This window comes from Rhyacophila brunnea, unplaced genomic scaffold (assembly GCF_057557595.1).
Source record: "Rhyacophila brunnea isolate RB1 unplaced genomic scaffold, BYU_Rbru_1.0 scaffold_18, whole genome shotgun sequence".
NCBI lineage: Eukaryota > Metazoa > Arthropoda > Insecta > Trichoptera > Rhyacophilidae > Rhyacophila > Rhyacophila brunnea.
The window spans coordinates 35,233,293-35,377,471 of record NW_028232837.1 but is presented as its reverse complement, the minus strand read 5'-3'; positions in this window follow the sequence as shown (position 1 = coordinate 35,377,471).

Sequence of the window (144,179 nt, the reverse complement as noted above, 5' to 3'; positions counted from 1 at the left end):
TAAGTACATCGGTTAACGGAAATCTTCTCTGGTAATTCGTTTAGTCGAAAGGCGTGTAGTTATAAATTATTATGAGTCCACCCTAAACGAAATTAAGATGTAGACCCATCGTAATTTCTCACGCCTTCTTCTCACAAATATTTCAAACACAAATACAGACACTATGGTCCAAGAACAATAATATTAAGTCTATGTAACTCCGAAATGTATGTAAGCACTTAAGTTATCTTGACTTTGAGAAGTATTAAGTTTAACTTGTAAATGTAGCTGTATAGTAAGTTAGTTTAGTAGTTGTGTTGTGAGTCGACATTTTGTACAACATCTCTGTCCCACGTTTCAAGCAATTTCACGAATAATTTCATATTATAATATAACAATTGTGGGGTATTCAAAACAAATAAACAATTATTAAATTAAAACAAATAACGGACACTTATTATTATGTTATAATTTATAATATTTGGTCTTACGACATTATCATATTGCACACTATCGTAAGACTAAATCAAGCATGAGTTTTTAATAATATAATACGGGGAATACCTAACTAACATAATTAAATATTGACATTTTTTTCAATAGCATGAGTTAACAGTAAAATAAATATTAGGATTTACATTATTAATATTTATTGCATTCTAGTAGTTATTATTTATTGCATACTATTATTATGTTTAATATAAGCTAAATTAGTGGCACTACGGTGCTGTAGTTATAAGTTGAATCATATCTGAACCTGTGAGTATGGGTTGGATCTCATACCTGACAAATTTTAAAATATATTTGATCTAATTAGGAAGGGATTATTAAGGTACGCATATGAGAGTTCATTTTAAAAAAATCTGCCTAATATTAGTGCTCAGATATGTTATAAATTTTATACAATCGGCATAATGACGCTTTTAAATATAATCATTAATCACTAACAAAATATTTTACCGCCCACAATTATTATCCGAGCAGTTATGCATCAGGCCTATAATGTCTTGACTCCCGAGTTTGAATTCCAGCTCTGGCAAATTCACGTCTTGTTTTTTAATGTGTGTCTGGACCTAATAGGTTGAGAAAATGGCTTTCTTGTAAAAAATCTAATAATACATCCTTAGGATCGGACCTGGTTAAACAAATTAAGCACCCTTAAAGAATTTTCTATTAATGGCTATCATAGTCTGATGGGTAAGGCACTGGATTCTTATCCGACGCCTCCGAGTTTGATTCTCCAGTTTTTTAAAGTCTGGGTATACAAGTCTTTTACAACACAATTATTACTGGGTCTTATATTATTATTTTCTTTTATATAAAAAAATATTAAACAAAAACTACCCACGTTTTTTGTCTATTATACTAATACAATACTTGTCTCAGTCGAAGGGTGTTTTTCTCTTAAAATGTTTCTTTCTACTTCTTTGAGATTTCATTTACAATCTTTATATCCGGGCAAGTAATATTAGCCCCAGCGTTGTTGTGGTACTCCATGATGCCGTCTACGTCGCACGGTTGACCTATTTAAAGGACCGCTAAGATTGATGTATTTTTTTACCCACTTTATTTACTTAGGTACTTACTTCACTGACATTTTCGATAAATTTCGAATTTAGCATAAATGCCACATCTGTTTATTATATTGAGTCGACACTGATGTAGATAATGATCAAATAAAAGTCCTCGTCTATATTATTATAATAGCGATGTCATTTTTACGATGTGTTTTATATTGTTTTACGTTACGTTTATCTTTTAGTAAAGTTCTGCAAATGTATCAAATAAATGATCAAATAATATGTTAATACTTAAATACATAAGATAAGCTTTTGATTTACATAACTACTTCTAATCTAATTGATCACATTACATTTATTATTAATGTTTAACATTAGGTATTATAAATTAACAGTGGCATCTGTGAATAAAAACTATAACTATTTTGTTGCACACTTTATCAACTGAAGAGAACTGCACGTTTTCAAATAGAATTTTATTTACTCAAAAAATAGTAGGAATAATACAGTTTATTGCTGACAGGCAACACCATGTAATTAATGATTAAGGGGGAGTGTAATATCACAATGAATATATAAAATGTTAGAACACAATACATGTAATATTTTACTGATAGTGGTGGTAGTGGTAAAATAGGTCAGTAGATCACTGTGCGGGAATGCTAGGTGCAAGCTTTTAACCATGCCAATGTAAATCGCACGCCCATATATATGAAGACACACATCCTCTATATGAGCATACATCGACGCAATCTCGCCTAAAACCTAAAAAGAACTTCTCTCTGCTGAACTCCCTCCTCTCATGTCTGTCTGCTCGTTCCAACCAGCTGCACCATCAATGATAATAATATGTTAGAAGTCAATGATGAGAGCATCGCAGTTGCTATGGCATGATTGGGAAGAGTCTATGCACATTTCTCGTAATGATACGACAGAAAAAGACTGATACATATTATTCTATTCTAAGACTCAGTGAAGACCTCCAAAGCAGAATGCTCGCTGAAGTAAGCAACAAAGTAGGTTTAAAAATAAATGTAACAAAGACCAAAGTCATGTTCAACTGCTTTGCGGGCCAAAAAGAGATCCTCATCAATGGCACTCAGGTCGAACAGGTGAAAAACTACATCTATCTGAGACAATAAGTGTCTATAGATGGATGTATATTTGATGAAATTGTTCGCAGAGTAAAGCTAGGCTGGAGTGCTTTTGGTCACCTGAATAATGTCTTCAAAAGTGACCTTCTACTGTGCCTAAAGCGCAAAGTGTCCAAGCAGTATGTGCTTCCCGTAATCACACATGCGTGTGAAACAACGACCCTGAGTAAAAGAGAGATTCAGAAACTTAGAGTAACACAATGTGGTATAGAGAGGTGCATGTTGGGCATAACGCGAACGGACAAAAAGAGGAATGAGTGGATAAGAAGACTGACAAGAGTTTGCGATGTAATAGAGTTTGCAAAAAACCTCAAATGGAAATGGGCTGGACACATAGCTCGAAGAAAGGACAATCGTTGGACAAATTTAACATTCAGTGGTATCCAAGAGGTACAAAACGTCCGCAAGGTAGACCTGGAGGCCGCTGGATTGATGAAATGATAAAGTTCTCCGGAAGTACGTGGCAATGCAATGTACAGGACCGAGAGAAGTGAAATCAGCTTGAAGAGGCCTTCATCCAGCAGTGGATAGATTCAGGCTGATGATACGTACATAAAGTAAAAGCGCTCTACTTTAAATTACAATATGTCTTTCTCCACCGTTTAAACGCGCTATCTCCAATTAACCAAATTTAAAATATATGTAATGTTATATTATAATATACCTTTTTTTGTCAATATGTAATTATTCCTCATTTTTCATACGTAATTTCGTTACCTATATTTATGCTCTTCTTGCTTTCTCACTTTTTATTCTTGTTAGGCTTAATTATATTATAATTTATACATGGAAACTTTGTTGGTTGCAATATAATTTCACTATTCTTTTTTAAACATATTTTTGTAATCTAATGTAATATATAATTGTAATGTAACTGTTTGTTTCCTTAATAAATAAACAATAATAAAAAAAAACGTTAAGTAAATGAAAAATGTTTTTCACATTTGCATCATGCCAACTAATCAATTAGTTGGTATTATTTGAAAGGCTTACATTAAAATAAACGTGAGAAAACCCCTTGATGACATTCCAGAGGGGACCCATCGCTGCAGTTTCCCTGGCGATTTGCATTCTAGACCGGACGGATGCACTTCTTGCATATTCATGGAAGGGCTTATGAGTAAGAGCCATTGCGATCGTCGGAGAAGTAACTTCCTGAATTTGCGGGAAACCACTATACCATATCGACGGCCACGCTATTCAAATGAGGTAAATTGAGACAGATATTACGAGAATCGCAAACTAAATATCTTCCCGAATTAATATTATATAGGTTATTACATTACTATACCGAAACTATTTATACAGGTATCCAAAGTGAAAATCAAATGTTTACTCACATAGAAATTAATGATATTTTACAAAGAAGTATGTACCTAATCTTAAAATTAAATGAAAATAAAATATATTAACACACTTTTATAATTGTATCTACCTATAAGATATCAATAGCTAAGCTATTGACTTTTATTTAATATGTGAAATATAATATTCTAACGGATTTAAGTTTTGTACTCTTTTGAGTCATTTTTTGCGACCCGGGTTTCACTGATATCATAGATACTCATTAGTTAACTCCATTAATTTCCAATACGTTACCATTGTTCCTAGAAAGAACGATTAAACACCTCTTGAGTATAGTATTTATGAGTACTTATAGGTTTTGACGATTGATTATAATATGCATATGGAGTGTATTATTATTAATAAGATAGGGTTTTTTTTACTAACATTTCAATTATTCATAATTATTGTTTGTTATATTTTTTATTGTGATCCTTGACTTGATAGGTAGGTAATGGAGTTTTTACCTACTTTATTGTATTGGTTGGTTATATCAGTTAGATTTAATCGTATTCGTCGTCAGTGTTTATTTGACTATTGGTGAGTGTACCTACACAGTGCCTGAAGATGCCGAAAGGCGAAACCCAGGTCGCAAATAACGACTCAAATGGAATAGTACAAAACTCAAATCCATTAGAATTTAAAAACAAATTCCATCAAGTACCTTCGGTCGATAATATTAACTATTAATATTATGAAATATAATAGCTTTGCTTATTGAATGATAGAATTACACTAACATAATGAGCTCTCAAGAATCAAGATTAATGAATGGAATTTAACTAAGTGGCTTTTTCACTATTATTTGAGAGTTTTTTTAGTCCTTGTGGTCCAATGTGTAAGACAGTGGCTTTTTATTTGAAAATGCGGTTCTGATTTTCAATTAGGTTGCAATATACATTTTTGAAGTGTTCAGCTCAAAGGCAAGCTATTTCTGTTATTATTATATATCTGTTGTTATTATACTGATACTGGTTGTATGTTAGTAAAATGCAACTTTCTACATAATCCTGGACATAAACTTCGTCAGACCATTGCGATAAAAAAAACGTGTAGTTTTACCATTGGGAATATCCGCAATCTCGTTTGAATGTGTGTCTATTTCAATCTGAATGTAGATTGTATCAATTTCTTTATAATTTGAAAATATACGAAATTTAAAAAAAAAAAAAGAACTTACTTTACATATATTATTCTCAAGAAAGATGTTCAATTAAAATTTTCGCTATTAGGGGGACACTACTATAATATGTGTCGCTAAATTTCAAAATCAGCCAAATCCACCTTTAGGTATTTTTGACTTTTTTGTGAATTGCTGGAGAACTACTGCTTTCTAACATGTCTGCGTTATGAAAATGTGGAACTTATTAATTTTAAATATTCTATTATAGAAATAATATAAACTTTCACCTTTGTGACTATGTACTTACTTGTGAAAACAAAAAAGCTGTTTTTCTCCTACTCATCCATTATGTACTGATTTTGAAATCTAGCGACACATATATGCCTATTAATTGATCATTACTCCTACTGAAAAAAAATATTATCTCTGGATTAAACACACATCAATAATAATGTAATAGATAATGTTATACATAGGAATCGAATTAATACGCACCCTCACTAGACAGACTCTGTCTCGTCAGGGAAATATTAATATTATTCTTATCGTTGTTAAGAAATTTGTAAGAAAACATAACTACTTATTTATTTTTATTAGATATTAGGTATATTGTATTATATTTTCATTGATAAATGATAACATATTATTATTATTATTATTACAGACGAATTTATTTCACATACCTATGTGTATTTTGGAAACTCCATTAACGTTTTGCTCATATTTGCTTATTTTCGTGTTGTTTTTGTTTAAAACGTAATAATAATAATATATGCAAATTTTGGAGCTCATTATCAACCTCTCAAAATGTAAGGCGATTTTTTGGGCTATGTATTTTCCCACGGTTTTGTGTAAGTATTAATTATAACATTATACTATATACATTTTATTAATACTTACAGCTAGAATAAATTCCTACATTATATTATCACATAGGTATTTTTTTTTATAATTAATTGTAGTGGTATTTAAAAGATGATAATTATTAAAAATAAAAATTGATAAACTACTTGATGCAATGTAAACACAGTTGTCTGTTATATAATAATATAATATATATATTTATTTTTTAGTTATCCGAGAATGTAATTTAAAACAAATAAAACTTTAGACTAGGATGCTTAATTAAAATTTATGTAGTCACTAAATAAAGCCTATTAAAATGCTTGTGTTACTAATAAAATGTGAACACAGAAGTGAAGGGAAAAAACAAATTTCAAGCCAATTACTTGATAAAATAATATAATACCAATAATTTTTAGAACTTTATTATTATTTAGTATTTAGTAGATGTTATCAATACTCAATAAATTAAATCTATGCCTTTTTCATGTTGACCTTTGTTGATTGTTTATTGGAAAAGCTACATTGGTGGCCAAACGAAAAATAGTACCATTTATAGTATAGTATTTCAAAAACAATCACATTAAATCAGCATACCTAGCGAATTCGGCGTATTAATTAATGTTATGTCTAGTGAAATAATATTAATGAAAAAAAAAGTTAATTATATGTCAAAAGTTTTTAAGAGCACCGATACCTTGATATAAACATAAACAAAAACCAAGATTTAATTGATTTCTTAAAAACTATTAACAAACCTCTGACGTGCCCAATAAACAAACCGTGCCCAGTAATTAGAGGCAGGCATTGATTATTTCGCAACGTGTTTGTATCCATTCATTAGTGTTTTAGTTCGTTCGTGTTTGACTGTTGCAAATTCCAAATGAATGCATCAAAATCGCCCACACTTTTTTGCAGACCACCCAATCCTTGGGCCCAGACGTGATGGACCCACGTCCTGCGAGCCTTATAGAGATGCCAAAGCACATAAAATGATGTTTATCGTATTATTCCGGGTGAAATTGAGTAAATAATATTCGTGTTTGAAATTATGAGATGCAGTTTTACAGTAACGCGATCTCCTGTGGATTGTTGTTATTCATTGTATTGTGTGATATGAATGTATGCGAAGTTTATTTATCAGACACTTTATCAGGCGATTGCCCACGAAGTTATCCAAGCGAGTACACAAAGAAGAAATTGACTGATTCGTATTATCGATTGTCCAATTTCTTAGTCTTTTAAATAATCTATTCAATAATAATTTTAATTAATAATTAATATAAAAAACAAAATAATATTGCAATATTTATTTACTGTTATTTATCGATAGGTGCGGTGCGTTAAGCTTTATAAATAAGAGACATCAGCTATTTACCAATCATGATAGCGATTTAATAATGCTATATAGTAAGGAAGCAGGGTCGGGTATATAAATATGTACTATAAAGATTCCACATGGATTTATGATTCCGTATATATCCGTTAGACGATCATACTTACATAATTTATAAGTCATGTAGGTATATAGTAACTGAGTAAAGAATCATGCAATTTTATAATACATAATTATTGTTCAACTCTCACTGTATAATATGATTATTTAAAGAAGTTTTCTCGAAATTGTTAAATACAAATTTTAAAAAACATCCATTATCCTCGAAAAAAAAAATATATATTTCGATCTTTCTATGGATCGTGGTAATGCTGATTATTCTCCTGAACATAAAAAAATACATTGAAAAAATATATTTATGTGAAGTTAACCCGGCCACCATGAATATCTTTGAAGGTAACTAATCTAACATTGCTCAACTGTGGGCGTGTACTATAGAAATTAAAACAAAACATAACTTTATATAGGTATTTAATTAAAAAAAACACCTCAGATATCTATATACTCACTAGAAAAAATCTCCATTAAAATTAAGAATCAAAAACCCACGTCCATTGAAATTAAGCTAACCAAAAATTTGGAGAAATAATGACGTTGGTTAGTAGGTAGTTAAGGTAATTGATACCTTGATTTAAAGCACAATATAATACGCACTTCAAGATGTAAAACTGCTAGTCAATTTCGTCGTAATTATATAGGACACCCGTTACTTAATTGGTAAAGCACATTGGCGCTACGGTTTCAAGTGCGTCGGCTATGGTATTTTATTAAAATTTGATTTTTTCTAGTGGGTACAATATTATATCTGAGGTGTTTTCAAATAATGTGTGTTCAATATTTATAAAGAATGCCACATTTTCAAATCATGTGAATTTTCAGTTGAATAATAAAAAAATATTTCTTAATAAGTACCTACCTACATAATTTAGTTGTGTTTTAGATAATCGTCAGTTGATACAGAAAATTATACGACATAAAAGCTTTAAATTAAATCATAAAAGGTCAATTATAAAATGTTTAAAGCTCCTGTATTAGACAAATCGAAATCGTTTGAGATAGCGATCTCGGTTAACATTTTAAAGTCGTGCAAAATCACGCGAAAGAATGAGATGCAATTATCGGGTTGTATGATGCAAGAAGAGTTAGGAGAGTCGCTTCGGGTAGTGCTTGTCAAATAGCAATTACCATACAATTTAAGAGAGGAGACAAAACGATTTTTAAAAAAGCGCGACTCCAAACCTGCGGAACGGCATCCAAAATGATTTATATTCGCGACTATCGAATTCTTTTGTGAACAGAACTTATCAGAAATATCTTGAACAAAAGTTAATCTATTAATAAAATCACCCATTATTATAAGATACTTGAGTCCAAAAAAGTATATTCCGAGATAATCAAAGAAAACTGTTTATTTCACTCAAAAAAAATGTAAAAAATATAAAAAAAATTGTGAGCCAATTAATATCTACTATAAATGAAATACGATTGTATAAAAAAATATTTATTTAAAAAAATCAACTAGTGAGAGCTGTTTAAAAATGCTGGGTAAAAAAGGGTGTTTTAATTATCAAGCAAAATCTAATACTAAAATAATAACATTCATTTTACCTACATATATTATATTAAACTATCGATTGAAGGTACTTGATGGAATTTGAAATATAATGGATTCAAGCTCTGTACTATTCCATTTAAGTCGTTTTTTGCGACCCGGGTTTCGCCTTTTGGCATCTTCAGGCGCCGTGTACACTCACCAAAGTCAAACACACACTGAGAACGAACACTCTTTACTCTAGCTTATATAATAAATCAATACGCGCCTGAAGGTGCGGAGAGGCGAAACCCGGAACACAAAAAACGACTTAAATGGAATAGTACAGAGTACAATTTATCTACATATCTTGAAAAACAACTTTTATTATCATATTTAATAAATTTGGTAACACATTTAATCTAAAACTTCGATTCCGTGTCTTTCTTCAGTTTTTGTCGTATTCCAATTGATTATTACATTGTAAAAATCAAGTGCTCATGGATCAATTTACTTATCAAGCTTTTTATACCATTCATTTTTTCTTGTTTATTGGTACATAACCTTGAGGATAGGCCTTAGAAGTAGGCATTGTTTCTGGAATTATGCCATCTCGCAAACAAAATGAATGTTAGCCCAGGACTTTTGTTTTGGTTTTATACCAAAGATATGTGCGGCTGAAGTTGTTTTAATGTAGAGTAGTAGATATTTTTTGAACATATTATTAGAAATAGATATTATCCGAAATTTTTAATTTAGTGATTTGTGTTCTTTGAATTAATATTTATTGAGTGATTCAATAATTAAACTGGCATATACGTGGTGAACTCCATTACAATGGTTCTGAAACAAAGTTTTTTGGTACTGTTCGATTATCAGGAATACAGCGGAAAACACATTTTGAAAATAGCCAATGTTTTTTTATAAAATTTTACTATAATCAATTCATAAAAAGGAAACAGAAATAAACAGTCAGTGTATATTTGTAAATACCTAAATGGTTATCAAATAAGAGACATTTATAGTAAACTTTTCTCTCAATAAGATGATTGTGTCATGAGCTATATGGCATATTGCAACATTTGTTGGAACTACATATTATCGCCCTGATCAAAATCATCTGATTTATGCAATGACATTAATATGGATGAAGCATCTGGAAAAAAAATGACACTCACTTTTTTGTCGGGTCTGCCGAATGGCATAATCTGTTCTAACGCCATTACAATAAAGGTAATATTGCTATAAATTCCCAAAACTTTTTGTCGGGTCTGCCGAATGGTTCGGTTTGAACAGGTTCGCTCAAACGAACATTGATACTAGAAACACTGTTCTAACGCCGTTACAATAAAGGTGATATTGCTATAAATTTCCGATGCGTGATATCGCATAATGGATATTGCGTGACGTCTACCTATGCACGTGCAAATGTCACTATGGGCGAATTTACTTGCTAGCTACTATACTGAGTGCGTCGTCCATTAATAATGTCATTAGATTTATGCCAGAAAAAATCAATAATCATGTTTATGTAGCGTTATTGACAGTAACTTCATTGCCATTTTCGTTTTCAAAAAATACGAGCGAATCCTCCAGATCATAAACTACACCAAACTGTTAATTTTTGAGGATGTAAAGGTGTTTCAAGAATAGCATCTCAATTTTCATTATTCCAAATGCGTCAAATTATTGATTTTATTTACTACAACATTTAACCAAAAATAAGCTGCATTACTGAAGATGATTTTTTCATGAAATATTGGATCTGTTTAATGTTGCCTTAAGCCCCATCAGCAAAATTTCGTCTCAACAAATGGTCATTCGGTTGAAGTTCTTGTTTTAACTGTATTTTATAAGGGAATGGACAACTGGACTCCGGACAATCGGACGCCGCACTGTCGTAGACACGTATACAGAACGTAAACGAGGTATTTTAATCAAATTCTATATACTACTTAGTAGTTTTAATTCATTTTACTCTTAACATAATATATTCATTATAACGGATTGAGAATTACCATGCCTAAGGCTTTATATAACATTAAAAACTCTTTTTTTGTTGGAACTTAAACATATGCACGATTAAATCATTATATAATCATTTAAATATAAATAATATTACATATTTCTTTTGAAATACCTATAAGTACCTAACATCTATTTATTTTCGAACTCCGTGGCGTCCAGTTGTCTCGGTGCCAAATCGTCCAAGACCCATTGTATAAGCCTTCAAATGAAGAATATTCCATGTGGTGCGATAAGATAGTCCAAATTCTTGATAACGACGTTTAACTGATTGTTCTGAATTTTCATCCACACTTTGATACACAACATCGATATTTTCAGTAATACGTTTACGTTTTTCACGAGTTCTCAACATCACAATCTTTACTGTTTGACCCGAATTTTCTAATTAAATTACGAATAGTAAGCTCTGTAGATCGATTATTTTCAACACACATTTCATGGAATGCCCGAAACGTAGCTCGAATAGAGTCATTATTGAAGTTATACTTCTTTTGGGATGAGAGTGAAATTGAGAGCTGCGCGCGCACACTGTTACGACAGTATGAAAATAGCTGCGAATCAATCAGCTATATACAAACGCAAGTTTGATAATAGAATTGTGCCGTTACCTAGGCAACGAATTTATTATTGTCGGCCATTTGCAATTTCTTACGTAAACAAATGATTAAACGTCAGAGTGGCAGTTGTTACTTTAAAAATAAAAACAACTTAAAATAACAAGATGATTAAGAGCTACTCGAAGAATCTAGGTTATCACAAGTTTTGTTACGCCAAAGAAGTATAACTTCTAACGCGCGCACATAAGTATACGCACCAATTTTTTTATTGTTATACATTTTAACAATTTGTATACGCTGTAAAACTGTGCACCTTTCCACAGTGATTTTCCAAACAATACTGAACACAAATGTAAATTTTGTTAGGAATCAGAAAATAGTGGCTGCTATGACGTTTTACAAATTTATAGCACTAATTTTATACAAACATTGTGTAGGTATATAAGTATTATAATATAATTAAGATAGAGGAGGACTATGCCACTGTTGTAAACGACAAGAGATGAGAAACACTGATATATTAAGATATTCACATGTATTATATACCTATTATCTACCAAGGGAACTTGATGGAAATTGAATTTAGATTCTAATTGATTTATGTTTGGAATGGTACAAAATTTAAAACAATTAGAATACACAAAGCGCTGTTATTAACAAATTGATAACATGATATCGTAAATAAATATTGCTTGTTAATTCATTTTTCGCCTCCAGCTGTAGGGGGTAAAAATTTGTCGGAATTTTATTTACCAACATTTCAACAAATTTCAAAGGCGTTATAAACCCTGTGAAATGTATTGCACGGAGTGTACGCAATTTTGCGAAAGCTCAACTCCGACCTGCTATTAAATTCCAATTTATCCCTCCATGCTGTCCTGTCAACATGTCACTCCCCACCAGGGACGTTCTTATAACAAAATCACACGTAAAATGTTATAATAAAGACTCACGGAACTCATACAAGTATGTACAAAACATTCTTCCAGATGTCGATAAATTTTAAAAATAAAAAGCTCTATATACTGCCTAATAATATATGGTAAACTGCAACTGATAAATTATTTTGTTGTAGGTAGCTATTTGGCAATAGCATTTATCATTCTACTGGAGTGTTGACTTTTCATTACCTTCGTGTGCAGTAGTTCAGCTTTATAATATGTAGGTATGTACTTTAGAGATGGGAAAACTGGTCGATTTTGAAGACTTAGTATACTTACTACCAGTATAAAAAATACTTAGTATAGAAACTTGTTCCAAAATACTTACTAGTATTTGGAATACTATATAGAGCGTTTAGCGTGCGTATGCGACAAAAGTTTTATACTCAACTGAAACTAAAACCAACTCCATATTAGTATTTGAAATACGTATCGGCTCAGGGAACTACGACTGTGTATTGGCTTCAATACGCTGAGCTCCGCTTGTCGAAAAGTCCCATTTTTTATAAAATTTTAAACACATTTTAAATTTATGAGTTGTTTTTCTGTTAGGTTACAATATTCTTGTTAATAAAAATGAATAACAGTGTTTTTTTTTAATTTGAGCGGTCGTATAACAAGCCTAAGCCTGTGCGTCATTTCACCACTGTGCTGCGACACAAAATTTATGACCTATTATTCAAACATTCGAACGCAATAGACTAATAAATTAAAATATACCTATATTAAAGTGCTATTTCGTTTGCGTGCATTTAATTTCAATAGTGTTGAAAGTCTACCAACTAGCGAGTGCACAGAACAGCAACTTGCGATGATATCATCACAAGTTTTTTAGAATAAGTTTATTGGGCCACACATAGGTACTGAGTATGGGTAGTTTCTTTCGAAACTTGAGTACACAAACTGATGACAGTATTTCCAACTCACCTCTAATGTACTTGCATTTTCCTCTAACACTAGTCATCACTTCACACATAATATACTATGTTGTAATGAACGTTAGACGCCTTTCACATTATTACTGTTTTAGTAATATAGTAATAGATTTAATTTATTAAATTCTATTACATCTCCCTGTCTTTGAAAAAAATATATTCTTTTTAACACTATAACAGGCCAAGAGCCCTATGACAGTAGTAAAGTGAAACAGTAGTGTATTTAGTACCTGATAGAAGAGAAAACATCAGATAAATATATCGTGACCTTACCATGAATTGAATTCGGGGGCTTCGGATAAAAGACCAGCGGCTTATGCACTGGACTACAAGGGCAACCGTGCGATGCGATAATATAATTTATACAAAAGCTTTATACTATGTTTTACCAGTCAATCTATAAAACAGACGACTTTTCTAGATCTTTAGGATTTTTAAATCATGTAGTTTTATCGAAACAATGGTAACCTGCACGTCTATGTTCGTGAAATATTTGGCTACGTATCTTCCATAGTGTCCGGAAACTTGTACGTATGCAGTTCGCCGTATTACGCTTCACCTTGAAATGTTGTATCGGAAGTATATTAAAGACCGTCCAACCTCTTTGGGTCGTATAGTACTGAAAAATTCATGTCTAAATAAAACACGGTTTTTGTCGGTTTACACTTTACAGGCAGCCAGTAACAAACAAATTTTGAAAATAGCCGATATATTAATTGATTATTTGTTATGTTAGGTTTTCATTCTTGAATTATTATGCCAAGAATTTGAATATAATACAGTTAGAGGCCGTATAGTATACGGTAATTTCTTTCCGATAGAAAGCTCACGGCAATTTGTGCCACGTTGAAATGTTTTACGTAAAATTTACTTGTAACCATCTTACATTCACATATAAATGATGTCTCTACGACCTAAACCATATTATATACATAGTATGTATGCACGTATTAACATTATTAGCGTATTTTTTTTATTTAAATTAATATAATTTGTTTCCTATATTTATAATTCTTCTTCTGTCGTGTCCATGCGAGATATGTGCCTAGGCCCTAGGACATGGGTGGCCATCCCGAGGCCCGCGGGCCGCATGCGGCCCGCTGGGTGTCAACTTGTGGCCCGTGGAGCAGTGAGAAAATAAAAATAATATCAAATGCTGTCCGCTAGATGTGCTAATTTCGCAAATTGAGATTCGATATTGCCACAAGATTTTAAAAAGCACCGTGTGCTTTTTGCTGCATAATCCATCAGGTTGGTTTGAAAGAGTTTTACAAAACATATTTGTAAAAGGAGAAATATCCTGCATTTTACAAAGATGCTCTAATGATGACTTCGCTATTTGGAAACACTTACACGTGTGAACAGCTTTTAAATTGGATGAAGCATATCAAATCCCGAGTGAGAACACAAATCACTGACGTGCATTTAGAAAACTGATTGCGTGTAGGAACAACCTCACTCGATATCGATATTAATGCACTTATTCTGCCACACAAAATCAAACTTCTCACTAAAATTTATTATTTTTATATTATATTGTTTATTTTTTATTATTTAAAAAAAGTGTACTCTTATAAATATGTTTGATTCTCATTTTTGTTTTATTTTATTAATATATAATATATATTTCTTTTTTGTTTTATATAATAAAAAAAATCGGTTGTGCAGCCCGGTAGGAAATCTCATTTTTAGAATCTGGCCCGGCTGCTGAAAAGGTTGGCCACCCATGCCCTAGGATCTATGCTCTTCCACACCACGCCTTGACCATGATCGCGTCATTAGCTTTAAACATTATCTAAGGCCGCCATATCAAAAGAAAATGTATCAATACTTGCAAATATCAATATTAAGGTTATTCAGTTAAACATTTAGTTACCTACAAGTACAGTATTGTTAGTAAAAAACAATTTACCTACAACAACTCAACAAACAAAAGAATGAAAAATTTACGAAACCATTTTGATTTTATTCACTCCATTAATCAATCTTAATGTATGCTCTCACTACTTCATTTAATATTGTTCCAAGAATAATGAAAATAGAATTCGAAAAGAGAGATTCCTTAAATTTGTGTCAAAATTCCAGTGACTTTGTTTTAATGTTTGTGTTTTGTGATTATTTGTATTCTTTAATTATACTGAAGTCACATACACCGACACTGGAAACAAAACATAGCAATTTGATTATTTTTAAATGACATAAAACACATTCTCAACTCTGGTTTTCTATCCATACAATAAAATCATTCTATTTCGAGTATCACACTGATTTTAAATTCTTAATTATTTTTTTTAGATATTTTCAATAAACTCTTATGTTATATTTAACAAATGGTACTGTATAATATAATATATCCAATAGTTGAGCAAATAGCATATGAGCAGACAATAATACTTGATACTGATTCGGTTTTGAAGCGAAAATTATGATTTTACTTTCTAATGAGAATGACCGTTTAAAGCGGAAGAAACCGGTACCAATTATTATTTAATTATGTGAAATGAGTACTACTATGACAATGACATATTTATTTAGATTTGGCATACTAGCATATGAATCCTAAAGGTTTTCGGACAACTCCTAAAGTAAAGCACGTACATCTCATCAATGACCCTGATAAACTTATTTCAAAATACACTGAAGTTAAATTATAATAAAACAACCATTAAATTATAATTTGTTTATAATAAAACCAGAATGTACTACAATTTAATAAAGCACATAAAATGACAGATACTGGAAGAAACCAATTAGAATGCGATCTTTTTTTCTCATACGAGCAAAATTTATAATAACTGAAAACACATAAAATGACATACTGGAGACAAAATATTTAAATGCGATGCTCATTCTCATACAAGCAAAACGAATTACAAATTAAAGCACTTACCACGGCACACACTCTATTCTAGTTTTCACCAAGTGACCTACTTGCTAACTTATCCACTTTTGAATCCTTTTTCTACCAGCCAACTACATATTACGTACAGTTTTTCAGATACGTGACCGGATAGAATTTATCACAATATAGCAAACAAATATATTGTATAGTATAAATACTTGTATAGATATTATATTACTGTGCTTTTAGTTTTCAAAAGTAAGCACGTAGATACAGTGTTGGTAGGTATTGAATTTATCTGCCAAAAATCAAACGATGCGTGAAGCTGGGAGTCCTTTGATAACAAGTGCCGGCGATAATATCGGTAGGTTGTTGGGAGCGAGATGGCTTCCATTTTTCAGATTTCCGATAAAAATAGGGTTATCATTTTCGAACATACCTACATAATTTTTGAAAACACTTCTGAGAAAATATATTATAACCAATAGAAAAAATCTTTTTGAGAAAAGTAAGAGGCCATCCATGGACTGAAACCGTATGCGGTTTAGATCCGTGTGCCATACTAAACTTATGATTTGTGTTCATGAAAATATATTTTCACTAAAAAGTGTAAGTATATGGTATAAACGGATACGATCAGATGCTTATAATATACTTTGTGAAAATATATTTCCATGAACATAAAGATAAGCTTAGTATGGCACACGGTTCGGAACCGCATACGGTTTCAGTCCATGGATGGCCTATAAGACACCCCGCAGGAATCAAACCTGCATCTCTAGGGATTCGCACCCATGCACATAGACCACAATGCTAAAGGAACCATGCTTAATTGCAACAAATTTTAACTGATGGCCCTTATAATACTTTCTGATGCGCTTTATAAATTAAGCTACTATTGGCAATCAGCTTTTGCCTTTTAAATCAAAGTAGGTATTACTTGTATTACTAACCGACGTCATGGATTACTCCAAGATATTTTAATGTTGTAGCTTCCTTAAACTTGCTAATATTTTTTAATTAATTACTTTTTTTTATTCAATGAATAATTTACAAGATTTAAATCATTATTACATACATTACATACATACACATATTATTACACACATATACTTGAATGCATACATACATTCTTAAATCAAAATAATTACAAGATAAAAAGAACTTTTTATATACCACGTTTTTAAATTTTCTGTTGAATCATATAAACTTGACAATTCTATGTAGATATTAATAAATATAGAATACTGAAATGTCATTTTGACATTTCATATTGATTTCCATAGTAACGCACGTACATATTAATAATTTTGTTGCTAGGAGCACTTAGCAACCAATAATAGTGAGTAGTAAATATTACTTTTAACGAATTTTTTTCCGAAACATAAAACAGAATTAACTGAAAATTAATTCAATTCTGCTTAAAGATGGCCAAAGGTATTAAAAAAATGCATTCCCGTCGTGTTCTGATATATTCGAAAAGTTTAAAATGTCTAGCTAGTCGGGAAGTTAGTTAAAAATCTTGTACAAACAAGAAAAAATCTGTACGGGACAAACAAGAACACGAGCTAATAAAAACATGGTAATGGTACAATCGATGCAATATAATAAATAATAAAACGGTAGTTCGGTGCGATGTGTCTTTGGCGGAAACTTGTAAACTTGTGAGATGTCTAATCAATTCTTGTATTTTATTGAAATGCCATTATGAAATCATCATCATCATCATACGCCGGGTTTAATCCACTGCTGGATGAAGGCCTCCCCAAGCTTCTTCCAGCTCTCTTGGTCCTGTGTCGTTCGCTGCCACGTATTTCCGCCGTATGAAATAATATGTTGAAATTATTATGAAATAATATTAATTCGCAATGTTTTGAAATTGCAGATCCGCTATCTCATAACATTACGAAATCATATTATATATAGGTATTGACTGGTTGTACGTGAAAAATGAATATTTAGTAAATAATATTACAATTATCGAGATCTGGGTTACAGGAATCCGATGATAGCCACAACACTAACTATGAAAATAGCTGTAAAAGATTCTGCGTTGAATAAATAAATAGTCTTAGTTGGAAACCTAGGAGAAAAGGGACCAATGATGGACCATGAATGCCTTGGTAAAATAGGGTGAAAATCAACGCATGAGCCCTTCTCAACATCAATGACTAGGGAGTGGCATCAAATGATCACGCCTGATAAATGGTGAAGCTGGTGGAGTGAGTTAAGATATAATCATCAGAAGAAAGAAGATTTATTAGAAGTAAACTATTAGCCTATATTCTGGAATAATGCCATAAAGGAGCAGCAACCCTACAACGATCGTATAAAGTCATATCTAACCCGAAATAAATATATTCTTTTGGTCAGCCATTGTCCGGTGGAATAAACCCTCGTTAGCCCAGGCCACTCGGCAAACACAATGGGAACTGCGGAGCACGGGTTCACATGGATTGAATGGATTAATGCCCCGTGGGTTGTGAAGGGTCAACTGATTTTTATTCATATGAATACGGAAGGCAAGCAGCATTATATTATTTTGTATAATGTACGTTGCTAAGAGAAAAGGCGAAACTTCAAGCAACATCAAAGAGGCGTTCGGCACTAAGTGATTTTGGTTAAGAGCCTTGAAAATAATAAAATGATCCCTGAATTTTTTTGATTTTTACTTCGGTCGTCAACAAAATATCTGCATCATTATTTTTATGAATGGAACTTTGAAATGAAATGATTTAATGACATATTATTTACAATATGCATTACACCAATAATCTAAGTTTCAAATAGTACGAGAAATATATCCCAAAATAACAGGCTAATTGAAATATTTATAATTTTAAATTATGAACGCATGGAAAAAGTAAAATTGGTCGGTTTTGATTTTCAAATGTTAAACATAAATCATTCTTCTTCACTTTGCAAATGTCCATTTTCAGACATTGTCTTTCTCTTTAATATAGTCTATATCCTCTCCATTGAGTCCAATTCAGTCCTGCGGCCATTCAGATGTCATCCGACCACCTAGATACGGAGTTTTCCAATACGTCATAAATAATGCCGCATTAGTTATAAGCTAGATATCTTCAAAAAACGATAAACCATGGTAAAATTATATGCATTTGACCTTATTATTATGACTGTAGTAGGGAAACAATGATGCATACATGTTTATTTATTTTCATTAAGTTTGACACTTCATTCCTATGTGGGTTTTGGTGACCTTCAGAATATTAATCAAACTTTAATTTATTTTATTGTTTTAACTGTCAATACATGGTGGAACTGCATTGCATTATTGATTAGTTTAATAAAACGCAAAAAAATGTACTTATTCCACTTTTTATTTAATAAATGTGGACTGGTTTCGTCCGCCTCAAAGGGACATTTTCAACTCGCGAGTTGAAATTTTGCGTTTTATTAAATTAATAACATGGATTCTTAGAAAATTGCATAAAATCAAAACAACTATAATAATCTAGTAATTAAACTATTTAAAGAAATTACAATCAAGGCCAGTTTTTTCCGCATTGAGACACATTGTCAATTTTAGTGACAGATCAAGTTTATCTTTATCTGAAAGTGTCGATTTAAGCGAACATTTCCTTTCTGATGATACTATGATTGTAATGCAGATCCAAAAAATAGTGACATAGTTTGAATAAGAAAAACGTACTGCTTATAATATTCTTAATAGAACAAAAATTAATGACAGTGCCAAAAATATTCGATGTGTTGTTAAACATTGGATATCTTTTCTACTTACACTACTAAGTTTGATTCTGTTTTACGTTCTATGATGTTTTAGTTAAATTTTAAATATATTTACATCTCAATATTTTATTATCACCCCTATATAAATTGTATGATTAATTATTTAATACAATTTAATACGGGAGGATTTAATTGTGACATTTATTGACCCAGTATACTATTTTCCAAAATCTAAGAAAGCTTTCTTCGTTTTATCTCCCCCATATTTTATTCAAAACGGATTAAAAAGGCATTAAATTTATAACATTGTCTTGGCGGGGAATTGGCTAAGTCCCCAGGCTTGCGAACCTCATAAACCATATCCAACAATAAAGTTTCAAACGTGCCAACTTGACAAATCTAAAGACTCTCCGCAATACCAGCGACTTTTGCATTTTTACTTTATATTGCCAGATTTTATTCAACCAGAAACCGCAGCGTAGAAGAAATGTAAGATAAAATGATATGCTTTAAGCTGTAATTCATTTTATTAATCTGACCAATAAAAAAATTAACTGGACGATAATTGTCTACATTATAATAAAGATAGGATCTTTCTTTATCTAGGTATTTTTGCCGTAAATAAAAATATATATGTACAAATATATCTATACTTAAACTATTTTTTTTATTGAACGAATATTTCACAACGTTTAAGAATGTAACATTTTATTTATTGAACATACATAAATGAGAAAATATATAATAATAATTATTCTTTTTGAACCTACTTTGATTTAAAATCCAAAAACCGATTGCCAATTTACAGTAACTCAATTTGGAAAGCGTTTTAGAGAGAACCTATTAAGAGCCATTAGTTAAAATTTGTCGCAATTAAGTATGGCGCCTATAGCGTAGTGGTATATGTGCATGGGCGCAAAACCCGAGAGATGGAGTTGAAAATATACGTCTTATTGAAGAAACTGGTACAGATTATTATTAGACGATCATCAGCTTGCTGATGAACTAACCCAATTCATAATCAATTTTGTCGAAAACTCCTTGCCGCGTCAAATAAACATGAAGACGTTATGTATTGTAATAATATTATCAGCACTATTAATGGATTCAAATGCTGTAATAGTACATACGTAAGATTATTATGTTTTTGTATAAAATATCACGGCATCTACGGGAAATTATTGTAACAGAGCGGAAAATTCTATTAAAAATGAAAACTTTTCAGTATTAGCCGTCAAGAAAATAATAAATAATTACAAGATAAAAAGAACTTTTTATATACCACGTTTTTAAATTTCTGTTAAATCATATAAACTTGACCATTCTATGTATTAATAATTTAAGACAAATAAGGCAGCTGTCAACAAATCATTTTTTTGCTATTTTGCAACAAACAAACAAATATAAAATACTGAAATGTCATTTTGATTTCCATTGTAACGAACGTAATATATATTAATAATTTAGTTGCTTGGACCACCTCCTTAGCAACCAATAATAAACCAATAATAGAGGATTGAGTGTTGCAAAATAGCGTAAAAAAGATTTGTTGACAATTGCCTTCATCATCATCATCATCATCAGCCTGAATCTATCCACTGCTGGATGAAGGCCTCTTCAAGTTGCTTCCACTTCTCTCGGTCCTGTGCATTGCGTTGCCACGTACTTCCGCAGAACTTTATCATTTCATCGATCCAGCGGCCTCTAGGTCTACCTTGTGGACGTTTTGTACTTCTTGGATACCACTGGATGACTAGATTTGTCCAACGATTGTCTCTTCTTCGAGCTATGTGTCCAGCCCATCTCCATTTAAGGCTTTTAATAAACTCTATTACATCGCAAACCCTTGTCTGCTTCCTTATCCACTCATTCCTCTTTTTGTCCTTTCGCGTTATGCCCAGCATGCACCTCTCCATACCACGTTGTGCTACTCTAAGTTTCTGGATCTCTCTTTTACTTAGGGTCCATGTTTCACACGCATATGTCATCACGGGAAGCACACACTGGTTGAACACTTTGCGCTTTAGGCACAGTGGAAGGTCACTTTTGAAGACATTATTCAGGCGGCCAAAAGCACTCCAGCCTAGCTTTACTCTGCGAACAATTTCATCAAATATACATCCATCTATAGATACTTGTTGTCCCAGATAGATGTAGCTTTTCACCTGTTCGAGCTGAGTGCCATTGATGAGGATCTCTTTTTGGCCTGCAAAGCAGTTGAACATGACTTTCGTCTTTGTTACATTTATTTTCAAACCTACTTTGTTGCTTACTTCAGCGAGTTCCTGCATTCTGCTTTGGAGGTCTTCTGAGTCTTGCGAGAAAATTACTATGTCATCGGCAAAGCGCAGATGACTCAGGTATTCTCCATTTATGGGGATCCCTTTGTCATTCCAGTCAAGTTGCCTGAATAAGTCTTCAAGGGTAGCTGTAAATAGTTTAGGTGAGATTGTATCACCTTGTCGGACTCCAAAAGCAAAAGATGGTTCTATCGTCAGAAATTGGGAACACTTGTTAAGCCGAGTTGAAGAGTTCTACAGCGATCTCTACAGTGATGACACTGACAATACGACTATAGACTTAGATCTTCAGAGAAATGGAAATTCGGAAGACCATACTCCCGAAATTACATCCTGGGAAGTAACCCATGCTTTAAATTACATGAAAAGTGGGAAAGCCCCCGGGGAAGACGGTTTAACGATAGATATCCTCAAAAAAGCAGGAAAGGATGCAAATGAAGTACTTGCACAATTGTTCACAGCCTGCATATGCAAAGAGGATGTCCCAGAGGTATGGAAAAATGCCAGCATTGTCATTCTTCACAAAAAAGGTGACAGAGAAGACCTAGCAAATTATCGTCCAATAAGTCTACTCCCTATTCTCTACAAGACGTTCACAAAAATTCTCTCAAACCGTCTGCAAAATGTACTAGACGAGAACCAACCGAGAGAACAAGCCGGATTTAGAGGAGGATACAGCACTATGGACCATATCCAAGTCGTCAGAGAAATCATAGAGCGGTACCAGGAATACAAACTGCCACTATGCATGGGTTTTATAGACTATGAGAAGGCGTTTGATTCGATAAAGAAATGTTCAATACTCGACGCACTCAGAAAACAAGGAATCCCTGGACGCTATATAAATATTTTCAATAATATATACAGTAGCGCAACAGCATCTGTAAATCTCCATAAACCATCGCGCAGATTTCCTATCGACAATTGCCTTATTTGTCCTAAATTATTAATACATAGAATTGTCAAGTTTATATGATTCAACAGAAAATTTAAAAACGTGGTATATAAAAAGTTCTTTTTATGTTGTAATTATTTATTCTCAAAATACTAGTCATACTTACAGTGTGTAGGTATGCAATATATTGTGTATATTTATATGTACCCATAGTGTTTATTATTCTATTCTCCTAACCGAAACACGTTTACGGCCCCACCACTGTTTTATAGCACCAATTGAAGTGCGCCACTGGTTGTAATGCCGCACCGAGACCGTAGTGAAAATTATTCCCGTCCCGTAGCATAGCGGGTGCACCCAGAGGAGCGATATCATTCTGAATGACTGTCGTCGGGAATATCGTGGTGGGTGAAGGGGGCGATGCTTCTACGCCACTGCAATCGGCCTTTGATGCCAAAAATGGGTTATGTCAAAATTTTATATACTTATAATGATAATTTTTTTTTAATTATTTTTAATTTTTGTAGAATGCTGTTGCAGTTTTTTTTCCATTTGGGTGTAGAACTGTCTTTGCATTGTACCTTCACCCGCAGCGTTGCCAACTTAGCATTTTTTTTTTGCAAAATTCGCACCAACGCAAACGGCTTAAAACTTTCCGTTATAAAGCTAGAATATTATACCAGATTTGCTTGAGAATCAATATTCTGATCGTATTTACATTTTGTCTTATAAATAAGATAAATGTTAAATACGTTATGATGAGTAAATTGTGGATTAATGTTTAATTTTATTATTTATTTTATTTGTCAAAATAATAAATTCTTTTTCGATCTTTGTAGTTGTAAAAACAATGTAAAACTCTTGTAAATAATTATGATATAATTTTTTGAAATAAGTACTAGTTTCTAAACACTTTTTAAATATGAAGAAATCTAACATTTTTTCTGCCATCTAGATTATTTTCTTACCCTATCTGGCATGTTTTTGTGAATGACAGTTGGCAACGATTTTCGGAATTTAAAAAAATGACAGCACTTTCGATTATCAACTATGTACAATATGGGTCATAATCAGGTAGTTTTACATAATGTCGATATCTTTGCATGCTGTTTTAAAACCATAATTTAAATATCAACGATAACATAGGGTTGAATAATTGTATTGACAGATTAAACCTGATTAAACAAATGCGTACATACTTATTTAAAATATTAAAAACAATTGAAATGTATTTTATATTCCTTCAATTTATTTGAATTTAACCCTCTTTTCCCACCAACCGGTTTACAGATTGTGATCACCCGCGGACGAGAAGATAAAATTTTCGCAATAAAAAATCGGTGTATTTTCATTCACACGAAATTGTATTTTTTATATTGAAATCATTAACATGCCATGTTTTATTTTATATTGTGGATATATTACTTAATGGCTTCGACGATTTCTAGGCGTGCAGCTTTATATGTGTTAGTAGAAAGACGGTTCTCATTTATGTATGAGAACTTCTATACCCAGTTTTTAAATCTAAGATATTTATGATAATAAAACCGACACATCCGTCAAAGCTTTATTTTCAATGTTATGGCTTAGCTTAGTAGATAATATTAAAACCATTTTAGACACCCTCGGAAAACAACCCACAGCCAGTATTTATTTTGCAACCAAAAATTTCATTTATTTTGAGTAAATACTACCTCTAAGCGTGGAAATTTGTACGTATGCAGTTCACCGTATCACACTTCACAGCAAAATGTTATATCGAAAATATATAGTCATATAATACAGAGATAAAATTCATGTCTACAAAAACACGGTTCTTTTCGGTTTGCAGGAAGCCAGCGGCAAACAAATTTAAAAAATAGCCGATATACAGGATTATTTGTTAGGTTAGGTTAGGTTTTCATTATTGAATGATATTTATTTCTGTTAAAAAGATTTTATTAAGTTTAAGCATAATTTAGGCAAAGATAGTAATGAACTATTATGATGAGCTTCCTAATGTATCAATAGAAATGTATCTACTGATTGAAGTTTACATCTAGGTGATTAAACTCTATTGTAATGTTAAAAATAATTTACTCTCATAACGACTGTTTAATATCCACAACAACTATTAATTGGTATAAGAAAAAAAACTTTTAACTTTGAACATTGTTGGAAATATACTTACCCAAAACAATAATTATTTTTTACATTTTTTATTGTTAACAAAATTATAAAGACACATTCCTTTATTTATATGCGTTTGTATAGTCAAATTTAAATAAATTGTTTCAGAGGGGTGGTCATCAAAGAGGGATGCATTTAATAATATTTGTTGGTGATTTTGGGGAAAAAAATAAATAAAACCCTCGAGAATATGAGAAACCTCGCACGACAGATGGCGCTGGGGTACGGTAACGTAATAAAAATGGCGAATTCCTCCATACAGTAACGAGTAAAAATTGCCAAAAAATAATATATAAAAATATACGGAACTCGTACTTTTATGCATATTATTTCTCGGCTATGCTTTGTGCCCAGGGCTTGCATCCCGTTGCAAGCGCGACTTTTTAAATCTGCACTTAATGTGATAAAGGAATTCGAGATTTTTCTGTATGCAGCTTTTTTAGTTTTCTTTATTCAGTTGAAATGTGGCTGAGCTTTTTGATAATTATTCTACGTCGCCTAGTGTAATTGCTTTTTCTAGCTACTTGTTGAGTTTTTATTTGATAGTTTTTATGTTCAAAAATTGTTGCAAAGTGTTTGTATTTTCAATTTAAGTCGTATTTAAGGTACTCATTTGAAATGGTCTAATGTGCTCTGTGTTCGCATGTTTTCCCACTAAATTTGATTTGTCGATCCTGCAATATCATGTGGTTTATATGTTATTTTGGGTACCTTTATATGACAGCGTTTGTCCAGCGGTTATCTATTCACCGAGCGACATATCCAACACAATGTTGTTTTGACAGTTTTGCGACATCTATCACATCGCTTGCTATTGTCTGCTTCTTTAACCATTAGTTTTATTTGCGGTGTTTCCATGTTGTTACTAACATTTCTTATCTCATGTTAGATTGCTCTTAATAATTTTGAATCATGCACTGGGAATTCATAATGTTTTTTATACATAATTTTATCTAACTAAGCCAACATATATTGATTACTTTTATTTTGTTAACTTTACTGTCAATTCATGGTGGAACTGCATTGTATTGTTGTTTTTATTTAATAAAACGCAATTTTTTATAGTACTTATTCCACTTTACTATTTTTAAAATTGCGTTTTATTAAATAAAAACAACAATATATTGATAATTTTTTACACATAACACGCCACGTTTTCAAAATACTACCAACAACCGAAAAGCTGTAATATGGTAAATTTTATTTCAGTAAATAAATAAATTAGCAGTTCCCTCCTTTCCTAAGCATAGCATTCAGATCTCCACAAAATATATGTTATATGAACATACGTTTTTTTAAGAGAAATAATTGGTAGCCATTAACTTAACATATTATAGTTTTTATCATAATATGCTGTATCGAACCTGTACTCGCAGCTTTCGGGAGAGGACCTCTACGAATTACATTACTGTGGTTCGTTCAACAAGTAAGTTGAGGAGTGTATTTTCAAAGTGAACTTATTCCACTTCAATAATTTTTGCCAAACACACAATAAACTGTTTACAGTGTTGATGTTACATAATATGTTTTTAGTATTGGAATAAGTTGCTTTTGTAACTAACACCAATTTTTAAGTTGATTTTCTACAGGATTAGGTTCATCTATACAAAAAATACTTGTTTATAATTTTTTCCTTTAAATTCTGGCATTAATAACTCCTAACTTTTCGTCAAGTAATGGAATAAGTTTTTTTTGAAAATACACCTCTCAATAATTCTCACAAATGATTAATTTCATATGTGGACATATTTTGTTGTCTGAGGTCAACGTAGTTAACAATCCCCACATGATTAATAAGATAATAAATATACTTATATACCTATTATAATTAATAGTTCTTCCTCAATTCGATGTGTGCCTTTCCTAAGCGCACATAAATTAAAACTGATTTCAATACATTTTATATGTCTTTACCACTACAGTTAAAAGCACTGGCTTAACATCGTGGATTTAATTAATTGACTCGGCGATTTCTGACATAATGGGAGACAAGAATTTGATTAATTGTTATATCATTGCAATAACACTAATTCAAACGCTTTGGTTTTTAAAAAACAAACAAATGATTGCAGTAAATTTGTGGGTTTCGAAATAATATATAGGTACACTATTTTAATAGATGATATTATTTGGAAATTATATTATTTCTTTCAATGTTTCGTTCATAGTTAGTTGAAGTGATGTGGTGAATATAATATAATAATATAATATAAAATACAGCAATAAATATAAAAAGTAGTCAAAAACATAAAAGACAGTCAAAAATATTATTTCATTGATACTCGCTTTAAAAATAGAGAAATAATCAAATTTTATGTAAAATTTATAGGTGAAAACTACAATTCTGATTAGTGATTTCGGTACAGTTTGGTTATGAGGAATACAGTGGAAAACACATTTTGAAAATACCCGATATACTGGATTTTTTGTTAGGTTAACCTAACCAAACCTTACCTAACCTAAACCAACCTAAACTAACCCAAACTAACAAATAATCTAGTATATCGGGTATTTTCAAAATGTGTTTTCCGCTGTATTCCTCATAACCGAACTGTACCGTGATTTCAATAGTTTCACACTCATCGTCATCATTAGCCGCGCTCAATCCACTGCCCGATAAAGATATCTCCATGTTCCTCGCTACCACGTACACTCGCCGAAATTAATGAGATAATCGATCTAGCTCTGTGGGCGCTTAGAGTACTACTGTAGGACTGCGTTTATCTAGTAGTTGTCCATTCACTGAGCGACATGTTTGGCCCATTACCATTTCGTCTTGACGATTTTTTTTATCACGTCACGTATTTTTGTCTGCCTCTTTATCCATGTGCTTATTTCGTGATCGCTTCGCGTTATGCTCAATATATAGTCCGTGCCACGTTGCGCTACTTATTGTACTTGGATGCTTCACAACGTGTACTTGAGATCTATTACCATACTTTGGTTGACCACTTCGTCATTACTTTTTGTTTCAAAAATTTGTTAAGTAAGTTAATTTACCTAAATGAATTAAAGACATCCAAAAATTACGAGTATCGCAACGTGGCATGGAAAGTTACATGTTGGGCATAACGCGGAAAGAAAGATAAAATGGCAATGAACTGGCATATCGCTCGGCGAGTGGACAATTGTTAATGCCGTCATACAGTGGTACCCAAGGGGCATTAAACGACCACAGGAATGCCATAAAACCTGCTGGATAGACATACGCACACAGTTTGGTAAATATGCGTCGTAGCAAAGAACTAGAGACCGAGAAGAGTGAAGTGAGTTTGGAGAGACCCCGGCTGATGATGATGAAATTAGTTAAAACCAGTGGGTTTCTTTTTATCCACTTCTGTGGATCTATTTTATACAAAAGGCGGCTATCGACGCCTAAAGTGATGAATAGTATCACTATCATATTTATGTAATGAGGTATTATAATTGTTAAATTAAGTTATCCGTCTAAACTGACAAGACTATCTATATTGCTCTAGAAGTTAACACAGCCAATTGAGGGCATGTTAAAATGTAGCACTCTTTGACAGTTTAGAATTTAGAAGGTTAACTTATTTTAAAAATTAACCGCCTCACTACGTAAATATGATAAACTACCGTCGATATCCGCCTTTTGGTAGAGAATAGCTTCGCTGATCAATGCAACCATAAAGTAAACAAACATCAATTTTAAAATAGGGCCACGAACATAGTTTTATGCGTTTGATAATTGTCAGAGATGGTAAATTTTTCGTGAAATTTAATGAGAGTGAAAAGATGTGAGGTTTGAGTCGCACTTAGATGCGTTTTATCGCATATTTTTCAAAAATGATGTAAGTAGGTATTTTCAGTAATAGAAATCTAATATTTTAAATCTTGTATTTGGTATCTAATAAAAAATGATAACCATATTATACTTTATTTTCCTTATGGGGTACACTGTACATTTCCTAGGCACATAAAATTAAATAGTTCGATTGGTCTGTTCCTAAAATTTGAAAGCTGTAAAGCTTGATTATTCTGAATACGTACGCACGAATTCCAAACTAAATTTGAATAGTAAACTGATTTGAGAAATCGGCACCGCACCGAACTGTGCGTTCAAATAAGGCCCTTGGGACCAATTAATCGAATATCTTGACAAAAGGTAAAATCAAACGGTCTTGTCTGTGGACCGGGCCTATAAGTTATCGGTTCGCGAAGAAAGGCCGATCGGGCCCCTAAATTATTATTGGGAATGGTCATATCGGCTTACGGAAAGTCGAGATATCGGCTCCGTATATCATTCGGTTTCTCTCGGCTTATCGGTTCTTGAATTGATCGGACAATGTTGTGTGATTAACTGGTTTGACTTTGACGGGTTATACGCATTTTTTAATAACTAATTTATTATTTTCTATTGAATTTACAATGTTTTAATGTATTATTAAAAATATTCTCGACTCTGACGGCCCCGTAATCTAATGCACAAGGAACTGGCGTTTCACATGAGTCATTCCGGTGTCCATAATTAATACACTTGTTATTTTCTTAAACCCATAAAACCCTTAAAACCAAGGCCTGAACAAAAACGATGCATAAGTGCAAGTGAGAAAGTATTCGGCACCCTTATAATCTCTGCGACGCGCGCTAGAGTAAGATAAAAGGTTTACAGATGTGGGAGATGGTTTGCTAAAGTGTAGCCGCCAAATCTTAGTTTGTTGCTTAACTAAGCGTCGATAACCGTGTTGCTAAAATTGCTATCTTTGTGCTAAACATAAAGTCAGTGGTAAATATTTTTAGTTAATTAAGTAGAAAATATGGTTCTGTGTGATGTATTAAAATATGGTAGCCATACTAATAAGCAAGAAAATGGTATTACGTTTCATAGTAAGTTGATACATGTTCGTGATAATTTATTTGTATATTATTATATATTTTAATATCAGTGACCTAGTATTTCTTTAAAAAAAAACTAAAATTATGGATATTTATACCTAATGGTTGAATTTTGACCGCTTAAAAATACTATATAACGTAAAAAGAGTTTCTAGTGCGAGCACTTTGGGCGAGCACTAGCGAAATGGTCTATGGTCTCGAACATATTATGTGTACGAATGCGTTCGCTCCCCACAGACCAAACACACGGCACGCAGCTTCATTTAGCAATGCAATGTGTGTGGTCTAGATGTATCTATAGTCTAAGCTTAAAACCATATTTGTATGATAGTTTCGCTCCTGTAATGCCTTTTATGCCTTCATGTCCTTTTTTTGATAAAAAAAATATTATTGTAAAATTATGGATTAATATCATTACTTAAGCCTCAATTACATTGAGCTTCTTTACGAGCTGTTTATTAGCGAATTTACAATCTGCCTGTAAAGTCGCCCAGTGTAATCATCGAATAAGCTAATAAGCAGGTTGTAAACACTCTACCGAGAAACGCCCGCTTTTAAATTCGCCAATAAACAGCTCGTAAAGAAGCTGAGGCTTTACTGATGACGCTTTTAGTAGCAGTGGACTGTAATTATAAGGGTGATGCTGGATTTGTTGATTACGGATCTAGGGGGGGAGGGGGGTTACTCAGAAGCCAGATACTGACCTTTATGTTGAGAGCGCTGGGGCCAGTTAGGTGTTGACGCACTCACGCACTGTCGACGGTACACTTTTGATGGATGCTATATGAAGTTGATGAATAATTATGATGATAAGTTCGGGATTGATGATATTATAGACGTAACGTTCACCCAAACCGTAACAGATTTAGTGCAACGGAGGTCGAGCAGATACATTTTGTAGTTAACGCGTCCTCGTTCGTATCTTTAAGAAAGCCTACGCGGTCGGCTATCTTGGAATAACTAACTTAACTTTCATCACGGTCGATCATGACCCGTGACTGATCATCTTGTGACAATAATTGGGAATTTGAGGTTGGTGGAAAGAAAGGATTAATGCGAATATTGTCCCGATCACTTACTTATACTATGAATGCATGGTCCGGCATTTGAGAATTGACCAATCACAAGGTAGCAAAATTTCCCTCGCTCCAGATGTACATATTATAATGGTTGATTCTAATTGGTACAATGTCGGTATCTGTAGTTGTTAGTTCAATCCTGCATTTATGAAAAAGTATGAGCTATTTTTTCAATGTGTATTTAATTTAAAGCTGGGTTGAATCCACAATTATTGAGAATTTCACGGTTGTTTTTTATCGTAATAGATTCATGGGTTTCCACAGCCTGTACTTCTTCCTTCTTTCCCCGACGTCGAGCCAGTATCTGGTATCTCTAGTCCTAACGAGTGACACATTACTCAGAGCAATGTTTGCTCGTTAGACGTTTGCTCTTTTGGCATTCTTAGAGCGACGTTTGCATTCATTTCTCTTGATAATGGCCTCTGCAATACCTAAGCCTGAAACGTCTAGAAAAGAAGGAAGAAGTACACGCGGTGGAAACTCAAGAATCTCTGGGTTGAATCTAAAATAATTATCTCTGATATAAATTTTGTTTTTGGCGTGTTTTAGTAGTGAGAATATCATAATATAACAACGACTCTAATTTATCAAGTAAATAAAATTCTCATGAACATTACAACAGGTACAGTAGGTACCTAGCTTGAGAGAATCATACGTTTTATATGTTGGACCTCACCGAAAATCGATTAAAGAGCCTCTGGTATGCGAAGACTGAGCATTAATATTGGTTTGCGAGAATCATTATGTACTGAACGCTTGTCTATTATTAAGAAACTCTATGTTAAAAAAAATCTTTAGGGTTAAATAAACTTTTCAATTTCATTTTATAAATAATATTTCTTCAGTTACTTGCTTGAAACGTTGAACTTATCAATAATAATATATTATTAAACCTACCAGATGCGTTATAAATTTTCTCTTGACATAATCTTTTAAATATTCAATTAAATGATTTCCTTCAAAATTCATTTCCAAAAGGGTTAATATTATAAATAGCCTAGCAACTCGGATTTCAGACATTCTTATTTAGAAGAAAACATCTCTCGGGCTTCGATGAAAAATAAATCGCCTTGGTTATTATTTTTAGTAAAAGATACTCGTTCCATAAAAGGTTTTGAATTTCATTCGTTTCTCACGAAGACATATTTTATTATAGAGATTTATTATAGAGGCTTCGCCTGAGCTTTTGAACTTATTTCATTAGCCAAATTCGTTTTTTTAACGCAAGTACTCAAAGATTGCTTTTAGTTTTTTTAGTAAAATTATGTAGGTAGATAAATCTTTTATTTTGACCAATGAGTTTGGTATTCTATTTTGAAAGTAAAAAAATAGTCAATTCAGACATTTTTTTTTGTTGATTTTAATGAATTATCGTAATAACAAAATAACAACGTTTATTATTTTTATGTCTATTATTCTCCGGTAAAATAGGTATAAATTAAGTTCTATTGATTGATAAAATATAAGTATAACTTATATTTTAAGTAAAAATAAATGAATATTCTAAATGATTTAAGTTTTTTACTATTCCATTTTAGTCGTCTTTTGCAACCTGGATTTCAGGCACTGTGTACATTCACCAAACGGCATATAAACACTGATAATGAATACTATTAACTCTAACTTATATAACCAATCAATACAATAAAGTAGGTGAAAACTCCATTGAAGTCAAGGGTTACAATAAATATATATACTTAACAAACAAATTATGAATAGTTGAAGTTTTAATAAATAAACCCCTATCTTATTTATAATAATACACTCGATAAGAATATTATAATAAATCGCCAAAACCTAATGATAGATCATTAGTACCTAATTATAAACAATAAAAATACCACACTCAAGGGGTGTAAAATCGTCCATTCTGGGAACAATGGTCGACTTAACGACAACAACTCCGACTCAAATGGAATATTACAAAACTTAAATCCATTAGAATTTATATTCAACTTCCATTAAGTAGGTACCTTCGGTCGATAGTATTAATATTTAAAAATAAATAAATTAGGAGCAATGTAAAAAACGGGATACACATATTATATAACTGCTTTGTATGTAGAATTTCAAGTATAAACATTGTATTCCTAACATTAGATTGCATTACATGAATTTCTTTCGATAAAATATTGTTATTATTTTAAACGTATCTTATTTAAATGTTTAGTTCTGACTCATTTTCCTTGAAACATAAAAAAAACTAATAATATTGTTTCTTAGAATAGTAATAGAAGACCTTGTTTAAATTTACCCAGTTTGGTATTAAGTGCACTTAATTTTGTTTAAAATTCATCTCCACAGTTAATATCAAGATGTGATCATTTCTTGGTGGAATTTTAACATTTCAATTTTTCATAAATATGCCGGTTGAGCTGGTATTTGTCATTTTTTGTCATTCGGTCATTCACTGCGGACCTGTTAATTACTAATAATTACTACATTTAAATAACATCATAATTATATATAATGGGCAACGAAATAGTTGCGTTGGACACACGTAATGGGTTATTCGATTAATAGTACATACTCACGCCGTAGGTCAAAGATGTGTGTTTGAATCTCACACGGCCCAATATATTTTAGGCCTTTAACGCCCGATAAATTTTCTCCCAAATATATCAAAGCTTTTAGAAATATGCAGCACTATTTCCAACAGTCAAATTACGAAAAGTTTTTCAAATAATCGGTGTAATAGTTAGGAACTTTGAACACAAATGAGCTTCTAATGGCTGGATTAACGACTCAGAGTGAGTCCTTCTCAAAATAATATCAGCTCCTGATAACTAACGAAATACCATTTAAATATACGAAATTTTCATATGCTAATGAATTTTATTGAAATCCATATTTGTAAAATATTGTATTGCGATTTAATGGTTTAATATAATAATTATTTACATTGTATTTACACGTCACTTATGTAAAAATTTAAATGTTCTTACAGGTATAATATTTTTATATCTAGATATCGCCAACTTTTGATAGTCTATTCACGCATCGAAATGGTCCGCTCCGTATTATCATAATATAAATACATCAAAATCATATTTTTAATGCATATAAATTTGTATTTCTTCGGGTCTACGTTAATTTCCTTATTGTGTCTAATATACTATACTAAACTTAATCAATTTTCCTTACCCTTTTCATTCGTTAAAAGATGGCTTACACATCTGATGACATCAAAATTTATCACTATCCTAGTATGTATAATTACTGTAGAAATTCACGTCGTACTGGCAAAATTTTTGTATAGCTACATTTCTCGACCATGTCCGATCATAATAAGATGATATGGGTCTCGACAGAGTTGAGGTTTGTACTAAAAATTTTTTTTTACGAGAAATTGATGTCAACCACTTTTGCTCAACTTATTAGGTCCATACTCTGTCTCACGCACAAATTGAAAAACAATATGGTGTACTTGCCAGACCCAGGATTCGAACATGGGACCTACATGACGCTATAAGCCGACGCCGCGTGGCCATCGTGGCATAGTTTGTTTATAAAATAGATTGTAATAAACTTCATTAAACGAAATATAAATTATGACAAAATAAACATCATTAAATAAAATGGAAATTTGCTATTTAGCAAAAATGAATTTATTTAATAATCATTGTTGTTGATTCAATGAAAACTGCGTTGGTATAACAAACTTTATTTATTTATTATTCAGATATACACTGTAATATACAATAACTATATGATATGGCAGAGCAATATCATTCATTTCTGGTAATGGCATAACAGATAAGCCAAATTTCACCATTTTACGTATTATTTTCATATTATGATGTTAATCATGTTTCAATTTAAATTAATGTTAAAAGCTATTCAGATGTAGATATACTAGAACTCAATAATATGTCAATTCAGTAATCACCTGAATGACTCTAACTATAAATTATTATTGAACATACGTAATTTAAAAATATTTCTGAGAAAATAATATAAGAAAAAAATCTTTTTGAAAAAAGTAAGACACCCGGAATCGAACCTGCATCAGCAATACCTACTTTTGTTTCAAATATAAAAGCCGATCGCCAATAGTAGCTCATTTTAGAAAACGCATTAAGAGCCAATAATTAAAATTTGTCACAATTAAGTATGACGCCTTTAGCATAGTGGTATAATATATGTGCATGGGCATGATACCTGATACATCAGGTTCGATTCCTGCGAGGTGTCTTACTCGAGTTGAGAAACCATTAAATAATTTGCACAAACAGAATCTTATGTTAAAATATGCAACCTTCAAACCTGCAAACAACCTTCGTATGTTGCGCACCGACTAAGAGCAGCAATCGAAAAATTATTTAATTGAACTGAATTTAAAGTAATATAAATTAATATTCTTTTTAACAGCAGGCCTTGAGGTGTAATGACAGTAGTGTTTTTAGTAATAGAGGTGAAACAGTCAGCAGCATCTAGAATTTGAGAAAATCAAACCAGCGCCTTTAGCACTACACCACGAGAGCTGCCTAATAATAAACCAATTTAGGAACTCAGTTTACCAAAAAGCATTTTCTCAAAGTTTTTTAATAGAACGGCTCCAGTATTTTAAAATAATAATTATTTTAATCGTTTTTTAATTATTTTATATTGCAATGGATTATTTTGACTTAGGACCCGGGTGGCAGTTATTGTTCGCGCGGCCCTGAACCAAATATCCGCCCTTTTCTGTACGGCCTCCGATAAGATGATAATATTCAATCTCCTATGAGGTGTAAGCGATAGTGTCAATAGAACGCGTCGAGCGGGCGAAATCGGCGTATGAAGCGTTTATTCATTACCATAATCACACGTCTCTTGCCGCGCATTACCCTTCACCTATGTAATAAGCGGCCCAAGCAGCACAAAATAATTATTATTACAGCGTCTCTCATAACAAAGCAATAAAAATATTATATTATTTCGGGGCTTGTAATTAATATTTACGACGACATTATTCAACCAGCGAAATATAGGACACGGAATAAAATTAAGCAATGACTTCTCTGTTATTAAATAATGACTTCTCGCCCGTCAAACGACGACGCTTCGAGCAGCGTGATTTTGGTAGCCGTGTTCAATGAATAGACTTCTTTGTATTTTCATTAAATCGTATCGCTGAGAAGCGAAAAACGGTGACTCATGCAGCAGGCGGGGCACAAGGCATCGTCAAGTCCAGTGTGCGCTGGCGTATTTGATTACGTTGTATTTTCGATGATTTACGCGCCACTTGTAGAAATTTTGCGCGAGCGCCGCACTCGCTGCGTCAATGGGCTTTATGCCTAAGAACAAGCAAAATAATTATCATCAAATACATATTTTTGAGGGAGTATTATATTATGGTGATTATAAACTTAACATAGTTTAATTAATATTGTAATAGTGAACACCTACTCGTAACTCAACAATAATTTCCCACCATTTTGACAGCTAACAAAATAAACACTAAATCTACTAATCAACCATGAATAATAATTAGCCATTAGACTGGTGGATGTGCATAAAATATAAAATCCATTTAGTGGAGAATACATTTTACGCTGCAATACTAGTTGGCTTTTGTTTATGTGAAAATGTTTTCGAATAAAACCTTCCTCGCACTGTGTATTATTTTCCCTCGGCATATTTTGTCTACATTAATTATCATTGTTTTAAAATTTTAGCCATATTTTAATAAACTCTGCATTTATTTCAAATAAAAAATTTCGCTGACCAAATGAAAATATTTTCTTTATTGTTTAATAGTGATATCATTCGTGAATCAGTTTTAAATTTACCAATATAACACAATATTGCGGTGTGTATTTTACACCCCTTCGTTGTTTAGCTAAGTGTTACGATTAAAAATACTACACGTTCAAGATTATCCAGGTGTGACGGTGGGTCCCAAACTTCCGACCGGTTTGTCATTTTGTCCCGGTTTCAAGAAATAATTATAATAATTATTAAATTGTATTTGGCGATATTTTGAGTGCACTGTATTTGGTTGGGGTCGAGTTTTCTGGAGAAAAGTGTACGTTCTGATGTATTCCAAGCACTAACCTATTGAGGGTGGGACTACTGGACTTCTGGAATACTCCGGCTGGACCCCGGGTCACTCACACGTACACTTATTTTGTTTATTGTTGGGGTTGAGTTAGGTCATTCGAGCAGCGGGTCACATTATACTTAAGATGTGTATTCGGTTTATTGTTACTTTAACTACTGAATGATGTTAGTCTGGCAGGAATCGATTTACACTGAACTTCAAATGTACTAAAGGGACATAAAGGGTTGGAAGGTGGAGAAAAAATATGAACAAATTGGCTCAAACAGTATTATTATAAGATTTTTGTCCATCAATGAACTAGACCAGCTACTCTTTGTATAAAATTGAGGAGTTATTATGTCACACATAAATACTATTACAATGTTACAATTTCATTTTATTAAGCATTCCACTACGAGGGGGGTTATGTGACGTCCCGCTTGAGTGCAGTCCGTTGCAGGACTCCGGGCGCAATACACGTACATTACGCACACAGGTCTAAATGATCATCTTTATTTATTCAACCGCAAATAAATCCAATATCACAAGTACCTTCGCGTGTTTCACCTCATCACACACCACAACCAAACTAACAAAAAATATTATAGATATGGTATAATATTCTTTTTGGTCCAGACGCATCGATAATATTATGAGCCTTAAACACGTCAATGGTTGTATTTTTTAAAACTATATGGAGGGTAAACATATTATTATTATTTCGTCAAGATTATCATCTTTTTTTAATATATGGCACCACATCATATCAAATGAACTGTGTACATTGTTTTACCTATAGTTATGCCAGTTATCACCAGACAGTGCAAAAATTTGTTTTGTTTGTCTTTCATATATTATTTATTTATATAATATACAAGCTTCAAAATGTTTCATTACACTTCTAAAATAATATTAAAATAATTACAAGATAATATCTTTTTATTTACAAAGTTTTTAAATTTTCTGTTGAATTATTATGCTCAATATGCTCAATCTTGTACTTGATATAAAGTAAATAAAAAACATACAAACAAACAAATATATAATACTGAATTGTCATTTTGACATTTCATTTTGATTTCCATAGTAACGCACGTATATATTAATAATTTAGTTGCTAGGACCACCCTCTTAGCAACCAATAAAAGTCTTTTACTTTTTACGGATTTTTCTAAAATAACTTTCCATACAAAACAGAACTAACTGAAAATGAATTCAATTCTGCTTAAAGATGATTAAAAGTATTAAAATAATGTATTGGCATCGTGTTCATCAGTCAGAAAGTTAGTTAAAAATCGATTGCAAGATTTGTACTGGACAAACAACCACCGAACAAACAAGAATACGAGCTAATAAAAACGTTGTAAAATAATGCCTGATTTTTACCATTCATAATTATTACTGTTTCAAGTTTTCATTTTGTTTATTTTTTATTCAATGAATGATTCATCTACCTACTCTTAGTTTCCCGAATTGGAAAAATAACAATTATGGTAAGCCTACTATATACTAAACTTGTAATGCTTCTAATTATTTATAATTAAATATTTCCCAAAGAATTAAAATTGTTGTTCCTTATAAAATAATGTGGTGGCTTAAATTAAATGGATTATTTTACATTATGAGCCTAATTGTGTACCAGTGATGTAAAACTGTTTATGTTTATGGCCAACTTATTAAAAATTATGCAATTGTTCACGAGTCTCACAGAGTACAATGTTATCGATAATAATGATACTATTTATAAATTTTATATTATAAACTGGCTAAGGCTAAGGGAAGGAAATCCCCGACAGAAAAACCTGGTCGAGCCGACCTTCAGGGCCCTCGTGGCTCAGGCCTCGGGAGCGCTGGGCTAATCACCTTGCCTCCTTAAACGAAACAGATTAACATAACACCTACACAGCAGCCTCGGACGACAACCGGCTCTGTAAAACGACGACCTTGCATGGAAATGGACAATGAAACAGGTAGAGTAATCCTCTCTAACAACTCGAGTATGCGCATTGGGACATATAATGTTCGCACCCTGCGTACCCCCGGAAAGGACCTGCACGCCACACGCATCATGCACACCTATGGTGTGGACATCCTAGGGCTGAGCGAAGTGCGCTGGAAAGGAGCCGGGAGAAAGTTGATTGAGGGTTACTCTATTGTCTACTCAGGTCAGGAGCAATACCATCGCCAGGGAGTGGCAGTGTTGATGTCAAAGAGAGCGGCCCGTTGCCTCGTGAAATGGGAACCAATCTCGGAGAGACTGATACGTGCCTCCTTCAAGACGCCTGGTAGCTCATTGACCGTCTTTCAGTGCTACGCCCCCACTGAGGATGCCGACGCGCAGACAAAGGATGCTTTTTACGATTCTCTCCACGCGGCAGTCTCCGCCATCCCCCGTAGAGACCGCGTGATTGTAATGGGGGATTATAATGCGAGAGTAGGAGCAGACCCGGTGCTTGGCCCCACGGTGATGGGACGACACGGCCTCGGTGACCCCAACGATAATGGTGAGCGGCTCGTAGAATTCGCCACTCTGAACGAGCTTGCAATCGGAGGCACTGTTTTTCCCCACAAAGACATTCACAAATATACGTGGACGTCTCCTGATGGACGCACGAGGACGCAGATTGACCACTTCTTATACAGCTTGAAGCACCGAAAGGAACTTCTCGACGTGCGTACTTACAGAGGCGCCGATATCCATAGCGATCATGAGTTACTTATTGGAAACATCCGAGTAAAACTCAGTCGCCAGGCGAGGCCTCCAAAGTGCGAACGAATTGACGTTGAGAAGCTCCGACGCCGAAGAATTCGGACCGACTTCAAAACTGCTGTACGAGATAGTGTAGATTGTATTTACGAGCGGCACAAATCTGAATCCGACCTCATTGAGGCGGACTGGAGCCTCATAAAGAGTGCGATTGTGTCGTCGGCTCGTACCGTCCTTGGTACCAGAAGGAGTGAGCAGCCAAAGTGGATGTCTGACGAAACGTGGGTTGAAATTGGTGAACGAGCCAGGCTGAAAGCCCTGAGAGACGAGGAGAGAGACCCCGACCGAACCGAGGACCGCCGGACTGACTACCAGACCCAAGACAGGGTAGTCAAACGATCCGTGCGGTTGGACAAGCGCAATTTTATGAACCGGCAAATTGAAGCGGCAGAGGAGGCAGCAAGCAGAAATGACACCAGGAAACTCTTCCGAATCACCCGTGAAGTCTGCGGCAGGCGACCACCGACTCCCGGAGCCATTCGTGGTCCCAGTGGAGCAATAGAGTCTGACGCAGAATGCGTCAAGAAGATTTGGAAGAATCATTTCTGCGGAGTGCTGAACCGCCCACCCCCCTTGGATCCCTTTGACATATCTGCGGAAGCTTTACTTTTGGACATTCCCCGAGCGACCGACATTTCCGATTGCCCGCCCACGCACACCGAGATAAAATCGGCTGTGAAAAGGCTCAAGAACGGAAAGGGACCGGGGGGAGACGGGATTCATCCTGAATTCCTCAAGTACAGCTTGAGCGCAATCCTGCACCCTATGTTTCATCTGATGACAAAGATGTGGGAAGAAGAGCGCTGCCCAAGGGACTGGGTGAACGGTGAAATCATCACACTTCTTAAAAAAGGTGACCCTCTAAGCTGCGACAATTACCGAGGCATTACGCTACTCAGTGTTCCGGGAAAGATTTTGGCAAACATCATTTTGATGAGAATAAGGGACCCAATAATGCACGTCCTCAGGAAAAACCAAGCCGGGTTTCTACCTGGTCGAGCGTGTGCAGACCAAATCCACAACCTTCGATGTCTTCTCCAGCAGAGCCATGAGTTGAACAGTCCGATGGCCTGCTGTTTTGTGGATTATGAAAAGGCTTTCGACAGTCCGCACCGCCCCTCCCTCTGGATGATACTGGGAGCATACGGGATCCCTCCCAAGATCATTGCCATAATCAAAAGCCTGCACGAGAATAGCGAATGCTGTGTCAGAATTGGAGACACTGTCACGGAATGGTTCGGGGTCACGACCGGAGTCAGACAGGGTTGTGTCCTTGCACCGTTTCTCTTTATCATTCTCTTTGACTTCATACTACGGAAGTCAATACCACCCGACCGAGGCATACCTGTTACCCCCACGGTGAAGCTATGCGACCTGGAATACGCCGATGATGCTGTCCTATTCGACAACTCAATCGAGGGCATTCAAGAGACAATCGACAGGTTGCATAACAACTCCTCTCGCGTTGGTTTGAAAATCAACGCGAAGAAAACCAACGTCTTGTGCAATAGCACCTGTCCTGATCCAGATTTCCCTCTGATTAGCGATGGACAGAGCATCGAGAGCGTCGACAGCTTCAAGTACCTGGGGGTACACATCACGGGAGATGGCATTTTGCAGAAAGAGCTCGCTATCCGAATGGGAATGGCTGGAGCAACATTCAACTCGATGCGAAATGTCTGGGACTCACGATTGTACTCGGTCAAAACCAAATGCCGCCTATTCGACGCTTGCATTCTGACGGTGCTGCTTTACGGTAGCGAATCATGGCACCTTACGAAGGCTCAGAGCAACCGTATACTGAGCTTCGAAAACAGATGTTTGCGACGAATACTGGGTGTGCGGTGGTATGACTTTAGGAGCAACGAGGAGATAAGAGAACGTACCAAGCAGCCTCTCATCACGCTGAAAGTGAAGAGGCGACGTTGGACCTGGCTCGGCCACGTGCTGCGGATGCCAGAAGAGAACTTTAACCTGGCTTGCCTGTTCTTCAAGCCGACCGGATTCCGGCGTCCTGGAAGGCCGCTAAATACAATCTACAGAGTGTATACGGCGGAGCTACGGGATGCTGGTTTGACCTGGAACGAAGCAAGAAGACTGGCGAGCGACAGGGATTCTTGGAGGCGCCGCGTGGTGTCCATATGCTCCAGTTAAGGGGCGGATATGGGCAAAGAAGAAAAAAAAAAGAAATAATATATACCTATATTGTTATTGCTGCACATTAAAAACGGTGGCCCAAATACTATGGTCACTCGCAACTTTATATAACGAATATTTCAGGGTGGAATTCAGTATTAGGGTTAGTCAGATAGTTTATAACACACACTGGCAGCAATATAAGTCTACAACACAACACCGTATATCAATGATATTTGTTACGGTAGGATTAATCATGGTCGCGTATTTTTTTATTTTTATTTGTTCAGCGGGGCGCGATAAATGACACGGTAATATACCACGAGTTGCGCACAACTATCGTACCTATATTATTTAAAAATGTGTAGAATTTACCAAAAAATCATTACATTCTTAGCTTTATTAATATATCTCTAAGAACGGTTAGGAATTTTCTTGGGTAACTCATATGGTTCACATTCCTCAATGGTGGGTGGCCCAACGATTCCATAAAAGGTAATTCCATAGGGCCCATATAAAAGCTTTGTTTGAAATTCATATCTATCTCTGTGAAGGATATCTTATATCACGACATTTTTGAGCCCAAATTCAACGTAATGTAATGTATTCCTTTATCTCAAGGTCGAAGGTTTTTCTAAGTGATTCAATATAATATAACATGTGTTATTGATTTAATGAAAAATAACATAATGGTTACATAGGTACTGGTTATTACAACGTTTTTATTAGGTCGTATTCTTATTTGTCCGGTGTTTGTTTTTTCAGTACAAATCTTGTAATCGATTTTTAACTAACTTCCCGACTAGCTAGACATTTGAAACTTTTAGAATATATCAGAACACGATGCCAATGCATTTTTTAATATTTTTAGCCATCTTTAAGTAGAATTGAATTCATTTTCAGTTAATTCTGTTTTGTATGAAAAGTTATTTCGACACCATTATTGGTTGCTAGGGGTCTGGGGTCCTAGCAACTAAATTATTAATATATACGTGCGGTAACTATGGAAATCAATATGACATTTCAGTATTATTTCTATCAAGTACAAATTTTTTGATCGTTTAAGCTAGTCAAGTCTAGTTTATATGATTCAACAGAAAATTTAAAAACGTTGTATATATAAAGTTCTTTTTATCTTGTAATTAATTTTTATAATATTTATATTCTTACATACAATCTAATATCGAAAATACATAACTTGAAAACACCACAGATATATTTTACCCCCTAGGAAAAAGCATATTTGAAAAAATACGATGCTCGACGGGATTTGAACACTTATAACCACTGGTATCGCGCCAACTGTGCATTAACCAATTATGCTACGAGCCTCCTATCAAATTACTACAGTTTAAACTTGTAGGTCATACATAAAATGATTATCAAATTGCGTTATCATTGACTACCATTGTATTAAATCAATGAATAATAATCGGCGATCACGGCCCCGTGGATTGATTACAAAACCGAGTTTAGCGGAAGTACGTAGCAATGCAAAACTAATAACTGAGAATAGTGGAGACAGCATAGATAAGCATTTATCTAGAAGTAAATCTGGAGTGGTTGAACTCAATTAATCATGAGGTTACTAAATTTTAATTGTATTGTATTTCAGATATACATAATATATTATATTATTATATCCATCAAAAGATATTCTCACTAGCCGTAATATATCGAAATATATTTAAAAAAATATTAAATAATTTGTCGTAGAAACCAAGTTTTAAAGGTTGATTGACCCAAGTGAAAGTTTGGCTGCGTTGGTAAGCTCTATCCGTACTGTTAGCTAATATCCGCTTATTACTTGGAGCATATGGACACCACACCTGTCTCTCCCTGTCACTCGGCAGTTTTGTTGCATCTTCTCAGATGATACCTACTAATAAACTGTAACTCCGCTGCGTTCACACTGTGAATAATATTTACGGGCTTTGAGAGGTTTAATTTCATTTGACTTAAAGAAAATGATGACCATGTTGAAACTCTTTTAAGGGAACCGTATCATGATGACAGGCTGTATGGTTTTCTATCATCTCTTTGCTTCTCTTGAAATCGTCCACCACCCATAGTATCGGTTCTCGAAGATCAGTATATGTTTCATCTCAGCCTTTATAAAATATCATAATTTGCTACTTCCAAAGAGCACCGTCATAATACCTAATGGCCAGCTACGTGTGCTAGGCATTTCATGCTGAGTGGAATATTCCTCCAACAATTTCTATTCTGACACCAAACATTCTTTGCAAAGTGATATCTCTCGTTATTTGCACCCTTTAAAGCTTTCGTTTCTCGTCGCTAAACAGGAGGAAATCTGGATCGTACAATAATTGTTCTACAAAACGTTGGTTTTCAAAAGTCATGAATTCAATCAACTATTATCTCATGAATGCGCCCAGTTTTAATTACTTAATTGAAATAGGTACTAAACAAATATAAAATCCAAACCAAAGTAGGTACATAAGCAGTGACGTCCCTAGACAAAATGCCGCCACATCCTTTCATGACTCCAATACCTAAGAAATGTGTTGTATGGATACATTACTAACAATATATATATAATACTTACCACTAAATCTAATTTAAATGCCATATCTGCTTTAATAGACATTTTTTGAATATTGCGAGTTGCGAGAACGGTTTCAGATACGTATATTTAAAAATACACTTGACTACTTCCAAAACTCGCGAGTGACTTGCAAACAAATTTGGATAAATTTTAAATTAGGTATGCACGTGTCATTGCTGTTCACCAAGAACGTGACATTCAAGGACAATGAAAGTAAACTAGATATCGCGAACCCGGCAATAATACCTGTTAGCGCCTAATTAATACATTTTGTTTCCAACCAGTGCGCTGATTTTTTTAATGGAAAGATATTTCCGGTATTACTAAGTTTAGGTAGCTATTTCTATATATATCTAGTGATTCTCCTCGATTTGCCGCCCTTTGGGTAACTGCCGCCCCCAAGCGACGCTCAATCTGCCTACCCCCACGGGACGTCACTGTACATAAGGTATAAGAATACGTGTTTTTTGTATTAATATTTTTTATTGAGCTGGAATGCGGCTGTCAATGGTGCTATTATTCTCTGCAAATCTTTGATTGTAATGCAACTCACGACTTACGGGGTTAATGAAGGTCAACGATTTTCAAAAGGCATTTTTTGAAATTATAAATATACCGTTTTTATAATCAGCGATAAATATAATATTTTACGTTGTCATTGAACTCTGATATTTTGTTTTTTTTTTAAATTTCATATTAGTGTGGTGAACCGTGTGGTGGAAAAACGAATTAATTACTTTTCAGACGCAAATATTTATAGTATTTTACAACGTTTTTATTAGGTCGTATTCTTGTTTGTCCGGTGGTTTTTTAACAAGTACAAATCTTGCAATCGATTTTAACTAACTTCCCGATTAGCTAGACATTTGAAACTTTTAGAATATATCAGAACACGACGCCAATGCATTCTTTTTATACTTTTAGCCATCTTTAAGTAGAATTGAATTCATTTTCAGTTAATTCTGTTTTGTATTAAAAGTTATTTCGGAAGAAATCCGTAAAAAATAAAACACTTTTATTGGTTGCTAGGGGTCTGGGGTCCTATCAACTAAATTATTAATATATACGTGCGTTACTATGGAAATCAATACGAAATGTCAAAATGATATTCCAGTATTCTATAATTATTCAGTATTTCTATCAAGTACAAATTTTTTTGATCGTTTAAGCTGGTCAAGTTAAGTATATATGATTCAACAGAAAATTTAAAAACGTTTTATATAAAAAGTTCTTTTTATCTTGTGATTATTTGTTTGAATTTAATAACTTTTTCATTGAACTGATGTTTACGTGATAGAACTCTATTATGATGGCTTTGTAGTAACTTAAAAGTTTGTTTTAAATAATTATTCCATTTCAGTCGTATTTGCAACTCGGGTTTCGCCTTTTGGAATCTTCAGGCTCTGTCTACACTCACAAAAATGCAAATAAACACTGACAACGAATACTATTAACTCTAATTATATAACCAATCAATACAATAGAGTAGGTAAAAACTTATCAGTAATAAATACACTCGATAAGTGTATAACAATAAATCGTCCAAACCTAATAATAGATCATTAGTACAATAAAAATAATACACTCAAGGTGTGTAAAATCGTGCATTCTGGGAACAATGGTAACGTTTTAGGAATTAATGGAGTTAACTAATGAGATATATCTATGATATCAGTCGTTAAAAGTTTTTAGTCAAGCAATTAACATTCAATAATGTTCTTACATGATGATGCCGAAAGGCGAAACACCGGTCGCAAAAAAACAACTGAAATCGTCGCTAATTTTCTACAAACACGTATCTCTAAATGGATATTTCATAGAAGAAAATTTATTTCTAAATTAAAAACTGAGAGAATAAAGTTGTTATTTGCCTCTCCTGAAAAGTTGTGTTTTTTGAGATACGTGTTTGTAGAAAATTACAGATGAAATGGAATAGTACAAAACTTAAATCCATTACAATTTAAATTCAAATCGCATGAAGTACCTTCGGTCGATAGTACCTACTTATTAAAGTTTGTTTTATTAATTTTTTAAAATATAATATGCTAGATTTTATATTAGAGAAAAAACATAATAATGAAAAAATCCATAAACATATTGCATAGAAAAAAAAATAGAAAAAAAGTTGATCAGCCGATTCAACTTTATTACCTATGTACGTTTCTGATATTTTTTTAAAATTACGTTTTCTTTCTATTCAGCGTACCTAAAATAGAGCCCAAGCTTATTTTGATGAAGAACCTAATAATTAAAGATGCTTGTCACTTCAAATTTAATGAGATTACCAACCATCACAATTTAATATCTAACTCAGGTGTTGTCGTTTATTAATAAAATATACTAACTGTTAATAATATTATTGACTTATCTACCTACTAATTTTATTTAGTAGAATTTGATGCCTACATATTCACTGTCGTTATCATACACTCTTTCTGTGACCCAAATAGACGTTTAGACTGAAAATAAAAATATATCTTTTGTGATCTATTTCAAAATCTTTTGATATGGGTATCTTTTCAAAAAAAAATATCGCTAGAATCTTATATTCTTCCATGTGTCATTTCGTATTTTATGAAACTCTTCCATTGTAGGTATTACATGAAAATATTACTCAACACTTCAGAAAAAATACATATTTTCGCGAATGTATTTTACCTCTTGTCGAAAAAATAAATATTTAAAAAGTTATAGGTAGATAAAAACTTGATTTAAAAGTATTTTCGTTTAACATACATTGCACTGTTATGACTGTTGTGAATTTTATCATAGAGCAAACAGAAGATCGTACCATTTCCATGTGTTCTCCACAGCGCATAGATCGCTCTTGTAAACTAACTGTATGCTGACAGTATATTCGTCACGACATACAGTACTTTAAGCGGTAAACAAAAATAGGCGATTGAGTGTGAAAAAAGCGAAAGAAAATAAAGAATCTGACATCGTTTTATCGATGAATATTTTTATTATCGTTCGAAAAATATATTATTCACTGCAGCTGTAGTCAATGTATGCGTGGAGTACTGTGAAAAAAACGTAGGAACTATAGACTATAGATACATCTAGACGCCACCCGTTGCATTGCTGGAACAGAACACGAAAAGCACCAAAATGACCCCCCCCCACATGTGTAACAAAATGACGTTTTACGTCATATATGGCACAGGGTACTGAATGAGGCGATGGATTGAGGAAAATGGCACGATCTTGTTATTGCGTCTAGTCGGCAACGGTCAATAAGTAGCATCGAATTGTTATTTTTCCTCTCTCCAATATGATGGTTTATTTAGATTAATGTTACATATGTATTTTACACTTATGGTGATAAACAACTCATTTACCTGTGTCAGCAGATTGATCGGCGATATTAAATACTTTACCGCAATTACAAATTCTTTAATATGCATTTTCGTAGTGTTAAATTATAGTATAATAAGTAAATAGCTTACGGCAAAGGTTATTTCCGTGATATCCATATGTTATACAATAGTCAGCTACTCGTATGTCCATTGACGCAAATGACAGTAAGTAGCTAACTCGATTAATATAGTTATTTCCTAAATTATAATGGGTAGATATTATTTTCATTTTATAAATAGCGAATAAAAATTCTTCGGACATGTCACTGGAAGTACCTGGTTCGTTACTATGTACTGTCAGTTTATTATGTTATATTATTGTACCGATTGTACCCTTGTACTTATGTAACCATAAATAAACTCTCACTCCTCCATCATCACGAATAACCATGATCGTCTTTCATCTACGACATCATCGACCCTCACATAGACGACTCCTACATATTACTCAGGGAACTCAGAAATAATGGGAACTGAAATACCTAACGGGTAAGGCAATAGCAGGTAACCGACTCGAGTAAGGAAGAACCCGGGTTAAACTTACACACGTGTGAAGAATACGTTGTACGTCGAATACTAAAAACTGCTCTCGGTTTATGCATTTACGCTCATTTAATGTTAGTGTATTACACACACTATTGCACGTGCATAATGCGTGCTTCATTTTCATAGTATACTCACACATTCAAAAACCCTGCATCAACATGCGGCGTGTTGAATATAGCCTATCGGTATTCTATTTATTATCTGTTATGTGATATTGCTAAACAACTTACTATTCGTGCTGTTAAATTTTCTACAATAATATTTACCTTAATTCTAATTTTAGAGTAAATTTAGTATTTCATAAAATATAATTGCATAATACCTAATTATTAAAACATTATAACGTTGTATAAAAGAGTGTATTACATGATTTGGCTCATCCGCCGGCCATAGGGGCCCAATCAGATCATTATTTTATGGGCTCCATCCTTTCTTTTCATATTAGAATGCAACAAGATTATCTTAATTTAGATCTTTACGTCCGTGAGATAGAGATAATTGTGGCTGTCGTCATAATACGGGCTTTGATCACATACCGGGTGCATAATAAGAATAATGTAATAATATATTATTGTAGTGTAGGAACTCGATTTTTCCAAGTAAACAAGGGTGCGTTATAATAATACAATACTATGGACATCTATTACTTTGGCACCACTGTTAAGGTTGATGTATTTCTTATATTACTCCCGAAATAGGACAACAAATATGCTTATATTAGGTGAAGCATGGATGTGAGATTGATATCAAAAGATTAAAAGCATTGGCGAAAAATGGCATATCAAAACTTTAGCCAATTTAGTAAAGCAACATTATAAAGAAAACAATTGAATTTTTATCTTATCAGTTTGTAAATATACTTGACTTGATTTATATGTCTGTTTGTAACATATAAGGTGGCTTTCTGTGACGCACGTAAATTTTCATGCGAAATAATTTGCGTCTTTTTTGCGCGATCGCATAAATATAACCACAATGCATCCCTCTCATGCGCGCTGGATTTTATCGCTACACGCTTTTTAACCCAATCACTCGTGAAACTAATGTAAAATACACCGGCATTATCGAAATAGATACATACTAATCAATATTGGTATTCAAATCGGCGCATTATTTAGCTATGAATATTGTTTATATTATAGTGCTCTGATTTTAGCATAGTTCTTAGATACGTAGTATTAGTTATTGAGCACACCGACAAAAATGTTGACAGGTGGTACTGCCACCTCGTAGTTTTTCCACGTTTGTATTAATAACTTTCGACCGATTAATACTAGCAGTTTTCGAGATGCACACGAGACGAATAACGTGTCACATTTTAATCAAAAAATAAATATATTAGATATTATTAATGCCCTTTACTGTTTTCCAAAAAATATATATTGCCTATTAATTATAATATATTTCGCTTTTGATTTTTTTTGAATTATTGTGTTTTTCAACTAAATTCTGGTGAAATCAGTCGCACAACGATCAAAAGAGTATTGTACAATAAAATGTCGAAAGGAACCTACTAAGAATAATTACAATGTTATAATAATTTTTGAAAGTGAAAACTATGTCAATAATAAAATTATAATATTATGCATAACAGTCAGAACAACATAGTATTTTTTGTAAACAGCTATATAATAGAAGATCCTTAATTAACAGTGGACCGATCGCATCTAGGTCTAATGATGATGATTATGTACAAAGTTAAACAAATTATCATAAAAAAATTAATACAAATGCCTTTACAATAAAACACGGTTTACATTGTATTAATAATATGTCGTAATATGGGTTCTTATACAATTATATAATAATGTAATATATAATTATTTAATGTAACCCTGTGTCTATATTAACAAGTTATACAAAACCCCAGAAGCGATTGCGGTGGACAGCAAGCTTAGGCGACTAAAACTTTTAGACATGGGTATTCAATTAGAAAGTCTTTCGAAGATTCGATACTGATAAATTATCATGTGTGGTCACTTTTGGGTACATACTGTACCCGTCATTCATTTAATATTGAACACCATTCTATGAAGCTTTACTATAATATCATTTGACATTAATTTGAATAATTAAATTTGTTCACATATGTCCGCAGTAATTTCAAGATTTGAATGCGGACTGTATACATCAGTAGCGAAGGGTGGAGGTAGGCTGTTAAGATCCACCATAAAGAGTGCACATTAAACTTAATTAGTCATACGTATTTGAGGCGTCTAATTCCAAAAAGCGATAAGTCCACATTTGGTCAAAATCGTGAAAAAAATCCGCACGTATTCTTTGTCTAATTTTACACAATGTCTATTGATCTATAAATTCCAAAACGCGACATAACCCTAGGGAAAAAATATTGTAAGTCTCGATTTATTACAAAAAGCGCCAAGTCCATGTTTCATATTATTTAAAGCTTGGTTAATTTTGCGCGTGTTTAAGTCAACTAATAAGGGAACGTTCAATATTGTAAAGGGCGTATCCCATGCTGTAGCATCTGGTAAACTCATGACAGTGCCACGGAAATATGTGCCTTATGCGGAGTAAATTAAAAAGTGAGGTACAAATAACGCTACGTCCAATTTTATTTTGCCTATATTTATTAAATTTAAGAGTTTATCGGCTGAAACGAATTGCCATTTGGTTCTAATTTCGACATAGAATACAACGGATAAAATAATCTCACGTTAAAACAAATAATTGAAGCTTTGAAACATAAAAACGTTGTTTCCCGAAAATATTGAATTGTGGACTTGTCGTTTTTTGTAATTAGACGCCTCATTTGTTTTTATTGAACTTAGACTATAATTTATAGATTTTGTTGGTTAGTTTTTAAAAATCAATTAAATCCTGCCTAACTAAAACATTATAATTTTGGCATATTTTTGTCGATACGAAAAAATTGTGCACACCTTTTCATTCATACTTATCTGTTTTCGTTGGATTAAGAATACATATTACACATATTGTCGGTTCATTTTTTTTAATTCATTAAGGCCTGCCTAAACCAAACTATAATAAATATAAAATATTATTCTATCTATAAATATTCAAAGTTACATTTATTATTTAATTGCATTAGTTTAGATATTTTATAGATAGACGAGTATTTTTCGACTATTATCTATTATGGCTAAGTTTTCGCAGGGTTTAATTGAAATTTAAAAACAAACCAACACCACTTTTAAAATTATACCTAGTCTTATTTCAATGAAAACACATACGTATAAATGACAAAGATTGATGTGCACTATTTATGGGGGATCTTAATAGCCTACCTCCACCTTTCGCCAGTGGTATAGATAAAGTGAAAGTGTAATCACAAACTCAATATGGAAATTTAAGAAGGGGGAGTCTGAACTACTGAAGAACTGACATTCAAAAGTGACAGTGGGTCCTGAAGACGACAATCTAATTCAAAGACCTATGAATATGTATCCGAAAATTAAGCTATTTTAGTAGTTACGTGAACTTGTATTTAACTAACACCATCTAATTAATATCTTTGGTATGTGACCGAGGCGAATCTAACGTCTAATATACACATTAGATGTGTAGGAGGGGTGCTTGCAAGTTTTTTTATATTCTCATTTACGTCAAAATTAAGTCAGCTGTTCTTGAAGCTTAGTAAACTATTATTCCGAGACATAGTACGATGTCATAATTCCTTACCGTAAATCAAAAACTATCGACAGAAACTCTTGATGTTTTGTCCATGAATGTCATTAATTTTTATCGTGTTGATCTTGTGCCCAACATGGGACAAGTTTTCGCGTAACCTTTCGACTATCTCTTGAATACCACAGTCATAATAATTGTCGATTAAGATCTTATCATATCCATACTCTAGGTTGCAAAATTTCACATTGGTACGTAACAGCTCCGCCTCAATCAGACCGTATTGATGGTGCGAAATCGAAAAATATGATACATGGAAATGGAGTAAAGATGCACCCCTCTGTTGAAATCACTAATTTTGAGATAGTATTCTTTTCTCTTGTAGTACGGTGTCAAGAAATTTATAGTTTATAAAAAACGTCATGTAGCGCTCATTTTATGATTTGTATTAAGTTCATTTAAGTATAACTTTATTTCAACACAGTTTAATTATTCGTATCAAATATTCTGATCATAATATCGACAACCTTCATATTATTCTGATACTATCACTAATTATACCTATCGAATGTTACGTATAATAAAATTTACCTTTAATGTCATCATAAATCCAGTGACGCAATAGCCCGGGGTGAGTTTTTCCTGATCTAGTTGTTCCCATTTCGATCAGTACTTTGCTATCCTCTTCCAAAAGAAGATTCTGATATGCTTAATCAGCACAAATTGGTCTTCCCATCACTCGTCTGACTGACTAGACGATTTTGTAACCTTTCCGGGCCAGTCCAAGATCATTCGTTTCACATAGTCCAGGGATGGCGAACCTATGGCACGCGAGATGATTTTGCATGGCACGCGAATGTTTCATTATAAAGAGAAAATAAATATTACTATTTTATATATATTTAAAAAATATATTTTTTATAAAAAAGTTTTATAAGTAAATAAAAATCTAATATTAAAAATAATAACGACATATCCATGCGTATTTTCTTCGATTTTTCATAATACATGTTTAGGTATAATCGACGCGCAACCGGAAACGATGAAATTCTTTTTTCGCCTTAAAAAAAACTGCTTGGCACGTCGGACAGTTGAAAGATATTATTTGGGAAATTTTGGCACGCATACGTAAAAAGGTTCGCTATCCCTGACATTCTCAGTCCCATTTCACTCCAGTTAATTTAATGTTTTTTTTGGAATACTTAAATTACTCGTAAATTTAATAGTTTTTTGGAGCAAAATTTATTAACAATTAATATTTAGATTGCAGGTATTAAAGTCCTTCAGTACCAATCATTTTTATTAATGATCAAATAAACAATAATTATACCAAATGGCTATTTTTATAAATAATCTTGACTTTGTTAATATTATGTGAATTCAATAAAAATATCCAAACCTTATAATAGTATGCCATGTCGAAGCTGGTGTAACGGGTACTAAAATAATCTAGATATTGTAGTAGTTACAACGGATAATTCCTTGGCTTATATTATTAATTCTTCGTTTATCGCAATCTTGGTTTAACTTATTTTGGGATCATAATCGTACCTAATGATTCATTGATGAAAATATTTCTCCTAGCTATTTATTTTACGTCTTTTGGTAACAATATTTATGGTAAAGCAATTTTTGGATCATTTTACATTGACACCGGGACACTTATAATTTATTAAAGATAATTATAAAAGCGATTCAGTAGTATTCATTGGATCAAATTTTGAGTCCTTCTGAATTTATGGTGATGATAATATAAAGAAGGTCTGAAAAAAAACTATTAATAAGTATGAGTGAGAAAACATTTCGAACGCGTATAATCTCCGTAACACACGTTAGAGTATGATATAAAACATATTATATTATAATTAATTTACTTAGTGAAGCCAGAAGTGAACTCGGTAAATATTGGTTTGGCTTATGTATTTAGGTCAATACCGGGAGTACGCGTTACTGAAATATATAGTTTTTTTTATGTGAAAGTTACTTGTCAATATGTTTAGTTAATTTAGTAGCAAAGGTGGTTAAATGTCTTGTTTTCAAATTTTGTTGCCATACTGAATAGTAAGATGACAGTATAACATTTCATAGGTGAGTAAATAATAATAAAATAAGATCTGAGGTCATACGCAAAGAGAACGATTTCATATTATAATAACCGAACTATATCCTCTCTATTAAGTATTCTTGCTCTGAGGACATAAACTATTTTCCAAAACCTACACATTATTAATTTAACTATTTCTTAATCATTTTACATAATTATGCATTTTAATAATAATCAGAACCAGTTCAGTTCCATTAGTAGATTCCCAACTAATTAAATTTAACAAAGACAGTCCTGATGTTGTGGAGAAAGTATAGTATATAATTATTACATCGAAAAACATCAAATCCGATCAATAGTCTCTTCCATAATGCAGTGTGAAATAGAGTGCTAAATGCTGTAGGGAAATTCGGTACAGTTCGGTTATGAGGAATACAGCGGAAAACACATTTTGAAAATACCCGACATACTGGATTATTATTGTTAGTTTGGGTTAGTTTAGGTTAGGTTAGGTTGGGTTAGGTTAGGTTAGGTTAGGTTAGGTTAACCTAAGAAATAATCCAGTATATCGGCTATTTTAAAAATGTGTTTTCCGCTGTATTCCTCGTAACCGAACTGTACCGGAAATTCTAATATATATTGTTGACATTTGATAAAGGATTTCGTATAATTTTCACTACTTACAAATTTTGGGTCGTATGCATGAGATACTTTATAGGCTATATACTACCCATTTCTATGTATGAGTGCAGATGTAATTTGTTGTTTAGCGACGTTACGATGTGACGTCATAATAAGTATTCCCGATAAAGATTTCCATTTGATGGCAATACATACAATACTTCACTCCAATCACTTATATTACTATGAGATGTCAAAACGGAATAAGTAATGACAGAAATGAAAATGGATTTAGTTTAGAATGTAATGTAATGATTTCTGTATAATATTATACAGATACAGCAGTAGGTACCTATATTTGCGGTCATTTAGCGGAGATATTTTATCGCAATCTTACGTAAATCCATATTATCCTACTATCTATCTATCTACCATCCTACTATCTAGATTATAGACTATAGGTCAAAACTATACGTATTTTGTAAGGAGCACGACTAGGAACTGTTTTTAAAGTTCGCAAACGTTTTACAGAGTCTACAAAATGAGAGAGGGCCTCAAGCAAACGTTTGTTGTAATGAATGCATTATTAAAATGACATTTGATAGTGACAGATGAAGCAGCCATTTTGAATGGCGTGTGACGTCAGATTTCTTACATCACAAACAGTGCTATACGCTATATGTTGGAAAATCGGTTAAATAGCTTATAAAGAATATGGGCATCTCATACATACGGCCCTTAAATATTATGTTACGAGAGTATCTAGACATGAAAAAAAAACAAGAGACAGAAAACGGCTGTAAACTTTTGAAATAATATATGATGCTGGAGAAACAATAAAGTCCGACTTCGATGAACTGACAAACGCATAAATACTTGGAGAATCTGCTCATGCATACAGTAGTGAGAAATAACGACATCAAATAAGAAGAAGAATATTATGTATGTTTGGGTCAATAATTTTCCTAATCTGAGCCTTAACCCGATCCAATATTCCCTACCTACGTATCACAATCATTTGTAGTCAACCAGGCATTTTAACACCAGGCACGTTAATAAATAAATGATTCAGTACCCTTTTGACCTCCATCGTGCCGTGATCTGATACAATACGACCATATACAATAAAAATACAATAAGCTTCATTAACACAACATGGTGACTCATCCAACACGTATCTGTTCGACCTTCGTTGCATTAAATCTTCTATGGTTTGCGCGAACGTCGCGTCTCTCATCCATTCTGAACTTATGATCATCATCATTAATCCCCAAAAACAAATGTAACCATGAGAATAACAAACCACCGCCACTCCAGCCAATCAACATAAAAGTTAGTGCCTGGATTGACTTCCGTTTATACCGCCCATGACCATCGTCCAGAATCTACTCCAATTACAGTCCACTGAAAAGCACCGCCAATGTATTTTTCGTAATAATAATATAATATTAAAACTTGGACTGTAAATTATACGAAATTCTTTATCAAATTACAATAATATATTATATTATTCGAATTCTCCTACTGCATTTGGCACTCTATTTCACACCGTGTCCCCGCAAGATAGATAATTCCAACCAGCAGATAAGTAATTTAACATTCAGTGGCCATAAAACCGAAGATTTGTCCTCGCTCGCCGCCATTTTCGTTGCACCCCAATTGCGTTTCACTATATTAACAATGTTAGAACGTCATAACATCATCTTTTCAAAAGATTAAGTAGGTATTTACTAAGTGACAATTTATGATCGTTATGATGAATAATAAATGATTCATTTTAGAAATTTAAAAAAATAATTTGAATAAAGTATTCTCTTATGATCCTATTAAGATCGGACATGGTCGGAGAGATTATCTTCCAGAAAAGTATTAGAATAAGGGATCATGTCCTAGTAATGTTATTTATTTTATTAAGGCTATGCTTCAGTTAAGGCATGGTCTGAAAAGATCGTGGCTAGGCGATGCGCGGATCGTGCAAATGACGCGTGCCGAACGAAATATAATTTGTCATAAAAATCCAACATGCGTCCATTTAATGTTATGTTTATTGTTATATTACTAATAATACTAGTATATTCATTGACATGTTTTCTTTTTTAATTGCATGCGTAAAGTTTTTTAGTCATCTTTACACGATTTAATAATATTTTCATCCGAAGCCATGACAAAACAAATCGACATGCGGACACCTCGACTATCGGTATCCGATTGGCGACTAGTGAGAAATTTCGTCGCACCTACTGTTGAAAATTATTTGCCGTTTCACTGAAGTACGCTCTTAATATTATCGATCGAGGGGAGGGTACTTGGTGGAATTCGAATTTAAATTCTAGTGGATTTAAATTTTGCACTATTCCATTAAAGTCGTTTTTTGCGACCCGGGTTTCGTCTTTCGACACCTTCGAGCACTATATGCACTTACCAATGGTAAATACATACTTACAACGAATAAACTTACTTAATGTAAATTATATTATAAATTAATACAATAAAGTAAGTAAAAAATTGATTACTTACCTATTAAGTCAAGGAATACAATAAAAAAAATAACAAATTATGCATAGTCCAAGTATTTGTAAAAAATCCTACCTAATAGATCGTTAGATACCTAATCAGTAATCACTAATATTAAAAAAAAAAAAAAAAAAATCTGAATAGTCAGAAAGGTAAGGTAGGTATACGATATTTATTGTGTAGAAAAAAAAGCATATGACAAACTGAAACTCACTTCACCCAGAATAAAGAGCCTTCACCCGCAGAATAACGGTATCTTCAACATTTTTGAATTATTAAAGACTTATTTTGTCATTAATAAAAAAGACATCGCCAGTTTATGTTACGCTACTGAAATACCAATGCTAGAACTTTATTTTATTTCATACTGTAAAATTCCAATGACCGTTGGCTGGTTTATTGAAACAAAATAAAATTGTTTTTATTCTTTGATATATTTTATATTAATATACGTATAATATATATTATATTATCATTCTTGCTGAAATTTTCCCATAATAATTTGGATCTAATTTTATGGATTTTATATATATATACTATCATAAATCATCATCTTATCTCAGTATAAAAAGTATGATATGATATATTAAATGATAGATAGCATGTGGCGCTCAGCGCTCATCACTCAGCGGACAACTTATACTGGTAAATCAATATTTATTATATATTTTACATAGTATTTTGTGTTAGTTGTTATAATATTAATAAAATTATTATTTACTTTAAAAAAATTCAAAGACATTGTATTAGTATTAATAAGGTGAGGGGTTTTTTACAAACACTTCAACTATTCATAATTTGTTTATTATATGTTTTTATTGTGACCCTTGATTTAATAGGTAGGTGATAAGTTTTTACCTACTTTAATGTATTGATTTGTTATATAAGTTGGTTACATGTAAATTGTACGTAAAACATTTCACCGTGGCACAGTTCGCCGTGAGCTTTCTTATCGGAAAGAGATGACCGTATACTATACGGTATCTAATTTTATTATATTCAATATGAACAAAAATTCAATTTTCATGGCTGATTTTGACAAAATTCATGAATTCAAGAATGAAAACCTAACCTAACCTAACAAATAATCCAATAGGTATGTCGGTTATTTACAAAATTTGTTTGCTGCTGGCTTCCTGTAAAGTGTAAACCGACAAGAACCGTGTTTAATTTAGACATGAATTTTGTGTCAGTACTATACGACCCAAAGAGGTTGGACGGCCATATATTTCCGATACAATATTTCACGGTGAAGTGTGATACGGCGATCTGCATAAGTACAAGTTTCCGGACATGAAATAAGTTAGAGTTAGTAGTATTCGTTGTCAGTGTTTATTTGCCTTTTGGTGAGTGTACACAGTTCCTGAAGATGCCGAAAGGCGAGACCTGGATACAGTGACGTCCCGTGGGGGTAGGCAGATTGAGCGTCGTTTGAGGGTGGCAGTTACTGGAAGGGTGGCAAATCGAGGAGAATCATTTGGTATATATATAGAAATAGCTACCTAAACTTAGTAATAACAAAAATATCTTTCCATTAAAAAAATCAGCTCACTGGTTGGAAATAAAATGTATTAATTATACAAGGTTTAACAGAACAGAATATTTTGTCGGGTTCGCGATGTCTAGTTTACTTCCGTTGCCTTTCGAGGTTCTTGGTAACCAGAAATCGATTTTATTATGCCAAAGTCTTTCTATCGCTAAAATGACATGTAAGAAGCCACAGTATTTCCGACGTCATAAAATGAGGAAAAATATGTTAGGATAGATTTAATTTTGTATGTTTGGTATATAATATTTACAACACATTTCTTCGATATTAGAGTCATGAAAAAATGATAAAAATACTATATATATAATGGGGCGATATTTTGTCTATGGACGTCACAGCCCGGATCGCAAAAAACGTCTTAAATGGAATAGTACAAAACTTAAATCCATTAGAATTTAAATCCAAATTCCGAGTATTCCTTCGGTTGATCGTATCTACTTATTAACATTACAAAAAATGTGTTGTTGGATTTTCTTCGAATATAGGTAATATTTTCTCACGTAGCTTTACGTGTAAATGATAAACATGGAGCTTAACTTATATATTATATGTTTTCCGTTTTTCGTATAAAAATCCCGCAGACGATTTCCAATTCTCATAAAAATCATAAGTCACGACGCGGTGATAAAATATTTTCGCATTTTTTCTCTCTCATAAGAATATGATTGCTCTGCGGAAAAAAATGAACGCGCGAGGTGTGTGATAAATATTTATGAATAAATTTCTAATAATGGTGTTCCAAAACATCTTTTGTAGGCAACCTGTGATAAGAGACGATATTTTTGCACAGCCTGAGTAAAAGGTCAATTTAAAAATCACTTAGCTTTTCATATTTTGGTGTCTTAAGATAATCGAAAATTTATTTTAACCATAATAATATACTAGTATCATTCTCACAGAACAGATAATAATTCTAGAATACCGATAGGCTATATTCAACACCCCGCATATTGATGCAGGGTTTTGATTGTGTGAGTGTCCTACGAAAATGAAGCACGCATTATGCACGTGCAATAGTGTGTGTAATACATAATATGACCAGACGTCCCGTTTTCACCGGGACAGTTCCGTTTTCAGGCGGCATGTCCCGGTGTCCCGTTTTAAAAAAAAAAGATTTTTTTTTCGGTTAGGTACATGTTCAAACACGTGCGTTAACATGTTCTTACTCCCTACTTCAGTTTTAGTTTGTCAATTTATGGCTACGGCCGTATGTTGTAGCTTAACCACTGGGGAATGCCAAAAGAAATGGCGTATTTCAAAAAAACACTACCTTATTCTTAGGTCAATAATTATTATAAAGCAATCATTATTCGTAGGATGATTATCACACTTCAATGGTCAAAGACATAGCTTATAATTAGTATCTTTAGAATTATCTTCAAATGTGTTAATCTTGCCCATTTTTTAAATAATAAAATGCCTAATTCTTGTCAAATTTGGGATCACAGAGATTATCAATATAATTTTTTATCGTAAATATTTCACTATAATAATGTCGACATAAATTATACTGATGGTTTTATAAATGCGTTTAAAAATTGATAAATGTAAAAAATCTTAACACCACTGCACATTTATGTACTGAAATATGACTATATTCTAAAACATTAGAGCGAGAGGTTTGAAAGAATACTATTTTATGTAATAAAAATACTTTATGCAGTCATCAAATGTTTAAAATAAATACAAAGGATAATAAGGCTTCAAAATTATTTAAATATATTATCTACAACGTTCCAGGATCATGCTTTGAAAATAGAATAAGAGCTCCATTTTGGCCTACGCTGAGCATGTCCCCCCTGAGGAAAATTTGTTCTTCGGAAAAATATAACACTTGATAAATTTTCATGTATTCATTCCTGTATGTAGTTTTCATTAATAAATAAAATAATAATATGTACTATGAAAAGGTATGGGGGAAATTAGAACATTACTATCTTGTCAATTGTATTGTATGAAAGTGTGAGGCGCCTAAAACGGATAAATAAGGTACCTACCTTTTTTAGGTGTCCCGGTTTGGGGGGAAAATAAATGGTCATGTTAGTAATACACCAAAATTAAAAATCAGCGTAAATGCATAAACCGAGAGCAGTTTTCAGTATTTGAGGTAAAACGTATTCTTGACACGTGTGTAAGTTTAACCCGGATTCTTCCTTACTGTATGTATTTCAGTTCCCCGTTATTTCTGAGTTCCCTGATCATTTTCTTATTTATCAAAAATGAAAGTGTTATTGATTTATATAATATATACCTATTATTAATAATCATACATATAGGTTTTATATTTTACATTTTAATAGAATGAACTAGCAGTCCCCTCTATACGCTCACGTGCATAATATTATCTAGTTACCCACGCGCCTGGCCCCACGTACTGCAGCTCACCATATACCAGTAGCGAAGGGTGGAAGTAGGCTATTAAAATCCGCCATAAATAGTGCACTTTAAACTTTGTTAGACATCCGCTTTTGTTTTTATTGAACTAAGACTACAATTATTTATAGATGGTGTTAGTTAGTTTTTAAAAATCAATTAAACCCTACCTAAACCTAACCATAATAGTTTTGCTATACATTCGGTGATAGATACGACAAAATTGTGCACACTTCGTCATTCATACTTTGTTTTCATTGGATTAAAAATACATTCATAATTGCTGGTGCATTTTTTTAAAATTCATTCAGCCCTGCTAAACCAAACTATAATAGGTACCTACATAAAAAATATTATTCTATCTATAAAATATCCAAATTTAGGTATGATTTAATTGCATAATTTTAGATATTTAATAGATAGAAGAGTATTTTATTACTATTATCTATATTATGGCTTGGTTTTGCATGGTTTAATTAAATTTTAAAAACTAACCTTCACCATTTGTAAATTTTAGACTAATTTCAATGAAAATAAATTACGTATGACTGACAAAGTTTAGTGTGTACTATTTATGGGAGATCTTAACAGCCTACCTCCACCCTTCGCACTTGATATAATATATATAAGTATATATAATAATAATCACACATAAAGGTTTTACATTTTAATATCGTGAACTAACAATCGCCTCCGCTCGGTCAGCCGCTGGCCCCACCTTCTACAGCTTCCCTTATTTTTCATAAGCGCTCTGACATATTGGCCAGAATATATGTCATATTATAGTAATTACTTTTTCTTTATAAAGAATTGTGTTAATTATTAAAGTAAATTTGTGAGGTGTAGATAAATTAAATCAAAAATATTTTGTATCCTGGTAATGATAATGTTGACATTTAATATTATACATAATGGGTAATAATTAAAAAGGGTGAACATTGTCCAGTTTGAAAATTGACGGTAATTAATTTGCATAAGATAAGTATGTTTACGCCGAAAATATGTACTAAGCATAGAATGTACCAGTAGTACATAAAAAGCTTATTAAATTTGATGTGATATTATAATAATACGTCGAAAGCTCTCCCAGCATGCGCATCCAAGTGCCAAATTACATCGCGAATGTACACAGTGTAAAAAATGACGAGACAATACCGCCAGAGCCTTCCGCGATAGGCTTTGTTTAGCAAAGCCTCCTCTTGATTAATGATGATTAGTCTGATGACAATGATAAATGTCCCAGAGCTTACGGAATATTATATCCCGTCGCTGCGAATTTGTACTGCAAATTGTCTACGACAGCGGCGTGAAGTATGGAAATCATATTTTGTAGATTATCTGTGTTAATGTTCTAAGTGGTGCGATGGTTGACAGTAATGGGGAATAAATAATCGGATAAAGAATCATAATATGTGATAACTGGTTTAATCTCGTAGTTGTAGTACACTTACGTGAGAGTCCGTTTAGATTGACGTTTTATAAATTATTTATATAAATAGTTGCTTGCCTTAACCCAGTCAGTGAGTTATTTAAGTATTATCATATGTAGCGGTCAATTACTTCGGGCCTTATTAGCAACATGTAAACAGTTAAAGAATTAGCAAGCCATTTAAACTATCGCACAATTGTCTCATTTACAGTCAGCATATTCTACACGCGTGACATTATTCGATAGGATCGAAATGTTCAAAGTGCAATAATCCTGTTGCCAGCAGATTTCTCAATTGCAAACTTCATCAGCAATGACTCGCGGTTTACCGAACATTCATTTATTCATGCAATTAACAGGTAATAGTTGATGAGTTAGTCAGTCTAAATACCTATTAGTATAGGAACAGTATCATAAGTATTGTAACATAACGATCTTGTAACATACTCTTGTACCGACTGTTTGGGTTGCAAATAAAACTCGCCCCTCCATCCATCGGAGCAACTACCAAATCTCGACTTCTCATCTCTCCTCCTGATGACGCTCTATCTACACATCCTGGTCATCCCCAAATACAGGTGTCTCGTACTTCAACAACGAGACCCGCAAAACATAATAATATATATAATACGTATATATGAAAATTCTAATTTATTTATGTTTTGTAATATTTCATCCCACATTCACACGTCATTACACCCACGTTGGCTCAGTTTATAGAGTGACAACCGTCTTTGCATAAAAATACAAAACCATTCCAATCTGCGATTAGTTGAAAAAACCATTTTATTTTTTAATATGTATTTGGTCCAGTACCTTATCTCAATCACTTCGGCGAAAGGCTATCAAGTTGATCCTCCTCGTAAAAAACTGTAAATTTGACGTCCACCGAGTTCTTAGCTTAACATAGAATATGATTATTGACTTACCTACTTATTCATTTGGACAGTATTAAGTGAACTGTGTTTCGCATTTCGAGCACAGTGGACATTCACCATACAACCGACATAGACTTTAGTTACTGCGAAAAAGATACTAAATTAAAATATACGAATATTGTAAAAAAGGCATTATTGAATTGCCTGCGCATTAGAAAAACCTGTAAACTATTGATTATTTTAAGATCACATTTAGACCGCCAAGGATTTTGTAAAGACAGAACCCATGCATGTCATTGAATCATTAGAGAGCTGGAGGTAACCCGTGAAGAAAGCTACTGTCTGATGGCCAAATCATTTGAATCACGATTTTTTACTATTGGATCCCAACGAAGAAAGTAGTCTTCCTCTACGCGTAGATATACATTTATGTAATATATAATACGATTATGATACATTGGTACATATTATTTAGCAATATGAATTAATTGTATTACAAAATAACATAATATTACATGCAAGGACAGTTATATGTCTTATGGAAATACATAAGTTATTAACTGGTAAATGAGTGCCTCTTTTGGATCCGAATAATAAAGATTTTTGTATTGAGTAAGTATTTTGATGTACGTTTCCTTTTCATTGGTAAATGAAAAACAAAACTTTTCGACTATAATTCTTGTGTATAATATAAACCAAAAAGTTTATTTCACATCATTCAAATAAATTTGTTCGTAACTTATCCATTCTGTAACAGTACATAAAATCAAAGTTATAAATATTTCTGTAAAGTTTAAAGCCATTTGTCAGCCCGCAGGAATAAGAAATTCGCGAGAACAATAAAATTGAAGATCGGGTGGAAGAATTCTAAAGCTGCCTCATTCTGACGAGGACTCATTTAAGGAACAATAGCCCCAACGATTAAGCAGGTTTATGAGAAAATTACCATTGTCTGGACTTGGCTGTAAGGAGGAAATTGCTACGAAATAATTAAAAATAACGTTAGGTGTTTAGTTTTTTGTACTGCCAGGTTAAACGATTCAATTTTTCAACATTTTTTATTGTATTCCATAATAATATATTAATTAATTATTCTAATCCCACTTAGAAATAGTCGATACTTATATACATATAATATAATATATCCCTACAGGTGTTATTAAACTATTTTTATTCAATGCTACCAACACAGGATATATTTAGCACATATATTATTAAAACAGCCCAGAAATTACTTAATTTAAAAAATATAAAACTACATAATATATTAGCCGAGCGACCGCACCCACGTCCGTTGGATTCCGGCCAATACTTAGCTATACTAGCGTTATATTAACTAATCACGGCGAAATAACTATGTGTCCGAGGTTTTATGAAATTTCGTTAAGGCTATACTTCAGTTGAGGCATGGTCTAAAAAGATCGTGGCTAGGCGATGCGCGGATTGTGCAAATGATACGTGCCGAACGAAATATAATTTGTCATAAAAATTCAACATGCGTCCATTTAATGTTATATTACTAATAATAATAGTATATTCATTGACATGTTTTCTTTTTCAAGTACATCCGTAAAGTTTTTTAGTCATCTTTACACGATTTAAGAATATATTCATCCGACGCCATGACAAAACAAATCGACGTGCACACACCTCGACTATCGGTCTCCAATTGGCGACGAGTGCCAAATTTCATCGCACCTACTGTTGAAAAATATTTGCCGTTTCACTGAAGTACGCTCTTCATATTGGCGACGATCTTTTGTCTTTTTATGTCAAGGTATTAACAATATTTAGTTACTTACCTTTATTTCTAAAAAATATCAGGATATCTCAAAATTTTAGTTTTTACGCGCTTGCATTTCTTTAGTGTTTGATATAGGGGAGCGTGGGGTAATGGGAGCTTGTGGGTAATGGGAGCGACTGCAAAACAGGTACTATCTAACACTAAAATGACTCGGAAATAACCAAAACATCTTCGTCAATCGTCGGCTAAGCCCGTCGATCGCTGTCGGCTGCTTAGTGGCACGTGCACGCGCATGGCGAGTGGAAGTGTGTTTTGGGCTAGGTGCTTATATCAATTTAAAATACATAAACATCAACGTAAGTACTTAAAATTTTACTTATTTTATCATATTTTGTGTCCATTGTATAGCCAGATACATTTTTTTTTGTTTAGTAGTTTCAGAAGCAAGGTTTAAAATGGTTTAGTTGCGTTATTTATCAACCTTCAAAGTGGTTGACATTCGGGTAATTGGAGCCTAGGTGGCTCCCATTACCCCTATATAAATTTCACACCTCTTTTACTAGTAGAAAAGATTTCAATTGTTCCAGATGCCCAGAAATAGAAAGCTGACGACTTTCAAGGCTGGTTGGACGGTGATTTCGTTGGAAAATGCCCTCCAAAACCAGAAAGATTATATTTATGTTTTTTGCTTAGTTTCATAACATGACGTGTTGATTCTTTTGATATTTTTAGTACTAAAGCATATTTTTGTTGAATTACATTAGTAAATATTTAACATTTTATTGTACCTATGTCTGTTATAATGTGTATAAGTGTTTGTAAGCATATTAAAATATGAAGCTCCCATTACATATTTGGTAAATTTTTGGCACTCATTACCCTACATGTGGGGTAACTGGAGCCAAATGTGTTTTTTGGGAAAACGTTTTTTTTGTACCTTAGTTATAGAATTTTTGAGTGGAAATTGCAGTAATATTATTACTTTGTAACCAAAAGACTCATTTCAAGTCTTAATAATAAACGATTAGAACATTTTGTTACTTTTTTTCAACAATTTCCTTAGTAGGCTCCAATTCCCCCTTGCTCCCCTACTTACCTAACTGTTTTTTTATACAACGAATAATACATTTTTCGTAAATAAATTACTAACGCAATTTGAAAACACCATGGAAGCGTAGCTTATAATTAATTTCACTGTATAATCGAAAGTACCCTGTCCCTGACATGTCCTCGGAGGAAATGGGTATTTTTTTTATAATATTTAATAATATACTAAAAAAAGTTATCGGAAGAGACGGAAAGGCGGGCGTTGTTTTATAAAGTCTTAGAAATTTTGATTATGTAGTTAATTACAATATTTATCTATTTCGCATTATATTATCAGAGAAGCCCTGCATATACTATATGAATATATTCATACAAAAAAAATCGATTAGTTAAAACCAAAACGTTTTTATTTGAAATATAATGTTTATGAAAGTCAGCGTTGAGAAAATACCCACGTGGCTCATTCGGTGTGCTTCCATGCTTTATAATTTATAATTTTTGTACCTTTTACTTTATTTTTCAAGTACCTACTGTTTTTGTGATACCTACCTCATATTAGCGTGGCTTAAGCGTTAGACTATCATGCCGTGGGTCTCAGGTTCGAATCTTGGGTCTGGCAAGTACACATATTGTTTTTCAATTTGTGTGTGAGTCAGGGTATGGACCTATTAGGTTGAGCAAGTGGCTGACATCCATTTCTCGTAAAAAACAAAATCTGTTAATACAAACCTCTACTCTGTGGAGGCCCATATGATCCTATTAGGATCGGACATGGTCGGAAAAAAAAAAAAACCTCATATTATATTTATTTCTTCTTTACACAGTTTATTACTATTTCTTTGCTTTTAAATGTCATGTTTGAACGTCTTAAATTTATATTTTGTAATATTAACAGTATGTACATAAAAAAATAAAAAATAAAAAAAATGAAAGAGGCTGAGTGTGACTGACTGGACAGAAATAGCTCGGGATAGAGATGGTTGTCAAGTCAGCTATGGACCTGAATGGTATATACTTATCTACTAGTAGCTTAAGTAAGTAAATAAGTAAGTGATTAAGTGTGGTGCAGGTGGTTTTATTGGTAACGCACATTGGCTGTAATCCGATTATAATAATATAATAATAATAATATAATAAGTATATAATATGTATGTTTCTGAGATTCAAATTGTCAACACAAAATAATGTGATCTATTTTCTTTCTGTTTCAGGTACCTATGTGTGCAAAGAAGAACTTCTAAATATAAAAGATTCCTTCTTCAAACTTGGTTTCTCAAAGCCGTACTTACGTCGCGAATGTTCTGTAAGTAGTTTTATCTAACCTAATTACCGCGAAACAATGTTTCTGTGTGATGTTTTTAATACGCAGATGTCTTATTTGCGTATTATTACCATTAATAAACGACTAAGCAGTTTGCAAGACTTCGCTTTTCGCGAGAATTTCGTAATGTCACCTTCGTTTAGGAATAATAAGCGGCCTCGCACATACAAACCCGTCACACAACCACAACTTGTAAACGTTATCTATGTAGGTTAGCTAACGTTCACAGAACACATGTTGCTTAATGTAATGAGACTATAATATAGGATATTATCCCCTTCTTTTTCTCCCTCGTAACTTGGTCTCCTTTAGCATCTGCCTCCACCCCGGTCTGCTCAAACCACTTCTCTTCAGTTTTGCACATCCTTTAAATCAAACTATTTACTATCCCTATATGAAGTACGAGGTCAACCAGATCTTCATTTGCCTTTTGGTTTACTGAATATCAGTACTTTTTCATGCATAAATTATCCATTTTGTTCCAACCATAAAATAATATCTAATATACGTATTATGTCCAGGAAGCATATCGATTTTTTCAAAGACGTAACAAGATTTTTTTACTGGACTAACTAACCCTAACCTAACCTAACCTAACCCAGACCAAACTATTCAAAATGCGAGTTATAGCAACTCTGGTTATACGATGTTAATGGTAATAACAGGTTACATACAAATAAAATACAATATCTTCAGTACACTTTCATTAGATCACAAAAAGTTGTAATAAAGAAAGTACGAATTTCCTGTTGTGATATCAGAGTATGAAAGAAATAAATAGTCGTAATACCTGAAAGAGTGAAGTAAACATCTCTTCGGGGAGTTGTCACCGCCGAAAAACATTACTTTTGAAAGCTCTGCTATCCAAAGCTTTCGGAAAGCTCAATTTACGAAAGCTTCACTCATTTTTAGTAAATTTAAATTAAATTAACTTCAATTACCATGTTCGCTCCTGATCGGACTATATGGACTATTTATATACTTTTCCGATGAATGTTTGTTAGCCACTTGCCTAATTCATTCATTTGTTGAACTAGTCAGCATCCATTTTTATCTGGCCAGCCATGAGTTCGATCCTGTTACCCAAGGCGTCGAAGATGGCCATACTACGAACACGTGTGTGGTTAGTTTTTTAAACGTGATTTTTTTTTATATCGGCCTCTTTTCTTTTGTAAAAAAGTGTATATATTATGACGTGAGTAATCATTAATCTAAGTTTTATTTAATTTGTCGATCTTTTGTTAGTGAGTATCGAAAGAAAAATAGATAAACTCATCTAAGGGTCATAATAATAATAACATCGATTCTTATCATTTTCCCAATATGTAGTGTTGCCAGATGCCGCCATTATGTAATTTATATTGTATTGAATTATATAAGTACTTAAATTATGTATCTCGATTAAAGTTTCTTGACTTTCGTGGAAAATGCTACCTGATTTTTAAAACTATCATGCCGTCATAATATGTGGGGGCATACACACGTCCCTGTAAGTCAAAGTTATAGGACTTATGTTAAAGTTTGTAAATGCTTTTGAACGTGTCGGTTCAGCCGCCGGACTAATACAAAATACTTTTGTCATCAATAAATTAATGTAAACTGTTTTACTTAAAGAAGATTTCCAACTTTTTATTTATAGAAGTTACACTTCTTTTCAGGCGTTTGGTAGAGAGTGAAGTTGAAAGCTGCGCGCACACACCGTTACGAAAGTGCGCGACAGTATGAAGCTAGCTACGAATCAGTCAGCTGTATACAAACAAAGTTTGATTGTTCCGTTGCTAGGCAACGAATTTATTATTGTCGGCCATTTGCAATTCATAACGTAAACATACGATTAAACGTCAGAGTGACAGTTGCTACTTTAAAAATAAAAACAATGAAAAATAATTTAATAATATAAGTTAAAGTGTATAGAAATAAACCAACGGCGCTCCAATAACGCTCTTCCTCGAGTGTGTAATTTAACAAGATAACTAAGAACTAGTCGAAGAATCTAGGTTATCACAAGTTTTTTTTTTGTTTTGTTACAAAGAACTACAAAAGTTTTGCTACAAAGAAGTATAACTTCTAACGCGCGTACCTACATAAGTACACGCACCGATTTTTTAAAAAAAATTTATCGTCACCTCAATATTACAACTAGATAACTTGATTTTCACTGTTTTTTAGATAACTATTAAATATGATTCTACATTTTCCTTCTCTACAGAATAATAAAATTAGGTAAATCAAGTTAATGGGAACTTTACTCTGTTAATTTTGTTTTTGAAAATATTAGATAACTTTAAAGCCATAAAATGATAGGCATTTTTTGTATTATCATATTCACTCACTTTTAGTGGCGCAGAGTATACTAGATCATATAAAACGCCACCCCAGGGACTTGAACCCGTAAAGTTGGCTCTCAGGAGGTCTTTAACGGCGGCTCCGCGAACCACTGGTCTACTTCAGCGTCACGACAATTTGACCTCTCCGGTGGGCGGGGGTAAACGTTCCGTAATTTTGCCAACACTTGCGATGAAACGTTTTGTACTGAAACATACCTATGTACGTACGTATTAATGATATACGTAGCATATAATATATCTTTGTTGTCTACCTTATTTTTTAAATAAGACATTTAATAAACTATTTTTAATTAAATGCTGTAGACTTCAATTAGGAGTAGGTATATTAAAATATAAAACGCTACAATAATTCCACATTTTTTAGATAGATAGATGTAATAGTAAGGAATAGTAATAGTAAAAAACATACATTCATTAGAATGTAAATTCAAATTTCATCAAGTAGGTACCTTTGGTCGATAGTATTACCTAATATTTACTGATTACGATAAAAAACATTTTATTTCAATAAAATATGACATTTATCACAAATGAATAATATACAATATATAAAAAAATAGTATTCTTTATTAAATATTCACTAAATAGTCCCAATTCGGTGTAAATATATACCTATATATTTTTTTTCGACCATGTCCGATCCTAATAAGATCATATTGTGTGCTTCCATAGAGTGGAGGTGTGTATTAACAGATTTTTGTTTTTACGTGAAATGGACGTGAGCCACTTGCTCAATCTATTAGGTCCATACTCTTACTCATACTTAAATTGAAAAACAATATAGGTATGTACTTGCAAGACCCAGGATTCGAACCTGGGACCCATGACGAAGTAAATAATATAATATTCTATGTGTTAATTTTAATGGTTTATTAAAATATATGTTAGTATTTGGTTTGTGTTTAATTGAAAATTTGGAGAGTTGCTTGGGAATCAAGGCAATGGCGTAAAATATCTTGATTAGAAATTAGAAAATATGGTCACAATTTTATTTATTTTAACGGAATTATATTTTCCACAACCTCAATTGCATATTGTTAGTAAATTTTGTCATGGTTAGTGAGTGTATAAAAGGTTTTAAGGCTATACCTCAGTTGAGGCATGGTCTAAAAATATCGTGGCTAGGCGATGCGCGGATTGCGGGTCGAGGATGCAAATGTCGCATGCTGAACGAAATATAATTTTTCATATAAATCCAACATGCGTCCATTTAATGTTCTGTATATTGTTCTATTAGTAACAATAATAATATATTCATTGACATGTTTTCTTTTTCATGCAAATGGGTAACGTTTTTAGTCATCTTTACACAATTTAAGAATTAATACCCCCGTCGCCATCACGAAACAAATTGACGTATTGATACTTCGACGTTCGCTCTCCGAATGCCAGCGAGTCCAAAATTTCGTCGCGCCTATAGTTGAAAATTATTTGCCGTTTCACTGATGTATCGTCCGGAGTGCGACAGGCATGTATCAAGTCGCATTCGACGCAAATACTTTTATTTTTTATTAGCACGATAGGGGGGTGAATAAACTGTGTAACGCAAAAGATTTGTTCTAATATATTTAAATTTCTAATGTCTCATTATAGGATTAGGTTTAGATTATGATCTTCTAACCTCAGATAATGTTTTATAAAAGAATACTATTCTTCAAATACCTAATCATTTCCTACAAACTAAGATGATAACAATTTTACAATTAATAATCGACTTGAAATAGAAAATAAAATCATCATCCAATATTCACACAACAATTTACATATATTGTTAATTACTACTTCTTTTTATGTGTCTAAATAATGCTATTTCAGCTCCGTTGCATTGTTTTCCACGAAAACGTCTCATATGTAAATGGTCATTGAAAGTATACATTTTTAAATATAATGAAAAATAATTTAAATTGATGTCATACCATATCATTATTTTCATATTTAGTATGTATATGTTTTGCAAAGAGATATGATAACGCAATGTCATGACTATGTCATAACATCACTACAAAATTAACAAAATGGCAATAAACTGGATTAATATAACAGATCATTAAAACCCATCAGATCGGCGATCTGAAATCAGGCTTTAAAGGGTGGAATAATCTATAAGGGTACCTTCATCCAGCTGATGCTGATTAAAAAAATAAAAAATATATATACTTATATCATCCATATAATATATTCTTTTTTTAACTCTACGATAGACCATGAGGCCCAATAGAAGGTATATTAATGTAGTGAAACAGTAGTATCAGTGAGTAATAGAAGTGAAACAATGACATACATTTATTATATTCTGACTTCGACGGGAATCGATCCCGAAACTCCGGATATAAGGCCAGCGCCTTACGGACTATGTACATTAAAATAATTACTGTACATAGCTTGTATCATCATACATATCTATTTAAATATAAAATATGAAATAGGTAGCTATATAGTTTTTTTTTCGTTAGTTTATTTAAGTCTTGGTTAAATCGTCCGGCTATTAGGAAATAGACCGCAAACGTCAAAAGCTTGAAAAAGTCTGATGCGAGCACAAGAGTATAAAAGGCGGCAAGAACCATTCACCGCCACGTACAACAGAAAGGCGTAACCCACACTAACGATGGACAAATGGGCTTTTGAAGAATCCAGAGGACGCTCGCAGGAATATTATTAAATTCTCCATATTGTTAAACATCTCTCTTACACTCCACTTTACACCCAGCCGCTAGAATAAATTTATTGTGGAAGTAAATATATTCCGGGTCTTATTTACGAATCGTTAAATACAGATGACAAATACATACTATCAAAATTTTTACATGGCACCTTTTAAAGGGGTAGTTTCTTTGAAAATAATATTACAAACGATTTACATTAATAGAATTAAATATTACTATTGCTTACTAAGTATAGATAAGTTAATTTATTATTTCGGATTTAAATTGAGAATTTGATCTGAATGATCGAAATAAACGACCAATAATAAATTTATCATCAGATATTACCATCACTCATGCTGACCTAACTGCCGTGAAAATAAATGTTATTTTTTATGTATACAAGGAGCCAATAAGCTGCATGAATGGTTTACAACCGAATACATAGCGCACCGTGAGTGTAAAACCAAGGCATCTGCAAATTTTTCAATTTCGAGATTAAATGCAAAACAACTGCAAAAGTCGTGAACTTGATAATGTAAAAGTGAAGTAACTGAAAGAACATGCAATATAATGTAGATATAAACCAAATATTATGTTTTTTTTTTAGAAACTCTATTTCTCCTAACAAAACGAAAACTTCAAACCCTAATATATCAGAAATATGTCTTATGCAGATGCTATAATGCTTATACATTTATATGATGACGAATGATGCGATAATTTTGATAAAATATAAATATGAGTAAGTAAAAATAAAAGTTAACTTATTACAAACTATATAATTTTGAAATACCTGAAAAACAAACAAATAAAAAAAATCGGTGTGTGTACCTACTTATGTACGCGCGTTAGAAGTTATATTTCTTTGGCGTAAAAAAACAAAAACAAAACTTGTGATAAACTAGATTCTTTGACTAGCAGTTAATTATCTTATAAATTATTATAAAATATTATATACATTACACACTCAAGAAAAAGGACCGCTTATTGGAACGCCGTTGGTTCATTGCTATACACTTTAACTTATATTACTAAATTATATAATGGTTTATCGTTGTTTTTATTTTTGAAGTACCTACTGTCACTCTGACGTTTAATCGTTTGTTTACGTAAGGAATTGCAAATGGCCGACAATAATAAATTGGCTGCCTAGGCAATTCTAAACTATAATATTATATTGTATAATTGTCACGATTGCAGTACCATACCGTGGCGTAAAGGTAGTGCGTTCGGCTGATAACCGAACAATCGGTGGTTCGATTCCAATCGAGCGCGTTTTTTTTGTGTGAAAAATAAATTATGTGTTACATGTCACACGCCAAAAATACACTCTGATCTGATTTCCCAAACGCGCCAAAAGAAGTATAACTTCAATAAAAAAAAATCTTTAAAAATTTGAACTGAGTACGATTCGTAGGTACTCAGAAAAAGATCTGGTGAATGCTCTTATTCGTTATGTTAATCCCTGTCTATGAATTGATATGTAGGTTAATCGTAACGTTATTTGAGTACTTTAAATTGAGAGTGTTAGTTTCAAAGTCGGTAATTACCATATTCTGCCGTTTCGAGAAAAACTCATGAAAGAATTTTTTAAAACATATTTTATAGCAAACAATTTCGAAAAGTAAATGGCGAAATAAAATAAAACGTCATTAAAATTCATAGAAAGTCACGTTTAGTCGAAACTGTTGTCGTAGGTACAATACAAAAATTGCGGCTGATGTATATAAATTACTTGACATTCATTATCTGGCTTAATTATATTTAACTAACGAATTGAGTATATGTGTATACATACATACAGTTATTGATATACTTACGATGGAAAAGTAAATACAAAATCAGAGTAAAGACAAATATAACAATAGTAAGAATGGAGGTTACCGACTTTGAAACTAATAGCTTTTATTATAATTTCATCCCCATTTAGCATTGTCTTACTATTGGCTCACACATAGAGAGTTAATTGTTAGAAAGGTAAGTATCCTTTTACCGGTCGGGTATCTTTCATCATTGAGACATCACCCTATTTTACTGTCAGTAAAAATACAAATACTTTTAAATAAGACACCTCAATTATTATTGTACTATTTATTTCATATTACCTATTTGATCTTTTTTATAAATTTTAATTAAAAAAGAAGTTAAGAAACATACTCAAATATCGTATTATTTCAGCAAGAGACAACACAATATTGTTATATTAAAAAGAAGGTTAACTTTTACATTGTGAGCTTTATCCACATCAAGAAAGGCATTCGTTTCGCTTACAGCATATATTGTAATTCAGTCGCTTGGCTCTCCAAGAGGTCGTTCGGACATAACGACCTTAGACCTCTAGGGGGATAGTTTATTAAAGGACCCCTCAAGTCTAGAATTTCCCACCCCCACTTCCTGGCCGCGAACCCTTGTCGCCGTGACAGCCTCCGAAGGGTCCGCCTGAGGTTTTCCTCTACAGCCTCCATATCCTGGCGGCGTCACTCTAATAACATCCGGAGTTTTTCCCGGGAATTGAAATTTAAGTTCGCCTTACGCGCGTTGAAGTTTCCTACTCGTGGATATTTAGAACGTCCGATATAAGTAAAGAAAGTTTTGATATTATTTAGTACAGGAGTTGAAGTTCATTTTATCGGAACATATAAAGTTATTTAAGGCTATCCTAGGGTCTTGCCTATAAAAAAACATATTTAATATAGGTACTAATAAACAGGTTTCAAAAGAGCAAAAAAAATATACAAAAATATATGGAATTTATTTACTGTATGGATGTCTGTACAAACTTATTTTCACGCCTGTCAAAAAAATGTCTTAACAAAATTATGCTGATAATATTGTAGATGTAAATAATTGGTTTCTTTCTTTAATTTCTTAAAAATATACCCTCAAACTTAGGTAAATATGTTGAGAATTCATTATTAACTTATGTTAAATTAATAGAATAAAGTTTATTTGTTAAAATACTGTCTATTTATATTGAGAATATTATGCCAATGTCTAATATTAAAATTTTACAACCAGTTGGATAAATCTTATGATATTAAAAATATGTCTGTCGTATATTTTTATGGGTAATGCTGAATTTTCGGAAATAGCTTCACAAGATGAAATGCTATGGATAGTTTTTTTTTTGTTTTAATATAAACCATGGTCGACTATTATTTCAGTAAAGTTCATGACGCGATCGCTACGTTAAAAATTAACAAGATCTTAAATATCACGTATTTTTCGCAATAATACCTGTCAATATACATATTAACAGTTGCTATATTTAACAGTTAATCTCGTCAAGGGTACCAAATACCACCACCGTAATATTAAAATCAAAACAATTTCATATATCTACATCTTATAGTAAACTTTACAATTATAAATACAAGACGTTCACAACATAACATGAAAAAATAAAGAAGTATAAATAGAAGCAGTATTAAAAAATAGTAAAACGTAGTAAAGCACGCCGAATGAGTTAAGTAGGTAGAACCTGTTTTGAGAATTTATAAAACAACTTCCACCTACACTCATTTTCACGTAGGTGGAATATACCAATACTCGAATCAATTTGGTAGAACAGAGTTATTATAGTCCTTCGAATTGAAATCACCAATTACATGTTAGTTCTGCACCTTAGGAGAACAAACAACTGTTGCTCACAATTTTTAAAGGATCTTTTTCTCCCGTATCCGTGCGAGGGATGGTTCTAAACTCTCACATTAGCCACCGTGCCATCGATGGCGCAACTGTATGCATAGAGCGAACATACCATCACACGTTTTACAATCTCCTCGGAGCCACATTTACCGCTTAAAGAATCATCGGAAAATTCCACTTCTTCATATTGATTTAAGTTCTGGTTGCTCCGGTTCGTATTCAATTCATCGTCTAAATTAATTAACTCATTTAAGGCACGTTTCGAGCAATTGACCATTAAATATAATTAAATTGTTATTTAAATATGGTAATTAAAAGGTCAGCAGTGATTGTGTTTAATGAAATACTAACTTCTTTGACTTGATTTAAGTCTTGATTGCGTCAGTATTTTACAACGTTTTTCTTAGCTCGTATTCTTATTTGTCCGCTGGTTCTTTGTCTGGTACAAATCTTGCAATCGATTTTTATATAACTTCCCGACTAGCTGGACATTTGAAACTTTTAGAATATATCAGAACACGATGCCAATGCATTTTTTTAAATACTTTTAGCCATCTTTAGGTAGAATTGAATTCATTTTCAGTTAATTCTGTTTTGTATGAAAAGTTATTTCGACACCATTATTGGTTGCTAGGGGTCTGGGGTCCTAGCAACTAAATTATTAATATATACGTGCGTTACTATGGAAATCAATATGACATGTCAAATACAATTTTTTTATTGTTAAAGCTAGTCAAGTCAAGTTTATATGGTTCAACAGAATTTTTTTAAAACGTTGTATATAAAAAGTTATTTATATCTTGTAATTCTTTCCATATAATAAGTGTCTTTTATCACACATTTTGGCTGTGTGATTTACATTAGAGGTTAATTCAATCTATGATAATAGCCTGCATGCAGCGCCCCCTACACAGAAATCTGCTGACTAATATTACCTCTACCGGAAATAAGTTACGCTCAAAAGAAAAACAAAATTCACATAATATTATGTGATTTAATGTCAGGTACCCTTTGTACCTAACTCAGTTTTCCGGCCCCATATTATCGTTATTTTTGTGACATAAATTTTATCTACTATCTATAAATATTCAGATACATTTTAATAAGGCTATATGTAGCTTTAAATACATTTAAGAAATTTTTCATTCAAGAAATATTGAAAGTGTCACAAAAAGGTAGCGGTAATCATATACATAATAATCGTACTGCTATAACTCCTGTAAAAAAACAGACCGTGTCAATTATTTTATATACGTATATAAACTAATTAAATACTGACATAATATTAGGATAAACGCATCGTCAGCTGAATGCAGATCTATTTAACTCACATTTGAAATATTTCGGAAGGGAGTTCTTTGAAACAACCTACGCAATTATTTATTATGTGTATAGATAAATGTATTTAACATATTTTAGTAGGACTATTGATGAAAATAATGATGCATAAATGTGTATAATATAAATAATAAATAACTTAAATAAATGATGATTGAAAGAACACTTCTGTAAAATACCTATTTTAAATGTGAGTTTGGTTGTGATTATATTGAGATGCATGTCGCGTACTGTCACGCTGTTATGGCGACAAATTTAGTCTATGGTTTTGTCATTTTGTAAAATATTTTGAATGTACCGATCTCTGTAAATTCAATGATGGAGTAACCTAGTAACGAGCGAGTAAAAGCAATACTATTTTGAACGGAACCCAACCCGCAGACCATAAATAATAGACAAAATTCCTATAGAAAATACATAGTGACAACTGCTAAAAACAAAAAACACGCGATCTTGACATGATTTGAAAATATGTAGGCATGTAGAAAATGATAGAAAAACGTTCATTGAGTCATGCGGGTGTCGATGCAGTGCAGTACAACGTGAGGTGACCTCATTTTTGTTCTGGTGATTTCGGCAAATTTTGCTAACTGACAATGTTCGTTTATAGGTTCAAATTGTGCTACGGGAAGGGATCATCAGTCTGATAATATTTTAAATACCAATAAAAACGACATTACACACTTTCTTCCCGTAGCGGCAGCTTACTGTGACTTCACGTGATAGTACACGACATGCACTGTAATATATTCCCCGCTTTTGAATAGTTCTGCATTCAGCTGACGACATGTATATACAAAACGCCGGGCATACTATAGAATATAGATACTATTATACAAGTTAATACGACAAAATATATTCATACTAATCACTTAAACTCACTAAATCACATAATAATCCAAGTATTGTATTACTACACGGTGACAGCCCATCAACAAAATATAATATAGCTAGGATAACAACTATCAAAAGATGACTATGTTTCATAAAATTGATCGCGTGTCAATGGTGAATATGCAGTGTTTTTGACCTCTTAAATTATGTCTTTAATAGTGACCTCTCATTGAGCCAAAATACAATGTATTTAACGATTTAACCTGTGTGTAGGTAACGATTCTCCGTAAGTTATTTTTTATTATTATAGTCTAAACTATTTTCTTTTTCAAAATTAATAATATTATATGAAACAAACGTACCAACGTAAGTTCACAAAGATTAGATTAGATTGTAAATACATCTAAAGGTTTTCCGGGAAATACTCATTTGTTTTTTTCCTTTATCTCGTTGTCTATTGACAAATCCAGTGAGAAAGGTCTACTCTCTGTCCCTGTAGTATCAGAAAAGCGTTTTAAATTTAGAGGACTCCCAACTATGCCATACGAGTATTTTCACCTTTTCAATTGTCTTTTATACATTTGCATACGTTCGAGATTTTTACCCGAGGAATGTTTTGCTGGAAATCCAATAACGTCACATTGTAATGTTGCGCCAGCTCCTTGAAGCAAAGCAGGGTTGGTGACACGCGGTCGTTAACATAGCGTAATAGAAAAGGGTTCGGGTTGACAACCGGGTTCATATATTTGACTCAGGACGTGCGGATTACGGACTAAGACCCTGCTAAATCTGTGCTTAGTCTCTTGGCATGTAGTGCTAGAATGAATTTTCGTTATATTTTATCAAGTGACAGTTTTTTTTCTGTAGTATTGTTAAGTATCTAGTTTCACCATATCTTTAATCTTACCACCTTATTATTTTAATAAAAAATATTCATTGAAATACTTATTTTATAACATTAATAATTAAAAGGGGCATGTCTCTAGAGTCTAGAGCATGATAATAATTAGTCAGTTTAAAATACTCGTATAATATTACATGAATGTGTAAGACTAATAATTATTATTTGTATAACAAAATAATTATAAGATAAAAAGAACTTTTTATATACAACGTTTTTAAATTTTCTGTTGAATTATTATGCTCAATATGCTCAAACTTGTACTTGATATGAAGTAAATAAAAAACAAACAAACAAACAAACAAATATAGAATACTGAAATGTCATTTTGACATTTCATTTTGATTTCCATAGTAACGCACGTATATATTAATAATTTATTTGTTAGGACTAAACCCTTAGCAACCAATAATTTTACTTTTTACGGATTTTTCTGAAATAACTTTTCATACAAAACAGAATTAACTGAAAATGAATTCATTTCTGCTTAAAGATGGCTAGAAGTATTAAAATAATGCATTGGCATCGTGTTCTGATATATTCTAAAAGTTTCAAATGTCTAGCTAGTCGGTAAGAATAAAATTTGTACTGGATAAATAACCATCGGACAAACAAGAATACGAGCTAATAAAAACGTTGTAAAATACATTTTTGTATTATAAACAAAATAATATTATGCATACATGAGTACATAATAATATTATATTATATTCGATTTGTACGTTTAAAATACAAAGTGCCATAAAGCTTTAGGTACCCCCTGCTTAGTATTCAAAAAGCTCTTGCTGTATAAACATTGTATCAATATCAAATTACTACCCCCGATGCAGCTTTCCCAACCACTCTGCCCCTCTCCTTAAACATCCCTATTCAAGTTCAATGTAGTTCACTGGTTAGATGTTGTAAACCTCAGGTTTGTGTTACAACATTTGCATATTTAAATGCATTACGAAACAAAAAAATACTATAAACAATTTTTAATTCAACAAATAATTATTAATTTTTAAAACACTTTTTTATTGAACATACCTAATTTGGAAACACATCAGATTTCTATCGTAAGTGTATAATATTTAAGTTGTTTTCAAATTATGTATGTTCAATTAATAATGTTACATTCTCAAATCTTTTGAAGAATTAATTGAATAACAAATAGTTTATAAAACGATTAGCAAGTAAGAGACGTTATAACTAAAATTTTTCGGAATTCTGATATTGGCTATCAATCAAAGTAAAGTATCTATTAATGGTACCTTTAAAATATAAAATCCGGTTGTCAAAATTAACACAATTTGTTCTCCACTTCAAGTTTTATATAGTATGTAGGTACTAGTTAATTTCGTCGTAATTCGATATGACGTACGTGACTCAATAATTGGTAAAGCATATTGGAGGGAATCCATTGAATAATACCTTTATTTCTCTGGTGTTATCTAGTAAATTAAACTCTCCATTATTTTAATTCTATTTAAAATATTCTTGTCATGTCTATTTCAATCAGAAGTTAAAAAAATATTTCACAATCTAATAATCGTGATTTAAATTACTTATTTTCATTTTGAACGTAGGTAGTTTTAGTAATTTGGAGAACTTACGTAAAATTAAGTTGTATTTTAGCGTATAAAATTACCTGGTATTTATTACAATATATAAATATTGTTTTTACAGGACGTGTTTCCGACAGATATATAACAATTTAAAATATAATGATACCTCTTTGTATCGCCGAGCGAAGAGATATATATTATTCTATCACACTTACAGATCCAAACCTTCTAATTTAGAATATTATGAATAAATAGTACGATATCTTGTGTGATATTTTTATTTTGTAATAATTTGAGAGTCCTCATGTACATATATAAACATGATTTTTGATGAAATCATCGCGCGTGTAAAAAAATAGATCGTGTTATTATTTACTACTCTCACTCTTGTCCAGAAATCTCATGTCTCAGAATCTGCTCTCCCATTTAAATTTGACATATTATTGAGTGTACAATACCTATTTTGTACACAAAAAGTCCTTTCATATAATTTTATATTCTTAAAAATGTTCTCGACAGCTATGGCAAGCGTTTTCGTGTCCTTTGATAACCCTTTGTTCATTTTTGTCAATGGATTTAAATTAATAGGCAGAAAGAGATTTCGGTATTCATTATTTCCTCTTTAATATTTACATTGGGTCCCTTTTTAGATATCCACCACTCGTATTATTCCTATTACAATGTTACGAGTACCGAAACGTGGGCAAAAGGACTACAAGAATAATAATATTGCATCGGTTTAAAATGAAAAGGGTTTTATGTACTTATTACTGGCTGTCTAAATATATTTTTAACGAAGACTTTGTCCAATTTAGCGTGTGCTTAAAATAGCAACAGTTTCTTTGTACAACGTTAAGAAGGATTTAATGTAAGCTCATTTTGTGATCTGAGTTCCTATCTACTCATCGAGCATGTTGTTTAATTATATCACGTTTTTCTTAGCTCGTATTCTTGTTTTTCCGGTGGTTGTTTATCCAGTACAAATCTTGCAATCGATTTTTAACTAACTTCCCGACTAGCTTGACATTTGAAACTTTTAGAATACATCAGAACACGATGCCAATGCATTTTTTTAATACTTTTAGCCATCTTTAAGTATAATTGAATTCATTTTCAGTTAATTCTGTTTTGTATGAAAAGTTATTTTGGAAGAAATCCGTAATCCAATCTGTTAAGTTGCTAAGGGGGTGGTCCTAGCAACTAAATTATTGTATACGTGCGTTACTATGGAAATCAAAATGACATTTCAGTAGTCTATATTTGTTTGTTTCTTGATGCAAAATACGAGTAGCAAAAAAACGATTTGTTGACAATTTCCTTATTTGTCCTAAATTATTAATACATAGAATTGTCAATGATTCAACAGAAAATTTAAAAACGTGGTATATAAAAAGTTCTTTTTATCTTGTAATTATTATTTAATTCATTTTAAATGGACCAAAAAAATTGTTTGTAGAACCGGTATGTTATTAATAAATAACCTAGGATTTTTTCTTAATTATTTCATACAGCCTGGAAAGGTACATTTGTTATCATTGAGCAAAATAAAATTTATTCAGTAGACGAATATTGCTCATCCCCTGGAGCTTACGGATGAAATAAGAACAGAACCCATTAATATGCGATCAAACAATAAAAACTTTATGACCTATTTCAGATATATCATACCTACTTCTTAATTCTTTTTAATATACCATTCCCTATAAATGATACAGCCACCATTAGGGCCATCTTTACTTTATTGTCTACTATCATCTTCCAACGCCAACGTAGAGTTTTGTAGTACCCTCTAAAAGAGGTTTAAATTCCTGGGCTCAAAAATCACCGACCATTTTTTTTTAATCACAAAAGATTTTTGACATGTGAAAAAAAAACCTAAAAAAATACTTTGCACTGTTACTACGCTATATACAACACTCGCTTGTTCTTTTATGTATTTCTTATCCGTCTTCTTCCTGGCGCTATAACACTATGTGGGTTTTGGCTTACTCCAGCACCTGTCTCCCATAGGTCTATATAAAAGTCGTATGGTTTAGGATGGCCAAAGTATCACCCTCAATGGCCGCGTGGCTTAAGCGTCGGCCAAGGCCCTAGAGCGTCATGGGTCCCAGGTTTGAATTCTGGATCTGGCAAGTACACATATTGTTTTTAAATTTGTGTATGAGTTAGAGTGTGGACTTAATAGGTTGAGCAAATGGCTGGCATCCATTTCTCGTTAAAACAAAATCTATTAATACAAACCTCCAGTTTGTGGAGGCCCATATGGTCTTATTAGGATCGGATATGGTCAAAAAAAAAAGTAAATCCAAGTCGACATTACCCCCCCACTCCTCCATCTTATATGAGGTCGCCCAAGTCTTCAGTCACCTTCCGGTTTCTCGAATGTAATGTGATTGTAATGCATGACTCGTCCATTCTATTAGCATGACCCAGCCATCTTAGGCTACCCAATTTAATGGACTCTACGATGTGTGGCCCCCCGAATGGCCTGTAATTGTAACTGTGTGTCATTTATGAGTCCAAAAATACCACGTAGCATGATCCGCTCAAATGACCCCAACACTCTTTCCAAGCTTTTGGTCAAACTCCAGTCCTCCGAGTAATATGACGATTCATCTTATTGGTAATTTTGTACAATATGTACAATGCCTTGGCATTGGAAGGTAGAACCTTCATTAGACCGAAGTGACGATTATTATTGTTGCCTGTTATAATTCTAGGCTTCTCTCACTGTCAATGTAGAATAAGTACACAACATTCTTGACCCTCTCAAAAAACTATTGTGCGCTCTGAAAGTATTGCAGGTCTATCAGACCCTCTTGGTAGAACCATATATTTGGTATTATTTTTCCACATTGATAGTCAGTCCTAGTGTGCTGGTATATTTTTCAAGGTCCACGAAACCGTGTATCTAGTACCTTGTTTAAATTCAGACGACATTTTTTTTCAATCAGTATGGTACCTATGTGTAGAGTTGGGTATTTCCCGAGAAAATTTCAATCTCGAGATTCGGGATTTCCAGAAAAGAATTCTCGAGATATCGGGTAATAATAAAAAAACCTGTAAAAATTCTAAAATCAATGTAAAAACAAGACAAATTCCAAAAAAATATGATTTTTGTTTATTTATGTAAGAAGACAAACAAAATAGAAGTAGGAAAACAAAAATAATTAAAAACGTTACTTATTAAAATGGGATTTCAAAAAACACAGACTGTCAATCGCGTATGCTTTTGAGACACAAAATTCCCTGATATTGCTAAAATTACTTTGAGTCGACGTTGGCTTAATTGTGTTAAATGCCCCAATCAGTTTGTGTACGTTTTGTGTTTTCTGTCCACGTCAATTAATATTTGATAATAAAGAAATCCCGAATCCTAATAAAAGATTCTCAAGATCCGGGATTTCCCGAAATGTTTAAATTTTCAATTCTCGAGATTCGGGATAGAAAATCTCGTAAATTTCTCGAGAATTCCCGAAACCCAACTCTACCTATGTGTTTTTGTAAATTAAAGTTAATTGCATAATTGTTTTACATGTTGTAGTATAAATTACTACTTATTTAACTATTCATTTAAAAATACAATATATGATTGTTTATCGATTTATCTGTGAGAACTATTTTTTTTATTATTCTCATTTGATTTTTTTTAATAATTGTATAATATCAGTAATAAAATATTCATTAAAAAATAACACTATACCCGGAAAGCCATTACTTCTCCAATCAGTATCCATTCACGAGAGACAATAAATTTGAATGTTTTGTAAGGTTCTTGATGCGTAGGGCGTGAAGAATACAATTTATATGGACAGACAGAGTACCGCCCATACACTAAAGGGGTACATTGAATTTTCTGCCGGTCATTCAATTTGCCTCGACAGGATATGAAAGACGAAATGATTGTTGGTTTATATTATATTATATATATATGTAAACAAACGATTTATTTTTGATATATCCACGCCGCGAACATTGTGAAATATATATATTGGTTATTTTGACAGGACGATACGTCATTCTTGTCATTATATCTTGAGGTTATTTAAACATAATCGGTTACCGCGAAATTCCATGTATCATTTATTAAATATTTATAACGTAATACAGATTTCTCTACCGATCAATCACTCATGTGACATAAATATTATTTCGAAAGTGACATATCATGATATCTCAGTGACATAACATTATTGTCATTAATTGGTTTATCATCAAAATATTTGGTTTGATGTCAGAAATCTTTTTTTAAAAAAATACTGTGAAAATTATTAAATGAGTTATCACATCAATACATACCTTACCTATAATTTATTATAAAATAATGATAGTTACTTTTGACGGGGGTAACAAAAGTATGGTGGCGCTTTTAGCAGTAGACTGTATAATTTTAAGGATGATGTGGATTCCGGATCTAGGGATGGAGGTGATTTAACAGGATGCCAGACACTGACTTTTTATGATGGCTCCTTGGCGCCATTTTTATGATGGCGCGGTATTGTATATTTGGGTTACCCAATGCTCGGCACTTGACGGTACACTGTTTATGAATGGTAATGACGTTGATGAATGATGATGATTGATTATATGAATGATGAGAGCCGGTATCACGGCTTGGCAGGTATTCAGAAGTATTGCTTGAACGACGGTCACACTATATCAAGCTGACCCGGCCGGGGTCCACGAACTACTTCTGGATTAGTCTGTATAATGCAACTGCAGATAGAGTAATGGCTCTCGACAATATGTCTGAGACGCATTCTTCAGTATTTGGACATTTTGTCCGGCGCGGACCGAACAACCTGGAGAGACTGGTGGTTTTGGGTGACCTCTAAGGAAGGCGAAGCAGAGGAAGAGCGTCTGGAGCTAGAGCGACCAAGTAAAAGAGCTGACTGGGGGCACCATTCATTCTGCCCTAAGAGAAGCGGAATATCGAGAAGGATGGAAAGTCTTGGTCGGTCAAAGAATGACAAAATTAAAAAACGGTCACGATCTTCAGCCATATCCATGAGTGTACGACCAAAAAGAGATATTAGATATATCCTCTACCTGCCAGGACCATGACAAAATTTATGCATTTTGCCAGACTCGGGATTTGAACCCGAAACCCTCGACTTACTAAGAGGATTCATTACCACGCTGCCATCATAGGCGGGAGATTATCATAATTATAGATAGTAAATCCATCATCAATTACATAATATACCTATTGCATTTGGGTAACGGCGACGAGCCTAGAGCATTCGTACCACCTGTGAAAGTGGATTTTTATCTTATGATACTATAATAAAATAAAATTTATTCGTTAATTTGAATAATATAAATAACTATATAATACTACGTTACTGAATACCCTGGCTATTTAGTGCTAATACCCAAGCTGTCAGAACGGCTGTAGTAGTACGGCATCGAAAAACTTTTAAAAGCTCACAATTCTCCGGTTGGCTTTTTGAAACACAATAAGCTTCGCCAGTAGTGCCGGTGAATGGCGCAAAGCCAGAGAACTCTGCAAGTGAAAGCTCCGGGAGTGAGCAGTGTTCATTTGGAAATTGATATAAAGTAAGTGCTAACCTTGCGCTTCGAGCGATGAGTTTTAACAAAAGGTACCTACCCGATATTCACACAGGAGTGATGTATTGTGCTCGGATGCTCTAAGTGAAGGATGTAAGAAGGATATCACAATTTGTAGCTACTTGAGCTCTCTCTAATGAAAATTGCAGAGTCGCTTACGTTTTCGTACATTGAAAAGCTTTTACAGTAATTTGATGATACATAAATCTGATTATTTAGCAAATTTATCGCAATAATTAAGCAGGAAGGAACGTGTTAGATTTATTGACCCTGAATTAATTGAAAATAAAATCTTTCTCTAGCTTTAGTGTATATCTTCATGTACATTTACTTTATGGTAGGTTTATTTACAACTCTTATATTATATATTATTAAGAACATTTTAATGTTTATACACAACTTGGAAACACCGCAGAGACATGCCTACATAGGATAAATCTCTGTACGGAGAAAAATACAAACACAACACTCGTCTGTCACTTTCTGGTGAGAGCTCTGACTACTAACTGATCTAGGTATTCTTTTTGCGGATATTTTCTAATATAAACCTAACTAACTGAGGTTGTTTTCAAAATCCATCAACATTACGTTATGGCTACCGTCTTTATATTCAATTGCAATATTTCAAATTGGATAACTCTATAGGATATAATAATATTGTAAATTAAAATAATTATATTAAATAAATAAATAATATCTTCCCACCACAATATATTATAATGATAATATTCATGTCTCCAAACACCCTTACGCAAGACAAACATGGCATTGTATGACCTAGTTGATGGTACTTGCAATTTTTTTGTAAAATTTAATAATTACGCCAATTTTAGATAGATTTATAATTTTACAGCTACAGTTATTTTTCTGTAATTTTAACAATGCTTTTCTGCAAAATATTTTTTTTATACTACCTATTGAAAAAATTAAGTGTGTAAATTATATACCTACCAAAGCCCCTATGTAAATAGTTTTATTATATTGATGATGTTATAAAACTAACATTATATTCTATTTTTACACAAAACTGAAATAACCGTCATTAGGTATTTAAAAATCTTATAATTTATCTACCGTGAAAAAAAATATTTTAATAGAGTACGATGCCCCATATACAAGAATTTCATCTTTGTCTATACAAAATGCATTAAAATTACATGTGTTTTAAAGGTTAAGCATATTCAATTTAAAATACTCTCCCTGTGTCAACCGATTCTTATATTAGGCTTGTATTAGGTTTGTATTAGGCTATAAAAGATCTTTTATCAAATGTTTTAAAAAAAATATTCTATGACTGCGTAAAATATTGTACAAATTTAATTTATAAAATAGTCAACGAATTTATTTTAGCTTTTAGTCTTTTACTTCTATAAATTTGAGTGGTGTGTATAATAAAGTATTTTAAATATGTTACATTTTACTATATACGTATTTTACAGTCAATTATGCTGTTGGTTAATTTCTTGCCGTCTTTCACTTTGAAGCAAGCTATCAAACAGTGTGGCCACGTTAACTAAATTTTTTGCAGATCTACTGGTATTTATTATTTGATTAAAGGTATGTTACGCGATTTTTTAAAAAGATAATTGTGAAATTGTAATATCATCAGAATCATCACTATTCTAAAGCCAATAATTTATGTTTATCAAGGAAATCTTGGTTTTTACACACGCTTGTCAATCTGCCTACTGACTTCATACAAATTATATTAATACACTGGACATGGCTTAGCACAGTATTCTAACCATTTTCGGCCACAGGGGCAGGAGTAACAGGGGTCATTAAAGATTAGGCGGGCAATGAAATATTCAACTAAACAATCTAGTGTATTTAAGTGCAATTTCATTTTAATAAATAATTATCTGAGTTATTTTATTTCCGAAAATAGTTTTTTAAAATTCAAATTCAATTATTTTATATTAAATATATAATTTTCTGGGGAGGGGTCGCTAAAAACAATGTCTTCCAAAAGGAGGCGGCGAGCGAACAGAGGTTGGGTAACTATGTTATGGAGAATACACCGTATCTTCTTCTTATTGTGCCATCCCCTAGTGGAGGTCGGCCACCATCAAGGCGATCTTATCTTTGTCGTCTGCTACCCGGAACAGTTCGGTGGAGCTTCACTCGTAATAATCACGGAGGTTCTTAAGCCATGAAATTCTGCGCCGTCCTCTGCTACGCTTCCCGTTGATCTTTCCTTGAATGACAAGTTGGGGAATGCTGTATTTTTGTCCTCTCATAATGTGGCCAATGTATTGTAGTTTCCTGGTTTTGATACTACGTAGAACTTCTCGGTCCTTCCCCATTCGATTGAGAACTTCAACATTTGTCACCCGGTCAGTCCAAGGAATTTTGAGGATGCGTATATACAGCCACATCTCGAAAGCTTCAAGTCTCCGTGACATCTCTTGGTTTAGCGTCCATACTTCCATACCATAGAAAAGAATTGAGAGCACATAACAACGTACCATACGCAGTCTCAGACCTAGGTTAAGATCTCGATTGCTAAGGAGGCGTCTCATTTTGAGAAAGGCGCTCCTTGCGATCTCAATTCTAGTTTTTATTTCCTGAGACGGATCCCATTTCTCATTGACCCATGTACCTAAATATTTATAATGGGTCACACGTTTGATTAATTCGCTGTTCATGACAAAATTTGTGTTGGTGTCTGGTGTCGCTATTTTTGATACTAGTAATAGTTTTGATTTCTTGAGGTTCATTTTTAAACCATAAGAATTACTGACCTCATTAACCTTTTCTACCAGTTGATGTAAATTCATTAAACTATCAGCAATCAGCACAGTATCATCGGCATATCGTATATTGTTAATATGTTTGCCATTAACCATAATACCCACCGATTCACCTTGTAAGGCTTCCTTGAAAATAGCTTCCGAGAACATGTTAAATTGCAAAGGTGACAATATACACCCCTGTTTTACAACACCGCGACGAACTTTTACCTCTCCACTGATTTCGTTTTCAATCTTAAACCAATTCCAATCAAGTTTGATTCCAATATATGTTAGCTATCAGTTGAATGTCTCTTGAATCGATGCCTTTCTCCTGTATACCGTATATCTTAACATTAAAACGAATAGTATCTATCTTGCATATTTTTTTTTCAAACTAAACATTGATACATGGTTTGTAATAATTGCAATGAATATTGACCAAAATAATTAACTATTAACCAAAATCTTCACGTGTATAGTAGCGTTAATTTGAAACTAATCCAGTGTCAGAATGAGCTATTTTGATTGTTGATTTCCATCCCCTTGTCCACCCTTCTGATAACTGACATATAATAACTCCATCCCGTATAGTCTCGCACCCCTATACAGCAAACATGCACTCAATATCAATTGCTCTCCCAGCGCACCAATATCCTATGCGTCAAAATAAACACCATTAAAGTTTCATGTAGGTGCTTACACAGACTGGAATAAGCGTATCATATATTTTGAGAATTTAAACAAACATTGAGCGAATATATTTATTTCCTATAAAAAAATTCAGTATGTAAATTGTACTAAACTTTGTATGTATTTTGATCATTTTGTTTTGTGTTAATTTTTAGAATTGAACATTTATTACATAAAATGTAGAAAAATACTGGAAATCAAATACTATATAAATCATAATTAATATACATCAGTTCGTTTGAATGAGGGTAATAAAGCAAAAAAATACGACTATTTGTTATTGACTACCAAATTATTTCTTTTACCCACTGAGTATTAAATTATTTCTTTTATCGTCCCATCCGGTACCTTACGAACAAACTATAGATTATTTATTAATAAATTACATACATTTTACAATGTTTATATCCACAGTACGTAAATTATCGCACGTAGGTACCCTTTGACTACGTCATACTTTATCGATTCGATACGCAACATAATGTTAATCGCTTATGTGCGGTTGTCAGTAATATATCAATTTTGTCATACACAGGGACTATTATTAACTACGATAAGGACATTTTTATAATCGACCTTTCCCGTGAGCATTATTCACAATTTAAAATTAACATATAAACATTATATTAGTTAGACCAGTGGTTTCCAAACTTTATGTTACTACGCCTCCCTTTAAAAAAATCTAATCTGAGCGCCTCCCCTCCCCTCCCTCTATTTTATTAAATAATACAAACACCATTTTAAATAGTCAATAATGTACTAATACAAAAGTTGAAAAAAAAATATAAAAATAAACAAGGTTTTAGGTACCTACTACTTACTATATCCATTTCTAAATTAATTTTTTCATGCGATAAATCTGTTTGTTTATTAGCACGATCAATTTCAATAGTAGTCAATCCAAATTCATCATCGCTTATTGACAAATGGATTCTATAATGGGCCCCACATCTTGAAACGGGCCCCCAGGCTTGGATCTTTGGTGTGCTCACCTACCTATCGCTGAGGTTATGGGCAGTATGGTGCTCTAATGTAGTATAGGTGTCACAATAAATTGCAACACACAACCACATATTTAAAATATTTAATAGTCCTGAAACAAAGACTTTTTTCTATTAATGTAAAAAGTGCATTAGCAAACTAACCAAGAACTCAGTAAATAGATTTTTGTTTCCTTCAATATAAATATCTGGCGCAGAAATCAAGTGGAAACATGGCAAACTTATTTTTTGTAATTTTGATTTCCATGGCTCCAAATTTTTATGAATGCCTTCATTTTGTCTTTTTAAATAATCAGTGAATGCATTAGTGGTCCTTGCGTTGATTTATTTCAACCAAATAGACAAGTTTAACAACAAAATTATCGTTCCTAAATAAATTTTCCACAAATTTCAACATTATGATATGTTCCTTTTATTTAATTTGTTCACGAGATAGCCAGCGTGCTTCACAGTAGTAGAGAAGTGAGGTATTAAAAATTAGTCTCCATATTTTCAGACAGGTTTGCAAACAACCTTTTATAGGAATGTTTTTTTTTATGTAGTTTATAACTAGCGGCCGTTTTATAAACTATGCATTTGCAAACTGCAAACATGTGCCTACATTAATAATTGTGTTAAACTTTACGCGACTCCCTTTGGAACACTCCGCGCCTCCCAGTTTGGAAATCGCTGGGTTAGACTATCCTCGATTCTGATCCAGGCATTTAGTTATGGTGTGATTTTACTTATAGGTACATACAATGATCGTAGTGGTATTTTTGTTTATGTGATCGCATTCAATTTGATACCTCCGTGGGTCTATTCTATACACAAGATAGTGTCGGTGGCTATCAACGGTAGCTTAACATATTATGTATTAAGGTATTATAATTGTTACAATAAGTTAGCCGTCTAAGCGATGAAAACTGTCAAAATTGTCTATGAAAGTTTACACAGCCAAGAGAGGGGTTGAAACAAGCTTTTTGATAGTTTCGAGACACTACTTATTGTAAAAATTAACCGTCTCAATACATATATATGATAAATTACCGTCGATAATCGCCTTGTGTATGAATAGACCCACTGGAAATAAAAACGGCAGCTTGTAATTTTGTATAATTTTGATCAACAAAAATCAACAAAAATAAATAATTTATTTCTTAGATATCTAAACGAAGTCTAATAGAATAATTAATTAATTAAAATAACGTTTAAGTATAGTTTTTTTTAAGAAGTTATACCCACAAGAGATTTAAAAGACATACGTACCTATATTAACTCTCCGACATTATAATATTATGAGAATGGAACTTGCCGTTTTTTTCCAACTTTTTTTTTGTTTTGTTATTTATTTAATGTAATTACCTGCTTGAATTGAAATGAAAATATAATTGTTAAAAAATCATATCGATTCGACGATCAGTTGCATTATAATACGTCATTTACTTACCTACTATGTGGTCATTGCATAAATGGACTACTGCGATCATCTGTTTGCAATATTTCATTCAAAGTGCATAGTAATGGTAAGGATTAAATGATATTTTAAACAATTTTAGTATGATTTCATCGTCGGTGCAATATTAATGGGATTTATAAAAACACGGATAGATACAGGGTTTTTAAAAAACTATTATCTATCTTATACTGTATTGTTATTTGAATAAAATTAATAATTATCGCTATATTAGGCACAAAATAATAGCATAATATTATAATTATCATCACCTCAATATTACTAAACTAGATAACTCTAATTTTATCATTGTTGGGGAAATGAAATTTAAACTTTACTTGATTAACATAAATCTGGGCTATAATTACTTACTATTTAAAATAAAATGAAAAATTATGCTTGTCTAATTGGGAATAATTAAATAACGTTCAATTGTATGTAAAAATATTGTAGATAATTATACTATTTTATTTATTTAATGCATTTATGGTTTTAAACTTATCTAATATTTTCAAACACAAAATTAATACAGTTCCCATTAAGAGCATACTTCAGTAAAACGGCAAATAATTTTCAACTATAAATAGGTGCGACGAAATTTTGGACTCGCTGGCAATCGGAAAGCGAAAGTCGAGCTGTGAACATGTCAAATTGTTTTGTGATGGAGACGGAGGTATTAATTCTTAAATCGTGTAAAGATGACTAAAAAACGTTACCCATTTACTTGAAAAAGGAAACATGTCAATGAATATATTGTTATTGTTACTAAAAGAACAATAAACAGAATATTAAATGTACGCATGTTGAATTTTTATGACAAATTATGTTTTGTTCTGCAGGCGTCGTTTGCACAATAGTGGTTTTAGACCGTGCCCCAGCTGAGGTATAGCCTTAACCTCTGACTATCATTTTGTAGAGAAGGAAATGTAGAATCATAATATTTAATAGCTATTTCAAAAACAGTGAAAATCAGGTTATCTAGTTGTAGTACTTAGGTGACGAATTATTATAATGATACGATTTGGGGTGAATATTTTATATTAATATCCACCAGTACATTTTTCTTTTTTTCCATCTAAGTCACACTATGAAAAAAAATACTGGGAAAATGACCCAGTTCTTCGTCATGTTGAATGTGTGATAAATGATGTAACATTAAAACAATGAAACAAAAACTGTTGACAGTATTGTAAAAACACTCTAAAGCGCTTTACAAGATATCCATTTTACTTTACATTGTACAACGTAACATCCAATTATTCACCTTATCAAAAACCCGCCGCGCATTTATTCAATTTCGGACTAAAAAAACCCCCTCTTTAAATACGTGGCACAATGGCAAAATAAATGACATGACTACACATCACGGCGCGTCATTTATGTGTCGTCGCAAATGCCTATCGTAGAGTGACATTAGGCGGGATTTTGTATGGACCGAGATCACAATGGAGGGAAACACGGCGTTCAATTAGACACACCTATTTCATTAATTTGCCGCATGACCTACGTCAGGTATCTCCAATCATCAAATAATCATAAAATTATTGAATAATCTTTATTTATTTTAATTTTATAATTATATGATTGAATGTATAACTTACTATATTATATGATATGCCGAAGATACTGTGCGGATTGCTGATAGTTTAAAGAGTTTACATCAACTAGTAGAAACGGTTAATGAGGTCAGTAATTCTTATGGTTTAAAAATGAACCTCAAGAAATCAAAACTATTACTAGTATCAAAAATAGTGACACCAGACACCAACACAAATTTTGTCATTAACAGCGAACCAATCGAACGTGTGAACCATTATAAATATTTAGGTACATGTGTCAATGAGAAATGGGACCAGTCTCAGGAAATAAAAACTAGAATTGAGATCGTAAGGAGCGCCTTTCTCAAAATGAGATGCCTCCTTAGCAATCAAGATCTTAACCTAGGTCTAAGACTGCGTATGGTACGTTGTTATGTTTTCTCAATTCTTTTATATTGTATGGAAGTATGGACGCTAAACCAAGAGATGTCGTGAAGCTTTCGAGATGTGGCTGTACAGACGCATCCTCAAAATTCCTTGGACTGACCGGGTGACAAAAGTTGAAGTTCTCAATCGAATGGGGAAAGAACGAGAAGTTCTGCGTAGTATCAAAACCAGGAAACTACAGTTCCTCGGCTACATTGTGACAGGACAAAAACACAGCATTCTCTAACTAGTCATAACTAGAACGGAACCACAGGGTTCCACGAGGTAAAATTAAGGGCATTCTGTGTATCTTTAGCGATTTTTTTGTATTTATATTCATTATACTCAGATATCAATCAGTTTAGTAGCACTGATAGCGACCCCTTTTTGTGGTAGCCAAATAAAATGCGATCCTTTGCCATATTTTAGCAGTGGACTGTAATTTGAAGTTGATGCTGGTTGGTAGATTACGGATCTAGCCAGACACTGACATTTATGTTGAGAGGGCTGGCGCGCGCTGGGTCTCGTTCAGTGTTCACGCACTCACGTACACTTTTGATGGATCATAATATATGAGGTTGATGAATGATGTTGATAGGTTCAGGATGGATGGACTGGTGGTCTTGTGACAATACTTGGGAATTTCAGGTTAGTGGAAAGAAAGGATAAATGCGAATATAAATGGCCCAACCAGCCATTCTTATTGGTCAGAAAATACACTAAAAATAATAACGAAATAAAATTCTTCACGTGAATTATTATTTAATTATATTAATCATCATACCTATAACATCAAATGCAATCACACAGCCAAATAGTTTTAAATGTTTTAGGAAAATAGCGCCCCGCAGGCGATTCTTTTTGACTATTGGGGCAAATTTTTAGTGTGTGTTTATCTCATGCTAAAGCTCTATCAGCCCCCCTCCCATGTGTGGGGGCCATGGCAGACATAATACGATTAACGTCTTGTTTTTTGAGACACCAATTCTTGGGTAGACATGCAACGTGTGGAATTCATGAGGAGCTTACGAGGCATTGCTCAACGTAGTAGTGAAATTAGTGAAATGTTTGCCTACCATTATCTTGGAAAGTAAATCAATGGCATATTTTTTCTAAAACTAAAATTTCAGATCGATAGGATCAATAACAAAAAGAGTGACGAGAGTAGGGGTAGAGGCTGAGTTGCTTGCGGCTGCAAACCGCTTCCACCCAGTCATACTTTAAAACCTTAAATCCCAATGTATTGTGGTTGTGTTATCAACAAAAGCAATTATTCGGGTGGTTCTCTTTTTTGTCCTCTTTAGTTTATATAGTGAGTATCTAGGATCATTCGTATACTTCTTTCTCTCTATGTTAACCTATTCTTATTTTTGTACACCAGGAGGAGAGAAGTAAATAATTGGGTAAAGTTTTACTTGAAGATTGTCACTATAGATCAAACACCATTTATATTGTAATCAGATTGTCTGGGATGTCCCTCTCATATATAACCACCGAAACATAATACTAAACATAAAACATAATAGTAGCGAAATATAATATTACCGAATGGTGAATACATATTATTTACTCTAAGTAAATAAAGTATCTAATAAACACAAATAAAATGAGTAATTAATATCCCAAAGTACAAGGACGCTACATCAAAAATTGGGAACAATCCTTATACCATCTATTAATCAAATTTAGTAATGTTATTGGGTGGGTATGTACCTTTATTTAAATTATGATGGTACTTCGCCGTATTTGAAAATATCTTTAGTTTGTGTGTATTATAAATATAATTCGCAATGAATGTACTTGGGTCAATAGCTTAGTGGCTAGAGCACTTTGTCTGGAAATCAAAAGGGGTGTCTTTAGACCCTAAGTGATCCAACACTTTTTCAATGGTACTCGTAATTCGTGTTTGTATGTATTTTAGACGTTTGCATGAAATGTATAAGAATATTCATTTCTGTGGATCTCGATAGCTGCTAACTAAACATCTCCGTTACCCTCGATGATCCTCTCTTGAGTGACGTAATTTTTGATCACATTCATTTATGTTTGTAACTGTGATTTTGTTTCTGCTGATATTTATATTAAATTTATAAAGGAACCTCTGGCATGAGAGGCTAGTGTGACTGGAGAGAGAGAGAGATTGGGATAGAGATCTCTGAAGGACGGTTGTGTAGTCGACCATGGTCTTGAATATTCTGTATTGACAGTTTAAGTAAATAAGTGGGGGGATTAAATAGGTTTCCATCTATACCCTGACGCGATATGAATGAATGATAGTTATTCAATAATAATTATTAATAATCTGTTTACCAAAAGATTCATAATAATAATAATTGTAAACTAAGATTTTAGTAAATAACTTTATGAATTTCGGGTCGCTCATTTATCAGGTATGCCCTGGATTTACCAAGTGTATTCAAATTCCGTCCGGCGATTAATTGTTAGGCGTTCGGAGCGGCTTTATTCATTAATTTAACCAATTTTGAAACTATTTTGAATTGCCACTATCAAAACCAACCCATACATTTTAGATAAAGATTTTAATCAATTGATACCTTGATTATTCAATTTAGATTCCAATTATAATATAACACGAACCCATAAAATGATAACTATCGTATTATACCTACCTACACCTTCGGCTATGAATTAAATTGAAATCGTAATACTTGTGATATTAATATATTTCTGTTAGGAAATCAATAATATTATATCTACCGTAGACATTAATATGAATATTTTTAATGAATAAAAGTAATATGCCATTGACGTTTTAAAAAGTTTATGCAATCGTTTAGGCAAAACTTTCAAATAATAATTTTTGATGTATTAAATCTAAACTAAATGTAATTTTCGGTACTGTTCGGTTATCAGGAATACAGCGGAAAACACATTTTGAAAATAGCCGATAAATTCGATTATTTGTTAGGTTAACCTAACCAAACCTAACCTAACCTAAACTAACCCAAACTAACAAATAATCCAGTATATCGGGTATTTTCAAAATGTGTTTTCCGCTGTATTCTTGATAACCGAACAGTACCTAATTTTCTCTTATTCTTCTCTGACCTTATAAGCTCCTCGGTTGGATCATATGGACACCACAAAGCGCCTCTAAGAATCTCTATCGCTTACCAGTATTCTTACATTATCTCAGGTAGTCAGCATCCAGTAGCTCCCTCGTATTCGATTAGCTTGAAGAAAATGCAAGCCTGGTTGAAATTCTCTTGGAGTATCCGCAGCACGTGGCTGAGTCAGGTCCAATGTCGCCTCTTCACTCTCAGTATGATGAGAGGCTTCATGGTCCACTCTCCTACAGACGTATCCGATACTTTCGTAACATTATTTTGTAATTATACCAAGTATAAAGTTGTCAACAACAATGACAATTAAATGAAAAATATGAGCACAGTAATACGGTTTGGTTAATTTAGACTTATTAATACAATCATTACGCGGATAATAAAATAATTTGCTCATATTGCAATTTAACAAAATCTTAACAAATTTATTTCTAAAAAAATCTAAACACAATATGGTTAATCATTATTACGATAATAAGTATGCATAAATAAATATATGGGTAGGTACCACATATATTACATATCTTCAATATTTCGACGTAAACTTTTTATATATATTTTTTATTTTTGAATTATTAATAACCATATCCTTGCTTTTTCGTACAAGGTGGTAGTTAGTAATTTTGAACAATCACAAACACCCAGGTTTTGAGAAAAACACATAAATATTGTGTGTCCTGACAGGGAATCGAACCCAGGAGAGCCGCCTGCACCAATGTTTATTATCAAGTTATGTCATATCTTTTGATTCTTTTTCTTCACACATGAATACGTGTATTAATTAAGGCTCTAAGTACCAAAAAGTAGTATTGCCTGTAGTTACAAAATACCGAATCATTGCAGTAAAATTTCATGAAGCAGACCCTTTGAAAAATGTGGTTTTACAGTGTGAAGCAATCACGGCAGCTTCTATAATTTTAGGTATAAAGAACTCGCAAGTGTCAACACACCATCGTCAGCCATTTTATATTGAATGAGGTTGACCACTGTAGTGCTATTTACACCATTATAAATAAAATAGGCTAACGGATTTACAACGTCGACAGGTTTAAATATTTTGCTGTATTTTTTTGACTTGCTTGAGGCACTTAGACCATAGTTGAAGTTATTATCATTAGTATGTAGAACACTTTTCTATAAAAATGTCATTTTTTTTGTTTTTGGTACTTAGCGCCTTAATTAATACGCGTATTCACATTACTCTCTGAATGGTGCTAATAAGTACGTCAGTTGCTTCGTTTGCCGATTTAACAATATTATATTTCAAATTGTACTATTTTTCATCATTTTTAAATATTTGGTTACATTAAAATCAAAAATTTCTCGTTCTTATCTTTGCAAAGGTTTTTTGTAATAACCCGATCGAGGTGGAGTATTCATTGTTAAACTGTAAATAAACTATTGTATCGTGTAAAACAGACTTTTCACGCACAAACGCAGTGTTTACACACCTATTATTTGCGTACGAAAGTAAGTGTGCTCCTGCGCAGGTCCGTGCTTAAGTTGTTTGGCTATAACATAATATTTTGATCGTGCCTATAGTATAAACTGATTTTACAGTTAACCTGAACTAATATGCACCACTATTATTCTAAGTGTGAGTATAGAGATATATAGGTTATATTAACGAAAATTAAGAACAATATTTTGTGTCAATTCATAAGAATATTGTATCAGTCTATCAAAAGATTCATGTTCATTAGATGTTTATTATGCATACATTGCCTCAAAACCCCACGATTTTTTGCAATCCATTGATTTTGCATTTACCCTCAAAAATTACCAACCGCATAGTCAACTATTTTTTTTTTTTTTTTTCGACCATGTCCGATCCTGATAGGATCATATGGGCCTCCACAGAGTGGAGGTTTGTATTGACAGATTTTTGTTTTTTTTACGAGAAATGGATGTCAGCCACTTGCTCAATCTATTAGGTCCATACCCTGACACACACAAATTGAAAAACAATATGTGTACTTGCCAGACCCAGGATTCGAACCTGGGACCCACGGCTTTATAGTCCAACGCTTATGCCGCGCGGCCACCGTATATACACCGTATAAACTATAATTAGGAAAAATATCAACTATCTCCATATTATACTAATCTTTATATAACTCCGTCTTTTTTCATCTGTTAACTTAAAAAAATACATTTTATTTAATTAGCAGTCATACTTGATATTAAAATTTGACATAAAATATTTTATTTTATCAGTATTAATTGCATTTTTTTTAATAATATGTTACTAACGTAAAACAGTTGCGTATGATTGTTTTTGATACAAACATTGTGTTTATTGCCTTGATATAATTATATTATGCTTTTAAACATTCCTTCTGAAAATATCTAGCACTCCGTCGAGGTTTTTTTTAATCAGGGCTGAGGCAATTTCCTTTTTATACTGTTTTTATGAGAGGCATTATGGAGCTTTACAAATATTTATTTCGAATTAATGTCCTAATTCTATAATTTCACCAAAGTGGAAGATTAGTTTACAAATAAATGTTGAGTATATAATTTAAGAAATCATACAATTTACTTACTGCTAGATGAAAATTCAAATCGGTTTGGTTACTTTTCAGCCATTTGTAAATGGGATTAGTAGTTTGGACCATTTTACATAAATAATTTCCGTTAAAGTAACCAGCAAATTTTATACCTAGTCAAGAAACCTTCATTTGGCTTAGGAATTTGCTTCTTTTTAGATGTATCAAGTCTATAGTAGCAACTAGCAATACAATAGTTTTAGAAGTTAGCAAATATTTACTTCGGTTTGTAAGATCTCAATAAAATTGCATTTTGTGGACATATCTTGCATAAATATATATATTATATGCTTACCATTATATTGTAGTACTTTCAGGAAGAATATTTTCTTTTATATTCAACAAATTAATGCAAAAATTGTCTTGCAAATGCAATATAGTTTATCTATGTTTAGTGATAATTAATACTATTATCAATGTTTTAGCCTTACCATACTTCATACGGTGATATTATTAATTATTCCTATTATATTATGTTTGCTAGACTTTCAAGGATATTTTTCAATATATTTATGATACAGTTTCAATTGTGTCTATATACTTACTTCATAATGGCAATATTCAGAAAACATCGAAAATAAAATAGTTTCTTTATTGATCAATGTAATACAATGCTCAGAGAATATCAATTTGTTATTGTAAAGCTATTTTTATAAAAAAATCAACAATCGACTATTGTCACTGGTAAATCCAATAATAGTTTCATATCCATGGGTCAGTGCACGTTGTAAGTTTTGAAAAACTCTAATTTTAAAGATTCGAGTCAATTGAGAAATTGACATAGTATTTCAATGAGAAAAAATCATCTCATATACTCTGTTTAGACATAGCTATATACTATAAAGTATACAAATATATACTATTTGTGATATAAATCGTAGACAAACAATAATTTATAGATAAGAATATTATAATAACTCAATTTAAATAAACATGGATGTATAATAATATATGTACGTATATCGAATTACACATAATTTCTCTTTACTACAAGCTGTCACATATTCACATATTCTTGGGCGTATACGAGAAATGCACTAAAGTACAAAGAGTTGGAGTGGATCCTTTTTGAGTTGTTCTGCTCCAGCTCCGCACCGGGATCTAATACTTACTCCAACTCCACTCCCGGGTCTGCTCCGCTCCTGGTAAAAAGTTAAAAAAAAATAAGTAGTTTCGAAATAAGGTTTATTGTTTGTCGTCTTTAATTATCAGCTGCCTCTTCTGTCAAAAAAGTGAGGTTATTTATCACTCGGTAGTGTTGACGTATTTCAAATAATTACAGTATTGCAAAGTGTCAAATAAAATATTTTCATTGGATTTTAGGACAAAAATTGAATAACAATAAAAACATCCGGATCAGAGTAGCACTACAAACCTTATTGCTCCACTGCTCGGTGCTCCTGCTTGGAGCTCCGCTCCAACTCTCTGCTTAAGTATATTCATAGACTAATATACTATATACTAAGTATATTCTTTTGCTGGGAGTGTCCCGTTAAGACCTTCTCAAGATCCTAGTTGAGAATTTCATCCGCTAAAGTAGGTATATAAGATTCCTAGTTTGAACATTCTGAATACAACTTCTGTGAAGCCTAGATGAAAGAAACCTTCTCTCCCGACGCAAACTTACTAAAGTAATTGGCCCTTGTTGAAGTCAGTTCACAATAGCCGATCAGTCCAATTTAATGTCGTACCAATATGACTAAGTAAGGCGGCTCTCGTGGTGCAGTGGGTAAGGCGCTGGCCCTCCGCCCGAGAGTTCTGGGTTCGATTCCCGGTCAGGACACAATATTTATGTGTGATTTCCAATGACATTAATATGTCATTGGTGATTTCTCAAAGCCTGGGTGTTTGTGATTGTTCAAAATTACTTACAACCACCATGTACGAAAAAGCGGGACATGGTTATTAATAATTCTAAAAAATATATATATGAGTAAGTAAGTCTTTCCTTTCAACTGTAATTTGAGAATACTCCCAGAGGTTGTTATTGCCATCCTGCGATTTGCCACATTACACATAAGTATCTGTGCCAAGCCGAGAAAACTTGGCGATAAAACCATGGTGACCAGTTAATAACTGAGAAGTGCAAAGGTCAGGCCATATAAATTACACCGTTATCCTTTACTGTGAATAGCATTTTTATCAAAAGTTTATTTAAATGTATATAGGTACCTAAATACATATTATATATTAGGTGTATTATTTTATTCAATAATAAATAAAAATCGTCATATTATATGGCACCACAACCCTTGGCGGATCTTGGCCTTCTTCAAAAACTTTCTGCATCCTGGCCGATCCGACGCCACCACTCGCCAGTTGCATTGACTGAGCATTCTTAAATCTCCTATGGCACCGTCCAGCCATCACAATTTTGGCCGTCCAGGTCTTCTCTTGCCCTCAGGGGTTGCGTAGGTATATAACCTGCCTTACTGGTATATCCTCCGGCATTCTATGCACGTGACAGATCCAACGCAGTCTCTGCATTTTTATATGAAACTTGATCTTTTTGCTGCCTATATTAAATATATACGCATGGAAATGCATAATATTGTATTTATTTTTCATTAATATAAATCTAACATCAATATACTAACGTAGGTCTTAGTGCAAGAACGTTATCGATAAATATTGTTCATAACGGACGCCAACTATTATATTATATTATAATCATGTTAATTGAACTAGCATTATTATTTACTTCGCATAAATCGATTTAAAAAAAATGATAATATAAATTATATTCAAAAACATCCTGTAAATTTAATATAATTTATATTATTATCATTTTGTATAATCGTGTTAGTAAAATATCATTATCTTAATCAAACTACAAAGTTGGTTGCTCTTCCATTAGAGTCCATTAGAGAAACTTGAAAATGTTTGGAAAATTAATTAGTGAACTTTTTAGAACTATTTCGCATGGTCACGGTCACGGATTTGTTGTTTACTGAGTAATAGCACTTGATTCAAAAGACTTGTAATTGTACTAAGAGTATAATATATATTAATATAAACGTAGCATCAGTGGCGAAGGGTGAAGGTAGGCTGTTAAGATCCGCCATAAATAGTGCACATTAAACTTTGTTAGTCATACGTATTTGTTTTTATTGAACTAAGACTACAATTTATAGATGGTGTTAGTTAGTTTTTAAAAATAAATTAAGCCCTGCCTAAACCAAACCACAATAGTTTTGGTATACTTTCGGTGATACGACAAAATTGTGCACACTTTTTCAGTCATACATATTTATTTTCGTTGGATTAAAAATACTTATTACACATATTGTCGGCTTATTTTTTAAAAATTCATCAAGCCATGCCTATACCAAACCGTAATCGATAAAAAATATTCTTCAATCTATAAAATATCCAACGTTATGTATGATTTAATAGCATAATTCTAGATATTTTATAGAAATACGAGTATTTTTTGACTTTTATCTATTATGGCTTGGTTTTAGCAAGGTTTCGTTGAATATTAAAATATAACCAACACCATCTGCAAACTGTAGTCTTATTTCAATGAAAACAAATACGTATGACTGATAAAGTTTAGTGTGCACTATTTATGGCGGATCTTAACAGCCTACCTCCACCCTTCGCCACTGCGTAGCATAATAGGTTAATGCACAGATTTGCGCAACACCAATGGTTATACGGGTTCAAATCCCGTCGAGTTTAGTATTTATTTTCAAATATATTTTTTTCTAGTGGGTATAAATATATCTGAGGTGTTTTCAAGTTATCTATGTTTAATATATGGAATGTTACATTCTCAAAATCTTGTTAATTATTCATTTGAATAAAAGAAATGGTTTATTAAAAATTGTTAGCAAGTGCAAGTAGACGTTATAACTAAAAATATTTGGCGAGAGCAGAGCATCGGTTAGTAATTGAGGTAATTAATATTCCTTGATTTAATACACAAAAATCGATACCTAGTCAATAATAACGCAATTTGATAAGCATTTCGTGTATGACCTACTAGTTTAAATTGTCGTCATTAGATAGGAGGCTAGTAGAATAATTGGATAATGCACTCGATTGGCGCGACACCAGTGGTTATACGGGTTCAAATCCCGTCGATTTTTGTATTTTTTTCTTGTGGGTATATATCTGAGGTGTTTTCAATTTTAGCTATGTTATATTTATTAATTGAAGCCGTCCTTGAGAACTTAAATTTAATTCCCATGCTAAACTGAAACTCTCGCAAGATGTTTGACCTAATAGCGATGACTGATAATATAACACTTTGAACCCTAAATCACGGAACTGCTTCGGATGATATCAGATTCGCATCAAATGGAAAAAGTTTTTTTTTTCGCAAAGCCCCACGTACATGATATACAAAAATAAATCCAACTGCCCTTGGATTACACGTTTTTTATGTAGGTACTCCCATTTAGTATTCAGACCACGCTGCGCATTAAAAAAGTTGAACACTTCCAGTAACCGAAGCACATGTAACATAAAATGTGACTTTGCCGTAAGTTATTACAGGGATGGGCAATTTTATTTAGCGCGGAAGAAAGCTTTATTAGTGATAATTTAAATCACGCGGGGCGGAAGATAACTAACTAGTTACTTAGTTATCTGGAAAGTTATGATATCTTAATTCTGCACGTGCTTTAAACTTTATAATAATGACTCTTGGTTACAACGATTCACTGCAACTAGGATTAGTGTAAGCTGGATTTTTTAAATTGATCCAGCATTTACTTTGGAATAATTTATATATGTGTCGCTAAATTTCAAAATCATCCAAGTCCATAATAGATGAATAGGAGAAAAACAGCTTTTTGTTTTCTCAAATACACAAGTCACAAGGGTGAAAGTTTATATTATTTCGAGTATAGAATATTTAAAATTAATAAATTCCACATTTTGATAATGCAGAAATGTTAGAAAGCAGTAGTTCTTCAGCAATTCACAAACAAGTCAAAAATACCTAAAGGTGGGCTTGGCTGATTTTGAAATGTAGCAACACATAATATATTCTTTTTATAATTCTTCGTAGTGATTAACAATTAATACAAGAATCTGCCTACTACTTCATATTACAATTATTAATTATAATTTTATAATAACTATAATATCGTCACTGTTCTGGCAGAAGACGCTAATTCGAAAAAATGACATATTGAGTTAGTTATACAAAAATGTTCCTTATTTCAAACTTTACCGTCTGAAAACCTTCTTAATAAATAAACAGTCTTTATTTTAAAGTCATCCTTTTTACGATTACTTAATAAACTCACATGATAGACCATTTCAAACATTTTAACAACTTCAAAGTCAAATTACTCAAAACTAGTATTCTCCAGTTAGTGTGTTCTGCTAGAACAGAGACGGTATAATAACTATAATTTTCAATCTTAATTATTGCTTCTTATTATTCACAATTTTTCAATTAAATATTACCACCCTTTCTTCCTTGTTTTACCCTCTCATCCTCAAGCGTCAGAGCAATGTTAAATACAAGGTCGCAAAATAATTATTTTCCTCACTCCGTCATCACGTCTCACGCCCCCTACCATCTGAGACATGTAGCACGTAGATTGCTTATGTAGCATCGGTGCAAGTTGATGGAGGGTTAGCTATGGTGACGGAGTGGGTGTGCTAGAAGGGCGGCTAGAATATAACCGTTACAGCTGCCATTTTACCATCATATTTAATTTATTCATCTGATTTTGAAAAAATACCAGGTGTTTACTTATCTCACTAATGTATCTCTTAGTATCGCTCTTTCCTAATTTTTACTAAACTGTACAATAAATACCGTCATAGATTTATGATACTCATACCTAATTAAGTTTATAGTACCTGGTTGGGCCAATTATGGTGGCCGGCATTCCTTTTGTTCCACCTACCAAAAATCCCAGTTAATGTCACAAGTGAAGGCAACCAGCAGTTATGGGTCATTAGTCGACCGTGATTGGAGTTACATTCAGTTACTTTAAGACAGCACATGCATCTAGGCTTGTTAAAGCTATGCCGTCATCAACCACAGTGTGACTCATCTAAAACACATCTGTCCGACATTCGTTGCGCTAAATCTGATACGGTTTGAGTGAACGTCACGGCTATCATCCATCCTGAACTTGATACCGTAGAAGTGATATTTTGAACCGACTGTTTACCAGTGCGTGACTGCGTGAACATCAAACCACCTCCAGCCTTCGTCAGCCCTCTGCACAACACAGTGCCTGGCATCCTGTTTAATCCCTTCCTCCCTAGATCCGTAATCCACAAATTATAGTCCTCTGCAAAAAGCGATTGTTACGTATACAAGTAAAACAAAGTGATAAAAATTCAATTATTAGTAATGACATACATTTACAAAAGCCATATTTTATGAATGCAATACAATCATGGATGATTGATTACTTTAGATACAATCGTTTTGTTTATTTTAAAAACTGCAAAACATTCGTTTTCCAAATGTCTACCACTCCACCGGAATGATATTCTTTAATACAGGGCTTAGGCAATTTCTTTTTTATCCGGTTTTTATACGAGGCGTTATCTTACGCGACATTACTTACTTTTGAGTGCTGAAAAAATCATCTTGTAGGCTTTGAATTAAATTGATAACTCACATAAAAAGAAGAAAAATCACTCCAGTTTAAATATAATTTTATGTTCTTACATTTCCTTTATAGTTTGGAAGAGAAACCGAATGTAACTAAGCAGTTCATTTTTATTACGCCTACCTGCATTAATATAACCTTTAAATGTTGTTATCATACATTTCATTCTAACTTTGTAAGCCACGTAAGTATGTGAACATAACCGTCGAGAAACGTTAGTAGAATGTCGTCTGTAAGAAGAATTTAATAGTTAAACCATAGCTACTGCCACCATCCTGATAATGCATCAATGGGAATTATAAATTAATGAATTATTATGGTCGGATTTTATAAAATTTAAATGTTCCGCCATTTGCACAAAGTACGAAATCGGGCAACAAGTGGCTCATTATTTATCTTAGTTATTTATCTATATAATATTACATATTATAATATATCCCACATTTTATTAGTAATGATGATATCCGTATATTTTTTTGTTTAAATAAAAGCGTTGTCACTATTCGGTAACTTCTATTTTTACGCTAAGAAACCACTGTCGTCCATTTGAAGGTAACCTGAAGTGTTAAGTGGGCCCAGTGACAGTAGTGCAGTGATAGCCTAGAAATAATCACAGAAACTCTCGGGTTAGGGAAGATCACATCGTCACCTCCATACTAGAACTAGATAACTCATTTATTAGTGGGAAAATGAAATTTAAACTCGACTTGATTAACATAAATCTAGGTTGTAATAAAATTATTATTTACAATAAAAATGGGAAATTGTGCATGTCTAATTGGGAACAATTAAATATTGTTCAATTATTGTATGAAAAAATCTTTTAGATATACTGTTTTATTTATTTGTGGTTTTAAAGTTATCTAATAAATTAATACACTTTCCAGTGACACAAAATTAATACAGTTCCCATTTACTTCTGATTTTCCTAGTTTTATCATTTTGTAGAGAATGAAATAATGTAGAATCATATTCAATAGCTATCTCAAAAACAGTGAAAATCAAGTTATCTAGTTGTAGTATTAATTTGACGATATAAATGTATTGTAACCTCGTCGAGAATTGGACATGGAACCCCTAGTATGAAAACCCAGTAGCTAATCACATGACGAGATTGAATGTAGATTGTCTTTTTTGATAGTGTTACAACCCGATTTAAAATTTGGCCTAACTGCTCAATAACCGTCGCCTCGATAGGTACTCGGTCTTCTGATTTTTCCCTATCGTTGTTCACCATCACCAACTTATTGACATCCATCCACACGTAAAATATTCCTCACCTGAAGAAATGTTATTTTTATATTAAATTTTTACAGTGATTCCTATTTATAGCTGTTTGGTTAATCTTTTTCTCTAGGAACTCCAAATAACGAGGAGAGAATAACTCATTTTTCTGCACCTTGGATTTAAAAATACAATGAATTTTATAAAATGAACTACCATTTTACTGGCATATTATATTATGATCGCCGCAATAAAGAAGTATAATACTTACGTCTTTTTTTACTACCTTTTGATCAAAATACACTTTTCAAAATCATATTCATATAGTTTCCTCCTGCAAATCATAAGGTGAACGTTCTAGCCCTCAGTCATCTGTAACAGTGAAATAATACGTTAATTCATAAAGTATAAAAACTGAATTATTTGGTTTAATGATTTAATGCCACTTAGTTTAGAAGTAAGGAATAACATATTATATAAGTGCCGATTTAAAATCTTAAGATATTCTTTTTATCGACCGATTTTTCTTGTATAAACGGCCATACAAAGTTGAAACGAATGAGCCACATAAAAATTTACGCAAATTATATTAGAATATATTTACATTTACATTTAGGTAGCCCTACCTCTAGTAAATTGTGTAAATTGTAGCATGCTGTGTTATTCTGTCAACCGGTGTGGTCAGTTTAATGTAAAACATTTCCAGACGCAAAACTGATCAACTTAGATAACGGATATGTACAATGTCTTGAGTGTTGTTTGACATTAATGTAAATGCACCTGGTATTTGCTAATGTTTATAAAATATTCCAATCAATATGGAACTGAACCACATAGATTAGATAAGTAATTATTGTCGATATCATGAATTCATAATATACCCAATAAGTACGAGTATCTTAAAGATGTTTTTCTAATCATTCCAAGAGGTTTGGCGTTACAAAATTTCTATTAAATCGATATTTACAACAAATTCTTCTTCTGCCATATCCGCCCCTTAATTAGAGCACATGGACACCATGCGGTGCCTCCAAGACTCCCTGTCACTCGCCAGTCTTCTTGGTTCACTCCAGGTCAAACCAGCATCAAGTAGCTCCGCCATATACACTCTATATAGAGTGTATACAGGACGCCGGAATCCAGTTGGCTTGAAGAACCGGTAAGCTAGGTTGAGGTTCTCTTCTGGCATCCGCAGCACATGGCCGACCCACGTCCAACGTCGCTTCTTCACTCTCATCGTGATGACAGGCTGCGTGGTGCGTTCTCTTATCTCCTCGTTGCTCCTAAAGTCATACTACCACACACACAGTATCCGTCGCAAACATCTGTTTACGAAGCTCAGTATACCGTTGCTCTGAGCTTTCGTAAGGTGCCGTGATTCGCTACCGTAAAGCAGCACTGTCAGAATGAAAACGTTGGGGTCAATGTCTGGGACTCACAATTGTACTCGGTCAAAACCAAATGCCGCCTATTTACAACAAATACCAGTAAACAAACGTGCTTACGGCGGTGCAGTGGCATTTCGTCATGGGTCGCGGGTTTGAATAAAAAATGCATCTGTTGTAAATTAAATATTGTCAGTTTGGATCTTGAGAATGGACATAAAAACTATTTTAAATATCACCCGCCAAAACCCATACTAAATTAAAGAAAACATAATATTATATACTCGTTAAATTTGCGTCACTATAGATATTATTACAGTCACACCCACAATGGCCGCGCGGCTTAAGCGTCGGTCTATATAGCATAGTGGGTCCCAGGTTCGAATCCTGAGTCTTGCAAAGTATACATATTGTTTTTCAATTTGTGTATGAGTCAGAGTAAGGATCTAATAGGTTGAGCACTTGGTTGTCATCCATTTTTTGTAAAAACAAAATATGTTAATACAAACCTCCACTTCATGGAGGCCTATAATGATCTTATTAGGATCGTACATGGTCGAAAGAACAAAAAGAAAGACATTATTGACAGATTTTATAAAAAAAACAATCTCATTATTCTTATGTTAAGTTTGTTCTGCCAAACTTTTCCTAATCACGCCTTGAGCACCGTAAGGGCCACGTCTTTGGCTTTCAACATATTATCATTGATGGTGCAGCTTGAATAAAATATCATTGTAGTATCCCTACGTCTACATATTGTTTTTAGTTATAGTAACCTCCGTTAGTGTTTGATTCATTGTCCTCCAAACTGCGAAGTCCTGCATGCTCCCGGGTGCTAATTTCTCACGGGGCACCACTAAGAATGCTGTTTTATCGTATCTCTTTAATGGCACCTCATTATTCATGCTGCTTCGATATCTTCTTGGATGACCTAAAGGCTAAGACACAAGATGCTGCAAACTGCCGCGTTCGCACCGCGCCAGATGTGCATTGCATTGTCTATCCGTCAACGTCACGTTTTATTTTGCTAAAAGCGCAAGAAAATATAATCTTGATTATGTTAGTAAATTTGTTATATTTATCAAAAAGTCCAGTAAAATGTTCTTCTTCTTCTGCCATATCCGCCTATTAGATGGAGCATATTATGGACACCACGAGGCGCCTCCAAGAATCCCTGTCGCTCGCCAGCTTATTGCTTCGTTCCAGGTCAAACTAGAACCCCGTAGCTCTGCCATATACACTCTATAGATCGTATTTAGCTGCCTTCCACGGCGCCGGAATCCGGTTGACTTGATGATCATGCAAGCAAGGTTGAGGTTTTCTTCTGGCATCCGCATCAAATTGTTATACTATAAAAATAACGAGTAAAGAAAGAAAAACAGCTTGTTTAAAGTAAATATTCACACTACTAAGCATGCTCCCTCACCCCGTTATATGCGCTTCGCATTGAAGGTCCCTGGACGCACACGCTCTAATCGGGCCTCGCACTTGTTAGGACCAGCCCCGCAACGCATCGTATTCGTATGGTCCACCCAGGAACGAAGACGAAAAAGAAACATTAGTTTTGCGAAGTGCAAGCCCCAGATGATCACTAAAGCAGGGATATAGCTTTAATAAAGGCTTACATTCTAGACGAATCTATATTTTTTCCGTTTAAACGAATGAAGAAGTTGAGCTTATCAGATTTTGTTTGGATAGACAATGTTATTCACGTCTGGCAAACTAAACCGATCTAGTAGTTTGCACGTCGTGTGTCTTAGCCCTCAAAAATGTATTGCTTGATTTCAGACGTCATTGTCGACGAATGTATTTAACACTACATTTGTTAAGTCAACTATAGTGAAACAATTTAACCTTGAAATTGTGATGTGACTGGTACTACACACGAATCACATAGGATAAATGTAATTATGTTTACCTTTATTATATCCGACTGCCTTACATGAAGTCTATTGCATCTTTTTCTTTCGCTCGGCGTCGCTCTAACTAATCACTTTTTTGTTATCAAAACCATTGAACTTCTTGCTTATGTCATATGTTTATGTGGATTCCGTCTCTGGGAAGTGTTCATTAAAAAATTCACCAACCACACAACTGAATGGAATATATCTCAATTAGTATATAACTAGCTGAAGTACCCAGATTCATCGATAAATATACATTTATTTATCTTAACAAAACAATAATAATTACATTCTTCAATATTCAAATATTATCTGTAACTAAGCATATAACATGTCAAAATGAAAATAATTCTGACAGCTAAGCCAAACAAAAGAAATTAAAATCGAATCAAAATTATTCAAAAATTATAGTATTCTGTCGTCGTGCAAATTCAAAATTAGAATTGGCAGGATAGGTAATTTAAATAAATATATTTTGACTTATATGATATATTATTATCTTTAAAGTTTTGATCAAATTGAAGTACATGTCGCCTACTGTCACGCTGTCGTAGCGACAAATTTAGTCTATGGTTTCGTCATTTTGCAGAATATTTTGAACGATCACCATCTCTGTGAAGTCACTTAAGGATGAAAGAGTTCCAACTATAATGTATTAGTAATTTGAAATATTACTAATTATTCATACTAATTATTTCAATTAATGTTTCTACGTGTGCGTACGTTAAAATTACTTGCGACATGACATCCATAGATAATATTTTGAATAAAACCCAACCTGCAGACCATAGATAATAAGACAACATTCTTATATAAAATACATAGTACCAACTGCTAAAAACAAAAAAGGTGATTTTGACATGAGTCGACAAAGTGTACGCATGTAGAAGATGATAAAAACGTTCGTTAAGTCATGCAGGTGTCGATGCAGTGCAGTTCAACGTGAGGTGACCTCATTGTTGTTCTGGTGATTTTGGCAGGTTTTGTTAACTGACAATGTTAGTTTAAAAATTCAAAATGTGCTATGGGATGGGAGCATCGGTCTGATAACATTTTAAACTCCAAGAAAAACGACATTACACACTTTTTTCGCGTAGCGGCAGTTTACTGTGACGTCACGTGATAGTAGACGACATGCACCATAATATATTTCGCACTTTAATGTTAATAATTTACTGTTTTCTATAAGTAATAAAAAAATTATGGTTAACACCGTTAAAGTCACTAGTAATCTAACTATGCGCAGGTATGCCATAACGTCATAATCAAAAGTAACGTCTTTTAAATGCATATTGATTTCGAATCAAAATTATATATTATTCATAAAGCCATGTTTTAAGTGCTCAGGTTTTATTGGTGCTTTACTATGTACCTGTATTATTTTCATATCAGTATTTAAGTGCTGCATCTGGAAATAAAACAGCTACGTGTTTTGCTTTCGTGATTGCTACGTCGACAGAATAATAATTATTGCTTTTGTGTTTGGTAAATTCCCGTAAATGGAATGGTCACGTATAAAAAACGGTACTTATAAAATTATTGTCAATTACCATGAACATACTCTCTAAATGTATAGGATACCTCTTAATACAAGTGACTGTCAGATTTGCATAATGCACTGCAGGTGTTACGCGTAAAACACAGTCTAGTGCAGTGATTCGATAACTCTGTGTTGTGAAAATATTAATAAAATGTTATGTTTATTATTTCTGTATAATATGCATACTTGTAATGCAGTTATGCCTAATGGAAAAACAAGATTTACTAAGTGTCAATTTTTTAGAATATTGAGGAGAAATTATATTACTTTTTATATACTTAGTATATTTTTTTGAAACACATAACCTTCAGTAAGTATTGTTATCGTAATATTATATTTTATAACCGCATCAATATAATTTTATTTTGTCTTCTCTATCGTTATTCCTTTTCGTAGGTGAAGCATAATATGATTACCAAGTGTTTCATCGCTAGTGGTCCCAGTTTATGCCTGTATTCCTTAGCCCGCTGTATAGGTGCACATTGTAGTATAATATTTAGCGGTATTCCAGGATGCTGAAATAATACGGTTAGTTTGAAGAAAATACTGGCCAGGTTGAGACTTTTGAGGCTTCCGTAGCTTGTAGCCAAGTCAATGTATGGCAGAATTTACATTCCGATCACAAGATCGATGGATTCCTCGATCAATCCTTATAGTGGTAAAACGTGTTATCACATTGTTTCCTATCACATAGGTTGCGCCTTTATATTTTTCTGCTTCACATCCTCATTTTACACTAATAGTCGATCCCAGATATACAAACTCGGCCACTGTTTATATATTTTGGAGTATACTCGCTGCTGGTAGAAGGTTAGCCAGTTCGATAACCATAAACTCATATTCATTATTCATATTAATAAGGAGATTGTACTTGTGAACTCTCTTGTAGTTTAGATTCTCTGCGAGTGCTTTCTCATCAATTGCGAATCTCAAGCTATTTTCTGGTCACCAATTGTTATTCTGCCGTGCCATTGATCTAAAACTCTTGGCCTTACACCCTACATAATATATACATATATTTCCATAACAGTGGCAAAGGGTGTAGGTAGGCTGTTAAGATTCAACATAATATAGTGCACATTAAACTTTGTCAGTCAAACTTATTTGTTTTCATTGAACTAAGACTGCAATGTGTATAGTATTTGTTAGTTTTTTTTAAATTTAATTATAATTAAACCATGCCTGATCTAAGCCATTTTAGATAATAGTCAAAAATATTTTATTGATTGAAGAATATTTTTTATTGATTATGCTTGGTTAGGTAAGGCGTAATGAATTAAAAAAACTAACTAACACCATCTGTAATGATATGCACATATACTTAATTTAACGAAAATAGATAAGTATGACTGAAAAAATGTGCACTAATTTTGTCAAATCGCCCGTAGCATACCTAAACCATCGTGGTTTGGTTTAGGCAGGGTTTAATCGAATTTTAAAAACTAACCGGCACCATCTGCAAATATTTATTTTTAATTTAATGAAAATAAATAAGTATTACTGACACAACTTAATGTGCACTATTTATGTCGAATCTTAATAGCCTACCTCCACCCGTCGTAATTGCTTCACAAAAAGACAAGATAATATATTGACTCTCAGATAAATAAATGTACAGTTGAATATTTATAAAACTATGTTTTTATTATGTGATAAATTATTTGCTTGTGAAACACTGGCATAGATAAATTCTTCATTCAAAGTAAACAAGTCTTACTTACATGACAAATTACCTGAAGTTTACATTTAAAACGTGTTTATGAATACACTTTTCGTTTAATTTTACATATCAGATAATATTATTAATACTACCGTATTGTATACCTACCCGAAACTAGTTTAGTATATAAAAGTAAAATTATTATGAACTCTTTTAAGCCACGCCAAATTGTTTGCAGTATTGCAGTGGGAAATAAATAAAGCCCGTTGCCAAAATTTTAAGTATTTTGTCTCGGTTGTTAGAAATAACTCCCGGGCAACGAATTCCCGCAGTAGTTTTAATTGCTTCCAAGCCGTGAAATTATTCAAAGTTTTTTACTCTACTTTTTTGCTAATTCAACCCTGGTCACTGGTGTTCAGTGTGATAAAAAGTGTGAGGTGTTTTGGACCGTTTAGTTAGAGCAGCAGCTTTAACTATTTCGATGCCGAAGCAAACTTTTTATTAGTATTCGACATTGATTATTACGTATATATTATGTTAGTAACATATTATGAATAAGGCAAATTGATTTTATCATCATTAATTAAAATTAAGTTATTTTTCCATAGATAATATAAAATTGTTCTTGTTTATATGAAAAATACTTACGTTCTATATAATAATATTTATTTTATTTTAGAAAGTTTCTTTGTATTATAAAAAAAAAAAAAAGTAATACAATATGTATTATTCATAATGGGTGAGAACATAATATTATTATAATTTATAATTTCATGTTAAATTCTCACATAAATAGTTGGATACACAAAAATGCTTTGATTTTTGGCTGAGCTATAAATATTTCAAGATTATTTGATAATTATTCATAAATTTGATTTCTTAAATTTTCGAGGAACCTTGGTTTTCTTGTATTTTTCGTTTACATGATACTGTATTTACGCATAATGTGAAAATGATGGATGTCTGTTTTCATAGAAAATTCAAAAAATACTTATATAAATGTAGTACCTACCTAATAATATTCCTATTTCTGACATCATACGCGTCTTTAATGCACTGACTCTATTCTCAGTTAACGTATATTATATTATTAACTTAACTTATATTTTGAATACTTTTGTGTGTATGCAGCCGGAAATTTTTTATGGTTACGTTAGGTTCACTAAATTCCTTGTAGACTTCGCAATTATCGTGTACCTATATGTACGATAATATACATAGGTACCTATGACTTTTAAATATGTAGACAACATAAATAAATTATGTTTAAAAATAATCTTGACAACTAAAATAATTATTAATAGACACTGCATATAAATTTCTTCTACTAGTTAAAATGCTAATATAATATTATACGAATTGATGACAATATGTATATTATTTCTAAACATGTTTAAAACATAACATGACAAATACTTTTCTTATTCTATTGGTACCATGTTCCATCGATGGTTGGCGACCAAAATGCAACACGTCTCTCTATCAAGATGGTCATATCAGATCACAAATGCCATGGATATAAATGATTGGACAGTAGACGAAGGCCGACGAGCCGGAGTGCGTGGTTGGGGTCTCAAATTTCAGATTTTATTACCCGTTGCACCCCAGAGACAGTTTTACTGTTTTTGCGGGAAAAGCCGCGGCGTACAGGGCCTTGAAACGTGGAAGTCAATGCAGCAACCCCAATTTTTATTGAAAATGTCGCTAGAATGTGTACATTTAAAAAATATTGGCGTTTATTTCAGCTCGATCGGAGGTCAAAAGGCAAAGTTAGATGCAAATAATTGTGTTATTAGAATCGCTAATCGGCATGTTGGCGCGGGCAACACAGTCCTGCCACATTAGATCGGAATGCTTCACTCATAGACAATTGTGTGTAGCGGCATCAAGAGTGGGGAGTACCTAGTAAAAATCTATGTATTTTGGCACCAAATGGAAAAGCCACAAATATTATATATCGAAAGCCCTGTAATGATGGATTGGATATTTATATTATATAGAAAAGCCTTAAAATAATAAATTGAGTATGTACCTACTACTTTTTAAGATATTTATATGCAATAAATGTACTGCACCTATTAAGTTTTATATAAATATAAAACAATATATTTTATTTAGAAGATTTAAAGTTTGTATGTTCATTCAACGTTAAACAAAATTGATTTTAATTGAATGTTTATCCAGGTTCATTTAAATTCAATGACAATAATAAAAAAAAATAACTCCGTCCCAAAAATCTCGCCTGACAATTTGCTTTAAAAACCGAAATGGCTGTTATCCGAATAAACGGTCCAGCGATTTTAACTGTCGCCCATCTGATATAATAATATGAACTAGTTTCTATGGCACATGCTCTGCAGTTTTTGTTGCATCACGTACTGCAAAAAACTTTACTGGTCTGTTAACTGTTAATGTGAGAATTTAAATTAAAAGTAAACATTTAGCTTTCTGCACTACCAGGCGCTTTATCAAACTAACTTTTTAAAATATAAATTGCATACAATTAAATAATATTAATATACTTACTAAGATAGTTTTCATGCTCGTTTATTCGGGTATTCATTTTTTTCTTGCAGTGTATATTATGAATGTACCGTTTAAATACCTAGATAATTAATTGTTATTATTATCAGTGGCGGCTTAAGATAGGTAAAGGCCCAATGTATTAAGGTGATACAACAGTGAAACGGCAAATAATTTTCAACTATAGGCGCGATAAAATTTTGGACTCGCTGCCATTCGGAGAGAGAACGTAGAGCTGGAAACACTTCAATTTGTTTCTTGATGGCGACGGGCGTATTAATTCTTAAATCGTGTAAAGATGATTAAAAACGTTACCCATTTACTTTAAAAAGAAAACATGTCAATGAATATATTATTATTGTTACTGATGTTGGTATTGTTTACACATGTTGGATTTATATGACAAATTATATTTCGTTTGACATGCGTCATATGCACCCGCGACCCGCAATTCGCGCATCGCCTAGCCACGATCTTTTTAGACCGTGCTTCAACTGAGGTATAACCTTAAGAGGTTTGAAGACCAGTTACGATTTTGTATGTGTCATAAACTGTCATTTATTCTTAAAATACAATAATAAGTTTTGTTGAAAAGATTTTTGAAATTCTATAATTATAAATTTTTACATACTTAGTTGATTGTGAAACATATTCATACTTTTAATATTTTTTGGTTCTTATGACCGTCACATCTGCTTTATGGGAAACCACTACTAAATGTATGATTTATCCAGATTTATTGATACTTAATAATATGTCCTCAACCAAATGAACATCGTATAAACAATTTTCATACATTTGACAGATATTTAAAATGATGGCACCAAAGTTTTAACACGAAACGAAATTGATTTGTGGCAAGTCAGGATGATTTAATTTCAACATTGACAACACTAGAAAACCGAGCGACGCGCCTGCATAGCCACCTGATATGCATGCCATTCGACGTGGCAGATTCCGGAACTACTCTTCGTTATTATTAACACGTGAGCTCACGTATTCTTAAACTCGCTGCATTTTACTATTATTTACACTTCGATTTAAATGCTTCACTATGTAAGAGGATTAGGAACAATAAACTCTATCCAATAAAACAGTGTTAGTAAATCTTATAATAATAAATTGTACCTTTGCATCTGTATCCAAGAGCACACAAAAGGGGGAGAAAAATACAAACGATTTAGGTGACTAGGTTATTACATTTTCTACTTCTTTGTCAGAATCTCATGAGTGAGGAACACAAATGATTTGATTCTTGAACAGTCTTCTCAACGGAGAGGTCTCTCTCCTCTCAGCATTTTACGACACACAAGGTCTGCGTCAGTGGAAGACCCATCATAGTGTTCATAAATTGGTGCAACTATCTGAGTCATACAATGTTTGTTTAATATTCTGACGCAGCATGACCACAGACATGACAATATGGACGGCACAAACAACACTAACGATCCTAATAATTATGACTAGGGCCCGGATTTGTATGCAACAAAAAACATGATTATATGCATGCACGTATGCACTTAAAATCAATAAAATATGCACTAAAACCGAAGAAATATGCAGTTAAAAATTGACATTTTTTGTGGAAAAAAATTGTAAATACCCACTTTACCCAATATTACTGACAAAAAATCAAATAACTAGTTAATATTTTTTCAACATAATACGATATCAGAACAAAAAACACAAACAAAGAATATAAAGTTAATCAATTACAATTTTCAAAATAGTTTTTTCACAAGTACCTATAAATAATTGAATAATAAATGCAATGTAAACCAAACATAACTTAAAAAACAAAAACGACACACTTAACTATTCCTAAATACTATTTTCTGTTTTTTGTCCGGAAAAAAATTACATTATTTTTTTCAATATTATGCTCTGGCATTAAAATTTTCCGCATAGGTGTCTGTCAGTATTTTGTTTATATGCGGAAAACTACCTCTTAACGTCCACTTGGGCAAACTTTAAATAATAGTGCTCGAATTGACTTCACTTTTTTCACTGATAAATCCACAGCTCGGAAATGGCATTAAAATGCAAGTGCATCTAAACTATCTTCCTTCCTAACTTAGTTATATTTCGATAAAATAATTTAAAAAAACTAAAATTTTAAATTCAAAAGCTCTAAAATATGCATTTATTTATGAAATATGCACTATTGTCTCAAATATGCTCTAACGTCTCAAATATGCATTTATATGCACAATAAAATTTTATTTTTGGATTCTGTGTCTTTTAAAACAGATTTCTGTGCAACTCTCATAGCTGTGCATACACCCTAACAAAACATGCACTAGCATATAAATCCGGGCCCTAATTATGACTATTAGGCCACGCACATTCGATGACCACTTGTAGATGCGATAGGTTAGAATAACTCGCAGATGAGCACCTGTTGTTATAACTACAGCTCAAGTCTTCACCACTATAAGCAAGGTGTCTAGGTATGGGGAATATTCCCCGAAAAGTGTAGGCGTCCACGATTGACTTGACGAAAAGCTATAATTAGTAGCCGAGACTATGTGGAAGTCTGTATCACCTGGTATATTTAGTTAGCCCACCCCCACTGGCAACCCTTAACCTCAATAAATACCCATAAATAAATATATCAATATATTATTTGGTATTATTGTCATATTCAATCTCTTTTTTTCATCTGATTACCGTCAACGCAATAATTAATCTATATGTATTTGAAAAAGACACTTTGAGCACATAACAAATTATTAATTTTAGACGCTCACAACATGACGTTTAAGTACAGGTAAATCAAATTAGTAGAGAGAAAACAAACCAAAAAAATATTTTATAGCGAAAGAAATAAAATAAAAAATCAACAATAATTCAATAAAAATACAAATTAAATAATAAAATAGAATTTTAAAATAAAATACATGGCACTTCACCAAAAATGTCTACAACTTTAGGGAGTGCATTGACCAGTCACACAGCACTCGTTATTGTATCTGGTGAGCCTGACATGAGGAAACAGTTTTCACCCAAAATCGGTCATAATGAACTCTTGATGAAATTGAAATCTTTGATGAGGTTGAAGTCGTTAGATTTATAAAAACACTGTTTAATAATTTAATACATTGTTTATTTTCTTTTTTTGCAGGTATGATCTTCATTCTGTCATTGGTGAAAATTGATCATGGTCAGCAAGCAATACGTTTTAAAAGTCATTTCGGTAAGTTATTTGTGAATGTAAACGTTGCTCTAAGAATGTCAAAAGGAATCCGATTAGCTAAGAGCAAACGTTGCTCAGAGTAATCTGTCAATCGTTACGACCAGGGATACTGGCTCGAATATTGGATTTTGCTGATAGTGCCGGAAGCCATGTCGTTTTTAACCGTAATCCATCATCCCTATTATTATTTTCAGTGTTTCTATGGATTTCAACTATCAGCACTATCAACAAAATCCACTACACTACATTTTCATCATAAAACATATCATCTCTTGATAATGGCCTCTGCAACGAGCCCGAAACGTCGAGTAAAGAAGGAAGAAGGACAAACGGTGGAAACCCAAAAATCTACTACGATAAAAAACAACCGTGAAAGCCTCAAACATTATATGTCATAAAGTTAATTACTTATCTTTTTATGCCTATATAATATGAAATATATTACGAAAGACTGATTTAAATTAAAAATACTTTACTTACCCAGCAAATATTAAATATAAAAAACCACATCTAATCAAGAAAACATAGCATATTTTTTTCATTTTAAAGAATCTCCATCATAAAAGTAAAGTAGGACGAGGGTGAGATTTCCATATTATTCATCAAAGAAATCAACCCAAAATTTATATTGACACAATTAAATGAATGCAAAAAGGATGCAAATTAAGGCGAAGGAAAATTCTTTTGTTGAAACTTGCTCCCTTTGTGTCTGTCTGTCTTGAACTCAATCTAAAATAAATTCATAGAGTATCTGCGGTATGAATTTTAATTGGAATATTTTAATTTGAGATTTTTATACCGACCCAAAGAAGCCTGCGAAAAAAAATTGTTTCTGAAATAAGACATGAAATTATTTCTATAATAATATTATGAGTTCTTTCATCTCGAAATTATACGGACGTTTTATTTGATTTATGATTTTTTTTTTAGTAAAATACAATGTAGGTACAATGTTATTGTTCTGAAAATATTTTAACAACGATCACAACCGGTTTCAGAAACTTAGATAAATAATAATAAGGCAGTACCCTAAGTCATCATCATTATAGAATCCACAATTAACTTAGAAAGTAGAGTTGGGCTCAAGATGTCAATTTCTTCTCTTACCATAAAAAATCAACCCTAAGGAAGTTACATTTTGAATCGGATGCTCGGATGTAACAATCACACTGACTCTGCTTACATTAATTAATCAATATTACAATAATATATTGGTTCACATATCTTACAGATGTATTACCACGGTAAAAGTAGATTTTTGTTGCTGTGGTAAAATGGCCTAAACGTGAAATAACAATCAACATACATTAAAATTTGTTTTTAAATCTCTTTAGGATACTAGATAATTATTGAGGTAATAATTTGATGATAGATATACCTATACACGCAATCATCAGTATATCGAATAAGCAATGCACAGTGGATACGTAATTGTTAATTATTTTGCAATGCGAAACTTGCTATTATACCATATATTTTATTGTCTTGCACTGAAAAATAGCATTATTTGAATTATGGCGCTTCGCTAGTTAACATTTCAAAGTATGTAATTGCCATACTTAAATAATTGTATTTTATTGTTAAAATTTGTCATTGCATTACATTACATACCTAAATTGTTAGTATTTTTGAGTTACTTACATTCATAATTTATATCTGATATTATAATATCTAACTATTAAAATACGAGATACACGTCTTTCTCATACAAAATCTCAAGATTATTACAGTGGACACTTTTCTGTCTGATAAAAAGCTGTCAAAATTTAGTTAATTTTTAACTTAATAATTATAATATAATATGTATTTTTACAATAAATTCAATATAATATCTAGTAATATAGCTATATAACTGTTGGTAGAATATGACCAATTGAATGGCATATATCTACTTTACTTATAGTAAAAAAAGCAGATTTGGAAATTGACTTCGGTACGATGTCGGTAGAGTTAATTTTTAATCACTTTCATATTATATTTTACTGTTTACGAAATACTGCAATTTGTGTGAGCTGACTCGGGTAAACCCAGATTTCTATGTGCATGGTGCAATTAAAATTCTAATTTTAATTTTTCATCTTGATGCGCTATATACGCTACCAATGGCAAATACATAACTGACTGTTTATGTAAGTAATTATGACATTGTGTTTGCTTGATGTAGAAGTAGTAAGTATTCTAATGTATACAATTTTAAACACTGATTTTCCAATGCCATGTATGTTTACAATCTTTCAATATACCTACATATTTAGTACATACTATATGTATATACAAAGTAAGTAACTATATTCTATGTAAGTTATTCATTTACGATAGGTGAGTGTGAATAGTTTCCAATTATGCTAAAAGGTGTAACTCGGTCTGCAAAATGATTCAAATGGAAAAGTACTAAACTAAAATTAATTAAAAATAACAAACTATTCAAACGTTTACTTATAGTATTAATAAGTGTCGTTAGGATTAATATCACAATTTATTATACCTACATAGGTACATATCATTCAAATGAAATTATTTTTAATAATGTGTAGTCCTGTCAACAATTAGCAATGAAAATAGTTAACAATTAGAATAGGTATATTAAATACAAACATTTATACTTAAGTTAACTTTACTTAAGATTAATCCAGAGAAAGAAAATGAGTTAAAAATGTAATACAATGGGTAAAATCAGGTAAAAAAATAAAATTTTTAATATGTCAATGTTAACTATAACACTTAAATGAATCTTTTTTAAGTTAATCTGAATATACATATACATCGTATGACATCAATATTACCATGACTCACATAATGTAGCTAACGTTCTATTTATATATTTTTTTATTTACATAAAATTCTCAGAAGTCCTTTAATAGCACATTTTTGGTAGGTACGCATGTTGCTGAAATTCTTCATTCTGTTTTTGCAGCTGTTATTTTCGGGCAGGTAGGTAAAGAAAGCTTTCAATCAAAAGCTTCCCGAAAGCTTCGCCGCGTGCGAATAAATAAATATGTCGTCGACACCTCATTTGCCGCATGCCCCGTTTCACACCTCGCGAACCGCTTACATGTTCAGCCACGTGTCACTGTCAGATCGCAAACTATGTATTATATATCATCACATTCAAAGTAATATATTTTTATGAGTAGACAGCAGTAAAAAATATGAGTGTTTGTATGTAGCTTTAAAAAAAAAATCGATTTATCCATAGATATTGATTTTATTATTTAGTTATTTCTTTGTTGAACAATGAAAAATACGAGATTTAACGAAATATAACTTCGTCATTGACACACTACATTTTTTAGAAAGGCCATATAAACAAAAAATAATTAACCACTTATTTATTTTGTTTGCTTAGTAGTTGCAAATGAAAGACTAAAACCACTCTGTCTAAAATTATTTAAGGAATATTTATATTGAACATGAATAATTTGAATACATCGCATGTATACATCCACTATAAAAACAAAATTTGAAGAAAAATACGACACCCGATAGGATTTGAACCTGTAACCACTAGATTCGCACATATGTGCTTTTACAATTAAGCTATGGGCATCCTACTTAATTACGTCGTGCAATTTGATAAGAATTTCATGTAAAACTAAATCTAAATCTAAATCGTGCAAATCCGTGTAAATCGGATATACACGAGATGTTTTAAAACTATTATGTTAAATATTATACAAAACGATCTTTTTCTAGGAAACTCAAATTTTGTGAATTATTCGTTGAATAAAAGAAATAGTTTATTAAATGTTTATATTATTATGATTTTAATGATTTAGTGCTTGAGAATATTTAACACGATGGCCGAGCTGTTACGCGTCAGTCTTATGATGTCCTGGGTCTCGGGTTCAAATCTCGGATCTGGCAAATTTACATGTTGGTTTTCAATGTGTGTCTGCAGCCAGAGTATGAACCTAGTAAGTTGAGAAACTGTTTAACATCCATTTCTTGTAAAACACAATGATCTCTTTGTATGTGTGTGTGTGTGTCTGTTAGAATATTTTTAATCCATCATAATTATCACGTTCATTCTACTTTCTACATTCACTCTAACTAGATTGAAAAATAACAGATGTGGATACCTAACATTAAAGTTTCCATGGTTACCATTTATTATGTTATAAATGACCAAACACAGGTCCACGTTATTCTACATACCAATAAAATCCTTTCCCAATCTAAATACATTTTATTCTACTTTATGTTTGTTAAAATATGTATAAATATCATATGGAAAAATATTATAATTCAACAGTTAAAGTGTAAATAAGGTGTCTTATAGTATTTTTATTATTTTCTCGTTGCTTTTAAAATATGTACATAGACACAATAATTTCCATATACAATATTATATTATGTTCAAAAGCCTTTTGAAGCTTTGATGTATGTTTTTGTATAAATCACATGCGTTCATTCGTTAGCTTAGAAATATTTAAATAAGTTCATAAATGGATTTATTTATTTCATAAACATTGCCTTTGTGCGTACAATTCAAAAAGTTACACTTAAAATTTTCAATAAATCTGTTTTGGATGAATATATGAATAAATTTAAATCGTCAATAAACACATTAAATAGTTTTGTTGGTTTTATAGTCGAATAGTATAATAATATATCATTATTTATCGTTGGGAGAGGTCAATAAATTCAAATGATTTTAGACTAGTTATTTTGTTAATTTATTTTATAAGGATAAGTAAATATTTAAACAAGAGTTTTAAATTTTATTTAAAATTTTGAGTAGGTAATATATTTTCATGTAGACATTGATTATTTTAATAAAATAAATTTGTATGTGCGGTATAGGTTGTCCCTATTTAATTCACATAATATTAATACAGTTATTAACAAAAAGTACAATTTAGTTGACAGCGTCCATCTAATTTGGTGAAACTGGCTGTGATCAATAAAAATTATATGAGTTAAGAAATATAATAATTATATTCTGCTTGTTATTGTTATATATTACTCCGTACCAGCTATCGATTAATAAACCAATCCATAGAATTTATTATACTTCATAATATTAATACTATCAAATGAAGGTACTTGATGGAATTTGAATTTAAATTCTAATGGATTCAAGCTCTGTATTATTCCATTTAAATGGCACTTAAATGGAATAGTACAGAGCTTGAATCCATTAGAATTTATTATACTTTATATTATATTCAGTTTGTAAACTGTGTAGTTATATTCTTTGGTTCGGTAGAGGATAGGGATTGCAGATGAGTTGATGATGGAGGAGGCGAGATTTTATGTACTGTTTCAAATAACTACAATGGTACAATCGGTGCAATAAAAATAAATATAATGGTAGTTCGGTGCGATGTGTCTTTGAAGGAAACTTGTAATCGAGCGAGTTGTCCAATCGATTTTGACCCCTTATTTATACATATTTACACTAAAAAATAATATTTTAAAAAATATTAATTCACAATGTTATGAAATTGCAGATCCGCTATCTCATAACATTAAGAAATCATATTATATATAGGTACTGATTATACGTGAAAAAATGAATGTTTAAGAGTGTACATAAATGAAACGGCAAATAATTTTCAACTATAGGTGCGACGAAATTTTGGACTCGCTGGCAATCGGAGAGTGAAAGTCGAGCTGTGAACACGTCAATTTGTTTCGTGATGGCGACGGTGGTATTAATTCTTAAATCGTGTAAAAATGACTAAAAAACGTTACCCATTTACTTGAAAAAGAAAACATGTCAATGAATATATTATTATTGTTAATAATAGAACATTATATGGACGCATGTTGATTTTTTATGACAAATTATGTTTTGTTCTGCAGGCGTCGTTTGCACAATCTTCGCGTCGCGTAGTCACGATCGTTTTAGACCGTGCCCCACCTGAAGTATAGCTTTAATAAATAATATTATAATTATTGCAATCCTTGCTTGAATCCATTAGAATTTGAACACATCTTACATTCGCTCTAATAGTAAAAAAGTTGCCTGCGGCGGTATTTCGCTTCGGGGTTACTACAATTTATAAATATACAGCTGTGCGATGCAATTTCTGATTGTTGTGTGTATACTCGACAACAACATAATTCGATGTGTTAAAAAAACGCTAAATAGGTATACACTGAATGCTATTTGATCTCGAACACCATTCGAAAAACGCCACTGTAGAACGACAGACTGCCATTAACGTTAGCGATAGGTAGGGGGCCCGCTTCAAGATGTGGGGGTGATGTATGTATTGACTATACAAATCAAAACGAGGTACCCTGTTTTCATCACATCCTTGTTGGGCCAATTATGGTAACACTCATTCCTTTCCTCCCACCTACCTAGGTGACCAGGATTGAAGTTGCATTAGTTACTTCAAGACAGCGGACGTGCCTCTACCTGTTAAAGCTAAGTCGTTAAGAATAATTTATCCAAACGCATCTGTTCGACCTTCGTTGCGCTAAATCTGATAGGATTTGAGTGAACGTCGCGTCTGTTATCCATCCTGAACTTGCCATCATCCTTTATCCCAAAAATCCATGTGAAACCGTGAGAGTGACATTCTGAACTGTCCGTTTACCAGTGCATTAGATCTGTAGTCCACAAGCATCTTCAACTTACCATCCACTGCAAAAATCGCACTGTTATTTTTTTCTTAATGAATGAATAAAACAATTATTTAATATTGCTTTTCAACAAAGATTGCTTGATTGTATGATATTGTGTCGGTGATGTGCATAGTATTTTTTGTAAAATAACTCAAATTTAAAATATTAAAGTAGATATTTGTTTTATTTTTTTAGATAGCACTCGTAATATTTTTTTAATTCACAACGTAAAATTAACATGTATTCAACAAAATGTTGAATGAAATTCACTCGAAGCAGGCACACTTATAACCTATTTTAATTAATTCTAACTTCATTAGTTAACACATCTTTTGCCAGCGTTCCCAGTTTTTAAAAGTACTTGACATAATTTCCAACGTAGTCGAGTATGGAAAGTATAAAGAGTTTTTTATATTTTATTTTTCAACAGCACGATTTTCTCGCTGCGTTTTTATTGTACTCGGAGATGTCAGGTGGCGTGAAAAACTTTTTTTAATATAAAATTGCCTTTGGGAAGCGCCATTAATGTGAAAGTTACATGTTGTTGGAGTCAGTGTATAATCAAATTAGGTGTAAAATGAATTTAGGAAGTTATAATATTATGTGGACTTATCCTTTAATAACACTATGAATACATATTGTGGAATATAGACTATCTATATTGATTACTTTTTTTGTTTAAATATATTTTTTGCAAGGGATCGAATTACTGTATTAAAAATTACACTCAAAAATAACTTGTATTACCTGCATGTCTCTTTCTGACATTGCATAGCTATTTTTCTACCATATTAAAAATTGTAGTAAAGTAACAAATTAAAGCTAATACAAAACTGCCGAACATTTTAAGTGAAGAGATCTTCACGTTGCAGTATGACGCCGCCAATGACATTATCAATGGACAATGCACTCAGTACAGTAGCTAGCAAGTAAATTCGAGTATAGCGACATTTGCACATGTATAGGTAGACGTTACGCAATTTCCATTATGCGATATCACGCATCGGGAATTTATAGCAATATCACCTTTATTGTAATGGCGGTAGAACAGATTATGCCATCCGACAGACCCGACAAAAAAGTGAGTGTCATTTTTTTCCAGATGCTTCTTCCATATTAATTTCATTGGACGCCGCAAATTTTCTAAATGCAATAAAATTGGCCTTTGTGGTTGAACCGACTTGAGCAGGTCTTCCCTTTCAGTACACATTTTAGGACATTCCCAGAGAATTTGGTTTGCATCCTGTATTTCTCCGCCACATGGCCATGTTGAACGGGTAACAAGATCAAGCTCAAAGAGCCTGCCAGCAAAGTCACCATGCCCAGTCAAGAATTGACTGGCGTAATGTTCTGGGGTCAAAGCGGTTATCTCCATTCGCCATTTTATATTTGAAAAAAAAAACTAAAGTATATGTGTGCCTTTGGTGGAGGCATCCAATTTTTTCTACCAGGTCGTTTACAGTTGCAATTGACGCGATTCTCATTTCGACTTTCTCAATACTTGACGGCAAATGATGAGAATTTTGATTGACGATTGACAATTGACATTGACAATATTATTGATCGTCTCCGGCAAACAAATTTTGAAAACAGCTGATATATTGGATTACTTTCCAGGTTAGGTTAAGTTTGGTTAGGTTTTCATTCTTGAATTCATGAATTTTACCAAATTCTGCTATAAAAATTGAATTAATGTTCATATTGAATCTAATAAAATTGGAGTATAAGTATACAGTCATCTCTTTCCGATAGAAAGCTCAAGGCAAACGACTGTGCTACGGTGAAATGTTTTACGTACAACTGACACTGAAAATATCACTTTTTTATTATAAAAAAGGTGAAATACGCATGAACTGTCTGGTAACATTTCGAGGGGTCGCGTCGACGCGTAAACTTTTTCAATTTTGTGTTTAGTTAAGTTTTTGTCTGTCGCGCTAACAATAATAGCGAAGCGAGTGTTTCTTGTGTCAGGACAACCTTTTTTTCTCTATATGCCACGTTTATCAGACACTTTCTTGCTTAATAAGAGTAATTTGACTTTTTTAGGGGATATTAAGGCATCTGGTAAAGTGTAATAGGTATAATATGGTTTTGTTTTGTTATTATAAAACGGTATGTAGTTTCATATTTTATAAATAAAATTATTCCACTATGTACTCTTGTTTTTATAATTTTGTAATTTCAATAGTTTTAACTATGTTTCTTTGGTACATGTCGGTTATGGAGAAGCCATGCGGGAAGCGCGCTAATTGTCATAGCCAATTTTGGCGAAATTCATGAATTTCAAGAATGAAAATCTAACTTAACCTAACCTAACCTAAACTAACCGAATCTAAAAAATAATCCAGTATATCGACTATTTTCAAAATGTGTTTGCCGCTGGCTTCCCCATAATCGACTTGCACCGGTTATTTATTTACAAAAGTATTATATTATATGGAAATCTATCATGTTTATAATTATATAATTAACATGTAAATAAATCAAAAATAGTACTTTTTATCACGTGAAATTCAAAATTACTTTTATGAAGTATTGTGTATATATATATAGCATTGGTAAGATACATAATCATACATAATTATTCTAAAATACCTCAGAGAAATATTATATAATCACTAGAAAAAAAAATACGACGCACAGCGGGATTTGAATTCGCACCCCTAGGATTAGCGCACATGTGCCTTACTATCTAATTGCGACGAGATTAAGGTGAAATCTTTACTTATCAAAACACCTAGCGGAAAATACCAAATTTACAAATTGACACATTTTTTTGATATTTTACAATTAACTGTATTAATTAATAAATATGTATCTGAAATGTTAAAAAGAAAAATATTTTTTAATGTCAAAAATAAATAAATTACTTATTAAAAAAATAGTATAAAATTTGAATTTGTCAAAGGATTTGTCAAATTTGCCCATCTTATTATTACATATATGTTATGGTCATATTTATTATTAAAATTTAGTTTATTAAGTTTTTTCTGTTTTAACGTAGAGATTTTTGACTAATTCATATTTTTAATATTTTTTATAATATTATTATTTATTTAAAAAACATCGATTTTGAAATCCTTTTTATTTATATGAAATCTTATTTAGGTCGATATGGATATGGTCCCGATACTGAAGCTCAATTTGATATAAATAAAAAGGAATTTATGTTATATACAGAGCATAACGTCGTGGTAAATGCAATAGGTCGTATGTCAAAGATACCAAACTTTTCAGGAGAGACAAAAAACTATCCCATCTTAACCCCAATGCACCGATTTTTTTCACAAATTTATTTACTTGGTAGAATTTGTTCCCTGTTAAGACTGTTATCATTATTTTGATGTAAGATGAATAATAAGAAAGTTAGGTTGACATACAACTATTTGATCGTCAATGTTGGCCACTTTTGTTGACATAAGTCCAATTTTTATGCAAACATACCTTAATTGAAAACACTGAAATTAGGTATTTATAATGAAACAAAATATAATATTATATTAATATAGACATATTATTATACACTTGTACATAAACGTTTAAAAAGTAAGCTTAAACTAATGAAAAAGTTTTTTTTTTATTATAAATCTCTGTTTAATTAGGCACTTGTATAAAAACGATTTCAATGTTTAAAAGAAAAGATTAAACGTTAATATTCAAAATAACACACAATAATTTTTAAAAAGATTTATTTAAAAATAGCATAGTTTAATTATGTATTTGCATAAAACAGAGCAGGTAAATACCTACTTAAAAGAAAAAAGAACAGTTTTAAAAGAATACTTTTTTTTAGAAAAGTAATTTTTTTATTTAAACAGTAGGTAGTATTATTTTGTTTTCTTCCAAAAATTTGTGAATAGCAAGCTGCGTTGTTCATCACTGATTGTATCGCACTTAAAGGCTATTTTTGGCCCACCCTTTTGAGCATGTCACTATGCCCACCACAACGTGGACCTATGGTCATAGAATCTTTTTTAGACGTCTGTCTATACTTGCCGCCCTTGCCGGACTCTTCATGCTTCTCAAAACCCGCATAAGACTTGCCTAGCAATCGCAGTTGAGCTGATTGAGTTGAGTTGAGCAGTTGAGATGTATCTATAGTCTAAGCAGTTGAGAGTTTTTTTTGCCTCTTCCACTCTTTACAATTATTGCTTTGCCCTTTTCGTTTTCTTTGATTGACTTGCTCAGTAGGTTCGTCACCATGGGTGTCAGACTGCATAGCAAACTCCTCTAAGTCTTCTGATGAGCTTGATTGATTTGATTCAGGTTGATACAGAGCTTCAGAGTCACTACTGATATCAGATAGTAAATGTTCCACTTAGATGTTCAGTCATCGTCATATCACAATCTATATTTTATTTCAGGGCTGATTGTGTTGATACAATGTTCTCTGCTATCATTATGTCCGAAGGTTGCCTCAGCAATGATTCTGCTTGTTCTAAAATTGGAGTTTTGATAGTCAAAGTATTATTAACCTCAGCTAAATCGAGTTCTATTTCTGAACTGAAGTAATGTTGCTGACTGCTAAAGATACCAAGTACCGCCCACAACTTCCATTAATCATTTTAATAGCTTTTTACTAAATAATTTTTAACTAAATAAACAGTGTCTTATTAAAACTGTCAATCGTGATTGGTGAACAAATAATTACTTTGGCAATAAATAAATGAGACAAAAAGTCATCATCATCATCAGGGGCACGACAACCCGGTGTGGGTCTTGGCCTCCTCCAACAGCTCCCTCCACCTGTCCCTATCCAGTGTGGCCGCTTTCCAATTTGGTACCCTTAGAACACGGCAGTCATTGGCAGCTCCATCCAACCAGCGAATCTTTGGCCTGCCTCTTCTTCTACGCCCGATTGGATTGCCGGACATCATACGTACGTACATTCATACGGTGCACATGACCTAGCCATCGCAGTCCCCCAATCTTAATTGATTGAACTGCGCTGCAATCTTCGTATAGCCCGTAGAGCTCAGCAATATATCTTCTTCTCCAATTGGTGCCGTCCCTGATCGGTCCATATATACGGCGGAGAATTTTTCTTTAGTTTGAGACAAAAAGTAATGTTAGATTATTTGTAGAAAGAATCTTGAAAATTTTACTAAATCGGACAACAATAATGTAATTATAAAGTAGATTTTAAAAAACAGTGATTGGTAAATTACTTACATCGTATTATTTGACGAATTCTTTAGTATAAAGTCAAGAACAAGGAATAAAAACAAACAAAAACATTATTATCATTATGATGAGCTCTGACATACGACTGTTTGGCGTGACCAATATCAATGACGTGTCGGTTCGTCTTTTTGCAAGTGTTGGGATAGTCGACTTCTTATTGGTCTAACGACATAAGACCTATTGGAGATGGTGTAGATGACTGGGCTGGTCACTATGGTGCAATAAAACAAAATTGAAATTTTTTTGACATACGACCTATTGCATTTACCACGACGATAAGCGATAATCTTACACTGCTAGCATTTTTGTGTTTAAATTAAAAAAAAAAAAAAAAAAAAAACTATGACAATGTGCATAATATTATGTGCAGTAAGTATATAAAAATGTGAAATTCAACATTATTAAAGGTTGACAAACGACAGCTGGTATTTTATATACGGACTACACATTGCATTATTACATAATACAATATTTTGCACGAAGAAAATGATGCGACATATTTGTACGATCACTTTCCGAGCCATGTAAACTTTTTTCATTTCGTTTGGATTTTTTGTGCCGCCCTTGTTTTTTTCTACGAGATCACACAATATTTTCTACAACACAAAATATTTGTGTTGGTTTATTTTTTTTATTTATGTCATTGATAATCAATATTTTTTAAGTTTAAGATTACCTATATAAATATAATTGACCGTTTAGGTACATAATATACAATGAAACATAAAAAATAATGTTCCATGTCTTTAAAAGTGTTACTTTTCAAAGTTGTCTGAATTAGATATCCATCCAGCATGACTTAGCATTAAAACAGTCATTACTTCTTAACTATAATTTTTATCACATCACATTATTGTTTCAAATCACAAAACAACACTTGCAAGTCAATTAAATTTCAAAAGAGAGCTGGTTTAGCAAAAGTGATATTAATATTTTTCAATTCACAAAACAAAAACACACATCTGACCAAGCAACTACAAATCAAACATGAATGTTCATTGTCATTTCAAAATAGTAACACGATGGAGTTTTTTAGTTGATACATAATATGCTGTACAATCAGACACTCAGAGACTTTCTTACGAGCATTTCAAATTTGTTACGTCACTCATCGTCATTCCACAGTAAAATAGAATCTGCTTGTGTTACCACGACTATCATATTATTTCTTTTATTGATTATAATTTGATTCACAGTCTCGTAATTTATTGTGAATTTCATTTTTTGTAATAGGTACTATTCATGTTTATGGGGGAATAAACTGGGCATTTTTCTCAATCACACGCATCCTATCAGAGTCTTGTCATTTCAACCTCACCTACCTTTGTTCTTATCCTCATCCCCATATAGTTTTTCGGACTTTTTGGACTGTCACCGGATACTTTTACTATTCCTTTTTTCTTCTTTATTTTTGGTATTGAAAAGCATGAAGATTCGATAAAAGAAATAGAAGAATGAACACAAGGTGAATGCGAATATAAAATACTACCCTTAATTGCATTTGTTATCCTAAATTTTAAAGATTGTTTTAAGTACCTCGTTTACCTCCAGTTTATTTTAAAAGAGCTTTGATACCAAACATTTACATAGAAAACTGTAATAATTTTCTCTTAAAATAATATTACACATTTTTAAATTTATACTTCTTTTGGCGCATTTGGGAAATCAGATCAGAGTGTATTTTTGGCGTGTGACATATAACACATAATTTATTTTTCACACGAAAAAAAACGTACACGAATGGATTCGAACCACCGATTGTTCGATTATCAGCCGAACGCACTACCTTTACGCCACATTATGATACTGAAATCGTGATGATTATAAAGTATAATATTATAGTTTAGAATTGTTCTATTGCCTAGGCAGCGAATTTATCATTGTCGGCCATTTGCAATTCCTTACGTAAACAAACTATTAAACGTCAGAGTAACAGTTGGTACTTTAAACATAAAAACAACGAGAAACCATTATATAATTTAGTGATATAAGTTAAAGCGTATATAAATAAATCAACGGCGTTCCAATAAGAAGCGGTCCTTTTTCTTGGGTGTGTAATTTAACAAGATAATTATTAAGAGCTAATCAAAGAATCTAGTAAGTTTTGTTTTTGTTTTGTTACGCCAAAGAAGTATATCTTCTAACGCGCGTACATAAGTAGCTTTCACGTTATTTAATACTTTTTATCTTGTAAAAGCCGTTTATACATTTTATTATATTCAATAAGTTATTTTAAAGCAATTCCAACCGAAGTAAAAATCTATCAAATTTTAATAGTTTGTTATATGTGCACAAAGTAAGGATACAACATTTTTTCTTCTATTTTAGTGAAATAAGATCATGAAATGGTCACTGGTCTACAGCTAGTGTATTGAAGCACTAAGAATAAAAATGACCCGTCTTTGAAATCTGAGTTCCAATCACGTTAGATGAGTTTGTAAATTGATTCTTTTGCAACCCTCCACTGGTCGCTTCCGCTGCCTAATGGGGTTTGACCCAATCAGTATTTATCATGGGGATACTGGCTCTAGCATCAATTCTCTCCACAAATAAACAAATTGACAAAAGAAATAAAAATCTTTGAAATTAATAAGTACCTACCTACTTATTTATTTTATTAAAAATATCCTCAGTATTTTTAAAATTGTCAGATTCAATCTTATTCAAACTTTATGTGACATTAAAAAAGAGTTTTTTTTTTCAAGTAAAAAAATATCCAATAAGAATAAATTGAAAAAAACTTTCATTACTTGCTTATATCGTCCACATATTTATTACTGGAATAAATAGTTAAATAACAATTATGTACTACGTTATATTATACTGTTTATTTAGTTAGCACAAAATAGTATTAAAGACCATAGTGTGAAACTTCACACGATAGCAAAATGAAATTTAATTAGGTATTAGGTGCATTTAATAATATGTTCAGAAAAAATTTCTTCGTCATCTCTATTTTAAAGTTTATAATTATTTTCCTTTTGACACCTTCTCAAACGAGTATTTTCCGACTAACTTTCTTCAAGGCATGCTCGCCTTTCATTCTCTTGAAGCTCGTAGGTCACTTCTGCTCTTAAAGCATTTTTCCCTGCTCTCACGTGGTATCATTTTCAATCCCGATATTCTAGAAAATTTAAATTTTTACACACCCGTCAATTACATGCGTGGTCGCAGCCATGACCTATTTTGGGTGAAAGCTGTTTCCTCATGTCAGGCTCACCAGGCACCAATAGCGAGGGCTGTGCGGTTGGTCAATGCACTCCCTAGAGATGTAGATATTTTTGGCGATCCATTATATATTCTGTTTTTTAAATTCTATTTTATTGTTTAATTTGTATTTTTTGAATCATTGTTGTTTTCTTAAATTTTATTTCTTTTGTATAAAACTATTTTTGCTTTCTTTTTTTCCTCCACTTTGTTTTTTCTGATTTTCCTAACTGATTACTTGTAATTTTTATTCTAAATGTCATGTTGTGAACGTCCTGAATTAATAATTTGTTATGTACTCAACGTGTCTTTTTCAAATAAATAAATAAATTAATTAAATTTGTTAAATACAACTACGCCACCAATGGTGGGCGAAAAAAGACACAATGTAAGCTCTATTTTTGCCATTATTTTATTATTAGCTACATTATTTAGTTGTAAGTTTAGGAGTAAGTTGTCTTATCGTCATTCTGAAGATAGTTACATATTTTAAAACAGTTGCCAACATAAAGAACTAAACTATTATAAAATTGACAAAATAAAACTTGGTTTTCAAACCATTAAGTACACTAACTATTTTTTTTATTCAACGAAGAATTCACAAGATTTAAGAATGTATCATTTTAATTATTTAACATACATAATAGTGGTCCATGTGCGTGGGCGCGATACCCGAGAGATGCAGGTTACTTATATAGATAGGTCTAACTTTTTTCACATATATCACAGAAAAGACTTTTTTATATGCATCGGAGTCAAAGCACATACATAATTGAAAATGAGACCTGCCTGCAAAATAGAAGTAGGTATACTTTTCGTATCATATATTTCTTCTTTGAAATGTAAAAGTAATAAGCGACGTTGAAAATGAACTCTCGGGTGAAAGCGATTATTGAAAAGAAGATGAAAGGTGAACACTATACCTAATACGATTTTGTTGAAGAAGAATGTATTATTTAGGAAATTATTTTACCAAGGCGTGTGACATACTGTAACGTTCTTACATTTTTTTCAAAATAACGCCTGTAAAGTAGCGAGACTCGTATTTTAAAGAAACCATTTTTAAATACTTATTATAAAATAACAGTTTCTTCTAACAAAGATAATTTTATTGTTTTTCAACAGATGCCAAACGTAGAAACTATGATTTACGTTTTCTCCATCTTCTGGATATGAAAAAATAAATTTTGCTTTCGAGCTGAATGGTGTATTCATAAAACTACTGACTCAAGTACTTCGTGTATAAACAAAATAATTAAATATAAGATATACACCCACGGTCGCGCGGCTTAAGCATTGGACTATCACGCCGTGGATCTCAGGTTCGAATCCTGGGTCTGGTAAGTATACATATTATTTTTCAATTTATATGTGAGTCAGGGTATGGACCTTATACGTTGAGCAAGTGGCTGACATCCATTTCTCGTGAAAAAACAAAATCTGTTAATACAAACCTCTACCCTGTGGAGGCCCATATTATTATGATCCTATTAGTATCGGAAATGGTAAAAAAAAAACAAATACAAGGATATTTCTGAAATGGTTAAAAATTATATTACATTGACTTAAATATTGTATACTTACACAGAACAGATAATAAATAGAATACCGATAAGCTATATTCAATACGCCGCATGGTGAAGCAGGCTTTTGAATGTGTGAGTGTCCTACGAAAATGAAGCACGCATTATGCACGTGCAATAATGTGTGTAATATACCAACATTAAATGACCGTAAATGCATAAACCGAAATCAGTTTTCAGTATTCGACGTAAAACGTATTCTTGACTCGAGTGTAAGTTTAACACGGATTCTTCCTTACTCGAGTCGGTTACCTGCTATCGCCTTACCCGTTGTGTATTTCAGTTCCCTGATTGTATATTATATACAGTCGTGGTTTAAAAAACTAAATAAATGTATATTATAAAAGATTATTATTTATCACATTCGAAAATTTTCAAGAAATTACACATTAAAAGATAATTTTTATTTAAAACATAATAATATAGTTCGGCATGTCACAATAGTATATAATAAAAACACTACATTATAGGATGTATAAAGGAATGCATTGCATTTTATTTTAAACTCTGGTGTTCTTGAGTCCCAAGTATGAGAAGTATTATATTTTATAAAGGTAGTTTATGTCTTGCTTATTTTAAATACATAACTTAAAAATGCTTCATAAATATTATTTACAGGAAAAGGATAATAAGCATTACATAAAATTGAACGTTGAATTGATTTAGGTTTTGTACTATTCCATCGTATAGTCGTTTTTTGCGACCCGGGTTTCGCTTTTCGACATCTTCTGGCACTATGTGCACTCACCAAAAGGTAAATACACACTGACACTGATACTAACTTGATGAGACTCACTATGAGCGTAATATACGTGTGGTTAAAACAATCTTATTTTTGTGGAATGACATGAATTACCACCTATTAAAAGTGAACGCTATTTTACAAGCTTAAAATCCATTTTATAAAAACGATGTACCTATTTAAAATAATTATTACATTAATAATTTTACTTTATTACCTCGTTTTTATTAGCTCGTATTCTTGTTTGTCCGGTACAGATTTTTTCCTGTTTGTCCAAGATTTGTATTGGACGGTTGAAGATTTTTAACTAACTTCCCGACTAGCTAGACATTTGAAACTTTTAGAATAAATCAGAACACGACGACAATGGATTCTTTAAATACTTTTAGCCATTTTTAAGCAGAATTGAATTCATTTTTAGCTAATTCTGTTTTGTATGGAAAGTTATTATTGTCGGTTGCTAAGGGGGTCCTAGCAACTAAATTATTAATATATACGTGCGTTACTATGGAAATCAATATGAAATGTCAAAATGACAATTCAATATTCTATAATATTTATTCAGTATTTATATCAAATACAATAAAAAGTTTTTATTAATACATAGAATTGTCAAGTTGATATGATTCAACAGAAAATTTAAAATCGTGGTATATAAAAAGTTCTTTTTATCTTGTAATTATTTTATTATTATTATGTGTATTTTCAGATAATAATTATTATACAATTATAATATGAATATAATATTATGACGTGTGTATATTTAAAAAAAAATATTATAATCTGTAGTTGGTCTTGGCACTTTTGCACACCTTGTTCTAACCTCGTTGGTTTTTGCGTTCACTTTAGTACTTTGTTGTTGTATGGAATGAATTTATTTTTCAAAGGGAGGAAAAGCATTTTACATTTTTAAATATATCCTCGCGGTAGCGTGTTTATTAAGAGACGCCATGATGAATATTTTTTTTCGCTTTCAAAAAAATATTAAATGGTCATAATATTTTCTCGAAAAACGGTCTTATTTTTCGTTAGCCCAATATGTACAAAAAAGTTTATTTATTTTTTTGGAAAATATTTGTTTTTTAATAGACTCCTGGGTATTGTGTGCAATAAAAAACATGACATAATATATGGATTTTATTTTTTACAGAAAATGTTTATAAAATACATTTATTTTCGTCGTTATTTTATAAACTGTTTTTTTGATATTATGATAAAATATTTCGTATTAATGTCGCACGTGAAAACTGTCGAATACTTTTTATTATTCATTTAAGGACCATTGTTTTCGCGGTATTTTACAACGTTTTTCTGAGCTCGTATTCTTATTTTTCCGGTGGTTCTTTGTCCGGTAAAAAACTTGCAATCGATTTTAACTAACTTCCCGACTAGCTAGACATTCAAAACCTTTTAGAATATATTATCAGAACACGATGCCAATGCATTTTTTAATACTTTTGGCCATCTTTAAGTAGAATTGAATTCATTTTCAGTTAATTCTGTTTTGTATGAAAAGTTATTTTGACACCATTATTGGTTGCTAAGCGGATTGTCCTAGCACCTAAATTATTAATATATACGTGCGTTACTATGAAAATCAAAATGAAATGTCAATATGACATTTCAGTATTCTATGATCGTTTAAGATGGTCAAGTCAAGTTTATATGATTCAACAGAAAATTTAAAAACGTTGTATATAAAAAGTCCTTTTTATCTTGTAATTATTTATAGTTAGTTTTTTGGCGTATTAAAATTCCACTTTAAATCCACCAAACTCATGTGTAAAAAAATATACTTATTTTATATCCTCCGTAAAATTAGTGAGATTTTTTAAAATATTAAAGTTAATTTAATACATATATATTTTTAGGGCAACATGCATATTTATCTGTTTCCACCTGACTCATTCTACTACTTTCAATTTAAGCTATACCATACCACTTATTGCTGCCGAACTTAATCATTTATCACTATATCACTTGGATTAAACTCTATGATTTTATCCATCTCGTGATTATTTATTGTTATTAATAAAAAAAATAACATACTTATTATGCAGATGCGTAGTGTAGTTTGTTAATACAATTTTATTATTAATGTATAAAAAGATGGTGTCACTGTTGTGATAACCCCATGTTTACTTCCACGCGATTCTCCCTCCATAAGGCGAAACATTTCCTACTAGATATGTAAGTACCTGTCTAAAATACATAATTGTGAGTGCATTGCTTATTTGGCTGTACATGCTGAGACGCATTGGGGCTAAGATACACAGTGCTGAAGTATCTGCGTCAACGAGGCAACTTACAGCGCCATATGTCTTTAATTTACTGCTGCTTGCTGCGCCATCTGTTGTAGCCCTTAGATGTTCGATCTCTTATTGGTCGTTCCCTCATGGACGAGGGTTGCGACAATCTTGAAATTTCATCAAAGACTTTCCAGCCTTCTGCCATGCGTCTCTCAGAGTAGATTAAATAAATGCCACTTCTGCCATGCTCCTTCACCTGGTTGCTCCAGTATACCAATGCTCTTCCTCTGTTTCCACTTCCCTGGAGGCAACCCAACACCAGTAGTTTGTCCAGGTTATCCGGTCCACGCCAAACAATATGTCCAAAAACCTTAGTCCATGGCAACGTCTTTTACATGTCTATCGAATTAACATGTGCTGTGAGTGTGAACATTGTTATCGTCCATGTTATTTCATTGTGGCTAAACTGTATTTTTAAATGTATTACTTTGTCCATACATAAACAATATACCAACTGTATATATATTATATAAATTGTAAACATGTAGTGTTTTAAAGTACTTTATATATTTTAAGGAATGTAGCTAATAGGTAGCAGTTAGTTTTTCATGTTGATACAAATTTTATTTAAAACATTAATTACCACCTGACATCTCTCGACATTATTGGTTGTAACTCAGTTATCCCACATTAATTATTTTAGTTATACCACATTTAGACTTTACTATTGCCTTATCTTTCCGTCAATCTGTATCAAATAAATTGATATGTCGAACTTTCTCTATAGGTACTCGAAATGATTGTACCTACTACGTAACGCCGTAAGAATTTGTCAAACTATTAAGAGAGTATCCTAATATTTGTTTTATTTCACGACCCGATTAAAATAAATGATTCCTTTATTTTCGTGTAGGTTTATTTTTTAAATTTTGAATTTGCGTTGACGAGTATCTTTTCTTTCATTATTTCTGAGTTCCCTGATCATACCCTACCTCGCCGTCTTATATACCTTTATTTATTTATTTATTTATTTATTTATGTAATATTAATTATTATTTACCAAGGTGTCAAATTGTCATGGCAGGGATTTTAAAATGTGCCATAGCTCGGTTCAAGTTCGTCTTCAAGGTGGTCAAAGAAGTGTATCAACACCAATTCTTCATGTATGAACCATTGTCCGTATTCGAAAGGTATAATAAAATTCTGAATCATACATTTATATAAATCGCTGTTTAACACAAATACACACAAGTTCGCGGACATCGCTATAGTTGAATTCACAACACGAACTGCCTTGACGAGATACCACTCTCAGTCCTATGTCCAATGTATGTAAGATCGTTTGAATAAATTTCAACTGATACCTATATTATTTTGTTTCTCAATAACACTAAAATTTTATTATTTTTATTTGTAAGTTTTATTCAATTTATGAGCAGTACAATATTGATAGTTTGAGATAATATGTACATATACATTTTTTTTCAGCGTGGCGACTTCTATCGTTTCTTTATCAATTGGGTTATTTTTTAATATATTTTTGTGCTATTCCCCAACGTGCACCTTTTCCAATCATATAGTATTAAAATTTGTGTTATATTATAGGTCAATATTTCACATGCATAGTCGAGCTCGGGCAGCACACATTGGTTAAACACATTACGCTTTACGCTCAAAGAAAAATAGCTGTATAAATGCAGTAATATCCAAGTGACAATAACATACCACAGATTCACCCTAAAACCTGATATATCGACGAATTCATCCGCTGGATCAATGCTGCAATTTACTTGTCAAACAACTAAATAAGTAGTCTTTACACAATTGAGTAACATTGAGTCATAACCCACGTTCTCTGAGATTAGAGAAAAATACGAAAAATCACTACAGTATTATCAACCCCTTATGAATAATATTAATAAGTGGCCTTGTCGTTTTGTATTAAGTTTTAAATATCTATATATATTATAAAATAAATCTTATAATATTATAAATATTATAAAAAATTTCCTTTTAATACATGTCTCCAACTGACATAATTACGAAGTTTTTTAATTCAAAATCATGCCATTTCCAATATTGAGTTTTTACGACAGATCAAGATAAAGCTTGCATATTTGTGACTATATTTTAATTTGGTATTCTTTTATTAGACTTATTTGTTACAATGTATTGTTATTGTATGTCCAGAAACAGATATTTTAATAATGAAAATGTTACTATTGTTATTTTTTTAAGTAAGATAAATTTATATCGATCAATAAAGCAACCTATTCTGTCTCCTTTCTGAGATATGAAGTCCGCTACGATAGTAAGATAAATGTGGATTCCTGATATGTTGGAAATTTTAATGACCTTTGACGCTCAACTGTTTTTCTTTATACCTACATATATTGATGCACGTAGAAAATTCTAAATGTGAGATGTATAACTAAAGTCGACTAAATTATCGTTTCGTAATAATATTATAGTGATTTTTATTATTTTAAATATAACAGTGTCCATAATAATTATCCGGGCACAGCTCAACGTGGCAAATGATTATTTCTCTTCCAATCCCCGTCAAAAATATAATATGAAGACATTTTCATAGTCAAAAATCTGATATTTCACATAGGAACGAAAACAATATTTGTTTTACATTTTGTAATATACTCGTAGTATAAAGTTGTTATGATTTGTTTTATCAAACTTATAAATTTGAATCTATAATATTTATGAATACTTTGTTTAAAGTATAAAATACGATAATAGTTAAAATGCCTTATAAATTCTTATCGTAGTCCTTGTTAAGACGTTTAAGATTTATTAATCGTATCGCAGGCTTTTCAATAAGATTAACTATTTCGCTTAAATTCTTTCGCTTAAATTTTGTATTAGCAAAGAAATACTAATCAACCGTTACAAAGAAAATTCGAAATGATTTCACAAACTATGAGAACAATTCAATTACTTTGTATCGAATTAATTAACGCAGGTACTTTTGGAAGCAACGTTTCATCAATTGAGTTATTGTACTCTTTTCAGTCATAAAAGCTCTCCCGTAGCTTTCGAGAAGCTTTTTCAAGCTTTGACACTTAGGAATAATCAAATTATACAATTTTACACAAAAGGACGCCTAATGACGCGCCTTAAGTGCGCGCTTATTATGTACACGCCGATTTCCATTAGCAATTTACTTATCAAATAAGACTTGAGTTATACTTATTTGTAAAACGATTGTATACTTTGCAGTCTTGCTTTCGCTTTTATCATCATAAAAAGGGCTGGTGATATTTTATTTCCTTTGACGAAATATCCAATACATTTCCTATTAATAGGCATACAATTTCTTTTTATTGAAAAAAAAAATGTTTTGGAAATTGTTGATTTTGTCTATTGAACAATTTTCCTTCAGTGATCATAACTAAGTAAGTATCAACATTTACATAAAAAAATCATATCAACATTATAATAGTAAATCAAATTATATTATTTGTTCTTATGTTTTGAGTTTAAAAAAAGAGAGTAGGTAGGTACCATACCTAATATTTGCTCCTAGGTGGAGTATATCATAAAGCTCCATTGATTGGAGGTTATTTGTAGACTATAATTACGTATTACCTATTTATTTATTCATGCATAAGAATAGTATCAATAATGGTTATCAATCACTGTATATTCACTATACTCATTTCTATTCAATATATTGTGTAGGATTAAATCTTCTTCTCTGTTTGAACCATATGACTATGGATCTGTTGCAGATGATTTTAATGAATGAAAATAAGAATTGAAAAAAACTTTTATAACATTAACAAGATTTTTGAATGTAACATTTTTTATTGGACATACATAATTTTAAAACATCTCAGAAATATATCTATTAGAAAAAATATGAATTAATAGAAGAAAAAAATTGTGAAGTGCTTTTCTAACGTAAAACAAGATGCATGTAGCTCAATAAATAATTGGTGAAGCATATTGGCGGGAATCCAATAGAAGCAGATTCGAGTCTTGTCAGGCGTTGTATTTTTCTGTGGTGTTTTCAAAATATATAAGCATCTTAATATATTAAAATTAAAAGCGACTAAATACCTAAAGTTTGCGTCAATATATTAAAGAAATTAAAGGAGTCATATATTTTGTGAATATTTACTTCAAAACAAGTACATAATATTTATAAAAAAAAATACCATTTTATTCTCAATGTTGGGCATTAATATTTTACTCTAATATTTTTATGATTATAATCATCACAATATTATACTTTTCATTTACTGTGTTCTTCAATAAACACATTTTTTATTAGGTAGGTACCTACTTTATTGCCTTGAACAAAATAACAAGGAAATACATTTTAATATGGTTTATGTACACTAATAATTGTAGGTACAAAAAACTAATGCTATGTTATTTTTAAATGTTTATAATTCAAATCGTTTTATATAAAACACAATATTATTTAATATTAAGTAAAACCTAGTATTTAAAATAGAAAATGGCTTTGCATATAAATTTTATAGATACTGTGGTTTTCTTACCAATATTTTCAGTCGTCATTTGTCCTTAGATTTATTTATTTAATGCTGGATCGTTATTCG